The sequence below is a fragment of the Trichomycterus rosablanca genome, chromosome 24 (genome assembly GCF_030014385.1).
Source record: "Trichomycterus rosablanca isolate fTriRos1 chromosome 24, fTriRos1.hap1, whole genome shotgun sequence".
Taxonomy (NCBI): domain Eukaryota; kingdom Metazoa; phylum Chordata; class Actinopteri; order Siluriformes; family Trichomycteridae; genus Trichomycterus; species Trichomycterus rosablanca.
The window spans coordinates 18,914,160-19,053,254 of NC_086011.1; the positions used below are offsets into that span (position 1 = coordinate 18,914,160).

A 139,095-nucleotide genomic window follows, 5' to 3' on the forward strand; every position below is an offset into this window, starting at 1 on the left:
CAGTCTGCGCCCGTTTCTTATCGCATGCTGGTGTTGGGTTCCCATGTGAGATTGAGATTGAGTATTGTAGCAGCCGTCTAACCTTCCCTCCCTCAAACACGACCAACTGAGTTGGTGGCTCAGCTGAGATTCGAACCTGTGGGTTTGAATCCTAAGCAGTGGTGAGCTTATTTGGTAGACTGTTAAGTCTTTTCCAAAGTCAGACACCAATCCTTCTCTTGATCATTAGAATGATCTTTTACAATACTTCAACAGAAAGGTCTTGCTGATCTTTGCACCAGCACTTTCCATACATTACGTCTATTATACAGTATATTATACTCCATGATCATGTATGAACCCTTCAAATAGCTGCATTATTCAGAAATCTTTGAGGGGATTTTCTGCCTACTGGAGACATCAAAACATCGAGGACAGAGTGTTCACTCACATCAGTCCATCGTTTGATGCCTCTGCAGGGGGGAACTCCACAATCGTTAGTGTGTGTGTGTGCTTCCTGTGTCCTCAAAAGGGAGAAAAGACAGTGACCCTTGAAAGGAAAGTTAAATGTACCCGGGAGCGGGCGGAAACCGGCGCACTTCCTTAGTGGTGCAGGAAAAACGCAAGCATGTGCCCTCGTAAGCGAAAGCTTGCACATCTCTGTCACATGAGTTTTCTTTGGCATTAAAAAGCCGATGTTTTCTTTAATCTGCCCGTTATTGCAGGGTGAACAGAACGGGCAGTTGGCTCGGATAGGACGTGCTGACTTGGGGTAAAAATGTGAGCAACAGAGGAAAGGAAATAAGAACGGGCGTTGGTGCGTGTTTACAAGAACTCGGGTTCAGAATGTTAATAAAAAAATGGTCATATGGCTGCCGAACATTAGATGCGTGACGCATTATTGAGAGATTTACATTTTAAAAAGCACGCAGATGTAACGTAAATACTGTATAATAACATAAACAAGTCTTTGATGGTGTACTTTTGATGCCGATTGTTCCTCCATGCCGGAACATCACGCAATGCCAGCGTGTATAACAGGGTGGTCGCCTTCAGCCAAGAGACAAATCGATCTTCGCTTTTATTATTTCCATGTGACACAAAGTTTCTCTCCTATATAGAAAACAGGAGTGTGCTCTAGACCAGGCCTGATACACGGCGGGTCACATACCCACCTCCACCAGCTGCTGGTACAAACACGTGTTTGTCGTTACTCGTAAGAATTTCGTTGTGTAACACGGGCACAAACACACTTTGAAGTCCTTGACGTGAACGTCTAGTGCATCCAGATTTCCTGGCATGTGGGGCTCAGATCCAGAAGATTAAAGTTTCAAGATTTACCCTTGACCTTCAATTGTACAGGGCTCTCGAACACTCCTCTAACTGATCTGTAAACGGATCATCGGTGATTAAAGCCTGATGAATCACGAATCAAACTGAAACCCCCTGAAAATTAATGCATCTTAAGCCTAGAACAACTAGACAGTGACCCCCCGACATCTGTGTGCACTTGTGATGTTGAAATGTTGAACAAGTTGTTCTTTTTTTTTTGAAGAATCAGTTGATTCTTGTGTTTCTAGCACTTTTACACACCACTGAAGTGTCTCTACTATTTAAAACATAAAGCATGGAACGGTTAATATACTGGACTAGTAATCAGATTGCTGGTTTGAGCCCCACCACCGCCAAGCTGCCTCTGTTGGACTCCTGAGCAGGGCCCTTAACCATCAGATGCTTGACTAGTAAGTTATTTAGGATGAAAGTGTCCGCTGAATGCCGTAAATGTAAATGAAGTCTCTCCTCAACCAGGCTTCCTTGTTTCTCTCACATGGAAATAATAGAAAGCCGCTCTGCCCATCTGATTTAATCAAAACTTTGTTTATCTTAAAAAGAATCTTTTTTTATTCATTTTTTTAGTCATTTAGTCTTTTTTTAGTCATTTATGTTAGAAGCAGGGTTGCCCCCAGCGTATTCGGTGCTCTAAGACAAGAAAACCTATATGCAAAATATCAAGAAGATCAAATGTTATGCTCGGTAAAAACCCCTCGCTTTTTCAGACATACTTCAACCAGGTTGTCTGATCATAACAATTTGGCTCTTACCAAAGCCTATCAGGTCTTTATGAACTTGAATGGGAATCACACATGCATTTTATGGCATTTTGTACTGTATTTATGCAGTATTTTATGATGTATATGCTGTACCTTGGAACTTTAGGGAGGAAGAAGGGGCTGTCAGCTAGAGCAACATTAAAGTGTTTACCCCACAATCAATAATAATAATCACCTTATTCTTATCCCTGATGGTTCCACAGCCGTCCATGACCAGAGGTCCACGAGAGCACAGCTTTTAAGTGGGAGGAACGGCATTCCTTCTCCTGCAATTTTTACAAATGTGGGACGTGAACACCCTCCTGCAAGGGTGCCAAAAGGGTTCAAACGCAGATAGTGGCTGGCTTTAATTAAGCACGTGTTATCCCGTCCGCTCGACCTTCTGGATCGTTAGCTGTTGTGTAAACTGGGAGTCTCAGTGGTTAGGATTTGGCAACCACCAAACTAAGAGTGAAAAAATTAGAACTTTGAGAGAGTTTGATGATTCAGGAGTAAGGAGTGATGACCGGGGATTTCAGACATGCTACATTTACCAGGTAATCTGTCACTAGGTCGGATTATCCCAGCACCTAAAATGAGACAGTTGTGTCTTCATGTTTCATTGAGCTTCTAATTAGAAACAGAGATACACAGCATGACCAGCTGGTTTGTACTTCACCCGAGTAAAATGGGCTTCCCCCACTCCCCATCCCCAGGAACAGTAAATAATTGATGCAAATTCGATTTCTATTCTTCTAGCCGGAGGGTTCTGATGAGCCCGGCGTGTGATGAATGGAGTATGAGAGCAGATCTTAGGCCAGATCGACACCTCCTTATGTATTGCTCGGGGGTGTAACATGTACATTCGAGCCATTGTAGCACGCTGTGGGTTTTAGCAGAGCCTGGAAGCGATAAATATGTCAGTGTGCAGAGTTTAAAAGGCTTTGTTCATGAGGAAGGCATCACTCTTGAATGGCTTACCACAAATCTCACAGGAAGTAGCAGAGTAGACTTCCTATTTCCCAGAAGTTTATGCTGCCAACCAGGAATTAGTGCTGAAAGTGCAAAATCAACATTCACAGTGCTGAATTAACATCTCTGAGAACCAGCAAAGGTTTAAATAGTACTCATATAAACAAATCATATAAACAATGGACTCATTTAGTATAATATATAATACTGAAGTTTAAAAGCATGGTAATGGTTTACTTTGTTACTCACTTAACCGTAATGGAAGGACCAGAGCCCAAAATCTCAGTGCCTTCAAAATAGCAGAAAGATTGAACGTCACCACCATGGTGGAGAACCCGAATCTACCAAGACTGGTTTGTTTTCAATAAAATGTGGTATATACAGACACACTGTGAAATGTGTGGCCAATATATGGCCAAAAGTATATGAACACCATGGACATTAATATGGTGTTTGGTTCTCCTTAGCATCTGTGACAGCCTTGACTCTTAGGAATGCTTTCCACAAGGTATTGTATTGTGTGTCAATAGAAATTGGATTTGGATGAGTACCTATTGTTCTGTAGGGTATCGTACAATGGAAAAAGGACAAACGGCTCCAGTTTTGGCCGTGCAGAAAAATGTAAACAAGTCAGCCTGGATTTGTGTGTTTTTATGTGCTGTTTCTGAAGCTTGCCGAACACTTGGTCTGATCGAATTGTTTTATTGTCCTTTATTAGATATCTGCCTTTGTTAGAACAATATTATTAAACAGCCTAACCACCTTTATTCTAAAAAACCTTTAATGAAAACCTAATATGAGGATCAGAACTTGTGCTTCTTTTGTCTAGCATCAGGATCACGGACAATGGGGAATGGAGCATCAGATTACAGGTGGGCTGGTAGAATTTCACCCAAAACTGGGTCTTTTTGGACAAACTATTAAATCAGAGTAACAGCTTTGTACTGCTACGTGGCTGTTGGAGTAACCGTGAGGGGGAAAATGAATTCATGAGATGAAACGCGACCTCTCATTGTGGTGGAGCTTCCGTTCATTCGGTTCGGTCAGTCGAGGGAATCACCCGACTGAACTATCGCAGCATAGAGTAGGGGTGTGGAGGAAATGTAAACAGTACCCTGTCTGGGGGAAAAGAGAAATATAAACAATGCAAATAAATCAATTGTTTATTATAGTTCTATATACAGAATAGATTGATGCGCTCTATGATTGATGTACGTTTTCGTAATAAAAGTGCAGTGGTTTGTTCCATTCACCCCCTGCTTCTGCATAATGGAACAACCCAAGGCCGAACTTATACGATAGTCAATCACGGATCGTCACCACCGCGGGGGAGAAGCAGCAGCCAGAAAGTGCCGAACGAGGAGGATAGTTCAGTTTGAGCCATTAACACAGAAAAAAGCGATGTTAGATGTAATTTATGAATAAAAACTCGATAAACTCGCTGCGGTTAGGTATGGACAGGGTGTGCTGTGTGGTCTGCGAGAGCTCGGAGTGGACGAAACCGGCGAACTGAGCTCAAACACCAGCTAGCTGCGTCTTCCTCAGGTCGGTAGGTTAAAATCTGTCTTTAATTCACATTTAACATGATAAATTGTTCTTTTACAGGGGTTTTTATTGAAGAAATGACAGTTTTGGCCTCTATAGAGGAACCGTTTGGTGTGTGTGGGAGTAACGGTTTTTCGGTTTGACCGTTATTCCGTTTGAAGTTTAAACTTAGCAAACTTGCGCGTGCGAAACTTTAAAAAGCGCGTGCGCACAAAGACTGGCATTATAATGCATTACAGCAGTTCAATCAGTTTCACCAAAGTATTTAACCTGGTCGGAGTCGCGGCGACAGGGCTCCAGTCTATCACGGGGCAACACACACTTGTACATTACCTTCATACACATTCACACACAGGTAGTTTAGTCCAGCCAATCAGTCCAATCCAATCCAACCAACATCTGCATGTTTCTGGGAGGTGGAAAGAAAGCAAGATGCCCAGGATGGAGCCTGAGCAATCATGAAAAGAACGTGCAAAACTCCACACTGCCAGTCAGTTTTCAAAGTGTAAAGGCACCAGTCCTCAGATGTTGGGTTCAGCACCCTGTGTACCAGCTGCTGTGCCAATGTGCCACTCATTACATCAAGGTTCCAGCAATCCTCCCCCGCTGCTGTCCCCAAAGCTTTTTCAGTAATTGATCATTACATAATCTAATAAGGGTGGCTTCCTGAGTGGATCCGCCCTGCTCTCTCTAACCCCAAGGGTCTCAAACGGGAAGGGAGGCTTTGGCGGAGTGGGGCGTCCTTGTGAAATCCTTGTGAAATGTAGAAACCACCTCGACTGGCACATTTCACGTTTTCATTGCCAGCTTTTACCACTAATATCTGGTCAGTCTAGAATTGCCTAACACACTCCTGCCTGGTATCAAACCCAACCCCGATACGGTGGAATATTGTCTAGTGATAGAAATGTGCCTGTTGATATATTGAACTTGTGGTATTGACGTCATGGGTTAAACAAGCTCCTAATTTGGGCATAAATTAATTGTAGTATTTCTCTCCTGCAGCTTCCTAAGCGTAACCACTGTGTGTAACACCTTTTCTTTTTTTTGCAACTTCAATTACTCAAGCTAGCGGAAGTGCAAGAAGTGATTAAGTAAAAATGTATAAATATTGTTCCCCAGAAAAAGGTTGCGATAATCTTACGTGCAGCACAGGATGTTGATCCTGTGTCTTTTTTTTTTTATTGGGACACACCTTGAAAGTTTGTCTGTTTTATGCAGCCGCAGCCGATTCTTCAGTTCGGTCCAAACAATATCAACTGCGAGGATCAAGGTTCAGTGGAGTTTGTGCGTCTTCCACTTTATCTTGGATCAATGCGACATGATCGGTTTAGTCCGTTGATCAGAAACGGGTGTAGGCTGGACCTTCCCCCTTCAATGCCTCTCTGCTTCTACCTCGCCCAGACGGGAGTCGTCTGTGGGCTGGAGGTATGCGAGGCACCTGTTAGGACTTAGCCCTCCGTCTCTGAACCACATTGTTTGAATAGTGCTGTGCTTCCACACAGGTGGGTGTGTCAACCTTTATATGGGAACATTTGCTTCTTTTCTTTACTTTTTATATTGTAAGATTACTTTCCACATGCCGGGTGGTTGTTCCGTTTAGCATATTACGCCAGGTCATGTGCAGTGTGCTTAGAAGTTCATCAGTATAGTGCTTTACACCATCCACCACATAGGTTTTTGACACTTGCAAGCATTGACATGGGAGTAGGTCATAGTTACGAACAGCACAGGTACTCTGACCAGCCCGTAGGCTGCGTAGCTATACATTACAATTATTTAATTAGTTAGTTATTGGTATAAATTAAGAGTATACACCAAATGATGTTGCAGACATTAATGTTGCGTGTATCAGGTAACAATTGATGCACACAACAATTTAATACTCAGTAATTTAATGCTAATATTAAAGACACGCTTAAACTTCAGGGTGCGAGCATGAATTCTTTCATCAGTTATTGCTGAACTATAGACATCCTGTGGCTGGGTTCAGTTATTAGTGTAAAAACCCTCTTATCTTGCTTTATTTCACTGGTTACAAGTGGAAGTGGGTAAAGTTGATGTGAGACAACTTGTGTATAATCTACCTCACCATTATTTACTCGGTACCATGTACTAACCAGCACTTGTCTCTAGTCTCGTCTTCCTTTACTTATTTTAAGCATTCTCGTATTAATGTAATGTTGTGTACCTGCACTGTACTGTACTGTCCTGCATTTTTTGTTCTGTGTTGCACCTTGGACCTGGAGGAACGTTGTTTCGTTTCAATATGTACTTGTATATAGCTGAAATGACAATAAACCTCTCTTGACTCTCTTGACTCTTGAACCACGCTGACACACTTAAACATACGATAAACACTTTCGGCTCACGTTCGGTAAGCATTACAAGTGTAGAAGAGCCGCTTACGGTGCCACACCGCATTGCGCTCACTGTCATGACTATGAGAACATTCTTACGCCAGCGTTGTTGTATAACCAACCACTGCAATTCTTAACTGGCAGCCCACAGGCCAAAATGTCCCCATAAAATCGTACGTTTACAGTCCTGTCGAGCAGTTTCATCTGTCTTTAATTAAACTGAAAAACATTAAGATGTTCTGACTTGTTTTTGGAATTATTCAGGCGGGTAATAAGTGCTGCGTAATGCATGCCGTCGTGGTACAGATGACTGGAAACCCAATCTGTCCCTGGACAAAGTTTAAATTGAAGAGTTCTAAGATAAAATATGTCTGTTTTGACGTATAACAATCTCAAATATGATAAAACTGGCGCTATTTGAGTGTGAAATCATTACATTTCTTTTAAGCCGTCTGTTTATTTTGCATAAAGGTCTGATATTAAAGCCATTCCTCACTCACTCTCACACTATTCGCAGCAAAACCGCTTTGGTGCTGCTGATGCCCCTGTGCCGTTGGGTCCTATGAAGTCGGGCGGCGCCACTTACCTTGCTGCCGCGCCCTGTACGGCACGTTGAGTTGCCCCTTTGTCTCTTTTTACTGCTTGGCAATCTGATTGTACTTTGACCAAGTTTGCCTCAGATTTTTTTTAAATGCCATCAGTGAGAGAAATAGTATCGTAGCGGAGACACAACAGAGAGAAACTGATTATCGCTGTTTTATAAAAACAGATCAGTGCCCCACCGCCTCGGACCCCTGAGCAAGGCTCTTAACCCTCAGTTGCTTGCACTGTATTCAGTCTCATGTGTGAGGTGCTTCTGATAAAAGCGTCTGTTAAACGCTGTAAACGTAAATAAGATTTGTGATTGTGTTTTGCTCTCTGTATTGTTCAGTCCTGCTAAACAGGTGAAGCTGTGTTGTTTCCATGTGTACACACGTCTTATTGGTGTGTGTCGAGTAAATGCGGTGTGTATACTCAGCTGTGGGCTATTTATGTCCCGATATCTGATCTTGCGCCGCTCTCTCTGGGTGTATTTGCAGGGCGTGGTGGTGGCTGTTGGGAAAACGGAAGCCATGTTGCTCTTCGCGTCTCTGCTCTGTCTGTCCTGCACCTTCCTGCACGCGCAGAAGCTACAAAAAACCACGAGATGGCCACTTTACTCCCAGAAGCCTCTCCTGCTGGTCTGGAACGCGCCCACGGAAGCCTGCGAACCGCGCCACAGGGTCAAATTCCAGTTCAACCTCTTTCAGATCGTGGCCTACCCCACCGAGGGCTTCGTCCGTCAAAACCTCACCATCTTCTACAAGGAGCGGCTGGGCCTGTATCCGTATTACGAACACGACGGCACGCCCAAGAACCTCGGCCTCCCGCAGCTGGCGAGCCTCGAACAGCATCTGAGCAAGGTTCCGGAAGGTCTCGCCAAGTACATCAAAGAGCCCACGGCTAAAGGGCTGGCCGTGCTCGACTGGGAGGAATGGAGGCCGACGTGGATCCGCAACTGGCACACCAAGCTCATTTACCGCGACGAATCCAAGAAGCTCACGGCAAATAAAAATCCGGGCTGGACCCCGGAGCAGGTGGCCAGAGTGGCCGAGCAGGAGTTCGAGCTTTCGGCGCGCAGGTTCATGCAGGAGACGCTGCGTCTGGTCAAAAGTCTGCGTCCGAATCAGCTCTGGGGGTTTTACCTCTTCCCCGACTGCTACAACCACGACTACACGAGCACCAGCGGTATAAAGAACTACACGGGCCGCTGCCCGCCCGTAGAGACGACGCGGAACGATCGGCTGGAGTGGCTGTGGACGGAGAGCACCGCCCTCTTTCCCTCCGTGTACCTGAGCCGGGCGCTGAAGGACCAGACCATCGGCCGACAGTTCGTCAGGAACCGCGTCAGAGAAGGCATGAGGCTGGCGTCCACCGGAAACGGCACGGCGCGGCCCGTGTTCGTGTACGCGCGGCCCACTTACGCCAACGAGCTCACGCTGCTAACAGAGGTGAGACGCAAACACTTTTAACTCGATCACATTAAACGATAAAGCATGGACGTTTGTTAGTCAGGGTACTTGGGTGGATTTGGACAGATGACAGGGATGCACCAATCACTAACCCCCACTCCCCTAACCCCCGCGCTACAATTTAGTCGTCAACTTGGAGTCCCAGGGTAGCTTACGAATGAAACACATCTCTTTGACATGGTTAGAAAGTTGTTAGCCTATCACTGCTTTTAAGAGCCAGGTTTGAATCTCAGCAGGTGAGATTGGCTATGTCTAAGAGTAGGGGGATGGACGATGGATAGGCGTCCTGTCTGGGGTGCATAAATGCCTTGTGTGCTTGTTTCTGGGAAAACTGGACCCACTGCTACCCTGACCGAGGTGAAGAGGGGGTAAACTTTGGTGTCGATCCTTGGCGCAGGTTACGGCATGTGTGCAGTTTGACATGTTCTCTTTACATCCATGCGCGTGTCCCTCAGGTACTCGTATGTTCTCCAACCATTGGCTGACTCTGTCTAGGGCAGTTGTAGCCTAGCGGTTAAGGCACTGGACTAGTAATCGAAAGGTTGCTGGTTCAAGCCCCACTTGATTGCCAGGTTCTCACTGTTGGTCCCCTGTTTTCATTTGTTTGGATAATATACTGTCACACTACTGTAATCTGCTTTGGGTGAAAGCGTCGTGTCCTGAACCGAATTCTCTCCCCGTGCCCGACGTTCGTGCCGAGCCGAGGACCGAAGGTTCGAACCCACATCCTCGGGTCACCGGTTCTGTGCTTGGTTCTTCCAGCTGAAGCAGGAGAGCAGACGGCGAGTTCGTTCTCGGTCTGCGGTCCCTATTGTACACGTTTCATAACTCAGGAAACGTCTCTCGTGTCCTCGTGAAGGAAAGAATGCGAGCTCTGCTTTGAACGCCGCACTCAATGGGTCTCCTGCGTGATTCAGACGTCCCGCCGCGGCGCAGTTAATCACTTTCAAAGAAAAATAAACGCTGCGCCTGTCCATCGCATGAAATGGTTCGGGGGAAGGGGGGGGGTCTGGAGAAAAGGAAAATCTCAAACCTTTCTACAGTGTCTCGGAGTGAACCCAGGAGAAGGTTTTGATTTGACCGAATTCGGAACATTTCCAGAGCGTGAAGTTTGTCCTGGCAGAGATGAGACGAGGCTCTGGAGCTGAATTCTAACCTGTCCGACTGTAAACATTTCCCTTCCTTCCTCAGACAAAGGATCGTGTGTTTCTGAGGGAATTTTCATTAGTTCTTCTGTGTGTCTTTTGTGAAGCCCTTTAATGACCTTCAGCGGTTTACTCAGCACTCGCTCTCCGGCTCCCGTTCGGCCCCCGTCTGGATTTTTATGACCTCAGGGAAAGACTCGGAGGTTTCAGCCAGGCCTCGGCTGTTCACCACTGGCCAGAATGGGTGTCTATAATCCCAAAAACGTACATGTACCACCATAAATTCAGAAGGCTGTATCACATGTACCTCCTTTTATGAGAAGGCTGTATCAAAATAAGTCAGGGATGGTTGCTGCGTCAAAACACTCTTATAATTCATCCTGGTCAGGGCTGCAGTGGGTTTGCAGCCACCAGGGAAAACACAGAGCAAATAAAAAAATCCATCTCAGGATCTTGGGGCAGTTTGGAGTAGGCGGTTCACAATCTGTGTTTTGGGAGGTGACATTAAACTCACTCACTCACTTTCTTATCCGCTTATCCAATTAGGGTTGTGTGTGTGTGTGGGGGGGGTGTGCTGGAGCCTATCCCAACTTTTCAATGGGCGCAAGGCACACAGTAACCCTAAGTAATTGTAGGGCACACACACACACACACACACACACACACTCATTCATCTCTAGGGCAATTCAGTGTCTCCAATCAACCCGACTGCATGTTTTTGGACTGTGGGAGGAAACCCACACAGACACGGGGAGAACATGCAAACTCCGCACAGAAAGGACCCGGACCCAGGACCTTCTTGCTGTGAGGCGACAGTGCTACCCAGCGTGCCGCCCTGACATTAAACCACGGTGTCTAAAGTAACCTCGTACAGATATCAAACCCAGGTCATCAGAACCCGCGTTTCTGTGCCTCACCCACTCCGAACATCTTTTTCTTATTGTTAATATTAAAAGTACGTTCTGAGGGACCAGATTACACATTCAGTGAAGATCTACAGGCGGCATTTGGGCAGCGGGCCTATATCACCCACAGGTTCATAACCATGGTCACCTGAGGTGCCAAGGGAGCTTTTTTTTATTGCATTTGAAGTTTCTCTCACACTGAAGAATATCCGCAACGTAAAATGCAGTAATTATGTTATATATATATATTTATTATAAATTTACTTGCATTTTTTAATCTTAGCTTGTGCCGCTGCACTGGTCGCTGCTTCTTCATGTGTCTGTCAGGTCTGTTTGGGTTTTGTTATGGCAAATCATGTCTTTCTACACATTTCTGAAGCCTCGTGTGTGTGAAACCTTTCTGCTACTAATAAAAGGTTAAAAAGTGCTTTTACAGTGTGTAAGATGAATATTAGTGCACTCGGGTGCATGCACTTATGGTTGCTTGGATTTTAAAATGCTTGGACGTATTAGGAAAGTTTTTGCAGACCTGGATTTTTCCGTTCTGTGTGTTTGTTTATGTGTTTGTATTCGGGAGGGTGGAAGGGGGCGTGAGCGAGGCTTAATGAGCCTGTTTAGAGTGAGTGGATGTTTGTATGAAGGATTCGTCTTTACTCAGGTGGTACCGGGTTATCCGTGCACACACACACACACACACACACACACACACACACACGAACTGAGAAAGAGCTTCTTTACAAAAGTGGAGGCCTCCATCTCACACACACACACACACACAGACTGATTAGTGTTGCACTGAATTTAATTGTATGTCAGTATAACAGTAAATCTATCCATCTTGAGGATACAGTCCTTCTGAAACACACACACTCCACTCAGCACTGTGAGCAACTCTCTCTCTCTGTGTGTGTGTGTGTGTGTGTGTGCGCTCCCTCATTCTTTACTGTAGGCTTCATTCTGATTGGAAGTATTCACAACATTTTCCACTGAAAATGGTGTGTGTGTGTGTGTATGGATGCAGTCTGATCTCATTTCTTCTTCTTGTTTTCCCTCACTGTGTCCGTGTGTAGATGGATCTGATCTCGACGATAGGTGAGAGTGTGTCCCTGGGTGCCGCCGGCGTCATCCTGTGGGGCGACGCCACCTACGCCAGCAGTAACGTAAGAATCCGTCATATTTGTGCACCGCTTATATTTGGGGTTCTCTGTTAGTAGTCTGGTTGGGAACGGCTGCAGACTAGCATGTGCCTCCCCTGACGCTTCCGAGACTTGGCTGCTCGGTGGTGGTGGGCTAGCGCGTTAAGATGAACCGCTTGGACCTAACCCTAACTTCTGTGTTCTGTCGTGCAGGCGAGCTGTTCCAGTCTGAGCGAGTACCTCCGCGCCGGCGCCCTCGGCCGCTACCTGCTCAACGTCTCGTCGGCGGCCGAGCGGTGCAGCGCCGGGCTCTGCGGCTGGCACGGACGCTGCCTGCGCAGGAACCCCGACACGGACACGTACCTGCACCTGAGCCCGCGCACGCACACCATCGAGCTGCAGGGGGGTCGCCTAACCGTCCGCGGCAAGTCGGACCAGGAGGAGCTGACGCGGCTGAACCGGGACTTTCAGTGCCAGTGCTACACCGGGTACTCGGGCGAGGGCTGCGTGCAAGGCAGCGCCGCCGCCTCGGTGAACACGTGCTCGCTCGTGCCGCTGGTTTTGATGCTAGTCCTGACGCTAGGTGTTCTGCAGTGAGCGCTATCGAGTACTGGACACGCCTACACTGGAAACAGCGCCGTTTAGACCAGGTTCTGAATGGAGGAAGTGGGGGGGTGCGCATGATTAACCGATAACCGACAGCTGATGTTTAAATTAGCACCCAAGCGCAGCACGCATCTCTCAACAGCAGGTCTGAATCCCCCCAAAACCTGGTCAGATGTTTTACCTGGTGCTCCAGTATGAAGGTCTTGAGTTACTGGATCAATCCAGACTACAGCCAAGTCACTACCGTCCTGTGGGACCCCTGAGCTCCTCAAACGGAGTAAATAATGATCGGATTCTGATCGTTCTGGTTCTGCGTCACTGCCACGTCTCTCTGTTGTCGTCTTGTAATTGTATTTACTGAAGCCTTTTAATGAAAGCTGTGAATCTGGGGTGTGTTTATTATTTTATAGGCGCACCATCAGCGCGTCGGTTATCGGTTAAAACTATTTAATCCCCGATACGAAGGCCTTCCGCTACTTTTCAGGCGAGTCTGTTTCTTTTAAGTGCTGCCCCCTGTCGCACAGGAGGGCGAACTGCAGGAGTTTTACACTGTCTGACGCAGATCTATACCTCTCTTCTACCAACCAGGGCCCAAACCCTTTATTTTGATCTTTAGAACTGGCTCAAGGCTGGCTCCCTACGAATGAGCCATCGTTCATGTAGGCGGTGGCAGAGCTGAGATTCGAACTCACGAGCTCTGGTGTGCTAGAGTGTTTTGTAAGCGTTAGCATCACCAGTAAAGATTCGGTAGATACAGTAAACACGTGCAGTACTTTATACAAAGACTGAACAACCCAAAGCCTCAAACCCGCCGTCCGATCACTGCTGGGTGGTGTCGCACGAGCCTGTCGGGCTCAATTTCATCTGCCAAAGCACCGACGCTTGTGCCTCGATTTCTGCTTCACCCTGTCATGAACGTTCACTCTGTACATCGTGTTTAATAGTGGCTGAATGTTGTTTTTATTTTAGATAATGTTATTGTATTGTGATAATATTGGTGTTTTGTGAGCTGAGCGCTGCGATATTCATGTTTCTGTGCTTGATGAATGATGGTTTTCTTACTGCCCCGATACAAAGATCATGTTTTATAATTAACAAACCAGTTACCGTATTTTCTGGACTGTATGGTGCTGATTACACACCAGCAAAAGACGTTACTGTGATACCTCTCTGCCAGGCTACTCCAGTCATAACAAGACTTGGTGCTGTTATTGTATTTCAAAGCAATACGAACGCCTCCCTTCCAACAACAGATTAAATAATTCCCGTTATGAGCAAGTCTCGACATGAACTGCGGGGCTGGAATTCAATCCAGCGTCGTTCAGAAACCGTTTGTGATCTCATGAGGACCAAACCCTGGATCCTTGACCAGAGAAAACAGGGCAGGAATTCACTGTTCCATTCACTTTTTCCTAGCGAGTGCTGTTCAATCTGAGGAAAGCCAAATCGTGCCTTCAAATAGAGCGAGCGCTGCTGTGTGTTCAGTACGTAGCATGGGGTGGAAATCATGCAGGGTTGTTCCACATTCCAAGAGGCTTTGATGAAGTCAAAATTCTTTTATGTTTTTCTTTTTAATACTAGATTAAACATTAGAAAACAAGCTTTAATCTTCTGTTCCCCACCTAAGCTAAAAGTATTGTGTGGTAAGATTAAACCTATAGGAGTCTGGTCCTACTCCTTATGAGCTTTTTGCTACTCCATTTCGGGTGTTGACATTTTTCTGTTCATCCCCATTGTGTCCAAAATGAGATTTTTTAAAAACTGTTATATCAAAAATCTGGTACTTTATAATATTATGTTGTTTTTTTTACTAGTGGTGCCTGATAAATACCATAAAATCCAAATATTTGGGCTTGACAGTTTGAACAGCTTCAACAGAGGCGCTGAATAATTACAATCAAGCAGCTCGTCGACCTTGGGGTTCAGGGTGGGCCAGCGGGTACAGGAGCCAGGAACAGTAGACGGCCAGCATCACAGTCACTCCTACCTGAAATACGTGGAAAATCCACTTACTGGCATTTAGACAGTAATTAAATGTATGTGGCACCTTCATTGCCTGCTAAACCGCCCTGCTGCCGAGTACTGAATCTGATTCTGTAAAAGTTCACTGCCGATTACTTGCACTCGGTCACATAACGTCTGGAAAATACGGTAAAACTCACCGCAGGCCTGATGTTCAGTTTATACAGTCGTACCAAATCCTGCTTGTTGATTTTCAAGCGAAAGACGTTTTGTTTTGATCATGAGGGTCTTTTTCAACATGAGTGAGCATATGATTATATGTCTGAGAGAATGAAAACTAAAGTGTCTTATTCCTTTTTTACAATAAATATGATACCAGAGCTTTGTGTTAATCTTTTCATTTGATCTGATGCTGCCACGTCATGATTGCATGTCTGGGGAAGGACGGAGGTGCGCTCATCAGTGCGCTCTTAGTGCTGGTCACAAGCCCCAAATATAAAGAAGGTTGCTTCAGGAGGGCATCCTAAAATAAATGATCTGCTGTAGTGACCCCTAAATACGTGAGCTGCTGAAATGAAGGTGTTCTTACTAATGTGCAACCTGTGCTAATAAAATATAAACACATGAATATTATACAGCAGGGGCCTCGCTTTGAAACCCGCTGTTTTAATGCACGTGTAATAACTGGGGGAAATAAAGGAACACAAATATTACAAGAAAAACAATCAGTGTTTACGTGAATAGATGTACCCGTTCATTTTTCCTGATGCCACCTAGAAACACGGGTGCAAGGCGTGAAGGCAACCTGGATTTACACCTTCAACAAGTTTTGAGGAAGTTGGAGGAAACCCATGCATACACAGAACATGTGAAACATAAACAGTAGGACCCACCCAGCATGACCTTCGACTTTTGCCCACATCGGGTTCTTCAGGACTCGGCGTGTTCGCTCTCCCGTCCTGGGAATCCTGACCCTGAATGGACGGTAGTTTCCTCACACGCCGATTTCACTTTTGCTCTGTTTTTCGTTTCCCCACCTCCTTTTTGTTTAGGATCAGTCCCAGATCTTAGCGGGGGGTGGCTGAGCGGTGCCAAAGGCAGCATAACAGCGGGTGGAAGGACAGAGAATCGGTTGTTTTAAAACTCTGACCAGACTCCCGAGTCCTGTCGGCGTTCTCGGTGCAGCTCGGCTCGGTGACCTCCAACTGAGAACGAACCTACTGGTTATTTTCCAGCGTATTACTCCAGGTTTGGGGAATGTGCTTACTCACTGTGCATCGTAGCGTAGAGCGGCGCTGCTTCTACAGAATCTGCTGATGCTTCATTGCGGTTTAAACTGGTGAGCTGAGGAACATCTGGTTAGAATTACCAGTCCAGTATGGTTTACAGGTCATGATGGTTGTGAACAGAAACGATCTAGTCCTACCACTGTAGAATAGTAATTACTTTTATATTTTCTATATATTTATTATATTTCTACCCTTTTTTTGTATTTACTCTGTGCTGGAGCTGCATTTCTCCATCAGGATCAATACAGGAATTTTATCCACCATCGTTCCTGACATGTAAACAAGGAGGTGAACAAAGTGCAAAGTGACCGGTTTTATTTAGCACACACACCTTATTCAATCAGTGCTCATTTTCAAAGCAAATCTTTCTTTCTTGTATAAAATATGTAAAGATCACTCGTATTTATCATATCAACCAGGTTGAAACCAACTGTATGAAATAAATGACTGTTTTAAATATCTAGACCTGCAATTGAACTTTAAGTTAATTAAAAATGGATTATGTACCACCTACAGTTCAGAAACCACAGCAGGACTGTTTTATTAAATATACAACCAGTGCATGTTTCCACTTTAAATGCACACACACACACACACACAGTATTTAAAATATAAATTAAAAATATGTATTTATGAGCGTAACAAAATGTGTTTTAAAGGCAGAGATCACTCAGTGATTCAGATGCTGGACTTTTTTTGCACTAGTTATGACTTTTAGTTCAATTTAATTTTGTATTTGTATGATTTGTGTGGATTCTATTCATTCAAATGATCCTCCAGGCCACCTGAGGAGGACGGAGTTCCTGCTGAGTCTGGTTCCTCTTTAAGGGGTTTTTTCCAGCCACTGTCGCCTTCGGCTGCTCAACAGGAGTTTTTGGTCTGTCGGTCCTGGATTCTGTAAAGTTGCTTTGAGACAATGTTTATTGTAAAAGCGCTATACAAATAAAATTGACTTGGCTTGACTGGACTAGTTATCGAAGGGTTGCTGGTTTAAGCCCGATGGACCCTTGAGCAAAGACTGTGTTCACTCACAATTGTAAATTGATTTGGATTTACCATATAAACGTACATTTAAGCGTTTATAGGATAACGAAGCATCTTCAGCTTCGTTAGATTAGACTCCAGACTCAAACTTGAAGAGAAAATAAGGTGAACATGCAAAATATGTGAAAAGAAATGTATTCACAGGAGGGTGACAAAATAAAGATTTTCATTTACAGCATTTAGCAGAAGCTTTTATCCAAAGTGACTTACACAGTGAGCAGAACACAATGAGCAATTGAGGGTTAAGGGCCTCGCTCAGGGACCCAACAGTGGCAACTTGGTGGTGGCGGGGCTTGAACCGGCAACCTTCTGTTTACTAGTCCAGTACCTTAACCACCGAGCTATCACCGCCCCCATAAAGGAAAACTTATGGGCAAGGTGTTTGGCTGCCACGAACCTCAACTTAGTCACTAGGTTTTATTAATTACAGTTAAAGTTTAGCTAACTAACGACCCCTCTCCCAGCTGAACTGTTGTTTTTACCTCTTTTTTAGGAGCAGATAGAGGGTCCAAGTATTAATTAGGAGGGTCAGACCCCTGAATCCTGCTGTAATCTGAACCATAATAATGATGCTGAAGATGAAGAGCGCTGTCTAACTCATCTCTCCAAATCTGCTGACTCTAGGCCATAGCCATGAGTTCAATCACTTTATACCAATCAAACCCGTTTAGTCTTCCCTTACACCCAGTCATCATTGAAGAGACCAGTCCCATTAAAATAAATTCAGAAATAAACTGGTGCTGTGCGGAACCATTAGAGCTGGAACGTGTTTCCAGTCGGTTGTGTTTTTGTGCGCGGCGTGGTCAAATCTGCGGTTCCGCGGTGCGGTCGGTGCTGTTAACATGTCCGTTACTCTGAATCCCGTCCTCTCGGACTGTGCTCGGTACACGGACGTGATTTATCCCCTGAGCGGCTGTCAGTAGGTGGGTTTGTGTCTGTATGACCTGCAGAGGATTGGGCTTTTTAGCGCATAAGCTAGCTGACCTTAGCATGTTAGCTTCCAGTGCTCCAACCCGCTAGCGTTAAAACATCAACTGCGTCAAAACATCCTACACGTTCATCCTGATCGGGGTCGCGGTGGGTACACTGTGCACGAATAAAGAGGGATTACACCAAGTCTGAACAAGCCACCGGTTTATCACAGAATAACACACACCTTTACAGTGGGAGAACATGCTAAACTGCGTGCAGCACCAAACCCAGTTCTTCAGGACGCTGGAGCTGTGTGTCACCTACACCACCTGATGTGTAGTGAGCCGCCCTGGTGCTGCAGTAAATACAAGCAGAAGTGTAGAAACAAGGGTGGAGGCTTCAGATTCACCTCATTCATTCATTCATTCATTGTCTGTTTTACAAGCGCTTTATCCTGGTCAGGGTCGCAGTGGGTCTGATTCACTAGGTGAAACGTCTTTGCACCCACACAGATACGGGGAGAACATGCAAACTCCACACAGAAAGGACCCGAAGCGTTTCAAATGGGAATCGAACCCAGGAGCTTCTTGCTATGGCGTAACAGTGCTACCCACCGAGCCTAACCGGTGGTTAATATCTGGTTAACTGAAATCTTAACCACAGCTGCTCATGCTGATCGACTAGAGTTCATTATTTTAATAATTCTAATAATTATGATACATTTTTACACTGAAACGTATTTTTTATCCGCAGACTCGCTGTATCAGTGAAGCATGAGTTTCCTGAGGAACCGGGTGGTGGTCCTGGCTCTGGTGCTGCTCTTCACCATCCTGCTGTACCTGCTGCTGCCCTCCTCTATACGACACAGCAACACTGAGCCCTCACTCGCCGTCCAGAGAACCCAGAGACTGGTATCGTCCTCACCGTCGCCCATCAACATCACCGTGCGTACGGGACAGATCCCCAGCGACCCCCCGCTGTTCTTCAGAGAGGCGCTGCCCGTGGATTCGGCCGGCAGACAGGTTTTACCCAGGTCAGGATCCGGACCCTGATCGGGCTACTGAGGAATAATAGAGAGTAGTGAGAGGAGGAAACCGAGAGGACGTTTAAAATAAAGTTGTAAAGAATTAGTGAGAGGTTTTATATATGATAGAAGATAGATAGACAGACAGACAGACAGACAGTTGGATAGACAGACAGACAGATGGATCTACAAATCATCAGCATGTTTTATGAACCAGTAGTATCTGACTGTCGTGTGCTTCCTCTGCCAGGCTGCAGGTGGTGCTGTTGCACGGTCAGGCCTTCAGCTCCAGAACGTGGGAGGAGCTGGGCACGCTCGGTCTGCTCGCCGCTAACCGATACCAGGCCCTGGCGCTGGACCTGCCGGGTAAGAAACGAACTGCGTCTTCAGTTGTGGAAGTTACTTTAGTGAGGAACCGGTGACTCTTCGGTTTGTCTCGTTGTGTTCTATTTCGATCAGATGGTCCGGTAGTAGGTGTAGCAGTGTTGTTGGGATTTTTTTAAACACTTTAGTGTCAGTGCTGGGAGGACAAATTTTTATTTTTATCACAGGTTTCGGTAAGTCTCCAGCCTCGGAGTCGGTGAAGTCGGAACAGAGTCGGGTGGAGCTGCTGAAGCATTTCTTCGATGCCCTGGGCGTCCGAGCGCCGGTGCTCATCTCGCCGTCCATGAGCGGCCACTACGCGCTGCCTTTCCTCCAGAGATACGGCGATCAGCTGCACGGCTTCGTGCCCATCGCACCCGTGGCCACGCGCACCCTCACCATCCAGCAGTACCGTGACATACAGGTGAGATGTAAGCAACGATCGGAGCGGTGAGCTTTATATTTCACTGATGTTATTACAGATAAACAGTGAATAAAGGGCTGCGTGATCAGTGCTGTTGCTTGGTCATGAATTTCCGACAGCTTACGTTTATGGCATACGAGAAATGTAGAGGAAGCAGGTGTTGTGCAGACCCTGGACAAACTGGAAAATGTGTTTTAATGATTTATATCATGAATAAAGAAACGACTGCACATTTAAATTACCACAGAGTCTTAATAAAAATTTGCTTCGGCTGATCATCTTGCTGTTTGGAAGTGCTTTGAGATTCTGGCTGCTCTGTATTAACTCGTGTGTGTGTGTGTGTGTGTGTGTGTGTGTGTGTGTGGTCAGACTCCGACTCTGATCGTGGTTGGAGAGCTAGACACAAACCTCGGCTCTCAGTCCCTGAAGAACCTGCAGCACCTCCCTCATCACTCTGTGGTTAAGCTGCTGGGAGCTCGACATGCCTGCTACATGGACAAGCCACACGAGTTCCACCAGGCCCTGCTGCACTTCCTCAACGCGCTCCACTGATCCACACACACAGTGCAGGAATGTGGGATCGGGTGGTTATTAGGTCAAAACATTTGCCTATTCAGTAAAAAAATAACCTAAGGGTTCAGACTAATGAGTGTTTAAGTGTTTGACATGTTCACCTCATGTCCACGTGTGTGTCTTCAAACAGAAGGTGGATTGGCCCCAAGGTAAATAAACAAATCACTCCTATAGGTGCAAAAGAGCGTGTGAGGCACCTCCAGCAGGGCCCTCAGGCCGGCTCCAGACCCACTGCAACCCTGATTAGGATCGAGCGTTACTGATTAAAAAAAATAATTAAATAATGTATGTACATATATGTCTTATTTTACAGATTTATTTACATACACTGGCTAACCTAACATATCTGGGTTTGCGATCCAACAAGCTCATGGTCAGGTGTTCGCACACTGGTGTGATTCGTCCCTGTCAGGGTCCCAGTGGGCTCAAGGCAGGAATACCCGGATAGCATCGCTGAGATTCGAGCTTGAATCTTGGTGTTGTTGGGCAAATTTAATATAAATATATAAATATTCGAAACGTGGTTGACACTAAGCGGATTAATTTCTACTAATAATACTGTTCTACTAATGATTCTCTACATGTGGAATTAACTGTGTCGGCATGTTTACGTTTATTTCAAGCTGTTGCTGGGTAATAAACATTCTGTATATATAAAATATTTTAAAATCATTGGCATCTATACATACATATTTATGGTATTGACTCCGTGCGCTGTGCAAATCATGATACTACATGTTCCGCAAGCTGCCTTCTCTACCAGAGAGGTCTCCCCAAACCCCAAAATCACCAGAAGTTACATACTGCAGCTTTAAAACTGTACTTAATTCCATAAAATAATGATGAAAGTTTGCAGCCGTGTTCTTTTATATGCACTTTAGTTATAAATATGCAATGCAGCTCAGTCTTGTGTGTTTAATACTGAACTGTTGTTTTGTTTTGCAGATTTGCAGTGTTAGATTGAAATGTGTGTGTGTGTGTGTGTGTGTGTGTGTGTGTAGTACAATTAACTGTTGTTGTTTGTAAATAAAAAAAACAACTCTTAAAGAATGAAATTAAATGCCATTGTCAGAAATGCTGTTTTTATAATAGGTATGTTTACACCCTACACACATGCACACATAAATTCCTTCATTTATTTCCACCGAGTGCTTCATTCTGACCGTGGTCGTAGTGTGTCCGGTGCTTCCCTGAAACACTGAGTGCAAGGTCGTAGGGCAACACGTTCAATGCCCAGAGGTGTGTGATGCCCTGTGATGTATTGGCACCCTGGTCTCCATGTGCCTGTCTGGGTTCCTTCCAGGAACTTTGGAACATGCAGAAGGTGAATTGGCAGTTCTAAACTGTCTCTAGGTAAGAGAGTGAGTACATGGCTGAGCCTGTAATAGTCTGTTGTCCTGTGGACCTTCAGGACTTCCTGCAACCCGACACCAAAAGTATTTAGACGCCCTTTAACTAGTAGATTCAGTTATTTCAACCACGCTTCACTCCTAACAGCTGGGATACAGCCATGAAGTTTCCAAACACTGAAAACTCAAACTGAAGAGTGTTGAACTTCGGCACATTTTGTGCTTTCTACTCGTATTTCAATTTTCCTTTTATTTTTCAATCGAACAAAAACAAGCATGAGTCGTTCTGGCTCAAATGAATCGTCGACTCTATGATGTTCTAAACAAACTGAAGCCCTGTTGCCATCGCGACCTTGATCAGGACGACTCTGTTACTGAAAATACTGTTAAACAAATGCATTAGTGACCGGTTTTTTTTATTTTTAAACATGCCATTTGCAGAGCCAGGTCTTCTCGTTTAACTAAAGGGACTCAAGTTTGCTATGTTGAGGGAATCGACTCTGAACGGTTTCGGTTGATTCCTGCATCCTAATGCGATTAAGAAATGAATCGACTCTGAAGGGTTCAGATTGACTCCCGCGTCCTAATGCTTTTACTATATGAATCGACTCTTTAGAATCGACTCCCAGTGCAATTCATTCAGTGTTATGGCAGAACAGTTCTCGCCTGAAGACGATTGCGAAACCGGAGTGAAGGTAAATGATAAACTCGGCTTTTCTTCACTCACATTACTGGGAGTGCTTTTGTGAGTTCTGCTCCGCATTTTTCTTCAGATTTGAACGTTAAATTTGACAGATTTTTGACAGCTCTGTACATCAGGTAATTCAGCTTTATTGTGCTGTAGCTTTTAGCATGTTAGCCAAATATTTACTAAATCTGACAACGTGGCCAGGCGTAATGTGCCCTGTTTAGTGTATTTATTATATAATATAAATATTATTAAGTAATGAATATGCATTTAGCATCGTCAGACACAGTTCTGTATGTGCTGGATTTGCTGCAAAGCCAAACAGCGTTGAACAGAACGAGCTGGTCTCAGATCAGTTTTTATGTTTTCTCTGATCATAAATGAGCCTCGCATGGACTGTAGAGACTGATCCCAGGTCTGCTGGTTCATTCAGCATCTCTAGGATGTTTAAATATGTGTTTAATTAGTAATTTTGGAGTGTAATTTTATATGTTGTTGTTTCTGTTAGGTTATTTTGCAGCTTCTGCTCTTAGATTTTAATTTGTGACACTAATCTTCATTTCTTCCTCACATAAATGTAGAGATCTGTCACCTTTGGTTGTTTTGGGATCTCAGATGAAGGCTGTTTAGACAAGATCACATTGATTTTTGCATTAAACTATTTGTGACAAAAGGCCAAAGGAAAAGCAGACAGATGACACCACTGTTCTACATCACTACTATGTGCTTTACGTTTAATGTGGCCACTTTTATAACCCCAAAAGAAAGTCATAACAGCATGAACGGTTATTAAAACTTAGTAATTAACCAGCATTTCAGGACCGGAGGTTCCACAATAAAGTGGTGGACGTCCTCACAATAAACTATGGCTTTAAACCAATGACAATACATGCCATTCCTTTTGAAGTGCTCGTAAACCAATGACAGGAGAAATTATTATGGTTATTCCAAGCATCTGGTTTGCTTCCAAAGAAGGACTGTGGACAGGCAGATAAAAAACTGGTCCGTCTGCCTTAAAATCTGACGTATGGACACTTTAAAGTATAAATACGTGTTAATATGACACTCTGAGATGCGTTTCGTGATTTAATAGGACGCTATAACCTTTTTAGTTATCAGTAAACCATCTTTTTTGACATTGATATGCTTAAGCACCAGCCAGTAACAGTCTAGTTAACTAAAACAGTGTTTGTATGAACACATTCTATCTTTTACTTTACATTTTAATAATTGAAATAAATGGAAATAAAAGCACTGCTTGTGTAACGGGGTGTAATTATTAAGCACGGCAGCATGATAAGCTGATAACGCTGCATGGATTCTGTTCACATGTTTACTGTGGATCCGTTCAGGTTCAGAAATCTGGACTGTGGTAAAAGTGCTGATACAGCGGTAACGTTTAATCCCTGTAGTAAGACTGTAAGAGTCAGTGATGGTGGGTTAATGATCTATCAGTTTCCACATCAGGCCGGAGAGACGGTGGCATGCTGCCTGATCAGGATGGACCGAACTCAGGAGGAGGAGGAGGAGGAGGGAACGAAGATCCTTCAGTTTCACTCTTCAGAGAATATCTCCGCCTGAGGACCGTACATCCGGAACCGGATTATGGTACCATGATTATTTATTTATTCACTGTCTGTTTTATCACAGCTTTGTCCTGAGTCTGATTAGTTAAGAAACGCCCCAGACGGGTCACCAGTCCATTACAGGGCAGACACACACACTCACACACACATATGGCAATTTTTAGTAGCTCCAAATGACCCGACTGCACGTTTTTAGACTTGTGGGAGGAAACTGGAGCACCCGGAGGAAACCCTTAAGGATGTAGGGAAAACATGCAAACTCCAGACCCAGACCCTTCTTGCTGATACGAGGGTGTGTGTGATTTTAAGTGTGTGTGTCACATGTCACAAAGAGAACTGAATCTGCAAATCATCACCATTTGAGGTGCAAAAACAAACAGAAAAAACACTGAACATAATCAGAGCTCCATGTGACTCCAGCCCCCCGACTGCAGGGGCCCGAAGTGTTCCCGGAGATCATATATCACAGCGGCGGTGGAAAGAGATCCTGTTAGCGTGTCCGATCGCTGCACCCACACTCCCTCATTTACTTCTACTCTCCCATCCTTGATTTTAGGGCAGTTGTAGCCTAGTGGTTAAGGTACTGGTCCAGCAATCAGAAAGTTGCCGGTTTAAGCCCCACCACTGCCAGGCTGCCACTGTTGGGCCCTTGAGCAAGGCCCTTAACCCTCAATTGCTTAGATTGTATGCTGTCACAGTACTGTAAGTTGCTTTGGATAAAAAGCGTCTGCTAAAATGCCGAAAATGTAAAAATGATTTCTTCAGTTTGTGGTTCCGTGCATCGGCAGATTTGGCTAATTTGAGCCCGGCTGATGCCTCCCTGTGTGTTTACACCCCTACACTAACACTGCTGACGTGACTGGGGTAAATTCAGGCTTCTTCCTCTGGAAGTCACGCAGCCGGTTCGAATCTGAAAGATTTCATTTCCTCTTTCTTTGATCTGTGTTTGAAGAATTCATCAGATGCGGCGCAACAATGCTTTCGCACAATTAATCTGTATTTAGAAAAGCCGCTGCTGCACCCCAATGGCCAACAAGCTACAGGGGATTTGTTTAGAACCCCCACTGGTTGCCATGTGGGTTTAATTCCATTGTAAACAGTGATGGTTTTAACTGTGCTGTGTACGGTGTGTCAGCTGGATAAACTGAGTATGGTTTTGTCAGGTCAGGTCATGTGACTGAAGTGCTCATTGTAATGTGTGTGTGTGTGTGTGCTTACAGATGCTGCCCTTGGCTTCCTTGGCAGGATTTCCAAGGAGCTTGGATTGCCCATGAAGAAAGTAGAGGTACGCCAGCTCGTTAAGAGATTACGAGGGCAGAAAGCTCGTTAGAAGGTCGTTACGAGTTTATTAGGAGTAAAGCCGGAAGCTTATTGGCTGGAAGTCGTCAAGCTGTACGTTTATGTACTGCCACACTGAGCTAGGACGTTGTTCTTGTTGTGCATGAGCTCCCTCCAGTCTTCCCTCATGGCCAGTTGTGCCTGTATGGGCACCCTACCTGGGATTTGACCCCCTCAGGGCTGAGGAAGTAAAGAAAGTGGCGTAACTGAGTAAGAACTTCTTTTTCTGTCCATACTGTTCAGCCCGTTTCTATTTGTTCCTTATTTTTTTTTTTTTAGGTCTGCCCTGGTAGGGTGGTGACCATCATGACCTGGGAGGGCACCAACCCAGCACTGAAGTCCATTCTTCTCAACTCTCACACCGACGTAGTTCCTGTTTACCAGGTACCACAAGCACGTTCAGACTAATGGGTGTAACAACACATGTGTTGGCATGTTATAGAACCTTAAAACAAGGGTGACCCTAGAGCATTCAGACAACTGTTCCCGTCCCTGTGTCGTGCCCTACAGGAACACTGGAAGTACAATGCGTTCTCCGCCGTGAAGGACGCCGACGGGAACATCTACGGCAGAGGAACTCAGGACATGAAATCAGTCACCATACAGTGAGTTCATTCACCACCATTCAGATCCCTCCTGTACTGCAATCTGCCGTGAATTAGACACACACACTGTCCACAGTCGAGCAAGCTTTACATCGTCATGAGATTAGAGCCCACAGTGCCAGAAAGAAGCTCCTCCTTTGTCCTGTCTCTGTGAGCGTCTTTAGAAACAGTGTTCACCACCACCGCAAACTGGATTTCATTTAGGCTCTACACATGCACTGTTTGGTCAAAAGTATGTAGACGCCTGACTGTGGGCTTGTCGGACATGTCATTTCAGAAACGAGAAACCTTGACCATTTAGTCAAAAGAGCTTTTGCAGAAAATAACAAAATGGCCCCCGATGACCTTAATGCACACAGAGTATATGGAAATGGAGATGACCCATATGCCCTACATACTTCCCTACAGCAATGTGCATGCTGGACTGAATGTGGCGTGGGCTTTTACCTGTGCTGAGCGTGTCGTGTCTTTGCTCTCCACAGGTATATCGAAGCTATCCGTCACCTGAAGGCTGCTGGGAAGAGATTTCCTCGTACTATACACCTGACGTTTGTCCCAGGTAATACAAACGCTTTCAAACACCAGCCACGCCCTATTATTAGTCAGCACGTAATTAATGTTACGAATCACAGCAATGAATTCAGTTCCAACTACCTGCAGTCCTACAGTCGCTGTGCTTTACACCATACAGTGGCGTCTAGACCGCCTTGTTTATTTCATTTTATTGATTTACATCCGTTAGCCGTAATTCAGATGGGTGTCCACATACTTTTGGCCATATTAAAACTATAAAACAAATATTTTATTCCAGATGAAGAGGTGGGAGGAAAGAAAGGAATGGAGACTTTCATCAGGCACCCCGAGTTTCAGAACCTCAATGTGGGCTTTGCCCTGGACGAGGGTAAATAAATCAGCGAACTCTGACACCAGACCAGTCCATCACTGGTTAATGCTCACACCTTTGATACTGTGTGTGTGTGTGTGTGTTGCAGGCCTGGCCAACCCTACAGAAGCCTTCACCGTGTTCTACGGAGAACGAAACCCCTGGTGTGAGTGAGTTTGATCTGATCGAGCTGGTTTGACTTGCGCTCTGTTTGCTCATGTGCTTTATTTGGTGTGTGTGTGTGTGTGTGTGTGTGTGTGTGTGTGTGTGTGTGGTGTCCCACAGGGGTCACTGTTCGATGTCCGGGCAGCCCTGGTCACGGCTCCAGGTTTGTGGAGAACACGGCTGCGGAAAAACTGGTCAGTTAGTGTGTCTCTGTCTGTCTGTCTGATGACCCGTCTGCTTGTTCTGTCTGTCTGTCTGTCTGATCCTCTTGTTGTTGGTCCAGCGTGGATCGTGGGAAACACCAGACACAAGACAGGAATACCCTGGACAGGGTCATCGCCACCCTTAGACTGTGTAGACGCTGGGCCTCTGAGAAATCTGGTCTGGTGGGCTGGCGTAACAGGCCTCTGCGCCTCTGGAGCGCCGTCATTTATTTAAAAACATATTATTATTATTATTTCATGTAAAAAATGTATTGATTTAATTCCTCAGTTTTTTTTTTGTTATTGTGTGGAGACTTGACTGACTTTATCAGCAACCTTGTCATGATCAGGGTAGCAAAGCCAGGTTGAATCATCACCCATTTACCCACCCATCTACCCCTCTTCCCCGAAAAAAACCCCTAAAAAACCCTGAAACGTCCTCGTCTCTGTCAGACCACGCTGGTAGTACAACTAAACATGACATGCATGTTAATGTTACTATGTTCTAATCAACCAGGAACATTCATAAATCATATAAACATCATGAATCTTTTCAGATTGGTATTTTATTGGCCGTCTGTGTGGTCGATTGGTCAATTATTATCAGTTGCAGCGTCCGATTCCCTTATTTTGTGTTTATGTGAAGCGCTGTCTGTTCGTATTCCTGTCTCGTCCGTCTGTCTGTCTGTGTGTCTGACCTCCTCTCACACACCCTAGTGCTGCGACTTGATCGTTCTGACTGTTGTGTGTTTCAGCGTCGGGTCATCAACTCCTTCCTGGACTTCAGAGAGAAGGAGAGGCAGCGGTGAGGAGGCGGGCGCGGTCGAGAGCTTTGTTTATTTCGTTCCCGTGCTCCTTGGTCGTCGGCTCTGACGCTTTCTGCTGATTTTCAGACTGAACACGAGCGAGTGCTTCACCCTGGGCGACGTGACCACCGTTAACATGACCATGGTGAACGGAGGCGTGGCCTACAACGTCATACCCGCCGAGATGGACGTCAGCTTCGACATCCGGATTCCGCCCACCCTAAATCTACAGGTGTGTGTGTGTGTGTGTGTGGGGCCTGACAGTGGTGCCAATAAGATTCCAACCCAGGTCTACTGTTTACAGAATTACAGACGGTCTGTTGGAATCTTCTATCCACATTTTGTCTGTGATTTTTACACGACCCTGGCAACACCAGCGATGCATCTTCCTCTCTCTGTGGTTCACAAGATGTAACATAAAGCCTCCACAAGGGGGCGTTCACGTACAAGTTTATTTAATTAATATTATTTTTCTCTGCAATCCATTTTTTTTTGGCTCTTGACCCACATAAGGGGTTTGTTTGGTAACTGTTTGGTAACAAGGAGCTTCAGAGGTGCTTTTCCGCCCCCCTTGGGCATCGGTACCAATCAAAGATCTTTTGTATCGTCTCACTGGCAATAAATTTATCTGATATCTGATCTTGGAGCCTTTATTCACATTTTCAAAAAGGGGCCCCTTTTTCCCCATCCATAATTAGTCATTTCCAGTTCCCCATTGACATAAATACAATGCACCACACGTGCGCAGGGCGAGAAGGGTTGGTCGTACAGGGTCACCATAGTTATAAACAGAAACATAGGAAGTACAATCACAGCCTGACCTGCCCTGTGTGTGTGTGTGTGTGTGTGTGTGTGTGTGTGTGTGTGTGTGTGTGTGTGTGTAGGAGTTTGAGGAGCAGATTAAAGCCTGGTGTAAGGAGGCCGGCGATGACGTCACGTATGATTTCGCACAGGTGAGTGACGCTTGGCTCTGACGTGGAACACCTATATATAAAAACACACACACACATGTTCAGGTCAGTCATCTTGCTTAGTTAGTCAAATGGTTTATTCTTTTTTTTTTTTACACAGAAAGCTATGAACCAGACCACCACATCCACAGAGGACAGCGACCCCTGGTGGAAAGCCTTCAGTTCCACCTGCAAATCCCTGTAAGGACACGAACCCATGTCCACACCCTCTGCACAGTCATTTCTAAGTAAACTTGAGCACTGACGCTGATTATTGGAATCCTGTTCAGCTCATTTCTCAGATTGATGACCCAATGTGATGATTTTTTTATTGATTTATTTGCTTATTTGTGTTTGAATGGTGAATTGCTGCAGGGTTTATTCTAGTAAGCATGCTTAATATCCCAAAATGAACAAGTATTGCAGCATGCAGTTGGTCCATTAGAATCCACAAGAGCTTTAAAAACCCCATTAAAGAGAAATAAATCAGAGAAATCTGTGTTGCCGGGATTAAATATTGATGATGATGAGGGAGGCCGATCCTCTATGATAGAACTGTATACAGAAATCATTCTCCTCGCTGCTGATCGCTGAGCTCCGACTGCTTTTCTGTGTCGTTTAACAGGAACATGACGTTAGTAAAGGAGATTTTTCCTGCAGCCACGGACAGTCGCTTCATCAGAGCGGTGAGTAGCTGATCTTAGGACCTTCCAGTTCCAGATCTGGTCTCCAAATGACAGATTTTTAGTTTTTCAAACCAGTAAGCCCACCACTGCAGAAACTTGGGTCTGAGTTTCGACCCTTTTGATGTATTATGCAGTTAAAATAGAACTAAATGGTATCCCTATATAAACTATAAATCTCTTGTTCGACCCCAAACTCATGTTTCTGCCGGTCGTACTATCTGCTGTATATATTTTTAAAATTAGTATTACAGATAAACTGTAGCAGTTTCTTCATGTCTACTTACTTTTTAACATTGTGTGTGTGTGTGTGTGTGTAGGCGGGTTTGCCTGCGATTGGTTTCTCCCCGATGAACTGCACCCCCATCCTGCTGCACGACCACAACGAGTTCCTGAACGAGCGAGTCTTCCTCAGGGGCGTCCACGTCTACGAAAACCTCCTGCCCTCCCTGGGCAGCGTACCCGCCCTCAGTGTGGACACCTAGGCACACACACGCACACGCACACACACACACACACACACACACACACACACGGAGCTATATGCGGTTGCATTTATTTGGCTATATCTCAGCACTGTGATTGTTTTGGACTTTGTTTTAAAGCTTTTTATCACCAAAGAAGAGGAGCGGCCGGGATGAGACGTCGCCCTCTAGTACCTGATTTTAATAATAATAATAATAATAAAATAATCTCAGGATTAAGCTTTTTAAATCTGAAATCATATTTACGCTGCTCCAGCTTCAGTACTGTATTATTTACTGCGGTGAAGAGTTCAACCGCTGAGTCTTAGTCCAGAGTCTTAATTATGTTTTTAATTCTGAGAAGAATGATGTATTACAACCAGCATGTCTGTCTGATTGTGCTTATCTGTGTTTACAATCAGTTAGCAGTCACAGTCGAGCCGGCGATTAGTACTTGATGTTAGATGATTGATTTATGAATGTATCGTGAAAATAAAACAGTTTTAGCTCTGTACAGGTGCTTACTCCTGCTAAAACATACAGTAGCAGTTAGGGGGCAGATACAGGCCTTTATTGTGGCTTTTCCACTTCAGTATTGGTAACTCCAGAGGAAAAGAGGGAGCGATAAGACGTGTCTGGGGTAATCCTTGAGAAAAGCTGGCTGTAAATCTCACTGGAACCAAGCACAGCTACTTGCGCAGACTTCCGTCTGTTTAACACTCCACAGTCTGTCCCCAACAGCAGCAATGCTTTTAGAAATGGTCTTACCATTTGATTCAGTTCTTTCTCTGGAGTCTTCACTGCATTGCATCCTTTTGTGTGTTTTGGCTAATTAATTTGAGTACAATCTGCAGTGTTGGTCTACCTTTCTACTGATCTACTACACAGTCTGTAACGACACTATCGCTAATAATCCACATCAGGGGCCGGGAGACTTTCTGAGAACTTTGAGCAGTTTGCCCCCGGGGAGCTTCATCTGTTTTATTCTATTTAAGTAGAATAGGGGCTAGCACGTGCTTCCTCTAAGACACATAGGAATTGGGCGTTTTCAATATGCAGCTTGTTTAACACATCACCAAAACATCTTGATTTCTTTTTATAGTCTTATTTAATATGAAATAATGTTAATATCATTACAATTATCAATTGTTTCTACACGAGTAGCAGAAATAATAAAGCTGATCAGACCTGTAGTGGTTTGAAACAAGAAACTGTCACGTCTCTCAGTTTTTTGTCTCGTCTTTTTTGCGTCTCTCTGTGTCAGTTCTTTTGTCTCGTCTTTTTTTGTGTCTCTCTGTGTCAGTTCTTTTGTCTCGTTTTTTTTTGTGTCTGTGTCTCGGTTCTTTTGTCTCGTCTTTTTTTTTGCGTCTCTATGTGTCTCAGTTCTTCTGTCTCGTCTTTTTTTGCGTCTCTTGACTTTTCACTGCTGGAGTTTGGAGTTCGAAGGTCAAACTAATTAATACCTTGTAGAGGAACATCGAAACTCTGAGAGTTCAGGAGGACAGGAGAGAAAATGTGAGATAAGGGGCACAATGACACGATACCAGGTGTTTACACCCAGGCTTTGTTCTCTGCTCATTACTATGATGATGTTGGAAACCTTGGATTCTGGCATTCATGTGGACGTCACTTTGACATGTTCCACCTTCTTGAACCTCCGTTCATGGCAACAGTTTTCCCTAACTTCACACACCCCTGCCACACTGCAAGAATTGTTCAGGATTTGAAAAGAGTTCAAGGTCTCCAAATTCCCCCAATCTCGATCCCATCGAGCATCTCTGGGATGTGCTGGACAAACGAGTCTGATCTACAGAGGTCTCATCTTGCAACTTGGCATGTGGCGGGTGATAAGAGGCAGCCACAGATTGGACACTTGTCCAAAGAGGGATGATCCGGCTCTCCTTTATCGGATTGGAGGTTGTGCAAGCAGCAGCAGATTCACAGTCTGAAAAATTAGAAACAACCAGAAGTTCCTTCTGAGACGGTGCTTGTTCAGTGCTTCTCTTTGGCTTCCTGCAGTTCCTTTGTGAAGTCTACCATTAATAGTGGATGATCTCAGCTGATCACTATCATTACACCCTTACTCGTCAATCAGGTCTGTAACCACAGTCGATTGACTTCATGATGTTAGATGGCGGGATGTGGAGACGATGCTCCATGTGCCAGTGCTCGAGTACAGTCAGGAAGTACAGTACGAGTCTGAGACAAAGCTGACCGGGAGCTGCATCTGGAGTAATTAAAGGGGAAAGGGGTGTGTGTGTGTGTGTGGGTATGTGTGTGTGTGTGTGTGTGTGTGTGTGTGTGTGTGTGTTCGTTCGAGACGGAGGAAGAAAAGTCCTCCTGCGGTGCACAGCACGGCCTGTGTGTTGGTAATTAGGCTTTGCAGTTCAGGCCGTGGCAGCTGGATTACAGGCTGCTGCGCTCTGCATGCGTGTTCCAGACGCCGGTGTCGCATTTAAAAGATCCTCGTTAGACTTAATACAAGAATGTCAAGGTCAAGGAACGTGTAAAAGCACTGGAGGAAGAGGAGACAAAAGAGGTGGCAAAAGGAAAGGAAAACCAACATGAAGTGTTCTAGTATGACGGAGACAGAACTCGTAATATTTTCCTTCTCTAAAGGTATAAGTAGATCGTGGAGACGGAGAGCGTGTGCTTGACTGGCTTGCCTGCAGTCTAGATCCATCTCCTACTAAAAATATATGGCGCATCATGAAGCGGGTTATATAATTTAGTGCATTCAGCAAATTTTTAAGGTTGTCTTGTGCCACCTTAAGGTGTGTGTGTGTGAGTGTGTGCTTACTCCTACAGATGTTGATGCTGAAATCACTTCTCCAGCTGTAATCCACACCACAGGCTTCCAGTAACAGGCTAATAATAAACTTTAATGCACTTTACTCTGAGTACTTCTCAGTCTTTTGCTCTCACACTTCTACATTCTTCACCTGCTATAACCCAACACAGGGCGTGACAACAAATACCAAACAGGCACGTGTAGCCTAGTGGTTAAGGTACTAGACTAGTAATCGAAAGGTTGCTGGATCAAGCCCCACTACTGTCAGGTTGCCACTTGAGCAAGGCCCTTAACCCTCAATTGCTTAGACTGTATACTGTCAAAGTACTGTAAGTCACTTTGGATAAAATTGTCAGCATTTACATACAGAAAATGTAAATGTAAAATAATTACCCTCATTGTTGCAGATTCATTAAATGAAATGGGAAGGTGGGGCTTTCATTGTTTTACCATTGCTTTATCCTGGTCAGGGTCTCGGTGGGTCCTGGAATCTGTCTGGGGTATCTAATGTGAGACCATTAAACCATAAAAAATTTCCATGTGACCCACCGCGACCCCAACCAGGATGGAGCTGTTAGTGGAGATAAATGTGATACTGAGGGCTGTGAGAGGGGTTCTGTGTTTGGTAACGGTTTGGTCAAATAAAATAGGAAGGTGGGGCAATCATGCACACACACACACACACACACACACACACTCATATTACAGTATATGACATATATACATTTCAGACATGGGGAGAACATGCAAACTCCACACAGAAAGGACCCAGCTTCATTTGGGAACCCAGGACATTTCTCACTGTAAGTTGAGCCACCGTGCTTGACCTTGAGGTTTGTTCTGTGACCTGGAATCTGTCTGGGGTATCTAATGCTTTCCATGTGACCCACCGCGACCCCAACCAGGATGGAGCTGTTAGTGGAGACGAATAAATGAATAGATGAATGTGATGCTGAGGGCTGTAAGAGGGGTTCTGTGTTTGGTAAAATAAAATGGGAATGGGGGGGGGCTTTCATACTTTCATAGTTTTACCATTGCTTTATCCTGGTCAGGGTCTCAGTGGGTCGAATTTACTGGGCGGAAGGTTAACAATCCAGGCCAAGTCACCAGTCCATCACAGGGCAAACACACTCACACACTCATATTACAGTATATTACATACATGCATATCACAATTAACCTGACTACACATCTCAGACACGGGGGAGAACATGCAAACTCCACACAGAAACGACCCAGACCGTTCAACTCGGTAATCGAACCCAGGACATTTCTCGCTGTAAGCCGAGCCACCGTGCTTGACCTCGAGGGTTGTTTTGTGACCTGAAATCTGTCTGGGGTATCTAATGCTGTGAGACCACTAAACCATAAAAACTTTCCATGTGACCCACTGTGACCCCAACCAGGATGGAGCTGTTAGTGGAGATAAATGTGATGCTGGGGGCTTGTGAGAGGGGTTCTGTGTTTGGTCAAATAAATTGGGAAGGTGGGGCATTCATGCTGTCATTGTTTTACCAGGATGGAGCTGTTAGTGGAGATGTATGTGATGCTGGGGGCTTGTGGGCGGTTCAGCTCGAGGAGAGCGCGCGCGCGAGCGAGAGAAAAAGCAGGAGCGCGCGAGCGGGCGGCTCCTCTGAGTCCGCAGTCTCCTCGCGCATCATCACCAACCGTCAACCGCCACAAATTTCTCCATTTTGTTCGTGTAATTTTCAGTATTTATCGAATCCTCGTCGCTTCCTGAGGTAAAACCGGGGAGATCTCGCCTCCTGTTCGTGTGGGAATCTATTTCTGCCGGTGTTGGTTGCTGGTTTGACAGTGTTTAATGGAACATGGCGATAGGGACTCGGTCTGTGAGAGGGGTTCTGTGTTTGGTGACCATACTGATCCTCGGTGTACCGTGGAGCGGGGTTCAGAGCCTCACCTTCCCCCAGCATTACACGTAAGTACCGGGGGCGGATGGGGTTTGGGATCGTTCGGCTAACGGAAAATCAATCCGGTTATAGCGGTACTCAGGCGCCTCGGTCTCAGCGCTGAAGTGAATCAATCCCAAACGACTCACTCACTGAACCGACGGTTCCCTATATAGGCTGTACGAGTCGCTGGCTGCGTCCCAAACCGTGTACCGTTGTATTGCTCCGTTTGTCGCATTCCTTCCCATATATCCCTTATTTAATATCTGCCGTGGTGTTAGTGCACTTCTCTTAAGGGTGTACAGAGATTTGGGTTTGACTCGTATCTGACAGCACCGCTGCAGCATTAAATTAATACTTTAAATAGAGACGTATTACGATGAGTCGATTCCAAAGAGTCGATTCTCTCGTTCTCGTGTTCCGTCCATAGAGACTCGAAATTCAAATTCGGATTCAAAGAATCATTCACACATGCTGACATGGATTCGGCTCTCATTTGCACACATATTGTACTTAGTGGGTGCCGCACTGCAACACGTGCTTTGGAGACCTGAGCTCGGTCCGTACCCTTGTTGGGAGATTTGCATGTTCTCCTCGTGTTGGTGTGGGCCTGGTGTGTCTCACCGCACCCTTTTTCCAGAACTAATGAATAACTAAATGAACCTGCTGGACATCTAGAATACTGGATATTAATATGGACCTACTCCAAACACCTTGCATCTATAACAGTCTCCAATCTTCTGTGTCTGTGGAAATTTGTGACCATCATTTGTTCAGGCCCTGATGTAGGTTTGTGGGGTGTTTAATTAGCATTCCAGTTTATTCCAAAACTCATCAGTGGGGGGGTTGAGGTCAGGGCTCTGCAGGCCGCTGAAGTTCCTCCACACCAAATTAGTCAGGCTGAGTATTTAGGACCCTGCATAGTGCACAGGAGTACAGTCCCCAAACTGTTGCTGCAATGTTGGAAGCGTATAATTGATTTTATGCACCTTTTAGCTTTTAACTCAATATTTAGGAGGGTGTCCACATACTTTTGCTTGAAATTTGGGCCTGCGCAAGAACATATGTGTCCTACAGGCCACATAGAATTCTTATTTGATTATTATTTGCCTAATAAAGGTCACTGTGTAATGGCGTGTGGTCACCTACACCTAGGGGCAATTTTGAACAGCCAATCCACCTTTTGCATGATTTTCTGGGCTGGAAGAAACTGAGTGTTTGGAGAGATGCCAGGCAGATCCACACAAAAATCCTCCCAGAGCAAAATGTATACAGAGATCCATTACTGGATTAGTGGATGGGTTCGGTTCACCCTGTCGTTCCTCTCAGTCAGCAGAGCGGCCGGTGGGAGCATTATTCATAAAGGCTTAAACGATTCACGTGAGGGATTTTACTCACGTCGTTGTGCTGAGACTGAGGGGATTTGATACCTTGATGGAGTAATAACTCCCTCGTGTGTTCCAGCATGTTCTCCCGGGGCGGGATTGGTCAGCCCAACACACCAGCATCTGAATGATTGTAGGGTCTGTGTGTGTGTGTGTGTGTGTGTAAAGAGAGGTTGACATTCTATTTGTTGCTGGTTTACCTGGTGTTCTGGGAAAAAGAAGTAGGGCAGCGCATCCCAGAACAGTGACACCGTCCAATCACAGCAAACTTGGCTGCAATGAGGAACCGATCGTCCAATCAGATTGGAGCTTCGGTATATTTGGAGTCAGAGATTGTTGAAGCTTTGTCTCTCTCTCTCTCTCGCTATTAAAGAAATGGAGCAGAAGCACCGTATCACCCCCACATGCACCTCTAGTAAATCTTATAAAGCTTTATTTTACACCAGCGCTCGTCCTGCAGTCTGATACGAAGTGCTAAACCATCGGAGTACAGAGTTATTAACTGGTTTTACTGGATGGTTCTGAGAGGGAGATAATTAGGGTGGATGAACTGGCCTACTTAACGACAATGTCAATCACCAGCACCATCAGATCTCATTAAATAGGACAAAATCACATGACTGAAAAGATTCTATTAATAACCGATATCATTTAATTTCACCAAACTACTTTTAAACACAAAAACTGCTTGAAAGCCGTCGTTATAAAAAAGTTTATGTAGAAAGAAGTGACCCAATTTTAACCATACTGAGAATAAAGTATAATAGAATAAAATATTTCTTAATTTTATTCTACTTTCTTCTTTCGGCTGCTTGCATTTGGCGTCTCCACAGCGGATCGTTCGTCTCCATCACCTGCATGTCCTTCTTGACCGCGTCCATAAACCTTCTTCCCTTCCTCAGCACCCTCTCCCTAAAGAACTCTCATCCCTCTTCTGCACATGCTCAGACCGTCTCAATCTCTCCTCCCTCACTTTGTCTGGAGAACATAAACGTCCTACCTGCTCCGTCTTTCTAGCACACTCCAGCAACCCCCACAACCCCTCGAACTAAGACGTAGCCGATCGACAGCACAGCTGGGGATTTAAACCCTGGATCGCAGCACTGTGTTATTAGACGTGTTTACAGTGATTCAATCGACGAAAGGCCAGTTCGTTACAGAATCAAGAGCATGTAATAAATCACAAGAGATTCGAACACGCATCGGTGAGGTCGCAGTAATAAATAATAGAGGTGCAGTTATGAAGGAACAGTGCTATCAGCGTCTGTTCCAAATATATTATTATTATTAAGCTGTATAAACATGAATGTTTTCTCATGACGGCAGCAGCCCCGGCGGATCCTCCTCACTCCCCACTTCAGTGTAACGGGTCTGTAATGATAATGTCAACAAACTGCAGCCTGACCGCACTGCAAACAGGAGAGCAGTCGGCTGGCTGGCTAGTGTAATTACATAACCCATCAGCACCATCCAATACAGGAACAGAAGCGTGTTTACAGTCCAAACGCCAGGCTGCAGGGCTCAGAGCACAGGCTAACATCTAACCTAACGCTTCTATCATTATTCTTATTCATTCTGTGTGTGTGACGATGTTGGGATGATGCACCTCAAAACGCACATTAAATGAGCTAAAGCATCAAGCTTATTAATTCAGTCTTTAACGATGCTCGAGAGGTCTGAGAGATTTTATTTAGCTTGATGAATCAGTTTCACCCCGCAGGACGTTTCATTCCAACACAACTAACCAACAAAGCGCTGAATTCTCCACCAGCAGCCAAACAAATCGTCTATTTAACGAGCTGACATTAACCGTTATGCTACATCAGATGATAAAGCTGCGTGTATATAAATAGGAAAATGTCCGACAAGAGGTTTTCTGTAGCGTTTATAGCCTTTATTAATAGTTCACTGAAATTCAGTGTCCTCCAGTGAGCTGGTAATTGTTCCAAATTTGGGAACTGTACAGAACAGCCTTGTTCAATCTTTTATGTGCACAGTAGGACTTCAGATCGTATAACTTTAACCCTGATATAACCCCGAATCGGAAAAAGTTGGGACGGTGTGAAAAATGCAAATAAAAAACACACACACAGCATTTCTTCCATTTACTTTGACTCAAGATATTTCATGTTTTGCCTGGTCGACTTCATTCCTGCATTTCAGGCCTGCAACACATTTCAAAAGAAGTTGGGACGGTACAACATTTACCACTTTGTAATGCTGTCGACATCTCTCCAAACACTCTTCTTGTTTTGGATACTAAGCGATGAAGTGTGCAACAGTATGGAGTTGTCGTTGTTTCGTATTCCGTTTCAAAATTCTCCACACGTCAGGACTGCAGGCAGGCCGGTCCAGTAGCCGTACCCTTTTCTTTCACAGCCATGCTTTTGTAATGTAATGTGGTTTTGTTGAAGATTATAGTTGCATCCAGTGGGTCTGGGGTCTAAGTGCAAGGCAGGAACACTTTCTGAAATACACAATGAGATACTTATTCAAAGAGCACCCATAAAAAGCACACACACACACACACACACACACACAAAGACATGAGAACAAGGGGATTTTAACCCTGGCTGTGCGCTACTGTCGGCACTACGATCTGTGCTACTGCGCCGCCTGTTTATTCAGAAATATAAAAAAATGCAATAAATAAACAGACGATAATAAAATTATGATTTTATACTTATTAAACACAGCTTTTACTATCAGGTCCAGTCATGTTTTACGCCCTGTCACTCAGTATTTCATTCTGTCTGCTGAAATGCTGGATCTCGGTTCGATTTGCCTGGTTACTGAGGGTCTGTGAGGGTTTTTTTATAGCTGTGCTCCACTGAATATACTCTGTAGATGAACGTATTGTTCAGCTTGTTTGATAACCCGTCTCTCCTCACGCCGGACCGCAGGAGCCGATTGGTTTATCTGCTGCAGTAGACGAAGCCGAGAGCAGACGGCTGGTTTAATACTGTCGGCTTTATTTTGGGCGTGTAAATGACGATATACGAGCGTAATATAAATGTAAATGCGGCTCCGCGCTCGTCCTGTGTGAGGCGTCGCTTTAGGATTGACACTGACAGTCCTACACTGACTGATGATCCTGATGAAGGTGGCCGCGCCACCACACAGCGGGTGCTGAACGCTTCGTTCTATCTGTCTGTCTGTGAGAGAGGATAACGATCAGTGTCTGCGCGCAATAAATTACACCCTGCCATCTTTCTTCCTTTAGATCTGACTCTAGCCTGTGTTCGTTACGTCCTTCTCCCGTTCTGTCACGTCTAACACTGACAAGGTTCCAACCATTTCCTACTCAAACAAATCATCGGCGTTTTTTTATTTTATTTATGCCACTTTTTTACCCCACCGTAGTTGCATCACATACACTGTATGGACAGACGTGTGTGTTGTAGTTTGCTCCAGGTGGAAGTGTTTCTATTTATCACTGTTTCCGGCTCCTCTGTTGGCAACCTGCTTTCTCTGACACGCTTGGTCTGGTCTGATTTTTCGCTGGTGCAGATGCCTGTGGTGTGGGTCCTCAGGACCCTCGTTCAGGGGGTATTCCTGCCCTCACTGGATACAGCAAAAACCTACCAAAATGTTTGCCTTTTCTATTTATTGCAAACTAAATTTTGTTTAACTGGTGTGTGTGTGTGTGTGTGTGTGTGTGTGCAGGATAATGCACTGGGCTCGGCGAATAGAACAAGAGATTGACAGAGTCCTGCAGCACATCAGTGGAGCGCAGCAGCTTAAAGGGGTGAGTAGATACTGTACATTCAGCTGGATTCCAAAAGTATCCGGACGCTTTTTTGAAACCAGTTTGTGCAGAACGTTCCTGTTTTAATACATTTTATACAAAACTGCACAGTACTAAACCATCAGTTCTGTCAGTCAGTGTTTATATTTATGTTTTAAAGGATTGCTAAAATAAACGAGTCGTATTTCTCAGATCATTTATCGTGGCTAAATAGTGTTAATCTGTAGAATGTTGGAATTTGGCTCTTGAGCTTTTGGGGCCGGTGGGGAGCACCTCAGAAGACAGGTCGTCAAAAATCCTTTTCCTGAACGAGGGATTCAGTTTATTTCTGTGCTAGAAAACGTCGAGTGATGGACGGATTGATTCACGCTTTAATTCCCAATCAGACGGTCTGAGCGAGGATCAGATTCAATCTGCCGATGCGCCTCAGTCCGCCGTGCTCTCTGGGATTGGAGCAGCTCTCGACCACTCTTGTGAAATGAAGGATTGTGAAATGAACCCGGCCTTATTACAGCCGGAATCCTGAACCAGATTGAATCGGCGTGTGGAGCGGACTGGAGAACGAAGGACGTGAAAATGCATAATCAGAGACGAAGGAACTTCAGCGAGTTCTGCAGCTTTATTAACACTGGTCCTGATCTATAGTTTAGTCCTGATCTCGTTGTTTAAGCCTGTGAGGAGGCAGCAGGTGATGGAGGGTGCCAGATGAACTTTTAGGTTTCTCTCAAAGTTTCCTTCTTCAGATCCCTGAACCTCACATGCACAAAGCAGGTTTTGGCTGATTCTTGTAGGTCAGATGGCAAAACAATTCCTAAACATTTTGAATCACATTTTATTTCACTTGATCACATTAATTACATTTATTACATTCATTACATTTATTATATTAATCTACAGTCATTACATTCATCCACATTCACCCACATTAATTACATTAATTACAGTTATCACATTCATTACATTCATCCATATATATCACATTCATTACATTTATTACATTCATTATATTCATTATATTAATCACACTGATTCATTACAGTTATCACATTCATCCACATTCATAACAATTATTACATTATCACATGCATAACATCCACCAGCATTCACTTGTAATCACAGTTCTTTCTCTTATTGTTTTAATTTACAAAATTCTTTCCCCCTTCCAGTTTTTTCCTATATTTAGACGTTGCCAGTTCCCGCCCACTTAGTCTCCTCTGTCAAACAGCAGCTGAGGGGGGGGGGTTCTTCCTGCACCACAGACACCACAAAACATCCTGCATTTGTTCTCTAGATCTAGAGCTATTAATAAAGCGGTTATAAAAGATTAGATTTTATTCCCTTACAGAGTTAATACAGAATTAATACAGAATTATTACAGAATGTACAGACTGTTCTCACATTCACTGTGTGGACAAAAGTATCTGGACGCCCCTTCTAATGACTAACAGGTGTAATAAGACAATTAGGTAAGTCAAGTCAAGTCAAGTCAACTTTATTTATATAGCGCTTTTTACAATAGACATTGTCTCAAAGCAACTTTACAAAATCCAGGACCAACAGATACAAAAACCCCTGTTGAGCAAGCCGAGGGCGACTGTGGCAAGGAAAAACTCCCTGAAAATTACAGGAAGAAACCTTGAGAGGAACCAGACTCAGCAGGTCCTTCTTGGGTGGTCTGGAGGAAACTTTAAATAAATAGGATTTACACAAATCATACAAACACAGAATTAAATGAACTAAAAGTCATAACTGGTAATAAATAAAGAAATAAATAATAATAGAGTTATTATTCGGTCTAGTCTTTAAAAAAAGTCTGTAGTTAGTCTTGTCATTCTTGGTGCAGTTACTCCCGAACCATCACATCCGGCAGGAGCAGCATCGTTGGCACTGCAGTCTCGACTTTAACCCTTAACCTCGGCGAGTAAAGGATAAAGGAAACGATAGGCTTCCAACTGCAGCAACAGTTTAGGGAATGCCCCTTCATGTCCCTGTGCACAAAGCGAGCTCTATAAAGATGCTCCAGTGTTGCCTGTTCAGATTCCTCACCAAAAAAAAAAACCTGAGGAAGTAAAACACCCACCGGCGCTTACCTCAGTCACGCCTGAAATCTCACCACCGAGGTGAAAGCTTCTCATCTCACATCCTGCTTACAGTCTTACTTTCACTCTGGCTCTGCTCAGTCCACTCCTGCTGTAATCCCTAACGAGATTAGATGTCTGGGGAAAGTCTTTCTAAAACCTGATTACCAGGTCTTACAACAGACTGGTGTATCTGTGCATCCCATTTTCTCAGCACCGCCTCACCTCCAGTTCCCCTACAAATCTCCACCATCATCCGAATCATCCCTGCTCCACTATGTTCTCTGTTTTTTTTTTGGTTTTCCCATCTTGGCTCTGTTCTTGAAGGTGAAAATGTTCGAAACGCTGGAGGGTGAGAGCGGTGTGAGATGTGGAGGAGGAAATTTGGAATTAAATCCAGTTTGTAATGAATCACTGGGTTTTTTGCTTTGTTTTGGCTGTGTTTCAGATCTACAGTGAGAAGAGGCGGCAGTACACACTGGTCAGGAACAATCCCAGAGAGATCGTGGAGAAAGTGGCGTCCGACATCGAAAAACTTCTGTCCAAAAAAAAGCAAGCACTGGAAGTGAGTGATGGGATCAATTTTAATGTAGAGTTGCAGCATTTGTGTAAAACGTACGTACAATCAAAGTCTTATATGCTGTATATGATTCCTACAGAGGCTGGCCACTGAGGCAGAGAGAGTTCAGATGGCACATCGATGGCAGGATGGAATCAAGGTCAGACGCTTGACTTGTTTATTCTCTGATACAGCAGACAGTCCTTCTGATTACTGACTTCAGACGGTTCAGACATAGAGGAACTTCTGCCTGTGCTGACCTCAACCCTATTAAACACGTTTGTGATGAATTGGAACTTTGATTGCAAGCCAGGCTTTTTTTTTTGGCTTTTTTTTTTTATTTTTACCCCTTTTTCTCCCCTTTTAGCGCATCCAATTGTTCAATTAGCATCGTGCTTTCTCTCTGTCTATGCCGAACCCTGCCCTGACGGAGGTGATTGAAGCTAACCCGTATCCCCTCCGAAACACGAGCAGCAGCCAGATGCATCTTTGCCACCCACACATCGACGAGTTTGGCGCCACCTAGCGTTGCATGCGGAGAGACACACCCTAAGGGCACCCCCTCCCATCTCTGTGTAAGCGCCTCCAATCAGCCGGCAGAGAACGCGATCGCATTCTGACAGAGAGAGACCCACATCCGGTTCTTTGTCCCACCCCCCACATGAGCGACCGGCCAATCGTTGCTCATATAGCCACTCAGCTTCGAACCGGTAAAGCAAGGCTGGATTCGATACCACGCTTCTCAGAATCCAGCCCTGGTTGCAGCGCGTTTCTTTTTACCGCTGCGCCACCTGAGCGGCTCAGGCCCTTTTTCTTTACAAATTCAACCCAGTTTCTGACCTAACAAGTGCTCATGTATATAAATTGGCACAAATTTCCACAGACACATTGGAAAGACTCCATAATTCCATATTAATGCATATGATTTTTGTATAGGATGTCCAATTAGCCACATACTTTTGGATGTATAGTGTTGGGCCTAAATGTTTTTATTTTATTTTTTTATAATACTTAAATTTTATTGCAAAAAAATCCAATTCAGAGACCAGTGGGCCTGTAGCATGAGGCGGAGTCCTTACATCAGTACGACACATATTTTAACAGCTCCCACTGTCCACTGGTTTTCCTTTAATCTATTATTTACACCAGTATGGGGCCTGATGGATCGCTGTGCACTGGATGGGGGGGGTCTCAAAAGATTTTGGTATGCCAGTAGTGGGTAATACCACTAATCGTTACCATCACATGGCAAAAAAGTGGAGTACTAGCACTTGTTCTCTTCCATTTAAAACACTGTCTCCTCGGCTGGGCGCCATCTAGCGGCATAATTGGCAGTGCCTGCAGCAGATATGTCTCTGCAAGGGCGGGATGACCGGACTATGTGGGTGGGGTCTTCAAACATAAATAAAATAAACAAACATACAAAAAAAAAACTGTCTAGAAGGAGGAAACGTATAACCGGCATGTGTGAATCTCTAACGCTGTGATTTTACAGGAGTGGGAGATCGAGTACTACGACTCCAAAGCCGAGATGGAATATGTGAGTGCATTGCTCATGTTTCTCTCTCAGGGACTGCATGATGCGTTCAGTGTGGGAGAGTGTGTTCATGTGTGTGTGGTGCAGTCGAGTAAAGTGTGTGAAAGTGTAATTGTGAGTGTGCGAGATATAGATAAAAAAAAAAGATGAAAAAAGATCAATTTCTGAGCAAAAAGCTCAGGGAAGCCAGGATGTGTGAATGATACAAGCTGTTCTGCTACCACTCACGTTAATTCAGCATTTATATAGCTTTTTTTAGTCATTTCCAATTCTCAATTGTAAATCCGCCACAGCTTGCACAACCCCCGATATAATCAAGGAGAGCAGAGCCCTGTCTGACCTTCGCTTTTTCAAACTGTGTTTGGGTGGAAGCTTGGCCAGGTCGGCGGCTCGGCTGAGATTGGAACTCGCGAGCTTGAACGATCCACAGTGGTGTGCTAGCGCGTTAGTCTGCTGGACCACACGAGTGCCCATTTACACAGATGTGAGTGTGAAAAGGGTCTAAGTGACATGTGTGTGTGTGTGTGTGTGTGTGTGTGCAGGACGGGGACGAGACGGACGCTCAGACGTCTTTAAAGCTGGACTTTGTGTACGACCCAAACTTCAAAAACAGCGTCAATTACTCTCACACAGCCGTCCAGATCCCTACTGACATCTACAAAGGAGGTACAGTCATCCTCATGTCACTTCCATCGACCCATTGATTGTGGTCAGGGTCACGGTGGGTCCCTGGCAGGGCGCCAATCCATAGCAGGTCTTCAGACACAGCCAAGCATGAGATTCGAACCGGGATCTCAGTGGTGGACGTGTATAATAGACAGCTGTGCCACCCGGGCGCCCGAGTCATGTGATCTGTGGGGTGTATTCATGGGTTGTGTTCCCACCTTGCACCGATGGGTTCTTGGTGACGCCTGACCCACCGCAGTCTCTTCTAGGATGAAAGTATTATACCGATTATATTGATTATACGCTCTCACTGTTGTTCTTTTATCTCCGTGTGTCTCTCTAGCTCCGGTAATATTAAACGAGCTGAACTGGACTCAGGCTCTGGAGCCGGTGTTTATGGTGAACAGTAAGGAGGACCCCTCGCTGCTCTGGCAGGCTTTCGGCAGCGCCACTGGCGTCACCAGGTATTATCCAGGTATGACCTGTGACCTCACAAGTCCTGTGTATTTTTATTTACCAAGGCTTCGTTTGTAAGGATGTGTGTAGTTCCAGTTATAAGTCAAAGTTTCTGTAGCCTAGTGGTTAAGGTACTGGACTAGTAATCAGAAGGTCACTGGTTCAAGCCCCACTACTGCCAGGTTGCTGCTGTTGAGCGAGGCCCTTAACTGCACAGACTGTATACTGTAACAGTACTGTAAGTCGCTTTGGATAAAGGCGTCTGCTAAATGCTGAAAATGTAAATGTTAATGACTGTCACTGGCTGAGCAGGCTAGCACATGCTTCCTTTGACACATGTGAAGCCGCCGGCCACTACCTTACTTCTGACAGAAGAGAGCACGGAAAGCCCTAACATATGGTAACCGGTACCCATGGTCAACTGGTGGTTTGAAATTGCTCTTGTTTTCCGATCTTGCAGCCACACCATGGAAAGCGCCGGATAAGATCGACCTTTACGACGTTCGACGGAGACCCTGGTCAGTCTGTTCACTGAGCTGTATTCGCATGTCGTTAAATAAATGTCGGTGCATGCTGTGGTGCATGTGTTTGTTTGTGTAGGTCTTTTAATTCTGCTTTTCTTTTTCAGGTACATCCAAGGAGCTTCATCTCCTAAAGACATGGTCATCCTGGTGGACGTGTGAGTAACTCTGCTGCCTGGGAGGTGCACGCTTTATCAAAGGCAGTTTAAGAAATGTAGAAATATTTACAGTGTGGTGTTCACATAAAAATCTCTGACGCTTAAACAAAATGCTGTGTTTTTTTTTTATCAGTGGGGTTGACAGTAATCACAGGATTATTAGGTGGTGTGAATGTGATGTTTCTATTAGAAGTGTGTAATGTTACACATGGTTAATAATAATAATATAGAATTTAGAAAATGCATGATTATAAGCTATAAATGTAGTAAATTAGAGATCACCACTGGGCTACAGAACACAGTGGGTCTTACCAGGCTGGTGGTGATGTCCGGTATTAGTAAGTAATAAAATACAGAATGGGTTTGGGTCTGCAGCAGTGGAGAATATCCAACAGGAGAATTGGATATGACTAGATTGTGTAGCTAGACAATCAGACAGTAGATCTTCTGTTGGTTCGCACCAGACGCCACAGCCTTCATGTTCTCAGGTGTCAACGAGTCTTGGCTGCCAACCAATCTGTCTGTGGTTTGTGGTGCATCCCTCCTCTTACCACTGCCGGTTGGTACTCACTACCTGTTTCAAAGTCACTCAGTTCTCTCGCTTCCCCTTTCTCTGTGTTTTCTCCTCCTGTAGGAGCGGCAGTGTGAGCGGTTTGACTCTGAAGCTGATTAAAGCCTCGGTGATGGAGATGTTAGATACGCTGTCCGACGACGACTTCGTTAATGTGGCTCGGGTGAGTGGAGAAACAAACCATCACAGAATTGGTGTTTGTAATACAGACTTTTTCAAGACTTTAGGTACTTATTGTATTTATCTGGGTTAATCATGACTGTAGCCTGTTTCTCTTGATGTTTCTTTCGTACAGCTTTTAATGAAATTTGAAAAGTGAAAGGCAAAAACACGCTTTTGGTAAAAGCAAGAGTAGTGCGGTGGTAGATCTTCAAGGTTCTGAGAAGGTGTGGGAGTACAGTAAGGCTGTAGGTCAAACAAATGGTGGAGAATTTATCTTTGCCCATGATTACGATTTTTTACCTTCTCTCTGTCTCTATTCAGTTTAATGAGAAGGCAGAGGCGGTGGTTCCCTGTTTTAAGCACCTGGTTCAGGCAAATGTAAGAAATAAAAAGATCTTCAAAGAGCATGTGGCACAGATGCAGGCTAAAGGAACCACCGACTATAAATCAGGATTCCACTTCGCCTTCGATCAGCTGCTCAACGTAAGATAAACCATCCATATGTATATGCATATATCCATCCATCCATCCATGCAACCAAATCCCCCACCCGCCCATCCACACACCCACCCATCCGTCCGTCCGTCCGTCCATCCACCCACCCATCCACGCATTTTCTCTCGCTCTCACTCTCTGTCTCTCTCTCTTATCTGTAGAAGACGAATGTACCCCGATCGAACTGTAACAAAATAATCATGCTCTTTACGGATGGGGGCGAGGACCGAGCTCAGGACATCTTTGAGCAGTACAACTGGCCCAACAAGACGGTGAGCGTTAACAGTTTGCACTCCAGAAGCGTTCGGGATGCAGCCAAGTGGTTTAGATTATTGCCAAAATCTGATAATCTGATCTGTAATTCAAATTAGCACTCTGTTCTGAACTGAAAGGTGCAGCGTGTCATTTAGCTGGAGATGTTTTTAATTGGGGGGCGTTTCTGTTCTCTACAGGTGCGAGTGTTTACATTTTCAGTGGGGCAGCACAACTACGATGTCACGCCGCTGCAGTGGATCGCCTGTGCTAACAAAGGTGAGCGGGCGTGTGCGTTTTTGAGGAGCGGATGCATGGTGCACAGGGAGGTTGTGATGGGGATGTGATGGATTGGCATCCTGCCCAGGTGGTGTGTTACAGCCGGACCCAATGCGCCCCTCACCCGGATAAAGCGAATGATGGAAATGATTGGTTGAATATTTTTCATGCCGCTTTTCATTGATCTGGCTGGATAACCTGCTAACTGGTTCACATGGGTTAGATCAAACAGAGGGGTGGGGTTAGTTTTTATGCATCCATCGATCTGGGTTCAAGCCTGGTTGTCGTTTGAGCTCAGCGAGTTTAAATCAATCGTGTTAAAGAAAATAATCTTTCTTCTTCACACCCGTTCTTCCCCTCTTGCAGGTTACTATTTTGAGATCCGTTCCATCTGCGCCATAAGGATTAACACCCAGGTGAGAATCTATCACACACACACACACACACACACACACTGGGTTATTCATGCAGCATGACAAATTGTGTCGTGCTGTTCGTGATGTGTGTGCGCACGTGTGTGTTACAGGAGTATTTGGACGTGCTGGGTCGCCCCATGGTCCTGGCTGGGCGCAGGGCCAAGCAGGTTCAGTGGACCAACGTTTATCAGGACGCCCTGGTGAGAGAGAGTCTGTGATTCATTAGTGTGTGTTGGCTCGTTCCAGGGCTGCGCTCTGCTTTCTCTTCGCCATATGGTCTGCTGGTGTACCACCGTAACGCCACGGTCATTCATTCACCCGGGCGTGACGCTTCGATTCTGTACAGACATTAATAGAGATCTGAGGTATCGGACAGACACACAATTGGCTGTGTGTCTGTAGAGGGGTGGGACGAGGGTCAAAGTGCCTACGCAAGGGGGTGGCTGTATTTTGACTACGCCTGTGGCAGGTGAAAAGAAGCGGTCGGTGGCAGCGAGTGAGTGACATGTTGCCTACAGCCCTCATCTGTCTGAGGTAGCGATGACGCAGTGGGAGCAAGGTTGCGATTAGATTAGACCGAAACAAAGAAAAAAAGGCACTATATAGCCAAAAGTACATGGACACCTCTTCTAACTATCTGTTAGGTGTTTCAGCCACCTCTATTGCAAACACACACACACACAGTCCAGTGGGTGGGGGGGTGTCTAAATTGAAAGATCAGCAGCAGATCCAAATAAATCGATCTCTGTCAGCCCTGAAACGGCTCATTTTGCTCATTCTGCTGGTCCCTAAGCAGCTTTGAAACTTCAGTACCCTCAATCATGAAGTTCTGATTGTGTACTGATGCCTTCATGTGGGTCCTTACAGGGTTTGGGCTTGGTGGTAACGGGGACGATGCCTGTCTTTAATCTCACTATGGATGGAAACTTACAGGTATTAATCTTATCTTCATTCATTTATTCATTGTCACTTACCCTCCATCTCATCTAGAACCCTACCCAGAAACCCTGGGTGTAATGATACTGTTCTTTCTTTCATCCAGCCTGTCACTTACTCACGTCTGGGGGCGATGTTATGTTGTCGTACATCAATCCCTATAAAGACTTTGATCATGTTTCTGGCGCATTGATGCCTTTTTTATTTATTTGTACATGATGTTTTGGTAGAACCAGCTGATCCTGGGAGTGATGGGCGTGGACGTGCACCTAGACGAACTGAAGAGGCTCGTTCCACGCTACAATGTAAGATTTCCTCAAACCTGACTCAGCCGCGGCTTTGCCAGATTAGCCAGAATCGCCGCATCCAGCACAAGGATGCTAGCCAATCGCACAACAGAAGTGGTGATCGTTTTGTTCGAAATATCCCTGGTCCGTCACGTTATCAACGTTCCATATTTGCTAGCATTTGTGAGCTGTGTTCTGATTGGTCAGGTAATAAAAAGGGGCTTCACATCACACGGTCCAAATGATTTAATGTCAGACCGCTGTGCAGCTCTTTTAAATCAGATTCTGTGACAAACCGCCGCTGGTGGACGGAACAACGGAGCCCAGTGTGAACAAACACGTTTTTATTTAGCTGTTTTGTTTTCCTCTCTGTTGCAGCTCGGAGCCAACGGCTACATCTTTGCCATCGACCCAAACGGATATCTGCTCCTACACCCAAACCTGCAGGCCAAGGTGTGCCGAGTCTCCTCGATTGACGTGATGTTATGATCCTGACACTTTTTAGACAATGTGAAGATAAAAAGCTAAATAAGGGCTGCACTCGCCGTTCCTTCAATCCTGTATGATAAAATATACGTGATTACTAGACAGGTTTCCTTCTCTTCATTGTACACGTGTGAAGACAGAGTTGCATGATATCAGTGCAGTGCTGATGATGTTTGCTCAAAGATTTTCTAGATTTTATGCTAAGTACATCGATCCAACAAACCCATTCTTCCTGCATTTAGCTGCCGTGTAGGGATGTCGGGTGCGCACCAAAGATGTCGTAGATCATATACAGTTTGGCCACAAGCTTCTTCCTGGTCGTTCCTACTAGCAGCGACTTGTCATATGCAGACAAGAGACAGAATTTGAGCAACATCAGACTTGAAATCAGGCTTTAATAAATGAAATTAGACTCGTAGACTCATATTAGGCGTCGCTCCGGCTGATCATATGCCTGCATGTTCGATTTGGCACTGAAGCAACCCACCTATTTATCCAGGCTTGGGACTGGCACTCAGGGTGCACTGATGTGTACCCCCACAATGGCTAGATTCTTGTAACATCACACATCTTCTGTACCTGTCAGACAAGTTCCCAGACTGTTCGACTAAATGTACATTCATTTGGCTTTTGGATCTTCTTACGTGCTGCCAGTTTTGGGTTTGATTGGTGTGAGGGGAATTAAAGGTCGGTTAGTGGTAGGTCACGATTGTTGACTTGGATGATGAATCATGTTACACCGATGCATCAATCTTAGTTCATCATCATGTGATTCATATTTTTTGGCTCTTTCGTGAAATGATTCAACTGAAGCAGCTGAAAGAAGAAGATTCATGAAGTGAGACAGAATTCTAGTCAAAATATGTTGTTGTTTTTTTTCAGGTGGTGGATTTACCTGAACCTGTAACTCTGGACTTTTTAGATGCCGAGGTGGAGGACAGCAATAAACACGAGGTACATAAACGGGATTAGTAACAAAACACCTCGAGTTCTCCTGCTATTGCTTTGGTTCTGCCACCGAAAATAAAAAACCTGTTTTCCCTCCGTTTTTCTCTAAGATTCGGCGGCAGATGATAGACGGCCAATCTGGTGACATGACCATTAAGACTTTGGTGAAGTCAATGGATGAGGTAAGTGCTTATGTTAGCGCTGTATGTATACAGAACTTTTAAAAGCATGCTCAGGCTTTAAGGCTGAATTATTATCCCTTCTGTTCAGAGGTATATCGACGAGGCTGTGAGGACGTACACCTGGACCCCCATCAATGACACTGACTACAGGTTAGACCTTTGTTCTCTACCAAACGTCACAAATGGCTGCTCTGGTTAAGTCCCCTGAGATGTGTTGCTGCATTTATTTATTTATTTATCAAGCTTTGTCAGGAAATGTACCCTGATTTATACTGGACGTTAATGTTTGGTCATCCAGAATTAAACTAGCTGTCAGTTAAGATACAGCAGATGCTTCATTGTTACACCACTCAGCAGACTTCAGAAATCCTGGAGCTCTAACGTTTGTTCTGTCTCTGCTGTATGTGACTCGATGGTGCCCCCACAGCCTGGGCCTGGTACTGCCGACATACAGCGAGTACTACATTCAGGCTGATCTCAGTGATGTGATGCTTCAGCTACAGTGTGAGTAATTATGCAGATTTATGCTGGTTTAAAAACAGCAAAACACTAAAATTTTCACACTTAGGAGGGGTGTCCTGAAACTTTTGTCCATATAGTCCATATACTACTTTCTTTGGTGCAATCCAGCATTAACCAGTTATCTTCCTAATTTCCGACCTTCTTGCTCTCTCGGTACAGATCTACAGTCTCTGCTGCCCAACTCGTTTGAGTCTGGTGGCCACGTCTTTCTGGCTCCAAGGTACCATCATTACTGCATTTATCATCACATTGTGTGTGTGTGTGTGTGTGTGGAGATGCAGCGTGCAGTAGTAATGGTGCTGGTGTGTGTTTCCTCCTCAGGGAATATTGTGAGCGGCTTGTCATCGCTGAGAACAACACCCAGTTTCTGGAGAACTTCCTGTCTCTAATGGTGGAGCTCACACCAGAAACAGAGGACTGTACGTACTCACCTGCATCCGTCACATCTTACGTGTCAGACTGAAGTCCTGCATGTTTCATGGTCACATTATTATTATATAGAGGAACATGAATTATGAATCACCAGCAGGTTCCTTAGGAGGCTGTTTGCTGGGAACAGAAGGTTGTTTCTCCTCTTTTGTTCTGCCAATTCTGGTTGATTCCTGTATATGGTGTAGTTATAACTCACATACTGGCTTTTATAAGTCAGTTCACTTAATTTGGAATTGTTTCATCTCGAACAGGTGACCATGGAATGATTCATAATGTCATTCTGGATTCAGGGATTCTCTGGCAGCTGGCAACGAAGGCTTGGAAGAACAAAGACCTGAACACGTGAGAGGATTTAACTAGAATATAACCTGGACCTGGAGAAATCATGTTGGCTGGTGTTGGTTGTTTTTATAGTCTTACACACATAAGTGAAATAAGTTCCATAAACAATGCAGCACGATTATCTTGAATGCTTATAGAGAGAAACACCAGGACAGGATTCTGGCATGTTAGAACCGACTACAAGCTTCTGCTAACATGTTATACTGATTTTCTAAAGCAGTATAGCCCTTGTGAACATCCACACTTTTTAAATCTGTGATCATTGCAGCTCGTAAGCTCTTAATTCAGAGGTGTTGATGATCATATGCATCATGTTTTTTCCTCCTGGGCAGGTACGGCTTCCTGGCATTGTTCGCTTCTACAGATAGCGGTGTCACAAGAGTTTATCCAAACACGTGAGTGTGGAAATGCTAAAAATGTAAATAAAATAGAAGCAAAAAGGTGAATTATTATTTTTTTCAATGCCTCACATGCTCGATTTACACAGAGCTGCTGAATCATGGGATGAAGATTTAGAACCTTTAAATTCAAACTACTACCGGCGCAGTCTGGACAATAAGGGCTACATCTTCAGAACCCCGACTCGCACGTGTGCGTAACCAAAGACCCTCTGATTACTAGTCCTGCACCATAAACGCTGAATGCATGAATGTGTTTGGTTGAAACCGTAGCTGATGCACACGTACAATATGCATTTGACTTACTTTCACACTTCTGACCCAAAGCCATCGACGACCCTTTGATCTCGGAGAACGGGACAGTGGGGATCCTGGTCACAACCGCCGTGGAGATCACGGTCCAAGGCAAAACCCTGAAACCGGCAGGTGTGTATTTTACTGTCTCATCAAAATACTGAATGCAATAAACACCTCACATAGGTCACGCACGCCGATCACTGCTGAGATCTGGGTTCCAATCTCAGATATGCTGTCGGCCGGACGGGCGTGTACACGTACACGATTGGCTTTGTCTGGCTGGGGATTGCTGAAGCTCTGAGAGTGATATTGATGTTGGTATTCCCACCATGCTTTTCTGCTGTGTGTGTTCAGTTGTGGGGGTTAAGCTGGATCTGGAGGCATGGGTGGACAAGTTTAAGATCCTCGCCAGCAACGTGTCTGACACCAGACAGGGCTCTTACAAGGTATGATTGGAAAATATTGTGCAGTGTCAGTGAAGTGTTGGTGCATAAAGGTGAAGCATAATTCTCTGTGTTTGTGTGTGTTGATCAGTGTGGTCCTTCTAGATCCTGTGAAATGGACTGCGAGGCCAACAGTGATGTAAGAAAGTCTGCTTGCGTTGCTTTTTGTGTATTTTCTGCACCTGTGTAGCGGACGCTGGTTTCTAATAAAACGTGCTGATGTTGCAGGATCTGCTGTGCTATCTGATCGATGATGGTGGATCTCTGGTGATGTCTAACCAGCGGGACCACTGGAAAAAGGTACCACACTACACAAAAAGGTTTTGTTTTTTGCTTAAGTGGCGCAGAAATGAATGGAAAATGCTGATGGTTTCCACTGTTTTTGTGCTGCTTGCGCTTTTCACCCAGGTGGGCTTGTTTTTCGGAGATGTGGATCCCTACTTGATGCACGCGCTCTACAACAACTCCATCTATGGCAGGCGGCAGTCCTTCCAGTACCTGTCAACGTGTGAGCCGACAGCCAGCAGTCGTACAGGAGCGGCACCTCGCCGCTTCGTGGTGGTGAGCATTGGATGTACCGCATCTGGGGCGTAAATTAGCAGCTGTGGTGAATTTAGAATTGATTTGTTCTTATTTGACCCTGCTGGGTGGATTTGGACGGTATATTTAAGTAATTATACTTAATTTTAATACAAAAATTTAGAGAAGAAACTGCATCTTGATCCTGTTTTTTGGCAACCCTGATCACAGAGGCATGCACAGGCTTGGAGGACTTATCTCTAATAAATTTATTAAATATATAATTTGTATAGAAGTACAGTCGGCCACTGTGTGGGAAAAACAATTTAATTTGACATTTTTTATTGCTGCCATTTATTTATTTACCTGTTTGATCATGAATTTAAACAGGACTTTGTTTTACTCAGTGATCCTTGCTGATCCATCATGTTAACTGACTGTGAAGCTCATGTTCTGTCTGTATATTTGTTGAAGGGTCTTTCTCTTCAACCCTGTATCCCACTCATTATGTTCCTCTCTTTCTTACTTTAATAGCCCACAATTGCTGACCTGCTCAGTTTGGCCTGGTGGACCTCTGCTGTAGCTTGGTAAGTCACTGAAGAACCACAGTTCAGACATGGATAGGAACTTTTTGCACAGTCCCTGGAGCTTGTAGAGCAGCGGTTCTTTCCATCCTGTTACCTGTTGGTCCATGAACCTTGAGTTACTATTCTGTATGTTAATGCATTAATGTAGTGTTAGGACGGAATGCAGAATCACACCACAGAGCTGATTCTGGACTCAAGTGCTCTGTTGATCACGTACCTCCAACTCTTCACACACTACCACACTGATCAGTTTATTTCGGCACAAACAACTTGCTTGTTCTGGTTTCAGGTCTTTTGTGCAGCAGATCTTCTACGGTCTGGTCTACAGCAGCTGGTTTAACACAGGTAAGTGTGTGGTGCGGTTCAACATGAACATTTCTCATCTACATGTGTATAGTGACCCAACTTTTGTGGTTCATGAAGTCCCATTAAATAAAAAATACAGTACCAGCTGATCATCATGACTTTTTGCTTTGTGTTAGCTATGAAGCTTAGTGGTAAACTTACTAAAGACCACAAAAGAAGATCATCCATGGACGCAGATCTAGGATCTAGAAATGTCACTAAAATGTTCATGCTTGTATCATGCAGCTGGCATGAACAGGACTGTTGTTAAAAGATAAATGAATTACTGTCTGTTATTGATTAACTATTGATTAATTATGAAAAAGTGTGTTCCATGAGCTCCATCTCCAGCCTTTCTGAGATGAGGGAGATAAATTAGTGCCTGTGATTACCCTGCTTGTTTTGTTTTGCAGGTGATTTTGCGTTTGCTGAGGGTTTCGATGCTAAAGGGAGCAGCAGCTGTGTGACCATTAGGAGCCAGTTCTATTTCACCAACACCTCCAACTCATTCAACGTGCTGCAGGACTGTGGAAACTGCTCCAGGTACAGCAGTGCACATGTGTGTGTGTGTATGTCATTCGATGGCAAGACAGTAGGGCATGATTCTGTAACCGCGCTCAGCCGCTGATCTCCACAGCAAGTGGTGGGTAAAGGTTTCCGGAGCAGGACTTGAGCAGCTGTTTTAATTGTCCTCATCGTCCTGGACGTGTCAGACCCTTCTGGTGGTCGTAACTCCTCCAGTTTTATGTTTCTCTGTTTTCTCCGCAGGTTGTTCCACGCTAAAAGGATAGAAAACACAAACCTGTTGTTCGTGGTGTCTGAAACTCTGCCCTGCAACACCTGTGAGATTGAAAAGCTTACTCGAGTCAGAACAGAGTGTATCCTTCCAAACTCACCGCTAACGTTTTGCTACATGTCTAACTGCAAAAACTCAACCCAATCCAATATGACTGATCTATGCTTGCGTATATGGGAACATCATGTTGTTCCTGGTTAATAAAAGTTCCATAATAAAGTTTTTTAGTTTGCATAAGCAGTTGTTTGGTGGTTTTCCTTATGATGGCGTTCAGTTCAGGAGGAGATTCCATGCGAGGTGCTGAGTGCTGCTCGATACAGGAAAGGACCTGAGAAGTGCTTTGACTACAGTGCTGGGGTGATTTACTAGTCCTTCTTTTTTTCTACCTTTTTTTATTCTGTAATCATCAGGTCGCCTCTCTCTCAGTTTAGCCAGCAGTAGTTTATCCATAATGGGGAGCTATTGCTAATTTACATTAATGAAACCATCCTAGTTGATCTAACAGCTATTATTACAGGACTAATGTGGTGATCGGTTGGCACAGGGGTAAAATACGCTAGCCCACTACCCTGAGATCCGGGGTTTGAATCTCAGTGGTGCTACTGGTAGGTTGAGTGTATACACAGATATGATTGCTGTGTCTGGGAGGAGCCCTAAATTCGGGACCAGCCAAAAGAAAAAAAAATGACAGGATTAATGTAATATAACATAAAATAATATAATGTAGATGCATTTGTAAAGTCACTGTGAATTTAAAAACAAGGCAAAAATAGTACTAGTCTTATAAGCTGACTTCCTGTAGCTGCACACATTCAGTTTAAAACACTGATGCTTGCTTACAAAGCCAAAAATGGACCAGCCCCAAGTTACCTCCGAGGTCTAATCAAACCCCGCTCTGTATCATGCAACCTCCGAGCCACTAGTCTCGCCCGACTTGATTTTCCACTCACCTTTGGTTCTAACAGGTCTACTTAAACTAGAGTAAGGTGATGTCTACTATGGAAGCACTTCTGTAAGTCGCTCTGGATAAGAGCGTCTGCTAAATGCCGAAAATGTAAATGTAAAGTCTTCATTTCTGTCTGTTCCTCAGGAGAATACATCAGAATGTGGGCGGGCTCACTCTTTGCACGGTCCAATAGAACTCCTCATCTGGCTTCAGTTAACATTGCTTTACTTTGTCCTACAATCTTAATTCTTCTTAAAACTCCAATGATTCTCTCTGCTCCTTGCTCCTCACCTGCTCCTGCTGTCCCTCCCTCTGCCTGACTCCCTTTCTGAAGTGCTTTCTGATATTCTCAGCAGATCCGGATGGGATGACTGAGATGCTTCATGTGTCTTAGTAATCTGTCGTTGTGCATTTCTGCTCCAGACTCCACTGGCTTTCACAGTTCGGTCAGTTTCAGCCCGCCATCAATGTGACATAAGTGCTCACCCAGACCTGCTTGCCAAATCCATAAAGGTATATACAGCGACACTGGGGTGTTGGATTGAAATGTGTGTTTACAGCAGCGCTGTGATTGTTTGATTTGTATTGCCGACAGCAGCACTTCTCAAGAAAAAGCGCGTCTTGCTTACTAGTTTAGTCCCTTTTGGCATTATTTCCACAACTTTGTGGTTGTGGAGTTTTAAATTTGTTCCATATTTTTCCTGTTATGCACAAGTTCTCCTAGAGGACCTGCCCCTTCACTTTGTTAAAAAACAAAAAAGAGGAAAAATATTTTAATATGCTTTTTCAGAAAAGTAACAGCTTTTTCTAGAATGTTTAACGGTAAAATGTTGCGTGTAATAAAAATAGCTGCCTGCTTTGCTGCCCACCAGTGCCTTGGTGCACTTTCTTCTGTTGGACAGACATGTTATAGGGGTCTTGAGTTTGGTCAGCCCTGTATGAATGTGAAGATAATTGATTATTAATGCTACCAGTTTTTTCTGTAATACTGTTTTACAGCACCGTCTTTGACTTCACTTTAGAACTGAAAAGTCTTGTTATGTACAGATCTAGAGCCAGTGGAATGGCTTTATTTGTTAGATATAAATGCGTACAGTACAGTGAATTATTTTTTTGCACGTCTCAGATTGTTTGGAAGCAGGGGTCAGAGAGCAGGGTGCCCCTGGAGCCGTCTTTGCTCCAGGACTGCACAGATTAAGCATTTTTGAAATACTGTAATGTAGATATGACTTGGTAATTGGATTTGACTAAACTGGGGAGAAAGATAAAAGTGCAAAATAAAAAAATATGTTTGTGAGCACTGAAGGTTATAGTGGGGTGAAGAGATTTATGAAACGTGACTGAGCATAAGGAATGTAGATAAACTAGCCTGGCTAGTTATAACTTTACAGTTATAATCATATTGTACTTTAAAATCCACTAGTAAAGTTAGATGCCTTAACATTGTAATTGGGATTCCCTATTAAGGTAAATGATAAGTGGAGGTTGATGACGGTGCATTACAAACAGTGTTGGAGTTTCAGCTCCATGCTTTTGATCTAGACTGGACCCTTGGGCTTGCTTATGTCTACATTCAACGCCTTTATTGGTTTGTGAGTTTTATAATCATGTACATGTATTTTAGAATCATGCTGATCTGAATGAGCTCACATGGCTTTTATTGTGCATGGTGGGAACGTGGCTGTCATTTAAGGGTCAAACACAAAATGCTTGGGGAGTAATTTCAGAGCCCAGAACTCAGCAGAATCATATCTGAAGCTCCGAAACTGCCCATGACTCTGCAGCCTCTGTCCTAGTACAGGACATGCGATTTTAAAACTTATTTTCAATATCTTGAATTGTTTTTGTTTTAATATCTTTGTTTAGTGCATGGAAATCTTTTTGAGATGTGGCTTTTGGGGTTTTAGTCATGCTTTAGTCAAGTGATATGCGCAATTCAGTTTTTGTTTTTTTTATTCATCACACCAAGTCTTGGATTATGTTAGATGGTTTGTGTGGACTGCTTTTAGAACAGGACTTGTCTGTGTTGAATTGAGTTTTTAATATTTGCAATCATTAAGGTAATAATTAAATAACTGAGGAGTGCAGAGACTGAAAATGTGAGAACAATAGCACGAAATCACTTGATGACTTTTGGTTCTTGACTTGGTTTTAATTTTGCTTGATGTTTATTATAAAAACCTTTTGAATTTTTGCTGTTTATTTGACACGTATGAAGGTATTTATATATTTATTATTACATCTGTTTTAAGAATTGAAATGTATGCCATGATGTGAAAAACAAATGTTTGTCCCCCCCTTTCCTTTTTTCTTTATTTTTCTGCTGCTGTGTGTGAGAGAGGTTTTATTTATTTATATTTCCTCTCTGGTCTTCCGTATTGCTCCATTTTGTACTGATGGCACAAAAATGTCCTGAAGCACTAACTTTTTATCATATTGTGTGATTCACCTTTAAGAAACTGCACAAAATGTTTATAAAGGAATTGGTGATAAAGACATTCATATTTTTCACGTCAAATTTGTGTTTGTGTTTTTTAGACTGGTCACCGTGTGTAAATTAGGCTGGATTGAAAAAAACCCAATAACAACAATACACTGAAGAATTCTGGGTGGAATAAAAAGAGCGGAACTTTATTTTAGTCACAATGAAAAATTTTTATTTTTACATTTCACTTAGTGACTTATTTCACTTCTTCTTCCTTCTTCACTCCTCCTTGCCCTGACAAAAAGCAGAAACAATGAGTTATTACTATTTTCCATGACACTTGCTCAAAATAAGATAAAATCCTTATGTTGTGTTAAAGATGTAAATGTTATTAATATAAATCTGAGGAGTCGCTCTGCACCACCCACCTTTCCGATTTCTCTGCTCTTGGCTCTCAGTTTGTTGACCTGGGATTCGGCAATGTCAGCACGTTCCTGAGCTTCCTCAAGCTCATGCTGCACCTTCCTAAACCTGGACAGGTGAGTGTTGGCCTGCTCCTCCTGTGGAATACAAATGCAATACAACAAATTATTAAGACTTGTATTCTCCTGCTCCCTGATCCAATCTTATTCTTTGTATTTGGGTCCCAGTCAAGAAAATTATTGTGTTAGTGTTGCAGTTGTAATTTTAATATTTTTGAAACAGGTTTTTAGACTTATACATTACAGATGCAACAGTCTTTGGCACTACTAGAATACTAATTAAATGTGTATTGACCTGACACTCCCAAACTGTAATATGAATTGGAACGTGTGCATGACACAACTGGTATTACAGATTGTTGCTTGCAGTAATGTATTTTTACCAGAGAGATTTCTAAAACCTCAAACCCCAAAAGATTCCACACTGTAGCTTTAAGCTAGGTACATTAGTGACCTGTACACTCTAGAGTACATGTGTTTAAGACTTTATGGGTAATTTTTTAAGTAGGTGTATGAGTAAAATTGCCCCAGATTGCACTGAAGCTGACCAAAATTTAATTTGGCATAAAATATGACGAAAATATAGGCCTGGTGCACATGTGGCAACCTTACACAGTAATATAATGGTGCTGCTCTGAACGTGGTGCAATACTTAAATAATATATTTTTCAGGAAATTAAGGGTCTTTATGGTGGTTCATTTTTATTGATTGACTGGGTACAGAGGACAAACACATTGCACGGCAACATGAATTACATTTAGTCATTTAACCCACCGTGAGACCTGATAACCCAGCAATTGAGTGTATACAGTATAATAACGTTCATTTTGATTAGGTTTTGGTGTATTGTGTTTCGGAAAACAATGCATGTTTTTTTCATTCGTTCATTTTAAAGCGTTCAAATTCGGTATCATAGACTTCTGTGGAAGAAACTTCTGGAACTTGGCCGCGCATGCGCCGCTGCACAGTAACTTCTACTCACGCGCATCTGCACTCGAGACAAATTCAAATTTTAACGGTTTCCAAATTCCAACGGTCGTCCAGAGAAGACGCTCAGCCGATATTTTAATAGGTAACGCGTTATCCGAGATAAAAGTGTAATAAACATTTTATAATTTAATCCTAGTGATATTTTTATGTGTGTTTTAATTGTAAAAAACATGTAAAATCACCTGAATATCGAAATTGCTAGTTGGTTAGCACAAACCTTGTCAGACAGCGCCACCAGTCTTTCTGTCAGGTAAGTTTACAGGCTTAGCATAGCAGTGAGGTTAAGTTAAAACGTTCATTTTTTAACCTTTTTTATATTGTAAATACTACAATAACTGAGCTGTTTGTCAGTTTTAATGTAATTTTTAGGTGAAATGTATTTTTATTTTCCTTCTTCTCAACGGTAAATGGCGGGAACGGTCACACTGTTTTATAAATCCGTGTTCCATACAGTTTAACTGTGTCTGATGTAAGTTTAATATTAAAGGGGATCTGACTTTTCACATTTGATTTTTCTTTAAATGCCAGAGCTACAAAATCCTGTTAATCCTGTTAATAAAAATAATAATAGAAATAATAAAAACATTTATGAGGAAAAAACTAGGGTCAGTATAATTGGACCAGTGAAATGACCGTGTTCATATCACACAGATTAAATCAATGCTTAACTGTTCAATATACATGTTTTAATATCAGTTACAACAATTTATGTATTTGTTATCTAGTTATAATTTCATTTTAGTTGAATGAGGCACACATTTTATGTTTTTCTTGCTTGCTTAAGTTAAGTGTAGTATTTCACTTTATGAAATATTGTATGAAACTTTAATAGTGTTAACAGAAATCTGATTAATTTCATCGGCACCCTTTCAGCAGATGTACATGATGTATGTTTAAGCTATTTGTATTTTTCACTGGTCGTATAGATTTCATCTTTACTTTTTATTGTTTGGTTCATGAAAACAAACAGAAAGAGACATGCTTTGCTGTATGTATTAATATTGCTGGTATTTGCCCTGAGTACAAAATATAAAATTCACATATGGTCAACTGTAAAACCTCACATGCCTTTAGCACTGTACATGTAAATGTTTACTTACAGCTTCCTCAGCCTGCCTCTTGTAGGCCTTCACTTTCAGTTGCAGTTTGTCCACCAGATCCTGCAGTCTATTCACGTTCTTCTTGTCCTCTTCAGTCTGCATACACAGGTGAGTTGTTTAAAAGTGTAAACTGTTTAAAAACAAAAACTCCTACAAACCCATTACAGTAGTCATAAAATATATGACAGTATATACCATCTTATATACTCAGCAATATGTTAACAGTGTGCACTACATCACATAAAGGTCACAGTTGCCATTAAGTGTTTAATTAATTTATGAATGAAGAAACTGTAAAAATCGTGACATGCATGCAATATACAGAACTATACCAATATTCAAAATATCAATAAATGCAACTTATAAAAATGTAAGTCATACAACAAAAAATGAATAATATTGTAAATATATTATGCAATATACAAAACTTTGCCAATTTTTGTTAATGTCGCTACATTATCTAAAATACATTATGTGGTTAAAAAGAAATAAACATATAATGTTAAAATGTGACAAAATATGATGGGACCAACATAATTTGTATGTCTGTGAAACATTGATATAAACACGAACGGAATACCTGGTAAGTGAGCTCCTTTACTCTTCTTTCATACTTTCGGACTCCTTTAACAGCTTCGGCACCCCGCTTCTGCTCAGCCTCCACTTCAGCCTCAAGCTCATGGATCTATTGCAGAAAGGATATTATTAGATGTTAGCAATGCAAACAACATGATTGGGCAGCAGCGCTATCAGCTGGCCAAACATTTAAACAGACGTGATTGGCAATGTCTAAAGTGATAGGGGTGCCAAAGCACTGCAATGCATTATCAGGACATTCCTGCCTTGTGCCTAGTACAGTTTTAGCATAAAAAATCGAACATACCCTAGCCTCCAGTTTCTGGAGCTGCTTCTTTCCACCCTTCATGGCGAGGTTCTCAGCCTCATCCAGACGGTGCTGCAGATCTTTCACTGTAACCTCAAGGTTCTTCTTCATCCTCTCCAGGTGAGCACTGGTGTCCTGCTCCTTCTTCAGCTCCTCTGCCATCATGGCAGCCTAGTAATGAAGCAGTGGGTTTAGTTTTTATCTTATTGTAAATTGTACTGGTGTAAAATGACTGGTGTTGAGCACTCACATCTGTAATAGCCTTCTTAGCTTTCTCTTCAGCATTTCTGGCCTCCTGGATTGTATCCTCCACCTCACCCTGTATCTGAACAAGGTCTGCCTCAAGCTTCTTCTTAGTGTTGAGTAGGTTGGTATTCTGTAAAAAAATATGAAACGGAATAAGCACCATAAAGATACTTTATAACACATTGTTATTATACATGTCTAGTTTAAAACTGATTAAACTAACCTGAGAATGGAGCAGTGCCACACGCTCACTGGCATCAACCAGCTCCTGTTCAGCCACTTTGCGGCTTCTCTCAGTCTGTTCCAGTGCAGCTCTCAGCTCCTCAATCTCTGCCAACATCAGGTTGTTCCTGCGCTCCACCATGGCAACCTGTTCTCTCATGTCTTCCTGTCCTCTTAAAGCTTCGTCAAGGTGCAGTTGGGCATCCTAAAATTATTAAAAGAATTATTAGTACTTTCAGTATTTACTTCCTATTATTTAATCACACAAAACACTAACTGATGACATACCTTAAGCTGTCCTTGGACAATTCTGAGCTGTTTCTGGGCCTCAGCCGCCTGGCGGTTGGCATGGCTCAGCTGAATCTCCATCTCATTGAGGTCTCCCTCCATCTTCTTCTTGACCCTGAGAGCATCGTTCCTGCTCCTGATCTCAGAGTCCAGAGTGCTTTGCATTGAGTCGATCACCCTCTGGCTGTTTCTCTTGATCTGCTCGATCTCCTCATCCTTCTCAGCAATTTTCCTGTCGATCTCACTCTTGACCTGGGTGAGCTCAAGCTGGATGCGAATAATCTTGGACTCTTCGTGCTCTAGTGTGCCCTCAGCTTCTTCAAGTGCAGTCTGGATTTCTGATTTCTCAGACTCCACTGTCTTTTTAGCCTTTTCTAGCTCATGAATGGTCTTTCCAGTTTCTCCAAGCTGCTCAGTCAGGTCCGAAATCTCCTCTGTTTAAAACAACATTGTTTTTTAGTATTTAATATTCTTGCATTTAAAGTTTGCATGTATGCTTGTGCATGGAGTACTCACGCTGTAGGTTCTTGTTCTCTCTCTTCAGGGTCTCGAGGTGATCAAGAGCCTCCTCAAATGAGTTCTTCATCTTGAAGAGCTCAGTGCTGAGAGAGCGAGACTCTTTCAAAGCTCCTTCTAATTCGGCCTGGCCTTCCTCATACTTCTGCTTCCATTCAGCCAAGACCTGAAAATTAGTCCATGTTACTTATGTTGTCCATGTTAACTGATGTCTGGTAATCAACTACTTTTCAGCAGTTTTGTCTAGGTTTGTGGTAAAAACGCATGTAACCGTCTGAGTTTCTTCAGCCTTAGTCAGTTGAGGGCATGTTGTGGACCAGCAAGCAAGTTTTTATTACCTTGTCAAAGTTCCTCTGCTTCTTGTCAAGATTGGCAGCCAGTGCGTTGGCTCTCTCCACATCAATCATGAGGTCCTCTACTTCACCATGCAGTCTCTGCTTGGTCTTCTCCAGGGAGGCACACTTGGAGTTCACAGCCTCAATGGTTTCCTCAGCCTCCTGGAGACGCTGAGCAAGCTTTTTCCTGTAGGAACATGCAAAAACAATTTGGGAGAATGTAGAATATGTTTACGCCAAGTTTTGTCTTATTAGATTTTAGATAAACTTACTTGGCTTCCTCGAGTTCCTCAGTACGCTGGATGGCATCAGTTTCGTATTTGGTTCTCCACTGAGCCACCTCACTGTTGGCCTTGGACAGTGATCGCTGCAGCTCAGCCTTGGCCTCCTGCTCCTCCTCAAACTGCTCTCTGAGCAGATCGCAGTCGTGACGGGCTGATTGGACAGCGTGAGCCAGAGCGTTCTTGGCCTAGAACAAAAGTGTTATGTTTTAAAATGTTGTTTAGTTAAGGGCGTATTATAGCAAAATTAGCATATAGTACAAAAGAATTGTGTATACAATCCAATACCTTAACTTCTTCTTCAATCTGTCTCTTGAGCTCCTCAATCTGCTGAGTGTAGGCCTGCTTGCCTCTGGTCAGCTGAGAAACTAAACTCTCTTTCTCCTCTAGTTGGCGTCCAAGTTCACCTTTCAAATTGGGTAATTTAGTGCTCGTTTTATGTAAACAAAAAATTCATGAAGTTTTTTTTTTTTTTTGTCACTCACCAGATTCAGTCGAAAGTCTTGCTTTCTGAGAACACACGTCATTCAGCTGCCGAACGTTTTCTTCATATTTTGATTTAATTTCACTCAGTTGGTCTTCAAGAGTTCTGCAAATTTTTTCTAGATTGCCCTGTTGGAACATTTTAGTTAAAAATACGAACAAACTTATCTGCCCTGTTTTATGGTAAAGGCCACTTTTTTACCTTTGATTTGGCTACAGCCTCCATGTTGCTGGACAGATCATCGATCTCCATTTTGTATTCACTCTTCTCCTTCTCCAGCTTCTGTTTGACACGCTGAAGGTTGTCGATCTGCTCTCCAAGCTCAGCGACGCTGTCGGCCTGCTTCTTGCGGAGGGCGGAGGCTGTGGCTTCATGCTGCAGAGTGGACTCTTCCAGATCACGCCTGAGTTTCTGGAACTCAGCCTCACGCTTCTTGTTCATCTCAATCTGAGCAGAGGTGGCACCACCAGCCTCCTCGAGCCTCTCGCTGATCTCTTCAAGTTCCCTGGAGAGATCAGCTCTCTGCTTCTCCACTTTAGCACGAGCTGCACGCTCAGCCTCAATTTCCTCCTCCAGCTCCTCAATGCGAGCCTAAATGGCAAGGTCATCTTGTGTCAGCTTTGTCTTTAAAACATCTTTTTAAAACGTGACATGATAACTAAACAATCTAAATGATTACCTGAAGTTCCTTGATCTTCTTCTGAAGTTGTGCACTAATAGACTGCTCATCTTCAATTTTGCTTAGGAGTTGGCTCGTTTCAAAGTCCCTCCTGTTATAGAAATTTTTTAAAAATGATCTTGTTTTCAAACAGGCAAATATTAATATAAGTATCTGGGATAGAGACATACTTCTTAATCTTCTCATCAGACTGCTGCTTGTCGTTCTCCAGGTCCATTATGTTCTCCTGGGCCAGTTTCAGGTCACCCTCAAGCTTCCTCTTGGCTCTCTCAAGGTCCATACGGAGCTTCTTCTCTTGTTCCAGAGAGCCCTCAAGCTGTGTTGATGTGATAAACATTGAAGCATTGAAGAATGTTTAAGAGATTTATCTAATAATGAAATCAAACTAATAGACACGATCTTACATCATCAACTTGTTGCTCAAGTTTGGATTTTGCTTTTGTCAGAGTGTTGACTTTGTCTTCCTCTGCCTGGAGATCATCCAGAGTTTGCTGGTGTGCCTCTTGGAGGGCTTTCTTCTCCTTGGTGAGCTTGGCAATACTCTCATCTTGGGAGGCCATCTCCTCAGTCAGGTTCTTGACCTAAAATGCATTTTGTTGTAGTTACAGCGTTTGTAAATGAAAATCTACATTGAGATTGGCACCATTGTTCGGCATGTTGTACCTTGTTCTCAGTGGCATGTTTCTCCTTTTCCACTTTGGCCAAGGTTAGCTCCAAATCATCAATGTCCTTCTTCAGCTCAGAGCACTCGTCCTCCAGTTTCCTCTTCTTGGCAGTCAGCTCAGCATTGATTTCCTCCTCATCCTCCAGCCTCTCGTTGGTCTCTTTGAGTTTGGCTTCAAGCTGGATCTTGCTCTTGATGAGTCCCTCACACCTTTCCTCAGCATCAGAAAGGTTCTCAGTTTCCTGTTGATGTAGAGGACATCGTTAATATTGTTCTACAGTAACCAGTTAAATTTCACAGTTCCCAGTTTAGAACACTTACAGATGCCACGTGCAGTTGCAGGTCATTCTTCTCCTGCAGCAGAGAGACCATCTTCTCCTCAAGCTCCTTCTTCTTGGCCAGTGCCTTTGCCAGATCCTCCTTCATCTTCTCAAAGTTCTCCTTCATGGCGACCATTTCCTTCTCAGTCTCTGCGCTCTTCAGCAGAGGCTTGATCTTGAAGTAGAGCTTCATCCATGGCCAGTGTTTCACATTCATGAATGAGCGGATGTTGTATTGAATAGAGAAGATCGACTCTCTGTTAAAGAGACATAGTGTCAATATTTAAACTTTTAACATGTATAACAATATAAACTTGACAGCACCTATTTATAAGTAATAGAAATGTTTGTACCTTCTTTCCATCATCTTGATGAACTCCTTTCTCATGAGGAATCCACGGCACAAAGCCTGAGTCATGGTCACCAGATTAGCCAGTTTCTCATCACGCATCTCCTCAAGGGTACCCAGCAGACCGGCTTTAAAGAACACCTAGCAATAAAAAACATTTAAAGTAAACATTTAGTGCAGTAGCATTTAGGTTTAAACAAGACATATTATCTCAATGGGCACTTACAGAACTGATGTTCTAGTTTAATGGATATTTTAAAACACTGATGTGTGTTTCACCTTGGTGTGTCCGAACTTGTACTGGGTGTGATCTATATCAATGGAGCCCAGCAGTTTTTCTGAAGCTTTCTTGTTGTCAATAAATTGCCCTTCTGGAATGACACTGGCATTCAGGACCTTGTATCTGAAAATATATAAACCTGAGTTTTTAAAAAGCATTTATATGTTCACGACAATCTAGTTATAGAGGGTAATTAAATAACTGAATCTTCCACAGGTTTCACATAAGAAAATTATCTCAAAGTACCTCTGCTTGAAGTCACCATAGAGGATCCTGCTGGGGAATCCCTTCCTGCAGATTCTGATACCCTCCAGCACACCGTTACACCTCAGCTGGTGGATGACCAGGAAGTTCTCCATCAGACCTAAACAAGCATAGATAAATTATGAAATTGTGATGATGAAAATAAAATTGTTTAAGTTAAATGTGTATTCATCAGTTTTTGTCATACGTATTTCAGGAATAAGATTTTGGATGCAAGTAGATTCTTTTAAATGTTTGGCTCCTTAACTTTGATCATCTTATTACTGAGTATGTGTGTGCAGATGTTTTATTGTATTTTACTCACCTGGAGTCTTGGACTCATTAGGAATCAAGCAGCGCACAAAGTGAGGGTGAGTGCTTTTCAAGTTGGTCATCAGCTTGCCCAGATTTTCCTGTAGAATTTAAGATTCTTTAATTGTTTTTCTTCATGTACTTTATTGTTTATTGTGCACCATATCAATATAAAAAGATTCTGACCCTGAACAGAGCAGAGACGGTCTGGAAGGAACCTCCCTTCTTCTTTCCACCTTTCTTGCCACCACTCTCAGCTGTTTGGTAAATGTGTCAGAATGATACACATGTTTTAAGTATGTTTAAGCTTGGATTTTTAAATACTTTTACTGTTTTAGGTCTTAGTGTGTAGCTTTAATTGCATCAACAGATCAACATTAACCCTACCATCAGCACCGGCATGAGCAGCATACAGCATGGACAGCAGTTTGTTTGCAGACTTTTGGTACAGCTGCACACACGAGTCGTTCAGTGGATCCTTGTTCTTGTCCAACCAGCCAGAAATGTTGTAGTCCACAGTACCGGCGTAGTGCACCAGTGAGAAGTGGGCCTCAGCTTTGCCTTTGGCAGGCTTTGGCTTCTGAAAAGCAGCACTTTTACCAAGATGCTGGTCGTGCAGCTTGTTCTTGAAGGACGTGTCAGTAGCCTTGGGGAACATGCACTCCTCTTCAAGTATGGAGAAGATGCCCATTGGCTGTAGATGATTTTAAACAAGGAGTCAAAGATCAATAAAGAAATCTTAAATAGCTTGAGTAGCGATCGTCCTGAAATCATCATCATCTTACCTTCTCAATAAGCTCAATGCAGGCAGCCAAGTCCATACCGAAGTCGATGAACTCCCACTCGATGCCTTCTTTCTTGTACTCCTCTTGTTCCAGCACAAACATGTGGTGGTTGAAGAACTGCTGCAGTTTCTCATTTGTGAAGTTAATGCAGAGCTGCTCCAAGCTGTTGAACTGTTTCAGCGTACAGATGTTTGCATTAATACACTCAGGATTGATTTGTATTGTAGGTAGAATCTGAGATTGGTGTAAAAACGAAACAAATATTTACATCAAAGATCTCAAACCCAGCGATGTCCAGCACACCAATGAAGAACTGTCTTGGCTGTTTTGTGTCCAACATCTCATTGATACGAACGACCATCCACAAGAACATTTTCTCATAGATGGACTTGCAGAGAGCCATTGTTGCATTGTTCACCTGAAATTTGGTTTATTACAGATTTAGTTTTGTAAAAATTATAATGGTAAATTTATCCTTTTTTGTTTCAATATTGAACCCCTCACCTGAGGTACAGTCTGGCCCTTGGTCACATATTCATTCCCGACCTTCACTCTGGGGTAGCACACAGCTTTCAGCATGTCAGCAGAGTTCAGGCCCAAGAGGTAGGCGATTTTATCGGCCACTAAATTAAAAACAGTGACAATATAAATCATTAATAATACATGCAGGACGTTACATGGATGAACCACATCAATATGAGGTATTTTTAATGTACCCTCATTGCCATCAGGCTCAGCCTGCTCCTCCCTCTGCTTCTGCTTGAACTTCATGTTGCCGTGATGCATCACAGCACCGGTCAGCTTGTAGATGTTTATTTTCTCATCAGCGGTGAAGCCCAGGATGTCAATAGCAGTCTGTGGTGAAGTATTAGAAACAATCAATTAAATTAAAATTGTTCATACTAATTTCATTAAAGTTGAAGTTTAACTTACATCCGTGGCAATAAATTCTTCTACGTCGTTGATGCTCTTGACTGTGACTTCCCCCTGACTGATCATATGGTAGTCAAAGGGGTTTGTGGTGATGAGCAGCGCCTCTGTTTAAATAAAGAAAACCTTTAAATATATAAGAACTTTGGCTACGTTTTTTTTGCAAGAAAGATTTAGATCTCGTACCAAGCAGCTCTGGTTTGTGTCCAGTCATGAGCTGGTAGAAGATGTGGTAGCTCCTCTCAGCAGACAGCTGAAAAGTGACTCTTGACTTTTCCAGCAGATCTTCAGGTTAAAAACCACATTCTATTACATATTTTTCAATTGTTTAATAAAAGCAATAAACTATATAAAAAGTAGAAATTACGTACAAGTTTCAATATCAGCTGAGGCCAGTTTTCCAGTGGATCCAAAGTGAATTCTGATGAATTTACCCTAAATATTGTAAAATATTGTTAGAAAATACATCGGCACGTAACGCCTTCAATAAATGTTGTGAGACTGTACTTACAAAACGGGAGGAGTTGTCATTTCTGACAGTCTTGGCGTTACCATAAGCCTCCAATAGAGGGTTGGCTGCAATAATTTGATCCTCCAGCGACCCCTACAGATAACAGATGACTTACTGAAGCATCTAAGTCTAAATGTTGCATTCTGTGATGCTATTAGTTATTGGCTTACCTGCATTTTGCCAGGAGTCGCCTCTTTCTTCTGACCAGACACTGCGATTGTCGCGAAGTACTGGATGACACGTTTGGTGTTTACAGTCTTTCCAGCACCAGATTCTCCACTGGTGGAACAAGAGCCGATTATGCGTAAGTGCAACAAAACTTACTGTTTAAATAAAAAAATATATTTTAAATAACTTACGTGATCAGGATAGACTGATTCTCACGATCTGGAAAAAAAAAATCATTGTGTTGAGTAACTTCAGATGTTATTTCTTTACTGTTTGTTCGTTTGTAAAAGCTCACTTAATTATCTTTGGTTATTTCTTCCACAGTTTATATGTTGTGTCGTTTTAGTACATCATACCAGTGAGCATGAACTGATAGGCGTTATCAGAGATGGAGAAGATGTGGGGTGGAGCCTCAATCCTCTTTTTGCCTCTGTATCCACTGACAACTTTAGCGTCGTATACTGGGAGCCACTTGTAGGGGTTCACAGTCACGCAGAACAACCCAGAGTAGGTCTGAAAACACATGTTAAAAATACATTAGTGGATACAAATGAGACCAAATCAGGGTTTTAAGAACTGTAATATAACATCGAAATACAGTAATTATCCTTGATTTTGAGCTTAGTGGACATTTTATTTAAAAACCATGTGAATTATAATGAAATTGGCCCGATTTAGACTACATCTACTCTCAGTTTTTGCGTAAGCTCAGGTTTTCCAAAGGATTTTTTGAGTGGATTTTTTTGTAAATTCAGGCACTGATGTTGGGCCAGAAAAGCTGGCTCATGGTCATTGTTCCAATTCATCCCTAAGAGGTTCATTGGGGTTATTATTAGGTTTCTGTTCAGGTCAGTGCAGTTCCTCCAGACCAAACTCTTTAAACCATGTCTTTATAGACTTAGTCAAGCTGGAAAAGGAAATCTTTGTACTTGTATACATGTATATGAATAATTTAGTTTATACACATTGGCAGTTGTTGTGGCTAAACATCTGAAGTCATTCATAAATGGTCCACATACTGTATGTTTGGCTATGTCATGTACTATTTCAACTATTTTATGTAATATATTTAGACACTCACGTAGATCATCCATGCTGCGTAACGCTCTTTGAGGTTATACAGCACAGTAGGTTCGTTGAGGTGGGTCATCATGGCCATGTCCTCAATTTTGTCGTACTTTGGAGGGTTCATGGGAAAGACATCGTCCTCCTTTACTGTCAGAGTCTGTAAATTAGAGGAAGACTTGTGTAAAAAAGTTTTAACTAATTAAATGGTGTGGTGATATGAAAAGTCAAATCACACTTACTTTGTGATCCAGAGTTTCGACAGTGGCTTTGCCACCCTCTTTACTCTTGAGTGTACCCTTGAGGTACATCTCCTTGGGCTCAGTCACGTAGACTGCTGTTTTGGCATCAAAAGCTTTGTTCTGAGCCTCGACCCTCTCCCTTTCCGGTTTCCGGAGGAAGACAGCTGCCGGGCCAAAACACTCCATCTCACCGTCTCCCATGATTGCACTTTGCTGTAAAAACAACAAAAATATTACAGAAAAACTTGTATTGTTATTTATTTGCTTTGCAATTCGTAAAATTTGTAAAATTAAATAATTACCTTTTCTTAATGGACAGAGAGAAGTTAGACGTGTAGCTAGTTGATGCTGAGAACAAAAAAAAATTCAGAATAAAGAATGAAGATTAGAATTATAAAAGCAAAAAAAGTCATAAGTATATGTGTATATATGTTTAAGTATATAGCTCCCTCAGTGGGCATGTATTACTCTACCTTGGCCCGGGCTTCTTCTGTGTGTGAGGAAGGTTCGGTCTGCCTCTTTTATAGGAATGCATCTGTTCATTTGACGAAAGCGGCATTCTCAGTTTGGTCGTGTGCTTCGCCTTTGTGACTTTCACAGCTAAAAATACTTGCCATTAAGAGATTTATTTTTATCAAGGAGGTGAAAGCTTTGTTTATCCTAGAGCGTATCAATTCCTTAGGGTACTTAGACCCAACCTCCTTACTAAGTCCTTTTCCTTAATTGAATAGTTACTTTCTAAAGACTTCTTGGACGTATTCAGGACGCTGTGAGTTCTTAATTATGACTTAAACGGTGTATATCAACACACTCGTCAAAAAAAGTTAACTGAAAAACGCAGTTGTGTTAATGATTTTTATGATATTTTATTCTTGTGTTAATTTAAACAAAGTACATTCGTGGTAAGACTTTTTCAGCTTCTGTTTAATCCAATATGGCTCCTATTTCAGGACTATTCAGATGACGTTGACATTGTTCATATTAGAAGCTTTAATGTTGACAATTTATTTGCAAGTTAGTATTTAAGTTTGATTTACTTCCTAAAAATAGCTTATCTGACTTGCCTAATGTGTTCTGAATAAGAAAGGGTCTCAGCTGTGGAGAAATGGTCAGCTGTTGCTGGCATACAGTTACAGAAGTGTTTTTCTTCAGAAGAGACGTTTCCTGATTGGAATCACGTCTTTTTTGTTTTGTTTTGTTTTTTAGCAAAAATCAGTAAATAACTAAGGTTCTAGGCTTTGCTGGAAGCAGTTGCGTGGGCTCAGAATGTATTGTAGCATTTGAACAACTTTTTGTGTCTCTTAGCATTTGAGTTAAAATGAAACATGATATCGAGCCTTTCATGTCTTGAACTGTAATGTATGAAGTGGGGTGTATCTGGGTAGTTTAAATGATCTAATGTCACAGTCTTGAATCGGTATTTTTTGTTTGGGGGGGGGGGGGGTGGTTCTGGTTGTGATGGTTGTGATGTGGAATATTTTAGAATCTTTTTATTGTAGTTGACCTGAAGTTTTCTTTGCTCTCAAGAAATAATAGCTAGTCAATAAGACAACTGGTGTGTATGTCAGAGGTCTTTCCCAGTGTTTTGGCCTTTTGTGTCAGTTACAGCTGTTTGGCCTGGTCTGTGCACTGGGTTAACAACTGCCATTCCACATGCCATATTTGGTATGAGGGGGTAAAAGTGGTCACTAACTTTCATTTGTTTTCTGCCTTTCACTTAGTGAATAACTGTGGTTTAACAGCCAGTGAATGAATGAATGAACAATCTAACCTGCATTTTACCCTTTTTATAAAACTTTACAGTTACAGTACCTGGAACTAAAAGCCAAGTCTTAAATACAATTATTTTCATTCTTGTTTAGGCTTTGAGTAAAACAAATAAAATTACATCACAGGACAATAAATAATATTTTTTAGTATCAGCCTGTACAATAAAATGTAAGAAGAAAATTGTATAAAGGTTTTAAAAATTGGGTAATATTTTGCCTGCAGGTTTGGAATTTTCATTTTGAACGCACTGTATTACCTTCCATTCAAATCACCGTGGTTTAAAACCTGCATTATGTATAACCTGGCATGACGACGAGGTCTTTGTATTTTTTGTGGGTTGGTTTTGTATGGTTGTGGCAGTAATTCAATCTTTTACAAAGATCAGATTGTATGCATTTGATTCTTATGGACCCGGTGTGCAGAGTGTACCAGACATTTACGACACGTGTTGTTTCACTTGTTGCTTTTGTGTTCATGTCGTTTTTCTTGTGATTAAAAAAGGACAAAGCAGACGGGTTTTAAAAATGGCACAAAATAAACCAACTTATTTTTGAATTACTAACAAGTTATATTGTATATTGTGTATTCCATATATCAAAGCTTTTAATTTTATCAAAGCCAATGTAAGCAAATAGTTTTATAATTTGAATGAGATTTATGTTTATGTTTTAGAATTTGAGTATTATGCTAGTACTGATTAAAAGATTTTAAAAATCCATTATTAGCAGTCTGGATGCGATCAGTACAGTTTTGTGATGTGAATCGTGTTGCACTTAGTCTGTCTTCTAAGAAGTCTTTGCCTAATCCGGCTGTGGGGGAGCGCCCAAATGTCACGGGTATAAAGTTGCAGTACTTAAAGTGGTCCTGCCCCTTAAAAAGAAATAAAAGTATCTGGAATGCCATTCCTGAAATGTATTGTGTAAGTATTCATGACAGTTGTTGCTGGTATAAAGTTTAAAAAATAATAAGCAGTTGAATGTTTCAAAATTATTCTGTATGTTTGTTGTTGTTCTCCTAATGTAGCACATAAAAAAACAACAGGTTTGGGGGACTAAGTGGGTATGATTTTGTAATTTGCATTAGAACTCATAGTTCTGGGTGCTCGGTGGAGCATGAGTAAATCATGCTAGCTCGTGTCTGCTGAGATCCGAGGGCTGCATTGGAAGGCATCCGGTGTGACATAGAAGACAGTTCAACTGTGCTGCCTGGATTCTGTCTTTCCAGCTAGAGTAGAATAAGGAGAAATGGAATAAAAATAAAATCCTTACATTGTATTTGTATTAATTATACTGTAAGTTTTAATTACGTAACAAAATGTCCAATTATTGTAACAGCCACTGAAATGTCAGAATAAGGGAAAGCTGACCATTTAGTAGAAAGGATATCATCTGTCACCTGACTATACTGTATTCCATACAGTCACTCTATGATTTGTCATTGCATTGATACTCCTATTGATTATAATGGTGATAACAGCACATTTATACAGAAACTGATAAATAGTTTTGGCTTTGTAAAGCATTTGACTGAACGACATACTGAAGAATTTATTAAATTTTTTTGTAGGGAGACATTAGAAAAGATGATGTTCCGCTACATACTACATCCTGTCTGTGTTTAATATGTGTCATTATTATTCCCTTTAATAATTTCTAAACAATATGTTTTGAGGGTTTCAGTGTGATTATTCATTTTATATGCACAAGGCAGGAACTCCCTGGACAGGGTGCCAATTCATTGCAGGGCTTCAGCTAAAATCCCCAGAGTCAAGCATCAAATGTAGCTGATCTTTTTAAAGGCTGGCTGTTATGCTATAGATTGAGTTCAGACAGTAAATGCCAGAGGTCTACAGCTGCAAAAGTCTCTCATTAAGTATAAATAGACAGGTCAAATTATTTGGAGGTAATGAACTCAGTAAAAGAATAGTAGTTAACAGTAGTTACTAGTAGTAGTGAACTCAGTGGCTTCACACAATAGAGGAAACGTACAGTGCTGAAGAAGCTAACGTTTTCATAGCAGCATTAGACACAGCTTACTGTTCTTTCTTATGCTATTGATTAACATGGCAAATAATGTTTCAGGGACAAATGTTTTAATTTGTTAATGTACAGCACACAAAGAAATCATTTCCCTTCACTTTATCTACCGGATGTGCTGACACCATGAGGGCAATTTATAGCATTACAATGAACAGCAGTAACTCTGTGATATTTTATTACGCAGCGCGATAAAGCAGCTTGATAAGTTAATTATTTTAGATAAATATAGAATAAAGTTGTCTTTTTATTATTCACAGTTTTTGTCATAAAGGACAGAAGGTCAATCGAAATATTATCCCTATGCACACACATTCACATATTCATGTCTGCGTACACAAGCATGAAGAACTTTTGATGATCATGTTTCTGGGTGACAAGATCATGGACTCTGATGTTTATTTTTTTATCACATTAAATTAAAAGGACTGAATAATTATGCACCACTGATTATACTTTTACTGTTCAAGTACACAGCAATGAAATTTACTTCTCTGCCTTTGAGGCTCTGGGGGCTTTAATTCTTTTGCCTCTGGGGCCCTGTGGGCTTTGTCCCTTTTACCTCTTGTGCTTTCTTGGCTTTCACTCTTTTGCCTTTGGGGCTGTGGGTGCTTAGATTTTTTGCCTCTGTGTAAATATTTGACAACAATCACCCACAAGCATTTATAAATAAGTGTAAATTATGTATTGTTTAATGAAGATCTGGGAATTCAGCAGTATTGAAACCATATTATGATAAGATAATGGACTGTAGTGTTTATTTTTTAATCACCATCAACTAAAAGGACTGGATAGTTTTATTTCAGCCACTAAGTGTATTTTTAGAGAATTAACACTAGAGGGCGTCAGCATCAGTATTTGTGTTTTAGTGATGCACATGTAACGTCTCCAGTGTTTTCTCCCCAAAAGTTTAAAAGTGTGTAACATTTAAATACAAATAAGGTTGTTAGTTGTTAGTATGAGTAATTTTACAGTGGTAAACCCATCACTTTAGTTAGAAATGTATATTAACAAAACGTGAGTATGTTTCTGTAGTAGTACATGAAGCAGTAAAGATAGACTATAAACTTGAACATGGCTTGTTTCGTTTTATTTTTCTACTTTACCACCACTTTATCATGTTCAGGTACACGGTGGGTCTGGCTTTCACAGAATCAGTAAATTTGTTAGATTTAATATAGCATGTAATTTTTGTATGACTGCCTTCTTACTGCAGAACTTTTGAGGATGATTTCCAGTTGTATTAAAACATGTTAGGAATTACTCTCCAAGTATGTTACTTAACATTTTGCAATATACTTGCAAATATATATTAAATTGGTCTTGAGTTAGTTTCATGAGAATAAATAAGAAAAATACTAAAAAAGAACAATTATTTGCAGCCAAATACTAGTTTATTAAGACATTTCACAAGTGATTCATATTATATGACTACTTGCTACACTGTCAGATGTAGATTTTTCTCATTCTGCCTCCTTGCCCTGAAAAAAAATAAAATAGGTTTATTATACTGATATACAGAACAACAACAAAAAATAATTCTCTACCACTAGAACATCTCACATTTATTTTACTTCATAAAATTTCACCTTTCCAACTTCTCTGCTCTTGGCTCTCAGCTTGTTGACTTGCGATTCAGCAATGTCAGCACGTTCCTGAGCTTCCTCCATCTCATGCTGCACCTTCCTGTACCTGGACAGGTGAGTGTTGGCCTGCTCCTCCTGTTACAAAGCACATTCGCAAAGTGTTAAAATACATCTGCTTTGTTTATTGTTCTATTAAATTGTGTTCATGTGGATTCCTGATTTAGTGAAGTTGATAAAAAATTTTTCTTGCTGTTAAGAAGTGACTTACAGCTTCCTCAGCCTGCCTCTTGTAGGCCTTGACTTTGAGCTGCAGTTTGTCCACCAGGTCCTGCAGTCTATTCACGTTCTTCTTGTCCTCCTCAGTCTGAAAAATTAAAGTTATATAATTTAATATTTTTGGGGACATGGGGGTACTTTATTGTTGTCTGCACACTGGTAGATTAATGCTGTACCTGGTAGGTGAGCTCCTTCACTCTCCTCTCGTATTTGCGGACTCCTTTAACAGCATCAGCACCACGTCTCTGCTCAGTTTCAACCTCAGATTCCAGCTCACGGACCTGTCAAAGACGTAGATCTGCTCATACTGGTGACTTAAACACCCTGGTAACCAAAATGATTGGTTTTATTTCAAAACACGTTTTACCCTGGACTCCAGTTTCTGGAGCTGCTTCTTTCCACCCTTCATGGCGAGGTTCTCAGCCTCATCCAGACGGTGCTGCAGATCTTTCACTGTAATTTCAAGGTTTTTCTTCATCCTCTCCAGGTGAGCACTGGTGTCCTGCTCCTTCTTCAGCTCCTCTGCCATCATGGCAGCCTAGTAATGAAGCAGTGGGTTTAGTTTTTATCTTATTGTAAATTGTACTGGTGTAAAATGACTGGTGTTGAGCACTCACATCTGTAATAGCCTTCTTAGCTTTCTCTTCAGCATTTCTGGCCTCCTGGATTATGTCATCTACTTCACCTTGGACCTGCACCAGATCAGCCTCAAGCTTCTTCTTGGTGTTTATCAGGCTGGTGTTCTGTTTACAGTGAGAATAAAAAAGCCTTAAGAGTAAAAGTAGCAACAAGTATCAAAGAAACAGCAAATCAGTTCAAATCATATAAACAAACAGCTACTATATCAAACCTGAGAATGGAGCAGTGCCACACGCTCACTGGCATCAACCAGCTCTTGTTCAGCCACTTTGCGGCCTCTCTCAGTCTGTTCCAGTGCAGCTCTCAGCTCCTCAATCTCTGCCAACATCAGGTTGTTCCTGCGCTCCACCATGGCAACCTGTTCCTTCATGTCTTCCTGTCCTCTTAAAGCTTCATCAAGGTGCAGTTGGGCATCCTGGTGTGAAAGAGCATATTGTGGACAGATGTCTCCAGGAAGCTAATTTGTCCACAAAGACAATAAGTTGAGGTTTACCTTGAGCTGCCCTTGGACGTTCCTGAGCTGCTTCTGGGCCTCAGCAGCCTGGCGGTTGGCATGGCTCAGCTGAATCTCCATCTCATTGAGGTCTCCCTCCATCTTCTTCTTGACCCTGAGAGCATCGTTCCTGCTCCTGATCTCAGAGTCCAGAGTGCTTTGCATTGAGTCGATCACCCTCTGGCTGTTTCTCTTGATCTGCTCGATCTCCTCATCCTTCTCAGCAATTTTCCTGTCGATCTCACTCTTCACCTGGGTGAGCTCAAGCTGAATGCGAACAATCTTGGACTCTTCATGTTCCAGTGTCCCCTTGAGAAACAAAAAAGTGGAATAGTGTTTTACTATGCTGTATGTTTACAGTTATGTTGGATCTACTGAATTATTTATATGTTTTGTACCTCAGCCTCCTCAAGAGCTGTCTGAATTTCTGATTTCTCAGTCTCCACTGTCTTCTTGGCCTTCTCCAGTTCATGTATGGTCTTTCCAGTCTCACCAATCTGTTCAGTCAGGTCAGAGATCTCCTCTGTGGAATTTTGAAAATATTTTTAAATGCATCATTTTAGATGTTTGTGAATGTGCTGAGTCAAAAAGCACACATATTTTAAGTAACTCACGCTGCAGGTTCTTGTTCTCTCTCTTCAGAGTCTCCAGGTGATCAAGAGCCTCTTCATATGAGTTCTTCATCTTGAAGAGCTCAGTGCTGAGAGAGCGAGCCTCCTTCTGAGCTCCCTCCAGTTCAGCCTGGCCTTCCTCATACTTCTGCTTCCATTCTGCCAAGACCTAAAAATCACAACATATAGGATATAAACTCTCATTGTGTTTTTTATAAAGGTAAAATTAAGTTTCAAACAACACATTTTTACTTTGTCAAAGTTCCTCTGCTTCTTGTCAAGATTGGCAGCCAGTGCGTTGGCTCTCTCCACATCAATCATGAGGTCCTCCACCTCACCATGCAGTCTCTGCTTGGTCTTCTCCAGGGAGGCACACTTGGAGTTTACAGCCTCAATGGATTCCTCAGCCTCCTGGAGACGCTGAGCAAGCTTTTTCCTTTTAAGAGATAAATACTGTATGCACACTTTTTTCTAAATGTAAATAAATGTTGGCAAACATAGTTGTATTATTTATGCTGGCTTACTTTGATTCCTCGAGTTCCTCAGTACGCTGGATGGCATCAGTTTCATATTTGGTTCTCCACTGAGCCACCTCACTGTTGGCCTTGGACAGTGATCGCTGCAGCTCAGCCTTGGCCTCCTGCTCCTCCTCAAACTGCTCTCTGAGCAGATCGCAGTCGTGACGGGCTGATTGGACGGCATGAGCCAGAGCGTTCTTGGCCTGGAGGTTAGGTCATCATCATATATTTTATGTTATCTTGCAGGAGTCTTAAAAGTTTTTTTGAAATAATATTAAATAACTTGACTGCATAGCTTTCTTGCTGAATGATACATACTTTCACCTCCTCTTCAATTTGTCTCTTGAGCTCCTCAATCTGCTGAGTGTAGGCCTGCTTGCCTCTGGTCAGTTGAGTAACAAGAGATTCTTTCTCTTCTAGTTGGCGTCCATACTCACCTTTAAATACAAAACAAATACCTTGCTTACCATTCTGGTCCTACCAGCTTTTTTCATATTTTTTACTGTTTTGTTGTTGTAGTCAGTTTTCTTTTTTCTTAATCCTCTATGTACTCACCATTTTCAGTTTGCAGTCGTGCTCTTTGTGCACTTAGGTCATTAAGTTGCCGTGTGCTTTCTTCATTTTTGGTTTTTAGCTCACTTACTTGATCCTCTAGCGTACGGCACAACTTTTCAAGATTCGCCTAAAAAGTAAGTGTGTGAAGTTATTTTTTGTTTATTGTACAGTGTTTTAAATATCAAGTGGTCAGTTTTACTTAGGATTCTTTATAAAACTTGCCTTTGATTTGGCTACAGCCTCCATGTTGCTGGACAGATCATCGATCTCCATTTTGTATTCACTCTTCTCCTTCTCCAGCTTCTGTTTGACACGCTGAAGGTTGTCGATCTGCTCTCCAAGCTCAGCGACGCTGTCGGCCTGCTTCTTGCGCAGGGCGGAGGCTGTGGCTTCATGCTGCAGAGTGGACTCTTCCAGATCACGCCTGAGTTTCTGGAACTCAGCCTCACGCTTCTTGTTCATCTCAATCTGAGCAGAGGTGGCACCACCAGCCTCCTCGAGCCTCTCGCTGATCTCCTCAAGTTCCCTGGAGAGATCAGCTCTCTGCTTCTCCACTTTAGCACGAGCTGCACGCTCAGCCTCGATTTCCTCCTCCAGCTCCTCAATGCGAGCCTAAGATGAGAAAATACTTAGTCTTGTCTGGGTGAAGATTTCTGGCTGAAGATTCTCTGTGAAAATGTTCTGGACGTCATTATTACCTGAAGTTCTTTGATCTTCTTCTGAAGCTGAGCACCCAGTGATTGTTCATCCTCAATCTTGCTTAGAAGTTGGCTAATTTCAAAGTCCTTCCTGTTATGAAAATGAATATGAAGTAAATATTGCAATAAATAACAAGGTTTTTGGATGATTTATTCATTCAGACCAACATACTTCTTAATCTTCTCATCAGACTGCTGCTTATCATTCTCCAGGTCCATTATGGACTCCTGGGACAGTTTCAGGTCACCCTCAAGCTTCCTCTTGGCTCTCTCAAGGTCCATACGGAGCTTCTTCTCTTGTTCCAGAGAGCCCTCAAGCTGTGTTGATGTGATAAACATTGAAGCATTGAAGAATGTTTAAGAGATTTATCTAATAATGAAATCAAACTAATAGACACGATCTTACATCATCAACTTGTTGCTCAAGTTTGGTCTTGGATTTGGTCAGAGTGTTGACTTTGTCTTCCTCTGCCTGGAGATCATCCAGAGTTTGCTGGTGTGCCTCTTGGAGGGCTTTCTTCTCCTTGGTGAGCTTGGCGATGCCCTCATCTAGAGAGGCCATCTCCTCAGTCAGGTTCTTGACCTAAAATGCATTTTGTTGTAGTTACAGCGTCTGTAAATGAAAATCTACATTGAGATTGGCACCATTGTTCGGCATGTTGTACCTTGTTCTCAGTGGCATGTTTCTCCTTTTCCACTTTGGCCAAGGTTAGCTCCAAATCATCAATGTCCTTCTTCAGCTCAGAGCACTCGTCCTCCAGTTTCCTCTTCTTGGCAGTCAGCTCAGCATTGATTTCCTCCTCATCCTCCAGCCTCTCGCTGGTCTCTTTCAGTTTGGCTTCAAACTGGATCTTGCTCTTGATGAGTCCCTCACACCTTTCCTCAGCATCAGAAAGGTTCTCAGTTTCCTGTTGATGTAGAGGACATCGTTAATATTGTTCTACAGTAACCAGTTAAATTTCACAGTTCCCAGTTTAGAACACTTACAGATGCCACTTGCAGTTGCAGGTCATTCTTCTCCTGCAGCAGAGAGACCATCTTCTCCTCAAGCTCCTTCTTCTTGGCCAGTGCCTTTGCCAGATCCTCCTTCATCTTCTCAAAGTTCTCCTTCATGGCGACCATTTCCTTCTCAGTCTCTGCGCTCTTCAGCAGAGGCTTGATCTTGAAGTAGAGCTTCATCCATGGCCAGTGTTTCACATTCATGAATGAGCGGATGTTGTATTGAATAGAGAAGACCGACTCTCTGTGAAAGGATGAAACGTGTTAATGTTTTGTACCCCAAAGTATTAAAAACTAATTGTTTAATCAGTGTACCTTCTCTCCATCATCTTGACAAACTCCCTTCTCATGAGGAATCCACGGCACAAAGCCTGAGTCATGGTCACCAGAGCTGCCAGTTTCTCATCTCGCATCTCCTCAAGGGTACCCAGCAGACCAGCTTTGAAGAACACCTACCAAGTAACAAGAGTGCACAAAACATGTAGTAGTGCGCAATAAACTGGTTTCTAAAACTCCAAATGAACATTTTAAAATCCATTATTGTTTTATTGTGGCATTATTATTTACTTTAGTGTGTCCAAACTTGTACTGGGTGTGGTCGACATCAATGGAGCCCAAGAGTTTCTCTGAAGCTTTCTTGTTGTCGATGAACTGTCCCTCTGGGATGACACTGGCATTCAGGACCTTGTATCTGTTTCAAAACTAGAACCTCAGTGATTGTGACAATTAATATTCAATCACTTAAAAATAACGTTAGTGCTCAGAAAATGACCTCTGCTTGAAGTCACCATAGAGGATCCTGCTGGGGAATCCCTTTCTGCAGATCCTGATACCCTCCAGCACACCGTTACACCTCAGCTGGTGGATGACCAGGAAGTTCTCCATCAGTCCTACAGCAGTAACAGAGTGTCAGGGTTATCATGATCACTATTAAACATTGTACAGGATTTAATGATCAATGTGAAAGGCATTAAAATGTATTACATTGAAAATAAAACCTACCTGGAGTCTTGGACTCATTGGGAATCAAGCAGCGCACAAAGTGAGGGTGAGTGCTCCTCAAGTTGGTCATCAGCTTGCCCAAATTCTCCTGTATAGTTCAGACATGGATCCTTTAAAGTAACTGCATAATGTAAAAGCTTTACTGTTTTCAAAATTCAAAGAAACCAAACACTTACTCTAAAGAGAGCGGACACAGTCTGGAAGGAACCACCCTTCTTCTTGCCTCCCTTCTTTCCACCACCGGCGTCAGCTGTTTAGTGAAAGTATTTATTAAGTATTTATATTCACTATTTGACTGTAGAGTTCAGTTCATAACCAAATATTTCATGCTTGTTGTCAATGAAATCAACGACCCGCTCCAGTCTTACCATCAGCACCGGCATGAGCAGCGTACAGCAAAGACATCAGTTTGTTTGCAGACTTTTGGTACAGCTGCACACACGAGTCGTTCAGTGGATCCTTGTTCTTGTCCAACCAGCCAGAAATGTTGTAGTCCACAGTACCGGCGTAGTGCACCAGTGAGAAGTGGGCCTCAGCTTTGCCTTTGGCAGGCTTTGGCTTCTGAAAAGCAGCACTTTTACCAAGATGCTGGTCGTGCAGCTTGTTCTTGAAGGACGTGTCAGTAGCCTTGGGGAACATGCACTCCTCTTCAAGGATTGAGAAGATGCCCATTGGCTGTAGATGATTTTAAACAAGGGGTCAAAGATCAATAAAGAAATCTTAAATAGCTTCAGTAGCGATCGTCCTGAAAGCACTGCAGTGATCATCTTACCTTCTCAATAAGCTCAATGCAGGCAGCCAAGTCCATACCGAAGTCGATGAACTCCCACTCGATGCCTTCTTTCTTGTACTCCTCTTGTTCCAGCACAAACATGTGGTGGTTGAAGAACTGCTGCAGTTTCTCATTTGTGAAGTTAATGCAGAGCTGCTCCAAGCTGTTGAACTGTTTCAGCGTACAGATGTTTGCATTAATACACTCAGGATTGATTTGTATTGTAGGTAGAATCTGAGATTGGTGTAAAAACGAAACAAATATTTACATCAAAGATCTCAAACCCAGCGATGTCCAGCACACCAATGAAGAACTGTCTTGGCTGTTTTGTGTCCAACATCTCATTGATACGAACGACCATCCACAAGAACATTTTCTCATAGATGGACTTGCAGAGAGCCATTGTTGCATTGTTCACCTGAAATTTGGTTTATTACAGATTTAGTTTTGTAAAAATTATAATGGTAAATTTATCCTTTTTTGTTTCAATATTGAACCCTTCACCTGAGGTACAGTCTGGCCCTTGGTCACATATTCATTCCCGACCTTCACTCTGGGGTAGCACAAAGCTTTCAGCATGTCAGCAGAGTTCAGGCCCAAGAGGTAGGCGATTTTATCGGCCACTAAATTAAAAACAGTGACAATATAAATCATTAATAATACATGCAGGACGTTACATGGACAAAACACATCAATATGAGGTATTTTTAATGTACCCTCATTGCCATCAGGCTCAGCCTGCTCCTCCCTCTGCTTCTGCTTGAACTTCATGTTGCCGTGATGCATCACAGCACCGGTCAGCTTGTAGATGTTTATTTTCTCATCAGCGGTGAAGCCCAGGATGTCAATAGCGGTCTTTGTGGGATAATAAATAATACGATTAAAGTCAAGACATTTTAAAAACAATTATAGACGTTAATTAAAAGTCTTCCTACATCTGTGGCTATGAACTCCTCCACATCATCAATGCTCTTGACTGTGATTTCACCCTGGCTGATCATGTGATAGTCGTAGGGGTTGGTGGTGATGAGCAGCGCCTCTGTGTGAAGAGTAAAACATCCAACTTTTAGATATTTCTACTACAGCTAATGAACAACAACACAAATTCTAACACGTGACCTCGTACCAAGCAGCTCTGGTTTGTGTCCAGTCATGAGCTGGTAGAAGATGTGGTAGCTCCTCTCAGCAGACAGCTGGAAAGTGACTCTTGACTTTTCCAGCAGATCTGTTAATGCAACCTGTTAGTTTAGCAGTTCAATTCATTTTAGAACGAAACTTTTTTTAAAGTGGGGTAAAGGGTCTTACAAGTTTCAATGTCAGCAGATGACAGCTTTCCTGTAGTACCGAAGTGGATTCTTATGAATTTACCCTAAAATAAAATGAAAGAACACATTGGTATTTTAAATGTGATAGATTTTTTAACAGTCTATCAAAGCACATTTTTATATGAACTTTTCATGATACTCACAAAACGGGAGGAGTTGTCATTCCTGACAGTCTTGGCATTACCATAAGCCTCCAGCAGGGGGTTGGCTGCAATAATTTGATCTTCCAGCGACCCCTACAGACAGTGGGGATATTCAGCAAAACACTTTCAGCATTGGTTAAGTGTATATACTTTAAAAAGCTTTACTTACCTTTATTTTGCCAGCAGAAGCCTCTGCCTTTTTCTGTCCAGACACTGCGATTGTCGCAAAGTACTGGATGACACGTTTGGTGTTCACAGTCTTTCCTGCACCGGATTCTCCACTGGGGGTCAACAGACAGAGCAGAAGTGAGAGATACAGCCGCTCAGGTGGCGCAGCGGTAAAGTACGCCAGCGCACCAGAGTTGGGTTTCTAGATACATCGTATGGAAACTCAGCTCTGCCTTTCCGACTGGGTTGGGTGGCAGTATGAACAACGTTTGGCTGTTCAGGGTTAGGGGTAGAGTCGGAGCATAGGTCCTCATAACTGGTACGACTGCGGCCCCTGCTGGTTGACTGACGGCGCCTGCACAGGGCTTAGAAATAACATTTAGGGGGGTGTGACCCTCCTTGCGCAGTGTCTCTCGGTGTATGAACTCGGCTCGTGCAGGTGAAAAATGCAGGCTGTACTGATTTCGTGCCGGACGGAACGCAAGTCAGTTGAGTGGCGTTCTCAGTCGGCGGCAAAAGGGTCGAATCAGTATAGAGGACACAATCAGGGTAATTGGACACGACTAGAATAGGGATAAAAAAAATTGGGGGGAAAAAGTGGGGAAAAATAGATAATAAAAAAAAAAAGAAGTGAGAGATACAAAAAACTAGATGAATATTTATACATTAATATCTATGAGTGAGAAATCAATGCACACAAAAACATACACCAGTTGTGCATTTATTTTTAGACTTACGTGATCAGGATAGATTGGTTCTCCCTGTCTGCAAAAAAAAAAAAGTAAACCATTGTTTTAATGCGATGTATCTTAATTTATACAAACCACTCTGTAAATGTGAACTACTAGTGTACAAGATGTGACAGTATAAGAAACTGTACCAGTGAGCATGAACTGATAGGCGTTATCAGAGATGGAGAAGATGTGGGGTGGAGCCTCAATCCTCTTTTTGCCTCTGTATCCACTGACAACTTTAGCGTCGTATACTGGGAGCCACTTGTAGGGGTTCACAGTGACGCAGAACAACCCAGAGTAGGTCTGAAGATGTTCAAGTAAAATGGTCATAAGTTAATGTAGGTATACTTCCCACTATTGTTACTCATGAATAAGCTATTTTTTAACTTACGTAGATCATCCATGCTGCGTAACGCTCTTTGAGGTTATACAGCACAGTAGGTTCGTTGAGGTGGGTCATCATGGCCATGTCCTCAATCTTGTCATACTTTGGAGGGTTCATGGGGAAGATTTCAGTATCCTTAACTGTTATAGTCTGGTGGAGAAAAATGTTCATGTTAAATGAAATGCACAATAAAACCTACATCAGGAACTACTGCAGTTTGTAAATGCTGCACTTCTGTTTGGAAAGAAAACCCAGTTCACTTACTTTATTACATAAAGTTTTAACAGTGGCTTTTCCACCCTCTTTACTCTCGAGAACTCCTTTAAGGTACATCTCACTGGCCTCAGATACAAAGTATGCCGTTTTGGCATCAAAAGGTTTGTTTTGAGCCTCAATCCTCTCTTTTTCTGGCTTGCGCAGAAAGACGGCCGCCGGGCCAAAACACTCCATTTCACCATCTCCCATGGTGGCTATTTACCTTAGGTAAAGTATAATACACAAAAATTACACAAATAAACATTAACAAAGAATTGATAAAGTCCAAAATATATTTACTGTTAGACATTGTCATTAATGATAAACTTAGTGGCACTTGGGTGGCGCAGCGGTCTCTAAAGCCAGCTTACCACCACTGAGATTCAGGTTCGAATCTCAGTAGTGTTGTCGTCTGGCCTGCCATCTGCACAGACATGATTCTGAGGGTAGGGAGTGGCTGAAACCCTGCAATGTTTTGGTATTCTATCCAGGGTATTTCTGCTTTGCCCCCATTGTTTCCAGTGTCAGTGATAGCTCAGTGGATAAGGTACTGGACTAGTAATTAAGAGGTTGCCGGTTCAAGCCCCATCACTGCCAAGTTGCCACTGTTGGGCCCCTGAGCAAGGCCCTTAACCCTCAATTGCTCAAAATTGTGTTCAGTCATAACTGTAAGTCGCTTTGGATAAAAGTAAAAATAAAATTGGATAAAAATGTAAATGTTTCCCTGTGAAACTGAACCTGAGCCGCAACTGTGACCATGGTAAAACAGTTCTAGTTGTACTTCTAGTTTTACTGATTTCTGATTGGTCTTTATTGAAACTTAAAATGAGTTTACCTTTGTCCCTGCACAAAAGAAAACGTGTCTGATGTTGTCTCTGCTGGAGCTGCTGAAAGAGGAAACATGCAAATTTTAACAAAAGCATTGTTATAAAATTGATTTAATCCTTCTTTCATGTGTACATCTATTGGCACTGACCTTTCCTGGCTGGCTGCTGAAGCTTAGAGGAGTTTGATTTGGCTGCTTATATAGGTGGATAAATGTTCAGTCAGCAAGTGGATCTTCTTTATTTGGGCATGCATCAAGCTGTAGTAGGTGTGAATTTTTACCCACATGATGTCCCTGCTCATGTCTGTGACCTTGACCTTGGGTTATTCTTTCTGTTTTTATAGATTATCTTGAATTAGGTTACTTTTACATTGACCTTCAAATTAGCTGTTGTAATTTATTACAGGACAAAGATGAACGCATTAACAGGTATAATAAATGCATTTATTATTATTAAAGAGTGATTCAAGACATCACTTACATTTGTAAGTATATTTAAGGATCACTTTTATGGCCAAGCCTTGTTATGTGGTCTTGGGTATCAGTTACTGGAGTGCAGACATTGTTCAGGACTTATGTAGGGAGCGGAGCGTTCATTTTAATGCCCCTTGGCATTAAAATAAAGCTGGAAGTGGCTGTGGAGAAGCTCTCAGATGTCACTGACATACTGTTCCAAAGTGCTTGAGAGTTTTTCTCATGACAAAAAAGGAGAAGTGGGCACAACAGTTGTCCAACTTGTGATAAATATATTTATACACCGAGAGTCTAAGAAATGCCATACTAAAGACTTCAAATGGTAAAATTTCATGCACCCATTTTGTGTTTGAGTACAATTTAGGTTAAACATGTTTAAAAAACGTACCAGAGTGTAAAGGTTAATATTTCTACTCTATACTGTTTCTTTTTTTAATTGATTATACTATGGGAAGAACACTTGTGCTACTATTTATATAACCATACATGTTACAGAGAGAAAAAAAAACATTTATTGGGATGTGAGAGCTGCTTGAGACAACCCTTCTTTTAGACAACCTTGACCTTTTGCTGAGTGAGCATGTGGGTCCTCACCCCCCAACAAGATATATGAATAATGTTTTAGCTGAAATATTATTAAAGCCACCCCACAGATCTATCTAGGATACCTCGATAGTCTTCTCATGTAGACCACAAGTGTACGTTTCTGACCCAGTGTTACTGAGACTTCAATTCTTGCAGATGAATTGTAATTAGGATTTAATACAAGAATAGCTTCTTATTGTTTAGACTAGAATGCTCTAGCTGCCTTTTATTAAAGGACTTAGGGGATCATTTGCCTTGGTAAAATGATACTCTGGTCTTACATAATAATCATCTGTGTGTTAATCTGTGTCTTCTTTTAAAATGTTAACACCGGTTTAAGTGCAGATTTGGCTACTTTCGTGGATGTGTGTATTTATAGTATATTCTTTCGGCCCAGTGGTGCAGTGGGTAGCACTGTTACCTCGTAACTTAAAGGGCCTGGGTTCGATTCTACGGCCAAGCAGCCAGAGGTCCTTTTGTATGGACTTTTACATTTGCCTTATTCAGCTACTTCCTTATGGAGTTATGCATGAAAATTTAAGAAGAAATTCATATTTTAGGAGTTTGCATGTTCATTCTGTGTCTGCGTTGTTCCAAAGACATTCAGTTAGACCAATTGGAGCTACTAGAAAGTGTGTGTGTCAGAATGTGTGTCTGCCCACTTTTTAATGGACTGACGACATATCCAGAGTGTTTCCTGCTGTTCGCCCAATGAATATAACCCATCGCAAAACCAGTATAAAGCAGTGATAAAACAGTCAATAAATAAATGTACTTTTTTAAAACTTTGTTTTAAGTGTTTATCTGCATTTGTTGGGAAAAAATTTCTGACTAGTATTTCAATGATAAAAACTGTAAACAAATACATTTTTGCTGAACTTTTATTGGATTGATTTTGCATGGACACATTTACAAGAAATACATATTATATGATCACTTGATGTCCAGTTTTACATTTACTTTATTGTCCAGTTTGGTCGTTGGCTCACTCTGCTACATCCTTCCCCTAAAAACAGACGTGTACATGATTAGTATATTTATAATATATATAGTATATATATATAGGTCTATTAGAGCTCCTCAACTAAAATTATTTTCTGAGTGAACAGACTTTACCTTTCCAACTTCTCTGCTCTTGGCTCTCAGCTTGTTAACCTGGGATTCAGCAATGTCAGCACGTTCCTGAGCTTCCTCCATCTCATGCTGCACCTTCCTGTACCTGGACAGGTGAGTGTTGGCCTGCTCCTCCTGTGGAAAGGACAAAATATGATTCAAGTGATTATTACATTTCACACAGTGAATGTACAGCATGGACTATCGAAAAGAAAACTTACAGCTTCTTCAGCCTGCCTCTTGTAGGCCTTGACTTTCAGCTGCAGTTTGTCCACCAGGTCCTGCAGTCTATTCATGTTCTTCTTGTCCTCCTCAGTCTAAGTAAATGTGACTTGATTTAGATTTTAAACTCTAGATTGTACAGTCAGTGTATATGATTATTTTGTATTTCCTAACCTGGTAGGTGAGCTCCTTCACTCTCCTCTCGTATTTGCGGACTCCTTTAACAGCATCAGCACCACGTCTCTGCTCAGTTTCAACCTCAGATTCCAGCTCACGGACCTGTCAAAGACGTAGATCTGCTCATACTGGTGACTTAAACACCCTGGTAACCAAAATGATCGGTTTTATTTCAAAACACATTTTACCCTGGACTCCAGTTTCTGGAGCTGCTTCTTTCCACCCTTCATGGCGAGGTTCTCAGCCTCATCCAGACGGTGCTGCAGATCTTTCACTGTAATTTCAAGGTTTTTCTTCATCCTCTCCAGATGAGCACTGGTGTCCTGCTCCTTCTTCAGCTCCTCTGCCATCATGGCAGCCTAGTAGATAAACTATGTCATTTTTTTTGTTTCATTTACATATTGACAGTATATACTTGAGCCTGAATTCAAACACTCACATCTGTAATAGCCTTTTTAGCCTTTTCTTCAGCATTTCTTGCCTCTTGAATAGTATCATCCACCTCACCTTGGATTTGAACCAGGTCAGCCTCAAGCTTCTTCTTAGTGTTGATTAGACTGGTATTCTGTTGGAAAAAAAAAAGAAAATTAGGTTGATTTACAAATTAAAGTCAAGGATAAGTGTGTTGTAAATAACGGCAAACCTGAGAATGGAGCAGTGCCACACGCTCACTGGCATCAACCAGCTCCTGTTCAGCCACTTTGCGGCCTCTCTCAGTCTGTTCCAGTGCAGCTCTCAGCTCCTCAATCTCTGCCAACATCAGGTTGTTCCTGCGCTCCACCATGGCAACCTGTTCCTTCATGTCTTCCTGTCCTCTTACAGCTTCATCAAGGTGCAGTTGGGCATCCTGGTGTAAAAGTAATTACTGTAACTACACATTCTAAAGTAAACCACTTTACAATTGTAAAGTTCATAAAATAAAACCTTGAGCTGTCCTTGGACGTTCCTGAGCTGCTTCTGGGCCTCAGCAGCCTGGCGGTTGGCATGGCTCAGCTGAATCTCCATCTCATTGAGGTCTCCCTCCATCTTCTTCTTGACCCTGAGAGCATCGTTCCTGCTCCTGATCTCAGAGTCCAGAGTGCTTTGCATGGACTCGATCACCCTCTGGCTGTTTCTCTTGATCTGCTCGATCTCCTCGTCCTTCTCAGCAATTTTCCTGTCGATCTCACTCTTCACCTGGGTGAGCTCAAGCAGGATGCGAACAATCTTGGACTCTTCATGTTCCAGTGTGCCCTGAAGAATTGCACTTTCAATTAACCAGTGTAGTTCAGACCCAGTTGTACCTTATTTCTGCTAAATAAAAGATTGAATACGTACCTCAGCCTCCTCAAGAGCTGTCTGGATTTCTGATTTCTCAGTCTCCACTGTCTTCTTGGCCTTCTCCAGCTCATGAATGGTTTTTCCAGTTTCCCCAAGCTGTTCAGTCAGGTCAGAGATCTCCTCTGTGGAGATGAAAGAAATGGAATTAAAAGTGCTTTCACTTCTCCAGTATAATACTGAAAGAACTTTTAAGTTGCAGCAACTCACGCTGCAGGTTCTTGTTCTCTCTCTTCAGAGTCTCCAGATGATCAAGAGCCTCCTCATATGAGTTCTTCATCTTGAAGAGCTCAGTGCTGAGAGAGCGAGCCTCCTTCTGAGCTCCCTCCAGTTCAGCCTGGCCTTCCTCATACTTCTGCTTCCATTCTGCCAAGACCTGAAATTGTGGAGAACATTTAAAGGCTTTGTGAAAAACAAAACTTGATTTTCGATACTTGAAACTTTTAAAAGGAAATAATGCCTTACTTTGTCAAAGTTCCTCTGTTTCTTGTCGAGATTGGCAGCCAGTGCGTTGGCTCTCTCCACATCAATCATGAGGTCCTCCACCTCACCATGCAGTCTTTGCTTGGTTTTTTCCAGGGAGGCACACTTGGAGTTCACAGCTTCAATGGTTTCCTCAGCCTCCTGGAGACGCTGAGCAAGCTTTTTTCTGTGGAATAAGGAGTGAAAATGTACACATCGTTTACATTTTGTTTTCTTTGAACTTCTAGTTATGTTTACATTATTTGCTTTCTTATTACTTGGCTTCTTCAAGTTCCTCAGTACGCTGGATGGCATCAGTTTCATATTTGGTTCTCCACTGAGCCACCTCACTGTTGGCCTTGGACATTGATCGCTGCAGCTCAGCCTTGGCCTCCTGCTCCTCCTCAAACTGCTCTCTGAGCAGATCGCAGTCGTGACGGGCTGATTGGACGGCATGAGCCAGAGCGTTCTTGGCCTGGAGGTTAGGTCATCATCATATATTTTATGTTATCTTGCAGGAGTCTTAAAAGTTTTTTTGAAATAATATTAAATAACTTGACTGCATAGCTTTCTTGCTGAATGATACATACTTTCACCTCCTCTTCAATTTGTCTCTTGAGCTCCTCAATCTGCTGAGTGTAGGCCTGCTTGCCTCTGGTCAGTTGAGTAACAAGAGATTCTTTCTCTTCTAGTTGGCGTCCATACTCACCTTTAAATACAAAACAAATACCTTGCTTACCATTCTGGTCCTACCAGCTTTTTTCATATTTTTTACTGTTTTGTTGTTGTAGTCAGTTTTCTTTTTTCTTAATCCTCTATGTACTCACCATTTTCAGTTTGCAGTCGTGCTCTTTGTGCACTTAGGTCATTAAGTTGCCGTGTGCTTTCTTCATTTTTGGTTTTTAGCTCACTTACTTGATCCTCTAGCGTACGGCACAACTTTTCAAGATTCGCCTAAAAAGTAAGTGTGTGAAGTTATTTTTTGTTTATTGTACAGTGTTTTAAATATCAAGTGGTCAGTTTTACTTAGGATTCTTTATAAAACTTGCCTTTGATTTGGCTACAGCCTCCATGTTGCTGGACAGATCATCGATCTCCATTTTGTATTCACTCTTCTCCTTCTCCAGCTTCTGTTTGACACGCTGAAGGTTGTCGATCTGCTCTCCAAGCTCAGCGACGCTGTCGGCCTGCTTCTTGCGGAGGGCGGCGGCTGTGGCTTCATGCTGCAGAGTGGACTCTTCCAGATCACGCCTGAGTTTCTGGAACTCAGCCTCACGCTTCTTGTTCATCTCAATCTGAGCAGAGGTGGCACCACCAGCCTCCTCGAGCCTCTCGCTGATCTCCTCAAGTTCCCTGGAGAGATCAGCTCTCTGCTTCTCCACTTTAGCACGAGCTGCACGCTCAGCCTCGATTTCCTCCTCCAGCTCCTCAATGCGAGCCTAAGATGAGAAAATACTTAGTCTTGTCTGGGTGAAGATTTCTGGCTGAAGATTCTCTGTGAAAATGTTCTGGACGTCATTATTACCTGAAGTTCTTTGATCTTCTTCTGAAGCTGAGCACCCAGTGATTGTTCATCCTCAATCTTGCTTAGAAGTTGGCTAATTTCAAAGTCCTTCCTGTTATGAAAATAAATATGTAGTAAATATTGCAATAAATAACAAGGTTTTTGGAGGATTTATTCATTCAGACCAACATACTTCTTAATCTTCTCATCAGACTGCTGCTTTTCATTCTCCAGGTCCATTATGGACTCCTGGGACAGTTTCAGGTCACCCTCAAGCTTCCTCTTGGCTCTCTCAAGGTCCATACGGAGCTTCTTCTCTTGTTCCAGAGAGCCCTCAAGCTGTGTTGATGTGATAAACATTGAAGCATTGAAGAATGTTTAAGAGATTTATCTAATAATTAAATCAAACTAATAGACACGATCTTACATCATCAACTTGTTGCTCAAGTTTGGATTTTGCTTTTGTCAGAGTGTTGACTTTGTCTTCCTCTGCTTGGAGATCATCCAGAGTTTGTTGGTGTGCCTCTTGGAGGGCTTTCTTCTCCTTGGTGAGCTTGGCGATGCCCTCATCTAGAGAGGCCATCTCCTCAGTCAGGTTCTTGACCTAAAATGCATTTTGTTGTAGTTACAGCGTTTGTAAATGAAAATCTACATTGAGATTGGCACCATTGTTCGGCATGTTGTACCTTGTTCTCAGTGGCATGTTTCTCCTTTTCCACTTTGGCCAAGGTTAGCTCCAAATCATCAATGTCCTTCTTCAGCTCAGAGCACTCGTCCTCCAGTTTCCTCTTCTTGGCAGTCAGCTCAGCATTGATTTCCTCCTCATCCTCCAGCCTCTCGTTGGTCTCTTTGAGTTTGGCTTCAAACTGGATCTTGCTCTTGATGAGTCCCTCACACCTTTCCTCAGCATCAGAAAGGTTCTCAGTTTCCTGTTGATGTAAAGGACATCATTAATATTGTTCTACAGTAACCAGTTAAATTTCACAGTTCCCAGTTTAGAACACTTACAGATGCCACTTGCAGTTGCAGGTCATTCTTCTCCTGCAGCAGAGAGACCATCTTCTCCTCAAGCTCCTTCTTCTTGGCCAGTGCCTTTGCCAGATCCTCCTTCATCTTCTCAAAGTTCTCCTTCATGGCGGCCATTTCCTTCTCAGTCTCTGCGCTCTTCAGCAGAGGCTTGATCTTGAAGTAGAGCTTCATCCATGGCCAGTGTTTCACATTCATGAATGAGCGGATGTTGTATTGAATAGAGAAGACCGACTCTCTGTGAAAGGATGAAACGTGTTAATGTTTTGTACCCCAAAGTATTAAAAACTAATTGTTTAATCAGTGTACCTTCTCTCCATCATCTTGACAAACTCCCTTCTCATGAGGAATCCACGGCACAAAGCCTGAGTCATGGTCACCAGAGCTGCCAGTTTCTCATCTCGCATCTCCTCAAGGGTACCCAGCAGACCAGCTTTGAAGAACACCTACCAAGTAACAAGAGTGCACAAAACATGTAGTAGTGCGCAATAAACTGGTTTCTAAAACTCCAAATGAACATTTTAAAATCCATTATTGTTTTATTGTGGCATTATTATTTACTTTAGTGTGTCCAAACTTGTACTGGGTGTGGTCGACATCAATGGAGCCCAAGAGTTTCTCTGAAGCTTTCTTGTTGTCGATGAACTGTCCCTCTGGGATGACACTGGCATTCAGGACCTTGTATCTGTTTCAAAACTAGAACCTCAGTGATTGTGACAATTAATATTCAATCACTTAAAAATAGTTAGTTAGTTAGTGCTCAGAAAATGACCTCTGCTTGAAGTCACCATAGAGGATCCTGCTGGGGAATCCCTTCCTGCAGATCCTGATACCCTCCAGCACACCGTTACACCTCAGCTGGTGGATGACCAGGAAGTTCTCCATCAGTCCTACAGCAGTAACAGAGTGTCAGGGTTATCATGATCACTATTAAACATTGTACAGGATTTAATGATCAATGTGAAAGGCATTAAAATGTATTACATTGAAAATAAAACCTACCTGGAGTCTTGGACTCATTGGGAATCAAGCAGCGCACAAAGTGAGGGTGAGTGCTCCTCAAGTTGGTCATCAGCTTGCCCAGATTTTCCTGTAGAATTTAAGATTTTTTAATTGTTTTTCTTCACATACCTTATTTTTTATTGTTCACCATATCAATATAAAATGATTCTGACCCTGAACAGAGCAGAGACGGTCTGGAAGGAACCTCCCTTCTTCTTGCCTTTCTTTCCACCACCTGCATCAGCTGTATGAAGGAGGATTTACAATCAATTAATAATAAATTTTTTGTAATTCCTGTTTTACTAGTTATTAATGGTTAATCTTACCATCAGCAGCAGAATGACCAACATACAGCAAAGACAGCAGTTTGTTTGCAGACTTTTGGTACAGCTGCACACACGAGTCGTTCAGTGGATCCTTGTTCTTGTCCAACCAGCCAGAAATGTTGTAGTCCACAGTACCGGCGTAGTGCACCAGTGAGAAGTGGGCCTCAGCTTTGCCTTTGACAGGCTTTGGCTTCTGGAAGACGGCAGTTTTTCCAAGATGCTGGTCGTGCAGCTTGTTCTTGAAGGACGTGTCAGTAGCCTTGGGGAACATGCACTCCTCTTCAAGGATTGAGAAGATGCCCATTGGCTGTAGATGATTTTAAACAAGGAGTGAAAGATCAATAAAGAAATCTTAAATAGCTTGAGTAGCGATCGTCCTGAAATCATCATCATCTTACCTTCTCAATAAGCTCAATGCAGGCAGCCAAGTCCATACCGAAGTCGATGAACTCCCACTCGATGCCTTCTTTCTTGTACTCCTCTTGTTCCAGCACAAACATGTGGTGGTTGAAGAACTGCTGCAGTTTCTCATTTGTGAAGTTAATGCAGAGCTGCTCCAAGCTGTTGAACTGTTTCAGCGTACAGATGTTTGCATTAATACACTCAGGATTGATTTGTATTGTAGGTAGAATCTGAGATTGGTGTAAAAACGAAACAAATATTTACATCAAAGATCTCAAACCCAGCGATGTCCAGCACACCAATGAAGAACTGTCTTGGCTGTTTTGTGTCCAACATCTCATTGATACGAACGACCATCCACAAGAACATTTTCTCATAGATGGACTTGCAGAGAGCCATTGTTGCATTGTTCACCTGAAATTTGGTTTATTACAGATTTAGTTTTGTAAAAATTGTAATGGTAAATTTATCCTTTTTTGTTTCAATATTGAACCCTTCACCTGAGGTACAGTCTGGCCCTTGGTCACATATTCATTCCCGACCTTCACTCTGGGGTAGCACACAGCTTTCAGCATGTCAGCAGAGTTCAGGCCCAAGAGGTAGGCGATTTTATCGGCCACTAAATTAAAAACAGTGACAATATAAATCATTAATAATACATGCAGGACGTTACATGGATGAACCACATCAATATGAGGTATTTTTAATGTACCCTCAGTGCCATCAGGCTCAGCCTGCTCCTCCCTCTGCTTCTGCTTGAACTTCATGTTGCCGTGATGCATCACAGCACCGGTCAGCTTGTAGATGTTTATTTTCTCATCAGCGGTGAAGCCCAGGATTTCAATAGCGGTCTGTGGTGAAGTATTAGAAACAATCAATTAAATTAAAATTGTTCATACTAATTTCATTAAAGTTGAAGTTTTACTTACATCCGTGGCAATAAATTCTTCCACGTCATCGATGCTCTTGACTGTGACTTCCCCCTGACTGATCATATGGTAGTCAAAGGGGTTTGTGGTGATGAGCAGCGCCTCTGTTTAAATAAAGAAAACCTTTAAATATATAAGTAATATATTTAGGTTTATGTTTCTGCTAGAAAGATTTAGGATTTCTTACCAAGCAGCTCTGGTTTGTGTCCAGTCATGAGCTGGTAGAAGATGTGGTAGCTCCTCTCAGCAGAGAGCTGGAAAGTGACTCTTGACTTTTCCAGCAGATCTGGTAATACATTAGCATTTTTTTAAATGATTAAATTTCCAGTTAATAGATTTGCAAAAGCTGTGTAAGGTGACGGGAACTTACATGTTTCAATATCAGCCGAGGCCAGCTTGCCAGTTTGCCCAAAATGAATTCTGATGAATTTACCCTAAAAATGTAAAAGTTCAAATTTATACACTTAGTTGTGTTTGAGATTCTAGTTTATACAAACTATAAAGTCGAATTTTCTCACAAAACGGGAGGAGTTGTCATTTCTCACAGTCTTGGCATTGCCATAAGCTTCAAGAAGGGGGTTTGCAGCAATAATTTGGTCTTCCAGAGACCCCTATGAAACACAGATATTTTTGATAGTCATCTGAACACTGATAATATGTAAACAATGCAAACATGTTCGTACCTGCATTTTGCCAGCAGTAGGCTCTGCCTTCTTCTGTCCAGTCACTGCAATTGTTGCAAAGTACTGGATGACACGTTTGGTGTTCACAGTCTTTCCTGCTCCAGATTCTCCACTGAGGGTGAAAGAATATTACACTGAACACACATGTATTCATCTAGGAATTTACATACATCATCACATCTTAATCCTGGTATTTACTCCAATAGTTGCTTTAATGCTTTGCACACATTTTGATGTTTCTGATCTCAGCATTGGTGGGCCAGCATATTAGACTTCTGCACCAGCCGAGCAACCTCAGAGTCAGAGAGGTTTTATTGTCATTTCAGCTACATACAAGTACATATTGAAACGAAACAGCGTTCCTCTAGGATCACAGTGTAACACGGTACAAAAAGTGCAAGACAAAACAGTGTAAATACAAAACAGTGTAAGTACAACAATAAATACAAAAAATCCTATAATAAATAACTACAAAAGATATTCCTAATTATCCCTAATCTAAACAAGTAATTAGAAGACAGGACTAAAGACAAGTGTTAGTACATGATGGTGAATAGATGGTACAATGGTTCATGAGGTAGTGACATGTTGTACATTAGCAGCGTAAAATTGGCAATGGAGATAAGGTGCCTAAAAAGTAAATAAGGTGCAAAAATACAACAAGACTTTTAAATAAAAACAGGTAAAAACAGTCTAACAGTCAATACAGTTCAGCAGAAAATTTCCGGAGGAAATTGTTACAGTACTGAGTTGAGGAGTCTGATTGCTTGTGGGATAAAACTGTTACACAGTCTGGTTGTGTTAGTCCGGATGCTGCGGTATCGTCTCCCAGACGGGAGCAGAGTAAAAAGTCCATGTGATGGATGGGTTGGATCGTCCACAATGCTGAGAGCTTTGTGGATGCAGCGGGTGTTAAAAATGTCCGTGAGAGATGGAAGAGCGACCCCGATGATCTTTTCAGCTGTCCTCACTACTCGCTGGAGAGTCCTGCGGTCCGACGCAGTACAATTTCCGAACCAGACAGTGATGCAGCCGCTCAGGATGCTCTCGATTGTTCCTCTGTAGAACATGGTGAGAATGGGGGGTGGCAGATGAGCTTTCCTCAGTCTTCTCAAAAAGTAGAGACACTGCTGGGCTTTCTTGGTGATGGAACTGGTGTTGAGGGTCCAGGTGAGATTCTCTTCCAGATGAACACAGAGAAATTTGGTGCTCTTGACGATCTCAACAGATGAGCCGTCGATGTGCAGTGGGGAGTGGTCCCTTAGTGTCTTTCTAAAGTCAATGACCATCTCTTTGGTTTTATCCACATTCAGAGACAGGTTGTTGACTTGGCACCAGGCACCAGTCCGTTAGATGTTGTATCTCCTCTCTGTACGCTGACTCATCGTTGTTGCTGATGAGTCCCACCACAGTTGTGTCGTCTGCAAACTTAACGATGGAATTCGAGCTGTGCATTGCTGTACAGTCGTGCGTAAGCAGAGTAAACAGCAGTGGACTGAGCACACAGCCTTGGGGAGCGCCGGTGCTCAGTGTGGTGGTGCTGGAGGTGTTCTTACCGATCCGGACGGACTGAGGTCTCTCAGTCAAGAAATCCAGGATCCAGTTGCAGAGAGAGGTGTTCAGGCCCAGCGTGCTCAGCTTTCCAATTAGATGCTGAGGAATGATGGTGTTGAATGCTGAGCTAAAGTCTATGAACAGCATCCTGACGTAGGTGTTCTTTCTGTCCAGGTGTGTAGAAGCCAGGTGAAGTGTAGTGGATATGGCGTCGTCCGTTGAGCGGTTAGGACGGTACGCAAACTGCAGTGGGTCCATGGTGGGAGGCAGTAGGGTCTTAATATGGGGTATGGTCTTAATATGGTCTTAAGTAGGGTCTTAAAATAGGGTCTTAAAACCTGAAGCAACAATTCTGTTACTAAATAAACTACATAAAAATGCACTTACGTAATCAGGATGGACTGGTTTTCACGATCTGAGGAAATAATAAAATAAAGATTAGTTACGCAAGATATTAATCAATACAAACTGGCAATAGTTTTAAACATAAGGGATTTTATTTATTAAATTGTTTGAACTATTTTCATACCAGTGAGCATGAACTGATAGGCGTTATCAGAGATGGAGAAGATGTGGGGTGGAGCCTCAATCCTCTTTTTGCCTCTGTATCCAGTGACAACTTTAGCGTCGTATACTGGGAGCCACTTGTAGGGGTTCACAGTCACGCAGAACAACCCAGAGTAGGTCTGAAGGATGAAAATAAATATGCCTCATGAGAGTTTCCAGTTTAACTTAAATCGAATCATTGAGTAAATGATTGTTGAACTTACGTAGATCATCCATGCTGCGTAACGCTCTTTGAGGTTATACAACACGGCAGGTTCATTGAGGTGGGTCATCATGGCCATGTCCTCAATCTTGTCGTACTTTGGAGGGTTCATGGGGAAGACTTCGTCCTCCTTGACTGTCAGAGTCTGTAAAATCAGGGATTTGTTTACTGCTTAGCAGCATTGTTGGCTTGTTAGGATCATTTGAATTGTGAGACATTTCAGTCAGACATTAACATCTGTACAAATCTGTAAAGCTATTTCACAAGCATTATCGAAATGTTAAGAACTTTGAATGTTCTTTTGACCTACTTTGTTATCCAGAGTTTCGACAGTGGCTTTGCCACCCTCTTTACTCTTGAGTGTACCCTTGAGGTACATCTCCTTGGGCTCAGTCACGTAGACTGCTGTTTTGGCATCAAAAGGTTTGTTCTGAGCTTCAATCCTTTCCTTTTCTGGCTTGCGGAGGAATATGGCCGCGGGGCCGAAACACTCCATTTCTCCATCCCCCATGGTGCCGAGTTACTGTGGATTAACAAATATTTGTAATTTCCACAGTGTATTTCAACAAGTACTTCATGTAGCTCACAGCATATACCATAGATCTAAGAGTTTGTCTTTTATTAAACTATTTAGTTTACCTGTGTTTACCTGTGTCTATAGTTAACTGTGTTTTACTTCCTCTTTTTTTCTAGCAAACATCGTTTTTAAAAGGATTTTCTCACACAAAGCCATATTGAGTTAGCACTATACCTTCTTTGATTCCAGGTGATGGAAATTGCAGGCTGGAACAACTGATGAACACTGAAACTGAAATAATGCGAATAATTGTACAATCAGTTTGCTGAAAATGTGTACAATATCTTTTAGTTGGCAAAGGAAATGATACACTACTTCCTCACCTATGCAGGGGTCCGTTTGTGGAGCCACTGTGGCACCTCTTTTATATCGTTTACAGATTACTCAACATTACGAATTAGCTAGATTTGGTCATGGGTTTTTCATGATGTGCTCAATTTCTTCCCTAAGTAGCAACTTGCTCATAAGGAAACCATTCTAATAGAGATGGCAATCTCATGTATCATGTCCTTATTTTATTGCCTAATCCATTTTTAATGATTCGTTAGTTCGAATGCATTCAAGCCAACGAATTGACGAATTTGATTCGACAGACAATCTGAGGAATCGGGCTCTAAAAAGCATGCAGGTGGGAGGAGAATGATGGATTGTGTAATCTTATACCGTTGTGGTAGAGACGTGATTTGTTTTGTGTTTGGTATTATTTCCAGTGACTATGCTTGCCAGTTTTTAAAGGTCTTATGGTCACAAGGAGGTGATTTATTCACTTGGTTTGGCACAAAAGACAAACCCAGCTCAGTTTTCCTGATGTTATATACACTGTTTTTGCATTCTGTTGCAGGCTCACTATAAGCATCTTATTACATAGGAAAATAAATGTCCATATTTCTTACAACATAATATAATGATTCTGATAATAAACTACACTTTATTTCAAAAATCTTCTTGTTATTCATGTAAATTGCCAACCTGCAGTTGCATATGAATATTTTCAATATGGAAAGCCAAAATTGTGCCACTGTATTTATCACTTGATTTTTCCAACTTTTTTTGTTTGAATTATCGATGATGTATTTAAATTACAAATTTTATTACGAATAAATAACAAACCCAACTAGTTCTTTTTTTGGCAGATGCTGACTTTGCAGCACTAGTGTCGAGGGCTGTTGGAAGCAATAACTTGGATTCATAAAAAATCCTTATCATATTGTTTTCATTAGGACTGAAAGCAAATATAGAAACTAGCTCAGCCCTGCTCTCATGGGTTCAGAATTTTAATCTATTAAAAAGTACTCATAGCTCTTAGAAGAGTTTTACCACTCGCTGGAAAGGCACACAGGCGCAGCATCTCTGAAATGGCTCAGTTTATTTCAGTGCTGCTTAAAAGCGTTTGGGTTTGGTTTTCTTTAAAATCTGTGCATTTAATGTTAGCTTAAAGGTTTAATGGAATTTCTTTCAATGACTAAAAGAGAGTAGAGAAAGGCTGGGTACGTGAAGTCACACATTGTGTTATGTTTCCCCACATAACCTACTAACCATAACGTAGAGACGTGTGTGATATTTTTAATACTGAAGGTCAGAGGAACACTTTGCTGTACTCTGGAAGTTCTAACATCCATCTGATGGAAGTTTAAAGTGTTTGTGTATTAAACCAAGCTAACAAGTTTCTTCAGATTCTAAAGCGTTAAACGTAGGTTAACCCTAAATCTTAGTTCTGCGTAGTGAAACATATTTTTGTGTAAGTAATGTTCTTGCCACATTCATAGCTTCATTTGACAACATTGTAGGGTTGGTAACGGCAACGTGCAGCACTGCACGCATTAATAAAGCCTTCAGTGTTTCAAGGGCACGGTCATGATGAACTGTATTGCGTGTTTTCACATACAGCCGGAGAACACACACAACTTTGATTTTGTTGTGGTGTGTAAAATGTTATAGTGAATATAAAATCATTGATACAGGTATAGATAATTTAATAAATATTTCCAGTGTTCACCATATCAAGAAGGTCATTCAGTAATAACACTAAAAATAGGTTTAAGATGCTCTTTTGGCGAGCTCTTGCCCTCTGGCAGCCTTGGCACTTCTGTGTATTCCCAGTGTCTGCCCTTAAACGCTGAAACATGATGCCTCACATAGCTACAGATGTCTGTCATAAATGCCTTCCATAGTCTTCACTGACAAAAGTCATCTTATATGTGTGTCTGTGAACAACTGCAGTAGGCTGCTTGAAGACTAAGAAGGGTATACACGTCTTAATGCTTTACTGTTTTACTGCTTTATCATTTATATCATGGATGAGTTTCTCCCGCTTGTTCTGCACTGATTGTTTTTATGTTTTTTTTTTAATTTAGCAGCTGTTGAAGTAGAAGATTCTTTTTGGCATCAAACGTAAGTATTGCATTTACGAGTGACACAGCAAACATTTTCTTATTCCAGTAAAAGAAGACTAAACAAGAATCTGTAGACATGTAATTTAAGTATACAAATCTGCTAAAATGCTGTTAGAACAAAGATATACTGTAGGTAAAAGTGTGTGTTGTTTTTAAATAAACTGTGCATGTTAGTTTTGAACTTAAGTGCTAGAGGTCATGAAGGTCTTTAACCATCTTTTGAAGATGGTAAGAGACTCAGTTTGTTTCACCACTGGGGTGCTAGTACAGAAAATAGCCCTGATGTCCATCCTTAAGTTCTGAGTGAAAGCAGGAGTTCACCTGCCTGAGGTGGAATACGATACAATGCTATAGTGCACTAAGGATGAATGCTCTACAGTGTGAGTTTATTGCATCTTTTGTTTATTAGTGTTGTTTGCTTTTAATTTTTACCATCAGGTTATGATGTGAAAAACACAGAAATGGCAGTAAAAGTAAAAACTGGCAGTAATTACAATAACACCTACACTGTATGGTAAAACATATCCAGACACCTTTACAACAAGCTTGTTGGATACCTCATTCAAAAACCAGTGGCATTAATATAGTTTACAAAAAATATATTTTCTCCACACCATACCTCCTGTGCACAGGGGAACAGTTATTCTGGAGGAAAGGGAAATAATAACAAACTGTTACACTACTGATTATATTTTATACATCTGATAGGAATGTGTGTGTTTGAAATATCTGCACCAATGGTGTACAATCATGGCTGGATTACTGACCGGGCAAGTGGGGCCAGCCCAGGGGCCCTCGAGGTTAGGGGGCCCTAGCCATGCTATTGGGGCCCCTAGAGCTCTACAGAAGTCGGTCACCATAGGTCCCTGATCTGCTAGGGACCTACAAATTGCCAGGTAAGCTGGTCCACCAAGGGGAGGGGGGCGTGGGGATGGACGCAGAGAGGAAGTGCCTTTCAATACATTGGAGACTGGGGCAACTCAAGATTTTGAACGCTTTCACATGGTGTCGTGACTGAACAAAGGTTGAGAAACACTGGTTTAATGTATTAACTTATTTATGTTTTTGGAGGGGGGCCCTGGGCAACTCTTTGCCCAGGGGCCCAGACTATCCTTAATCCGTCCTTGTGTACAATGTAAATCTTTTCACTGATAAACTACTTATAAGTTTCAAAAACAACAAAAAAACTCATATGAGTTGTACCATTTATTTAGTCTTGTAATCGTAGTTGTGCCCTCTCAGCTGGTGAATGTATAGTGAAGGACAAAGTCATAAAGTTTAAAGATTTGTAAGCAACACCTATAAAGAGGCTGCTGGGTTCTAACATTACTCTCTTCTTGCATGTGTTAATGCAGCCATTGCACCCAGGCAGCTGTCAAACTATTACAATTACAATAATGTCTGGAAAAAAAAGCCGTTAAATGAGCTACTTTAGCCTTATAAATAATCTCATCAATTACACAGCTAAGCGCTCTGTAGTGTATAAAGACCCGAGCCCTTCTTGCTGTGAGGCAACAGCGCCACCTACTGCACCATCATTCCACCATCCCTTAAAGGTTACATGATAAAATATCACTGGTGCCAACTGTGTGTGATGGAATCCATTAGGTACATTGCAAACAAGTCTGATAACCACACCCTTCTATTCCTCAGCCACAAATACAGAGCGATTTCAGTCATTTTCTTCCAACTGCTTGTACCTTGTTCTGTTTTTAATGTTTATTTCTGTTGTTTTAGTATCATTCTTTTAATTTTCTTGATCATTATATTGTTTAAAACGGACATCTGCTGAGAACACCATGATCAAAACAGTGTAAACAGAGAGTCAAACTAGTAGAGAGGAGTATAGGGTGGTGGAAGAAGACATGACAAAAATACAAGAAACAGGGACTTAGATCTTAAATACAGTTTTATTGAACTGCATGTACATAGACGTTCAACAAGAAATGCATATTATATGATTGCTCGTTGGTGTCCAGTGTTGTTGGCCTTCATCTTTTATTCAGCCACATCTTTGCCCTAAAATAGACACAGACTTGATCAGTTCAGTCATTACAGGGTCTTTCTTTTACATTTCTACTGTTACACGATGTTGTTTCTGTACCTAATGCTTTAAGATTGCAAAATACCTCATTCATCAAAAGGTCTCATTCATCCTGAGCATTGAATACTAGAACTTTCTGTCATTTCATTTCCATATTAAAAACATGTCTTCAGTAAATATCACGTACCTTTCCAACTTCTCTGCTCTTGGCTCTCAGCTTGTTGACCTGGGATTCGGCAATGTCAGCACGTTCCTGAGCTTCCTCCATCTCGTGCTGCACCTTCCTGTACCTGGACAGGTGAGTGTTGGCCTGCTCCTCCTGTGATTGTGGTAGACACAATCAGGTTACAACACTGAGACAAATTTCTAATGCATGTGAATGTTCAAAGCGAATAAAGGTGATAAACATGATTAATGTAACAACTACGAGCCTCAATGCAAACCATGACACCTGAGCATTCATTGACTGTTTGAGCAGTTCTGTTATTACAGTTATGTGTATGACACTGTCCAAAATAAACAAAGTTAATATAATAGTAACTTACAGCTTCCTCAGCCTGCCTCTTGTAGGCCTTCACTTTCAGCTGCAGTTTGTCCACCAGGTCCTGCAGTCTCATAACGTTCTTCTTGTCCTCTTCAGTCTAAAGAAATTACATTTGATTAAATGATTTGAATTCATTTACATTTTTGGCATTTAGTGGAGGCTTTTATTCAAAGCGACTTACAGTACCTTGACAGTATACTGTCTAAGCAATTGAGGGTTAAGGGCCTTGCTCAAGGGCCCAACAGTGGCAACCTGTCTTGAACCAGCGACCCTTTTATTTCTAGTCCAGTACCTTAACCACTAAGCTACAACTGCCCTTCTGTCAGACATGTTTTGTTTGAAACAAAGTCTACATATTTTTTAGTTTATGCTGTACCTGGTAGGTGAGCTCCTTCACTCTCCTCTCGTATTTGCGGACTCCTTTAACAGCATCAGCACCACGTCTCTGCTCAGTTTCAACCTCAGATTCCAGCTCACGGACCTGTCAAAGACGTAGATCTGCTCATACTGGTGACTTAAACACCCTGGTAACCAAAATGATCGGTTTTATTTCAAAACACGTTTTACCCTGGACTCCAGTTTCTGGAGCTGCTTCTTTCCACCCTTCATGGCGAGGTTCTCAGCCTCATCCAGACGGTGCTGCAGATCTTTCACTGTAATTTCAAGGTTTTTCTTCATCCTCTCCAGATGAGCACTGGTGTCCTGCTCCTTCTTCAGCTCCTCTGCCATCATGGCAGCCTAGTAATGAAGCAGTGGGTTTAGTTTTTATCTTATTGTAAATTGTACTGGTGTAAAATGACTGGTGTTGAGCACTCACATCTGTAATAGCCTTCTTAGCTTTCTCTTCAGCATTTCTGGCCTCCTGGATTATGTCATCTACTTCACCTTGGACCTGCACCAGATCAGCCTCAAGCTTCTTCTTGGTGTTTATCAGGCTGGTGTTCTGTTTACAGTGAGAATAAAAAAGCCTTAAGAGTAAAAGTAGCAACAAGTATCAAAGAAACAGCAAATCAGTTCAAATCATATAAACAAACAGCTACTATATCAAACCTGAGAATGGAGCAGTGCCACACGCTCACTGGCATCAACCAGCTCTTGTTCAGCCACTTTGCGGCCTCTCTCAGTCTGTTCCAGTGCAGCTCTCAGCTCCTCAATCTCTGCCAACATCAGGTTGTTCCTGCGCTCCACCATGGCAACCTGTTCCTTCATGTCTTCCTGTCCTCTTACAGCTTCATCAAGGTGCAGTTGGGCATCCTGGTGTGAAAGAGCATATTGTGGACAGATGTCTCCAGGAAGTTAATTTGTCCACAAAGACAATAAGTTGAGGTTTACCTTGAGCTGCCCTTGGACGTTCCTGAGCTGCTTCTGGGCCTCAGCCGCCTGGCGGTTGGCATGGCTCAGCTGAATCTCCATCTCATTGAGGTCTCCCTCCATCTTCTTCTTGACCCTGAGAGCATCGTTCCTGCTCCTGACCTCAGAGTCCAGAGTGCTTTGCATGGACTCGATCACCCTCTGGCTGTTTCTCTTGATCTGCTCGATCTCCTCGTCCTTCTCAGCAATTTTTCTGTCGATCTCACTCTTCACCTGGGTGAGCTCAAGCTGGACACGGATAATCTTGGACTCTTCGTGCTCAAGTGTGCCCTGAAGAATTGCATTTTCAGTTAACCAGTGTAGTTCAGACCCAGTTGTACCTTATTTCTGCTAAATAAAGGATTGAATACGTACCTCAGCCTCCTCAAGAGCTGTCTGGATTTCTGATTTCTCAGTGTCCACTGTCTTCTTGGCCTTCTCCAGTTCATGTATGGTTTTTCCAGTCTCACCAATCTGTTCAGTCAGGTCAGAGATCTCCTCTGCAGAAATAATAAATGACCTTTATTATTAGTAGCTCTTGATGTTTATTTCACTTCTACACGTCTGTTTGTTTCTGTGTAACTCACGCTGCAGGTTCTTGTTCTCTCTCTTCAGAGTCTCCAGATGATCAAGAGCCTCCTCATATGAGTTCTTCATCTTGAAGAGCTCAGTGCTGAGAGAGCGAGCCTCCTTCTGAGCTCCCTCCAGTTCAGCCTGGCCTTCCTCATACTTCTGCTTCCATTCTGCCAGGACCTGAAAATCAGAAATGATGATGTGAATTTTATGCTTGTACCATATTTAAGATAATAAACCTTGTGTTGTTACGGATGTTTACCTTGTCAAAGTTCCTCTGTTTCTTGTCAAGATTGGCAGCCAGTGCGTTGGCTCTCTCCACATCAATCATGAGGTCCTCTACTTCACCATGCAGCCTCTGCTTGGTCTTCTCCAGGGAGGCACACTTGGAGTTCACAGCCTCAATGGATTCCTCAGCCTCCTGGAGACGCTGAGCAAGCTTTTTCCTTTCAAGAAATAAGTCAGAAATGAGTTGCAGAGTTTGTACAGGAAGTTTGTTCCTTTGTGGAGCTGCAGATGGATCTGTGATTGAGTTGTAAAAGTACATACTTTGATTCCTCGAGTTCCTCAGTACGCTGGATGGCATCAGTTTCATATTTGGTTCTCCACTGAGCCACCTCACTGTTGGCCTTGGACAGTGATCGCTGCAGCTCAGCCTTGGCCTCCTGCTCCTCCTCAAACTGCTCTCTGAGCAGATCGCAGTCGTGACGGGCTGATTGGACGGCATGAGCCAGAGCGTTCTTGGCCTATGAAATGATCAATCACATCTGTAAAAACTGTACCCATTACCGGGTTTGATTGTTATTTTATTGATTATTTCGGATGTTTTACTTTGACTTCCTCCTCAATGTGTCTTTTAAGCTCCTCGATCTGCTGTGTATAAGCTTGTTTGCCCCTGGTCAACTGAGAAACAAGTGCTTCTTTCTCTTCCAGCTGACGGCTTAATTCACCTGAAAAATAGTTGGATAAATTATGTTATGTTAACATGTAAGTCAAGAAGTCGCAGTTTTTACTACAGTGCATTATGGCTCCATTATGACTCTTATTTACCGTTCTCAGTCTGAAAACGTGCTTTCTGTGTGCTAATGTCGTTCAGTTGTCGAATATATTCATCATTCTTAGCTTTAAACTCACTCAGCTGGTCCTCTAGGGTGCGGCACATTTTTTCTAGGTTAGTCTGGAAAGTAAACAAAAATTGTTTGTTGGTTTTATCTTCACCTACATTCACATTTTCCTTCTGATGTTTGTAAATACTGTTTAGATTTGAAATGAATGAAAGATTTGTCAGAAACCTTTGATTTGGCTACAGCCTCCATGTTGCTGGACAGATCATCGATCTCCATTTTGTATTCACTCTTCTCCTTCTCCAGCTTCTGTTTGACACGCTGAAGGTTGTCGATCTGCTCTCCAAGCTCAGCGACGCTGTCGGCCTGCTTCTTGCGCAGGGCGGAGGCTGTGGCTTCATGCTGCAGAGTGGACTCTTCCAGATCACGCCTGAGTTTCTGGAACTCAGCCTCACGCTTCTTGTTCATCTCAATCTGAGCAGAGGTGGCACCACCAGCCTCCTCGAGCCTCTCGCTGATCTCCTCAAGTTCCCTGGAGAGATCAGCTCTCTGCTTCTCCACTTTAGCACGAGCTGCACGCTCAGCCTCGATTTCCTCCTCCAGCTCCTCAATGCGAGCCTAAGATGAGAAAATACTTAGTCTTGTCTGGGTGAAGATTTCTGGCTGAAGATTCTCTGTGAAAATGTTCTGGACGTCATTATTACCTGAAGTTCTTTGATCTTCTTCTGAAGCTGAGCACCCAGTGACTGTTCATCCTCAATCTTGCTTAGAAGTTGGCTAATTTCAAAGTCCTTCCTGTTATGAAAATAAATATGAAGTAAATATTGCAATGAATAACAAGGTTTTTGGATGATTTATTCATTCAGACCAACATACTTCTTAATCTTCTCATCAGACTGCTGCTTATCATTCTCCAGGTCCATTATGGACTCCTGGGCCAGTTTCAGGTCACCCTCAAGCTTCCTCTTGGCTCTCTCAAGGTCCATACGGAGCTTCTTCTCTTGTTCCAGAGAGCCCTCAAGCTGTGTTGATGTGATAAACATTGAAGCATTGAAGAATGTTGGTGTATAAGAGATTTATCTAATAATGAAATCAAACTAATAGACACGATCTTACATCATCAACTTGTTGCTCAAGTTTGGTCTTGGATTTGGTCAGAGTGTTGACTTTGTCTTCCTCTGCCTGGAGATCATCCAGAGTTTGCTGGTGTGCCTCTTGGAGGGCTTTCTTCTCCTTGGTGAGCTTGGCGATGCCCTCATCTAGAGAGGCCATCTCCTCAGTCAGGTTCTTGACCTAAAATGCATTTTGTTGTAGTTACAGCATCTGTAAATGAAAATCTACATTGAGATTGGCACCATTGTTCGGCATGTTGTACCTTGTTCTCAGTGGCATGTTTCTCCTTTTCCACTTTGGCCAAGGTTAGCTCCAAATCATCAATGTCCTTCTTCAGCTCAGAGCACTCGTCCTCCAGTTTCCTCTTCTTGGCAGTCAGCTCAGCATTGATTTCCTCCTCATCCTCCAGCCTCTCGTTGGTCTCTTTGAGTTTGGCTTCAAACTGGATCTTGCTCTTGATGAGTCCCTCACACCTTTCCTCAGCATCAGAAAGGTTCTCAGTTTCCTGTTGATGTAGAGGACATCATTAATATTGTTCTACAGTAACCAGTTAAATTTCACAGTTCCCAGTTTAGAACACTTACAGATGCCACTTGCAGTTGCAGGTCGTTCTTCTCCTGCAGCAGAGAGACCATCTTCTCCTCAAGCTCCTTCTTCTTGGCCAGTGCCTTTGCCAGATCCTCCTTCATCTTCTCAAAGTTCTCCTTCATGGCGACCATTTCCTTCTCAGTCTCTGCGCTCTTCAGCAGAGGCTTGATCTTGAAGTAGAGCTTCATCCATGGCCAGTGTTTCACATTCATGAATGAGCGGACGTTGTATTGAATAGAGTAGATCGACTCTCTAGAATGTAAAATATACCGATTAAATAAGCACCAACAGCTTTCCTCCAAGTCCTTGTTCATAAGTAATTAGGTGTACCTCCTCTCCATCATCTTGACAAACTCCCTTCTCATGAGGTAGCCACGACACAAAGCCTGAGTCATGGTCACCAGATTAGACAGTTTCTCATCTCGCAACTCCTCAAGGGTACCCAGCAGACCGGCTTTGAAGAACACCTACCATGATAACGTTAGAAGATATACATTTATGTAATTATAATATTATTATGAGGAAGGTAGGAGAGAAATATTTGGTTGAAGTTTAAGGTGACTATATATTTTTGCTGGTCCGCCAAACATCCCCCATCATGACACCATATTTAAAGACAAATCATGTCATAGTTGCTGCAATGTCAAACTTTATTTACCTTAGTGTGTCCAAACTTGTACTGGGTGTGGTCGACATCAATGGAGCCCAAGAGTTTCTCTGAAGCTTTCTTGTTGTCGATGAACTGTCCCTCTGGGATGACACTGGCATTCAGGACCTTGTATCTGTTTCAAAACTAGAACCTTAGTGATTGTGACAATTAATATTCAATCACTTAAAAATAACGTCAGTGCTCAGAAAATGACCTCTGCTTGAAGTCACCATAGAGGATCCTGCTGGGGAATCCCTTCCTGCAGATCCTGATACCCTCCAGCACACCGTTACATCTCAGCTGGTGGATGACCAGGAAGTTCTCCATCAGTCCTACAGCAGTAACAGAGTGTCAGGGTTATCATGATCACTATTAAACATTGTACAGGATTTAATGATCAATGTGAAAGGCATTAAAATGTATTACATTGAAAATAAAACCTACCTGGAGTCTTGGACTCATTAGGAATCAAGCAGCGCACAAAGTGAGGGTGAGTGCTTTTCAAGTTGGTCATCAGCTTGCCCAGATTTTCCTGTAGAATTTAAGATTCTTTAATTGTTTTTCTTCATGTTCTTTATTGTTTATTGTGCACCATATCAATATAAAAAGATTCTGACCCTGAACAGAGCAGAGACGGTCTGGAAGGAACCTCCCTTCTTCTTTCCACCTTTCTTTCCACCTGTATCAGCTGTATGAAGGAGGATTTACAATCAGTTAATAAAATTTTTAATAAACAACAACCTCATCATACATGTCACAGTAAAATTACGTGTTTACTTTAAAGTCACATTTTGAATCTCTTTATTCAGAAATTCAACCTGTTTTACTAGTTCTTAATGATTATTCTTACCATCAGCACCGGCATGAGCAGCGTACAGCATACACAGCAGTTTGTTTGCAGACTTCTGGTACAGCTGCACACACGAGTCGTTCAGTGGATCCTTGTTCTTGTCCAGCCAGCCAGAAATGTTGTAGTCCACAGTACCGGCGTAGTGCACCAGTGAGAAGTGGGCCTCAGCTTTGCCTTTGGCAGGCTTTGGCTTCTGGAAGGCATTATTTTTACCAAGATGCTGGTCGTGCAGCTTGTTCTTGAAGGACGTGTCAGTAGCCTTGGGGAACATGCACTCCTCTTCAAGGATGGAGAAGATGCCCATTGGCTGTAGATGATTTTAAACAAGGAGTGAAAGATCAATAAAGAAATCTTAAATAGCTTGAGTAGCGATCGTCCTGAAAGCACTGCAGTGATCATCTTACCTTCTCAATAAGCTCAATGCAGGCAGCCAAGTCCATACCGAAGTCGATGAACTCCCACTCGATGCCTTCTTTCTTGTACTCCTCTTGTTCCAGCACAAACATGTGGTGGTTGAAGAACTGCTGCAGTTTCTCATTTGTGAAGTTAATGCAGAGCTGCTCCAAGCTGTTGAACTGTTTCAGCGTACAGATGTTTGCATTAATACACTCAGGATTGATTTGTATTGTAGGTAGAATCTGAGATTGGTGTAAAAACGAAACAAATATTTACATCAAAGATCTCAAACCCAGCGATGTCCAGCACACCAATGAAGAACTGTCTTGGCTGTTTTGTGTCCAACATCTCATTGATACGAACGACCATCCACAAGAACATTTTCTCATAGATGGACTTGCAGAGAGCCATTGTTGCATTGTTCACCTGAAATTTGGTTTATTACAGATTTAGTTTTGTAAAAATTATAATGGTAAATTTATCCTTTTTTGTTTCAATATTGAACCCTTCACCTGAGGTACAGTCTGGCCCTTGGTCACATATTCATTCCCGACCTTCACTCTGGGGTAGCACACAGCTTTCAGCATGTCAGCAGAGTTCAGGCCCAAGAGGTAGGCGATTTTATCGGCCACTAAATTAAAAACAGTGACAATATAAATCATTAATAATACATGCAGGACGTTACATGGATGAACCACATCAATATGAGGTATTTTTAATGTACCCTCATTGCCATCAGGCTCAGCCTGCTCCTCCCTCTGCTTCTGCTTGAACTTCATGTTGCCGTGATGCATCACAGCACCGGTCAGCTTGTAGATGTTTATTTTCTCATCAGCGGTGAAGCCCAGGATGTCAATAGCGGTCTTTGTGGGATAATAAATAATAAGATCAAAGTCAAGACATTTAAAAAACAATTATAGACGTTTATTAAAAGTCTTCCTACATCTGTGGCTATGAACTCCTCCACATCATCAATGCTCTTGACTGTGATTTCACCCTGGCTGATCATGTGATAGTCGTAGGGGTTGGTGGTGATGAGCAGCGCCTCTGTGTGAAGAGTAAAACATCCAACTTTTAGATATTTCTACTACAGCTAATGAACAACAACACAAATGCTAACACGTGACCTCGTACCAAGCAGCTCTGGTTTGTGTCCAGTCATGAGCTGGTAGAAGATGTGGTAGCTCCTCTCAGCAGACAGCTGGAAAGTGACTCTTGACTTTTCCAGCAGATCTGTTAATGCAACCTGTTAGTTTAGCAGTTCAATTCATTTTAGAACGAAACTTTTTTTAAAGTGGGGTAAAGGGTCTTACAAGTTTCAATGTCAGCAGATGACAGCTTTCCTGTAGTACCGAAGTGGATTCTTATGAATTTACCCTAAAATAAAATGAAAGAACACATTGGTATTTTAAATGTGATAGATTTTTTAACAGTCTATCAAAGCACATTTTTATATGAACTTTTCATGATACTCACAAAACGGGAGGAGTTGTCATTCCTGACAGTCTTGGCATTACCATAAGCCTCCAGCAGGGGGTTGGCTGCAATAATTTGATCTTCCAGCGACCCCTACAGACAGTGGGGATATTCAGCAAAACACTTTCAGCATTGGTTAAGTGTATATACTTTAAAAAGCTTTACTTACCTGTATTTTGCCAGCAGAAGCCTCTGCTTTCTTCTGTCCAACCACTGCGATTGTCGCAAAGTACTGGATGACACGTTTGGTGTTCACAGTCTTTCCTGCACCGGATTCTCCACTGGGGGTCAAAAATTCATTACAACTCCTGCACTTCAATACAAAATTCAAAAATTTATAAAAAAAGTTTTCAAAATCTGCAAATTTTGACCAAACTTACGTGATCAGGACGGACTGGTTTTCACGATCTAAATGGATATTAGGAATAGGTAAACAATGTATTATACAGATGTTTAATGTATGAGAAGATTATGTGCACTTTGTAGAAGTTTGACTTGCCAACAGTTAATTGTTTAAAAATATATATTAAATTGGTTCAATATTTTCATACCAGTTTGCATGAACTGATAGGCGTTATCAGAGATGGAGAAGATGTGGGGTGGAGCCTCAATCCTTTTTTTGCCTCTGTATCCACTGACAACTTTAGCGTCGTATACTGGGAGCCACTTGTAGGGGTTCACAGTGGCGCAGAACAACCCAGAGTAGGTCTGAAGATAATATTATCACACAGTTATTATAGATAAAGTATCACTTACAAACTGCCTAATTCAGTCATTGCTTTGGTTGAACTTACGTAGATCATCCATGCTGCGTAACGCTCTTTGAGGTTAAACAGCACAGCAGGTTCATTGAGGTGGGTCATCATGGCCATGTCTTCAATCTTGTCATACTTTGGAGGGTTCATGGGGAAGACTTCGTCCTCCTTGACTGTGACCACCTGTGACATAACAGTAACTTGTTTTTACTGTATTCACAGCCAAACATTTAGATAAAAGCATCATTGACCGGCTGTGTGTTGGAATGTATAAAGTCATTTATCTTTTTACCTGTTTGCTTTCCAGAAGTTCCACAGTGGCTTTGCCACCCTCTTTACTCTTGAGTGTACCCTTGAGGTACATCTCCTTGGGCTCACAAACAAAGACTGCTGTTTTGGCATCAAAAGGTTTGTTCTGAGCCTCGATCCTCTCCCTTTCTGGCTTGCGGAGGAATACGGCCGCGGGGCCGAAACACTCCATCTCACCATCTCCCATGGTGGCGGTTTACTGTGGAATAAAATCACATGCACATGTGATCTTATTTTCAATAACTTTTTTTTCTTCTACAATAACATTAAATAAAACATTAAATTAAAGGATGAAGATGATGTTCATGTTGCATCTGTAAGGTCTTACTTTGGTTGTCTGTTAATACAGAAATTAGAGGCAGAACACAACTGGCACCTTTCTGGATACTGAAAAAGAAGATAATCAGTTACAAAATCGTCTGGAATATTATTTAGTTATAAAAACATTAATCAGCAAATTTAAGGAAATTCTTTTTTAATCATTTTAAATTGATAGATTCTTTCACCAGACACTTTTTGATCCTCACCTTTGCAGAGTGCTTGAGCTGGCAACCTCAGTCTTTGTGAGAGTGTCTTATATAGTCTCATTAGTGTTAACTCAGCAGACCCGTTAAACTCTTTGGTCATGGATACTTGGTTGATGCCACTTGATTTCTTCCCTAAGTGGACATGGAAGTGTGAGCCCGTTTCGTGTCATATTATTAAATGTAGCAGCTGACTTAGTGCAATGTTTCAATTCTTTTGTGTTGTTAAACAGTTTGGGAGCTTTACAGCTGTTTACTTACATTTACATTATCTGCATTTAGCAGCTGCTTCTTTTATCCAAAGCGACTTACAGTACTGGGACAATATACAGTCTGAGCAACTGAGGGTAAAGGGCCTTGCTCAAGGTCCTCAGCAACCTGGCAGTGGTGGGGCTTGAACCAGTGACCTTCTGATTACTAGTCCAGTACCTTAACCGCTAGGCTACAGCTGTTTACTTGACAAAAGGTGACACTCAGAATATTTTTTAAATTTTAATTAGATTTGAATTAAATCACTATAAAATACTATTTTGGTTCTCGAATCATGTGATGTTTTTCGGTATATTTGTGGCTGTTTGATCATTTAAATGATAAACGAGAAGTTGGACTGTGTAGTGCTGGTTGTATTTCAGTGGACTCTATTTTTAATTTAGCTCTTGGATTCTTGGATTGGGGCAGTTTGTGCCCTCATGATTTTGGCATTAAATTCGCCTGGATCAGGTTTGCTTGGGTGTTTAGTTGCACAGATGTTATGATTTTTATCATAACCTTATACTCTAAGGGAAGATATTGCATATCATAAAATGCATTCTCTAATATTTGAAATCTAATCTACCTCTGGCAGACGGTTACCTAGCGGTACAAGTTTAAAGGTTGTTGGCTACAAGAAATGACATTAATAAAATGAGATTCTGAAACTCTATCTTCCCGGACTCTTATAAGGAATTATTGTAAATATAGAAACCACATCAGTCCATGATCTCAGTCTGAGAATTTTATTTTCCCTGTGAAGGCGGTATAAAAATGTTTAGCCAGACTCCCTAAGACTCTTCTGAGATGCTTGAATAGGAGAGTCTCCTGGAGTAAGTGTCTCTTAATTTAATATCTGTGTGTGCACATTGCTGGTCTGCATCACTTGGTATGTAGTGTCTTAATCTAAATCTTAGTTAGATCTGATTAATGAGATAAAAAATTTGGTGAAATGGAGCTGTATAGTCAGGTGTTGTGTAATTTGTGCTCAGACTGTACCAGCTTCACAGCTTATTAACCTAAACATGGTTGTCATGGTTGCAGTTCTGTGGAGCAGGTTTCTCTCAAACGATGCAGGTAGATGTTTAAGTAATCATCATCGAGCATCGTCTTCTCTCAACAGGTCTTTGCTCTCGTCATGCTGTGTCAGCGCGCTCGCATGATTTGGTGACCAGACGCCTAGCTGCATCCAGGACAGGTGAGTGCCTGGATCACTCACACATACTGCAAAAAAACATGAACATGATGAACATGTAGACAGTGAAGGTTTTGACTGGGTACTGAACAGTGTGATACCCTCAGCACCTGTGACTGCCGCGGACCAGATTTAAACACGATCACACACCCAACACTTCTCTGATTCTTCATGAAATACTTACTTGTGTTAAGTAAAAATCAGTGAAACGGCCTGACATTAAAAAACAACAGAACCTGGAATCTGTGGGTGTCACGGTTTCCTTGTTGAGATATTTATAATAAATAGGCAGATGAGTGACTGATACTCAGCAAGTGATTTTCTCCTTTAAGCTTGTAACGTCTACATTTCTGTCCCAGTGTGGATGTGTCCCATGTTTCTGCTCCTCAGTGTGCTTAGTTTGAACATTCACTATTATTACACAGTTGAACTTAATGAGGTTATTAAAATGGACCTTTTAAGCAGTTATGCCATTGCCTTTGAATTGTTATAACATCGGATCTACAGAGAAATCCTAGCGTCTCACTTGTGCTTTGAAATAAAACGCCATCAATTCTGTTTGTATGCCGTGGTGAGCTGCACTGCTGCAAAATGTTCCAGTTGTTTGGGGCTGCAGTACCTGATTCCATCTCGTTTCCTTGTTGTCAGTAGGAAACAGTAGTAGAACAAATCCAGAGGCCTTTTGTTCAAGTACGTCGTACATTTATATATTTATATTGAACTACAAAGCAATTTAAGGCTCAACTTCACATTTAGACTTTCCACAGCATCTTCCCAATTTCATTTACCCTGGACATTCAAAACACAGGTATTCATGTAATGTGTAATGAATTTTATTTACTCCTGTTAATGTGTCTTCATGTTTGCAGGAATAGAACATTTTGTTGACATAAAATAAAAGAATAGAGGAACGAATGCGCTACCTTTACCCTGTAATACCTGTGTAAAATAATTGCAAGCCTGTTTAAATATTTCTGTAATGCTCATGTAGTTTTTACATTGTTTTTCTTTTCTTCTAAACATGTTTGAATCTGTAGCCAGAGATCTATTTAAGTGTCACTACTACCCTAAAATGCTAGATCAAAAGCCAAAAATATTTGATGCTGTAGACGTGATTTTGACTCATGTGGTTCACATCAACAAAAGAGCCCCAGCACGCCAGCATCACACCTTTAATGTTTCAGTGAAAAACGGAAACTCTGTAAAGATTAAGAGCAGTTGTGTTCAAAGGAGCTCCAGTTGCTCTACACAGAGCCCTGGTCCCAACCCAACCCAACACTTTAGGGATGAGTTAAACTTGGATTGTGAGCCGAACCTTCTCTTCCATCATCAGAACAGAACAGGCACAGATTTTTACAGGAACACTTGAAAGTCTTGTAGGATTCCTAGAAGAGTGCATGATATTAAAGCTACCAAGGAAAGACGGAACAATTCAGTATAAATGTGCGTGGTTTTGTAACGGGACATCAGACAAGCTCATACTCGGGTGTCCCAACACTTTTGTTCATTTAGTGTATTTTTTGGTGGTCTGGAGAGGCTGTGATGTCTGTTTTCTTTAAAAAATTCATCTTGTTTTATCACTCTAGTTTTAACCAGGGGATTACATTTTAATATGGCAGAAATAGAGGATCAGATGTGTTACAAATGTCAAACTCCAAACATTACCTCCAGAATAAAAATAGTACGCTGCTGGCAGATCCTCCGACAAAAATGGTTTTGGTGTTTTGTAAATGAAATGTGAAACGCTGTGTCATGAACTTTTTGCTCTTACGGATCAAATACAAAAATAGAAGCTAGAACATCTTGACTGTCCTGTTTCTCGTTTCTTCTTGGAGTCGAAAAGATCTTTTATTTTGGTCACTTCTGAGAGCGATACCTACAAACTTTAAAACTGTCCTTTTCTGTCGACCTGACAAACACATTTGTTCACTTTCACTAGTCGTTTTATACTGGTAAGTGTCTTGGTGGGTCTGACAGCATTGAGAATCACAGGGTAAAACCCAGCAATCACCTGGGATAGAGCACAAATCCATCAGACCAACACAGACCAACACACACACATCCACACACATCGTGTATACCTGATGCTGTTAAGAGAACAAAATCCACCTACTGCATATTTTTGGTTTGTAAAAGCAAACAGTAACCAAAGGAAAATCAAGGCCAAGTCAAACTCCACACAGCGTCCAGATACAAGTTCCTTTTTAATGAGTGTAATTCTTAAACAAAACTTTGTCTATATTTAAACATGCTGATAGTCGCATGAAATCTGCCGTTAAAAACCTTCCAACCTTTCCAGTGTTTGCTGTAAACCAGTCGAACAATTTGAATAGCTCAACACCAAACAGCTAATAAAACAAGTGCTTTCTCCAAACTCAACACAAAAAGACATTTTAATGACCACAGCAGTCTCAGAATTACTAAGCCCTTTTCATGACAAGCATCTGTAGCTCGTAGTAGAGCAACATTTTGCTGTTATGAACCAGCCACCAGATTCTGTCAGGATCCTGGGGAATCTTAGCCACACCACGGACCAGAATCCCAAAACGTTTTGGAGCGACTTTTCCTGTGCTTTTAAATCTCTAGAGGTGTATGTCTTAAAGTTCAAGGATGAGACCTTCAGCGTTCAGTATGCACCCAGTTCCTGCTGCCACTAAATCTTGCTGCAGGTCTTCTGCAGCCACTCAGAAAAGCTGCCTCCTCAGGAAGCTGGTGGCAGCCAGTGATATTAAAAAAAATTTTAACTATTAGTCATGACAATTCTTTTTACTCAGCTTGGATCTATTGTGAGTCTGACCACAGCCGGCTTGTTTTGTTCTTAGCTTTGTAAATGTAAGTTTTGTATTGCAGAAAGAAAAGAATACGTTAGAATCTGTTCCATTCAACAAAGAAATGAATAAACAGCCGGGTAAACATGAGTTTCATTTGATTGAATTTTATTGAACATAAAGGACAAACAGTTAATGCATATTATATGATTAATTGTTGTCCCATGTAGTCTTCACCCCTTATTCAGCGACCTCCTTACCCTACAAATGTTAATAAACATTATTAATTACTGATTTCTTACACATTATTATAGTAATCTGTGTTATAGTGGTTTCCATAAAAAAGCCAAATGATAATATTCTACAACCACAAAAAAAATTGTAAAATGTAAAATATACCTTTCCAACTTCTCTGCTCTTGGCTCTCAGCTTGTTGACCTGGGATTCAGCAATGTCAGCACGTTCCTGAGCTTCCTCCATCTCATGCTGCACCTTCCTGTACCTGGACAGGTGAGTGTTGGCCTGCTCCTCCTGTGAGAAGAACAAGCATCACAAAATACAGCGTTTAGCACAAAATCCAAATGTCTACAATTATAGTGCACTGTGTGAAGTATTCTGTAGGTTGTATTATGGCAAACGTACAGCTTCCTCAGCCTGCCTCTTGTAGGCCTTGACTTTCAGCTGCAGTTTGTCCACCAGGTCCTGCAGTCTATTCACGTTCTTCTTGTCCTCGTCAGTCTGAAAAATTAAAGTTATATAATTTAATATTTTTGGGGACATGGGGGTACTTTATTGTTGTCTGCATACTGGTAGATTAATGCTGTACCTGGTAGGTGAGCTCCTTCACTCTCCTCTCGTATTTGCGGACTCCTTTAACAGCATCAGCACCACGTCTCTGCTCAGTTTCAACCTCAGATTCCAGCTCACGGACCTGTCAAAGACGTAGATCTGCTCATACTGGTGACTTAAACACCCTGGTAACCAAAATGATCGGTTTTATTTCAAAACACGTTTTACCCTGGACTCCAGTTTCTGGAGCTGCTTCTTTCCACCCTTCATGGCGAGGTTCTCAGCCTCATCCAGACGGTGCTGCAGATCTTTCACTGTAATTTCAAGGTTTTTCTTCATCCTCTCCAGATGAGCACTGGTGTCCTGCTCCTTCTTCAGCTCCTCTGCCATCATGGCAGCCTAGTAATGAAGCAGTGGGTTTAGTTTTTATCTTATTGTAAATTGTACTGGTGTAAAATGACTGGTGTTGAGCACTCACATCTGTAATAGCCTTCTTAGCTTTCTCTTCAGCATTTCTGGCCTCCTGGATTATGTCATCTACTTCACCTTGGACCTGCACCAGATCAGCCTCAAGCTTCTTCTTGGTGTTTATCAGGCTGGTGTTCTGTTTACAGTGAGAATAAAAAAGCCTTAAGAGTAAAAGTAGCAACAAGTATCAAAGAAACAGCAAATCAGTTCAAATCATATAAACAAACAGCTACTATATCAAACCTGAGAATGGAGCAGTGCCACACGCTCACTGGCATCAACCAGCTCCTGTTCAGCCACTTTGCGGCCTCTCTCAGTCTGTTCCAGTGCAGCTCTCAGCTCCTCAATCTCTGCCAACATCAGGTTGTTCCTGCGCTCCACCATGGCAACCTGTTCCTTCATGTCTTCCTGTCCTCTTACAGCTTCATCAAGGTGCAGTTGGGCATCCTGGTGTGAAAGAGCATATTGTGGACAGATGTCTCCAGGAAGTTAATTTGTCCACAAAGACAATAAGTTGAGGTTTACCTTGAGCTGCCCTTGGACGTTCCTGAGCTGCTTCTGGGCCTCAGCCGCCTGGCGGTTGGCATGGCTCAGCTGAATCTCCATCTCATTGAGGTCTCCCTCCATCTTCTTCTTGACCCTGAGAGCATCGTTCCTGCTCCTGACCTCAGAGTCCAGAGTGCTTTGCATGGACTCGATCACCCTCTGGCTGTTTCTCTTGATCTGCTCGATCTCCTCGTCCTTCTCAGCAATTTTTCTGTCGATCTCACTCTTCACCTGGGTGAGCTCAAGCTGGACACGGATAATCTTGGACTCTTCGTGCTCAAGTGTGCCCTGAAGAATTGCATTTTCAGTTAACCAGTGTAGTTCAGACCCAGTTGTACCTTATTTCTGCTAAATAAAGGATTGAATACGTACCTCAGCCTCCTCAAGAGCTGTCTGGATTTCTGATTTCTCAGTGTCCACTGTCTTCTTGGCCTTCTCCAGTTCATGTATGGTTTTTCCAGTCTCACCAATCTGTTCAGTCAGGTCAGAGATCTCCTCTGCAGAAATAATAAATGACCTTTATTATTAGTAGCTCTTGATGTTTATTTCACTTCTACACGTCTGTTTGTTTCTGTGTAACTCACGCTGCAGGTTCTTGTTCTCTCTCTTCAGAGTCTCCAGATGATCAAGAGCCTCCTCATATGAGTTCTTCATCTTGAAGAGCTCAGTGCTGAGAGAGCGAGCCTCCTTCTGAGCTCCCTCCAGTTCAGCCTGGCCTTCCTCATACTTCTGCTTCCATTCTGCCAGGACCTGAAAATCAGAAATGATGATGTGAATTTTATGCTTGTACCATATTTAAGATAATAAACCTTGTGTTGTTACGGATGTTTACCTTGTCAAAGTTCCTCTGTTTCTTGTCAAGATTGGCAGCCAGTGCGTTGGCTCTCTCCACATCAATCATGAGGTCCTCCACCTCACCCTGCAGTCTCTGCTTGGTCTTCTCCAGGGAGGCACACTTGGAGTTCACAGCCTCAATGGATTCCTCAGCCTCCTGGAGACGCTGAGCAAGCTTTTTCCTTTCAAGAAATAAGTCAGAAATGAGTTGCAGAGTTTGTACAGGAAGTTTGTTCCTTTGTGGAGCTGCAGATGGATCTGTGATTGAGTTGTAAAAGTACATACTTTGATTCCTCGAGTTCCTCAGTACGCTGGATGGCATCAGTTTCATATTTGGTTCTCCACTGAGCCACCTCACTGTTGGCCTTGGACAGTGATCGCTGCAGCTCAGCCTTGGCCTCCTGCTCCTCCTCAAACTGCTCTCTGAGCAGATCGCAGTCGTGACGGGCTGATTGGACGGCATGAGCCAGAGCGTTCTTGGCCTAAAAACCATGATTATAATTTTTAGGAGGTTCAGTTCTGTGAGCTACAAACTGTAACTTGATGTACTGTATTATGTACCTTGACTTCCTCTTCAACTAGTCTCTTGAGCTCTTCAGTCTGCTGAGTGTAAGCTTGTTTTCCTCTTGTGAGCTGAGAAACGAGGGCATCCTTCTCCTCCAGCTGACGTCCCAGCTCACCTGATAAATAATCATGGCATAAGTTTCTGTTTCATGTGGACATTTTATAACCTTACCTCAGAGTACTTACCGTTTTCAGTCTGAAGTCTTGCTTTTTGTGTGTTGATGTCATTCAGTTGGCGTACATTCTCATCATTCTTGGCTTTGAGCTCACTCAGTTGGTCCTCAAGTGTGCGGCACATCTTCTCCAGGTTGGCCTAAGACAGTACAGAAAGATTGTTTGGATTAGTAATTGTGACGCATTATTCAGTAACAACACAATGAAGTTCACTGTAACACCTTTGATTTGGCTACAGCCTCCATGTTGCTGGACAGATCATCGATCTCCATTTTGTATTCACTCTTCTCCTTCTCCAGCTTCTGTTTGACACGCTGAAGGTTGTCGATCTGCTCTCCAAGCTCAGCGACGCTGTCGGCCTGCTTCTTGCGGAGGGCGGAGGCTGTGGCTTCATGCTGCAGAGTGGACTCTTCCAGATCACGCCTGAGTTTCTGGAACTCAGCCTCACGCTTCTTGTTCATCTCAATCTGAGCAGAGGTGGCACCACCAGCCTCCTCGAGCCTCTCGCTGATCTCCTCAAGTTCCCTGGAGAGATCAGCTCTCTGCTTCTCCACTTTAGCACGAGCTGCACGCTCAGCCTCGATTTCCTCCTCCAGCTCCTCAATGCGAGCCTAAGATGAGAAAATACTTAGTCTTGTCTGGATGAAGATTTCTGGCTGAAGATTCTCTGTGAAAATGTTCTGGACGTCATTATTACCTGAAGTTCTTTGATCTTCTTCTGAAGTTGAGCACCCAGTGATTGTTCATCCTCAATCTTGCTCAGAAGTTGGCTAATTTCAAAGTCCTTCCTGTTATGAAAATGAATATGAAGTAAATATTGCAATAAATAACAAGGTTTTTGGAGGATTTATTCATTCAGACCAACATACTTCTTAATCTTCTCATCAGACTGCTGCTTTTCATTCTCCAGGTCCATTATGGACTCCTGGGCCAGTTTCAGGTCACCCTCAAGCTTCCTCTTGGCTCTCTCAAGGTCCATACGGAGCTTCTTCTCTTGTTCCAGAGAGCCCTCAAGCTGTGTTGATGTGATAAACATTGAAGCATTGAAGAATGTTGTTGCATAAGAGATTTATCTAATAATAAAATCAAACTAATAGACACGATCTTACATCATCAACTTGTTGCTCAAGTTTGGTCTTGGATTTGGTCAGAGTGTTGACTTTGTCTTCCTCTGCCTGGAGATCATCCAGAGTTTGCTGGTGTGCCTCTTGGAGGGCTTTCTTCTCCTTGGTGAGCTTGGCGATGCCCTCATCTAGAGAGGCCATCTCCTCAGTCAGGTTCTTGACCTAAAATGCATTTTGTTGTAGTTACAGCGTTTGTAAATGAAAATCTACATTGAGATTGGCACCATTGTTCGGCATGTTGTACCTTGTTCTCAGTGGCATGTTTCTCCTTTTCCACTTTGGCCAAGGTTAGCTCCAAATCATCAATGTCCTTCTTCAGCTCAGAGCACTCGTCCTCCAGTTTCCTCTTCTTGGCAGTCAGCTCAGCATTGATTTCCTCCTCATCCTCCAGCCTCTCGTTGGTCTCTTTGAGTTTGGCTTCAAACTGGATCTTGCTCTTGATGAGTCCCTCACACCTTTCCTCAGCATCAGAAAGGTTCTCAGTTTCCTGTTGATGTAGAGGACATCATTAATATTGTTCTACAGTAACCAGTTAAATTTCACAGTTCCCAGTTTAGAACACTTACAGATGCCACTTGCAGTTGCAGGTCGTTCTTCTCCTGCAGCAGAGAGACCATCTTCTCCTCAAGCTCCTTCTTCTTGGCCAGTGCCTTTGCCAGATCCTCCTTCATCTTCTCAAAGTTCTCCTTCATGGCGACCATTTCCTTCTCAGTCTCTGCGCTCTTCAGCAGAGGCTTGATCTTGAAGTAGAGCTTCATCCATGGCCAGTGTTTCACATTCATGAATGAGCGGACGTTGTATTGAATAGAGTAGATCGACTCTCTAGAATGTAAAATATACCGATTAAATAAGCACCAACAGCTTTCCTCCAAGTCCTTGTTCATAAGTAATTAGGTGTACCTCCTCTCCATCATCTTGACAAACTCCCTTCTCATGAGGTAGCCACGACACAAAGCCTGAGTCATGGTCACCAGATTAGACAGTTTCTCATCTCGCAACTCCTCAAGGGTACCCAGCAGACCGGCTTTGAAGAACACCTACCATGATAACGTTAGAAGATATACATTTATGTAATTATAATATTATTATGAGGAAGGTAGGAGAGAAATATTTGGTTGAAGTTTAAGGTGACTATATATTTTTGCTGGTCCGCCAAACATCCCCCATCATGACACCATATTTAAAGACAAATCATGTCATAGTTGCTGCAATGTCAAACTTTATTTACCTTAGTGTGTCCAAACTTGTACTGGGTGTGGTCGACATCAATGGAGCCCAAGAGTTTCTCTGAAGCTTTCTTGTTGTCGATGAACTGTCCCTCTGGGATGACACTGGCATTCAGGACCTTGTATCTGTTTCAAAACTAGAACCTTAGTGATTGTGACAATTAATATTCAATCACTTAAAAATAGTTAGTTAGTTAGTGCTCAGAAAATGACCTCTGCTTGAAGTCACCATAGAGGATCCTGCTGGGGAATCCCTTCCTGCAGATCCTGATACCCTCCAGCACACCGTTACACCTCAGCTGGTGGATGACCAGGAAGTTCTCCATCAGTCCTACAGCAGTAACAGAGTGTCAGGGTTATCATGATCACTATTAAACATTGTACAGGATTTAATGATCAATGTGAAAGGCATTAAAATGTATTACATTGAAAATAAAACCTACCTGGAGTCTTGGACTCATTAGGAATCAAGCAGCGCACAAAGTGAGGGTGAGTGCTTTTCAAGTTGGTCATCAGCTTGCCCAAATTCTCCTGTATAGTTCAGACATGGATCCTTTAAAGTAACTGCATAATGTAAAAGCTTTACTGTTTTCAAAATTCAAAGAAACCAAACACTTACTCTAAAGAGAGCGGACACAGTCTGGAAGGAACCACCCTTCTTCTTGCCTCCCTTCTTTCCACCACCGGCGTCAGCTGTTTAGTGAAAGTATTTATTAAGTATTTATATTCACTATTTGACTGTAGAGTTCAGTTCATAACCAAATATTTCCTGATTTTTTATGTACATTCTAATTCATGCTTGTTGTCAATGAAATCAACGACCCGCTCCAGTCTTACCATCAGCACCGGCATGAGCAGCGTACAGCATGGACAGCAGTTTGTTTGCAGACTTCTGGTACAGCTGCACACACGAGTCGTTCAGTGGATCCTTGTTCTTGTCCAACCAGCCAGAAATGTTGTAGTCCACAGTACCGGCGTAGTGCACCAGTGAGAAGTGGGCCTCAGCTTTGCCTTTGGCAGGCTTTGGCTTCTGGAAGGCAATATTTTTACCAAGATGCTGGTCGTGCAGCTTGTTCTTGAAGGACGTGTCAGTAGCCTTGGGGAACATGCACTCCTCTTCAAGGATGGAGAAGATGCCCATTGGCTGTAGATGATTTTAAACAAGGAGTGAAAGATCAATAAAGAAATCTTAAATAGCTTGAGTAGCGATCGTCCTGAAATCATCATCATCTTACCTTCTCAATAAGCTCAATGCAGGCAGCCAAGTCCATACCGAAGTCGATGAACTCCCACTCGATGCCTTCTTTCTTGTACTCCTCTTGTTCCAGCACAAACATGTGGTGGTTGAAGAACTGCTGCAGTTTCTCATTTGTGAAGTTAATGCAGAGCTGCTCCAAGCTGTTGAACTGTTTCAGCGTACAGATGTTTGCATTAATACACTCAGGATTGATTTGTATTGTAGGTAGAATCTGAGATTGGTGTAAAAACGAAACAAATATTTACATCAAAGATCTCAAACCCAGCGATGTCCAGCACACCAATGAAGAACTGTCTTGGCTGTTTTGTGTCCAACATCTCATTGATACGAATGACCATCCACAAGAACATTTTCTCATAGATGGACTTGCAGAGAGCCATTGTTGCATTGTTCACCTGAAATTTGGTTTATTACAGATTTAGTTTTGTAAAAATTATAATGGTAAATTTATCCTTTTTTGTTTCAATATTGAACCCTTCACCTGAGGTACAGTCTGGCCCTTGGTCACATATTCATTCCCGACCTTCACTCTGGGGTAGCACACAGCTTTCAGCATGTCAGCAGAGTTCAGGCCCAAGAGGTAGGCGATTTTATCGGCCACTAAATTAAAAACAGTGACAATATAAATCATTAATAATACATGCAGGACGTTACATGGATGAACCACATCAATATGAGGTATTTTTAATGTACCCTCAGTGCCATCAGGCTCAGCCTGCTCCTCCCTCTGCTTCTGCTTGAACTTCATGTTGCCGTGATGCATCACAGCACCGGTCAGCTTGTAGATGTTTATTTTCTCATCAGCGGTGAAGCCCAGGATGTCAATAGCGGTCTGTGTGGGATAATAAATAATAAGATCAAAGTCAAGACATTTAAAAAACAATTATAGACGTTTATTAAAAGTCTTCCTACATCTGTGGCTATGAACTCCTCCACATCATCAATGCTCTTGACTGTGATTTCACCCTGGCTGATCATGTGATAGTCGTAAGGGTTGGTGGTGATGAGCAGCGCCTCTGTGTGAAGAGTAAAACATCCAACTTTTAGATATTTCTACTACAGCTAATGAACAACAACACAAATGCTAACACGTGACCTCGTACCAAGCAGCTCTGGTTTGTGTCCAGTCATGAGCTGGTAGAAGATGTGGTAGCTCCTCTCTGCAGACAGCTGGAAAGTGACTCTTGACTTTTCCAGCAGATCTGTTAATGCAACCTGTTAGTTTAGCAGTTCAATTAATTTTAGAACGAAACTTTTTTTAAAGTGGGGTAAAGGGTCTTACAAGTTTCAATGTCAGCAGATGACAGCTTTCCTGTAGTACCGAAGTGGATTCTTATGAATTTACCCTAAAATAAAATGAAAGAACACATTGGTATTTTAAATGTGATAGATTTTTTAACAGTCTATCAAAGCACATTTTTATATGAACTTTTCATGATACTCACAAAACGGGAGGAGTTGTCATTCCTGACAGTCTTTGCATTACCATAAGCCTCCAGCAGGGGGTTGGCTGCAATAATTTGATCTTCCAGCGACCCCTACAGACAGTGGGGATATTCAGCAAAACACTTTCAGCATTGGTTAAGTGTATATACTTTAAAAAGCTTTACTTACCTGTATTTTGCCAGCAGAAGCCTCTGCTTTCTTCTGTCCAACCACTGCGATTGTCGCAAAGTACTGGATGACACGTTTGGTGTTCACAGTCTTTCCTGCACCGGATTCTCCACTGGGGGTCAAAAATTCATTACAACTCCTGCACTTCAATACAAAATTCAAAAATTTATAAAAAAAGTTTTCAAAATCTGCAAATTTTGACCAAACTTACGTGATCAGGACGGACTGGTTTTCACGATCTAAATGGATATTAGGAATAGGTAAACAATGTATTATACAGATGTTTAATGTATGAGAAGATTATGTGCACTTTGTAGAAGTTTGACTTGCCAACAGTTAATTGTTTAAAAATATATATTAAATTGGTTCAATATTTTCATACCAGTTTGCATGAACTGATAGGCGTTATCAGAGATGGAGAAGATGTGGGGTGGAGCCTCAATCCTTTTTTTGCCTCTGTATCCACTGACAACTTTAGCGTCGTATACTGGGAGCCACTTGTAGGGGTTCACAGTGGCGCAGAACAACCCAGAGTAGGTCTGAAGATAATATTATCACACAGTTATTATAGATAAAGTATCACTTACAAACTGCCTAATTCAGTCATTGCTTTGGTTGAACTTACGTAGATCATCCATGCTGCGTAACGCTCTTTGAGGTTAAACAGCACAGCAGGTTCATTGAGGTGGGTCATCATGGCCATGTCTTCAATCTTGTCATACTTTGGAGGGTTCATGGGGAAGACTTCGTCCTCCTTGACTGTGACCACCTGTGACATAACAGTAACTTGTTTTTACTGTATTCACAGCCAAACATTTAGATAAAAGCATCATTGACCGGCTGTGTGTTGGAATGTATAAAGTCATTTATCTTTTTACCTGTTTGCTTTCCAGAAGTTCCACAGTGGCTTTGCCACCCTCTTTACTCTTGAGTGTACCCTTGAGGTACATCTCCTTGGGCTCACAAACAAAGACTGCTGTTTTGGCATCAAAAGGTTTGTTCTGAGCCTCGATCCTCTCCTTTTCTGGCTTGCGGAGGAATACGGCCGCGGGGCCGAAACACTCCATCTCACCATCTCCCATGGTGGCGGTTTACTGTGGAATAAAATCACATGTGAGAAGGTCATTAGTTTCAGGCTGGATGATGTTCTGTGATTTTTTAATAGGTTTTGTTAAAGCATAAAATGTGTTTCTTTTTTACTACGTAGATAAACAATTGTTTCACATCAGATTAATCTGTCAACTTTTTTGCTTGTTTTATGTTTTACGTACACAATAATTTAATCATCAATTGTAAATAACTGCTCCATCCTGGTCAGGGTTGCTGTGTATACAGAAGCACTTGGAACTAACAAGCACACAGTGGAAAAATATCCTGTCATTTTGTGCAACCAAATGTTTTTTCTGCATGTTTTCTGGTGATATGAGTAAACAAAGGAAAGCCACTCAGACCCATGAAGAACATGATAAACCTCACAAGCAGTGACTTGTCATGAAGTCATGAATCCTAACCTGAATACTCAATTGCTGTGTGCCACCCAAACTACCTTATAATAAGCATATTTGTATTCATAACCCTACCTCGGTGCTGCCCAAAGGAGAAAATGGTAAACTGGTCGGCAGGTTGTGGACACTGGAAGAAAGAGTAAGGATGAAAAGATGAAATGCAATATTTCACAAGTTTTACATGACACAAATACGGCATAATCATTTCTAAACACACGACTTATTTCAATGCAAGCTGAACTCAACACTGTCACTTCTTTACCTTGGCAGGGTGCTTGAGGTTCTGTGAGTCCTTGGGGGAGCCGGTTATATAGTAGCGTTACCGTTCACTCAGCAGAAACTTCCTGCCAAATATGGCTGTGTAGTAATGTAATGTGATGTAGTTCTGCTTTAGGAAGCACAACTGATGATATCACTTCTGGGTTACAGTGTTATTGTTAATGCTGGTGTTTATCAACAGGATTATTTTAATACATACACAGACATATATAAAGATATACATATTATATTCTATAATCTTATGGTGTAATAACTTTAACATTTTGATCTAAAACCTTTACTTCAACAAAATGTATTTTTAATATTAGAAGTCTAGTTTTAATTTATGTAATGAATTGATTTTTCCTGTTAACATTTTATCAGCGGTTTATAAATGTATACAGTTCATAATAATAATAATAATGACATTTTTTATATTATTATAATTACTATCATTATATCTGTAAAGTAAAATGCTTTTCATTAATTGCTTATGAGGCACATGTTTCTTTTATGGGTCTTGGCAGTAAAGAGAAACTAAAATTGGATGTGGAGAAGAACATCATGGCTGCTGGTATTCTATTTCAGGACAACTGCCAGCAAACATACACGTGTAAGTCATCATTCCACATCGGCAGAATCCTTCAGTAAGACTTCAGCGTGTGTTTTACATTTTTTATAACATTAAGCCTCTCTAAAATTACAAAGCATATACATTCATTAAATGTTCAGCAGATCTGGACCTAATCATCGTACCTAAATATATAAAGCAGACTGGTGCTTATTAAAACTGGTGCTTTTAAACCTTTATTCAAATCTAGACACATATTTCATTAAGAACTTAAAAACTGAACTTTATTGGCATGATGGCAGATCTGAAGTTCTAGTAATTGCTTTTAAACGCTGCCTCATTGATGTGTTTATTGATGTAAAAACGGAAATCTTCTCACTGGCAGCCATGTATCAAATAAAATAATAATGTTTTAGATTTAAATTATAAATCCAAAAGATGTTCTCTAGGTTCTCTAGGTTTTCTTGGTAATTAGACATAAAGTTATTAATAAATGTCTTGGGCACTCGAGTAGTGCAGCGATCTAATGTGCTACCATACCACTGCAGAGTGCTGGAACTCGAGAGTTAGAACTTCACTGTCTTTTTTTTATATTACATAAACATGTAAAACTTTAGATTCTCTGTTAATTACCACAGTAAAGCTTCTTCCTGCAGGATCATTTTAGGTTCTGTCTTGTGTGTTGGGTGATATTGGCGGGTGGAATGTAGTGATTGTTCCACCACAGATGATGTGAAATTAAGGAGCATAATAATATTATAATATTAATATTAATATATAAATCCATACAGCAATGTATGACGTAGGGCAGTGGTAGCCTAGCAGTTAAGGTACATGACCGGTGATTGCTGGTTCAAGCCTCTCTGCTTGAAAATTGTATGTTAATTAGATCTCAAATCGAGTATAGTGGCTATACGTTCCCACCTCTTTGATTTCTTCTGAGACTGCAGCATTTGACGTCTTCCCAAGGCTTAAATCCCTCCCATAGTTCCTCAGTTTTAGAAAATAATTGATTTCAACACGTATCAGAGTACACGATTGGCAATCTTTGAGCTAGTATGGATGCCAGTACGAAATCCAGCAATAACAATGGCGTCTGAGAATGCTAAAGGCAAACCAAAGATTTACATTTCTAAGAGCTAGATCAGACCACAAACTGCCCCAGTTTTCACTGTAGTTTTGGAAATTGTTGCACCTTGTGTTACTTTGGCCTGGATTCAATTATGCAGATTCTTTATTTCCTTTTACATCCACTTTTTCTGTTCCAACAAGGTCTATAAACATATGGTTTGATGGGTTTGGTGTGGGCTGCACAGATCTATCATCTAATTTTTTTGGGACGCCATTGTGATTACATGGAACATCAGTTTTTGGTCTGGAATGGGCTGGTCAACAATCCAATGGTCAGGCGTCCACATACTTTGTTTTGTTTGGTGCAGCTAGGGTTTTCTTGATGATGTCAATACCTATATTACTTTTATTGGGGGGGGGGGGGAGCTTTTCTATTACAGTTATGACATGTCAGGATCCTGATTTTTCTTCACAAGTATCTAAGTGATCAGTAGTCCTTACAACTACTGGCCTATCTAAATCTGAATTAATACCTTCTGCTTATTCTTGGGTATTTTGTACTGACATGTACAGGGGTTGGACAAAATAACTGAAACACCTGGTTTTAGACCACAATAATTTATTAGTATGGTGTAGGGCCTCCTTTTGCGGCCAATACAGCATCAATTCGTCTTGGAAATGACATATACAAGTCCTGCACAGTGGTCAGAGGGATTTTAAGCCATTCTTCTTGCAGGATAGTGGCCAGGTCACTACGTGATGCTGGTGGAGGAAAACGTTTCCTGACTCGCTTCTCCAAAACACCCCAAAGTGGCTCAATAATATTTAGATCTGGTGACTGTGCAGGCCATGGGAGATGTTCAACTTCACTTTCATGTTCATCAAACCAATCTTTCACCAGTCTTGCTGTGTGTATTGGTGCATTGTCATCCTGATACACGGCACCGCCATTGGATGCACGCGGTCCTCCAGAATGGTTCGGTAGTCCTTGGCAGTGACGCGCCCATCTAGCACAAGTATTGGGCCAAGGGAATGCCATGATATGGCAGCCCAAACCATCACTGATCCACCCCCATGCTTCACTCTGGGCATGCAACAGTCTGGGTGGTACGCTTCTTTGGGGGCTTCTCCACACCGTAACTCTCCCGGATGTGGGGAAAACAGTAAAGGTGGACTCATCAGAGAACAATACATGTTTCACATTGTCCACAGCCCAAGATTTGCGCTCCTTGCACCATTGAAACCGACGTTTGGCATCGGCACGAGTGACCAAAGGTTTGGCTATAGCAGCCCGGCCGTGTATATCGACCCTGGACAGTTCTGGTGGAAACAGGAGAGTTGAGGTGCACATTTAATTCTGCCGTGATTTGGGCAGCCGTGGTTTTATGTTTTTTTGATACAATCCGGGTTAGCACCCGAACATCCCTTTCAGACAGCTTCCTCTTGCGTCCACAGTTAATCCTGTTGGATGTGGTTTGTCCTTCTTGGTGGTATGCTGACATTACCCTGGATACCGTGGCTCTTGATACATCACAAAGACTTGCTGTCTTGGTCACAGATGCGCCAGCAAGACGTGCACCAACAATTTGTCCTCTTTTGAACTCTGGTATGTCACCCATAATGTTGTGTGCATTGCAATATTTTGAGCAAAACTGTGGTCTTACCCTGCTAATTGAACCTTCACACTCTGCTCTTACTGGTGCAATGTGCAATTAATGAAGATTGGCCACCAGACTGGTCCAATTTAGCCATGAAACCTCCCACACTAAAATGACAGGTGTTTCAGTTATTTTGTCCAACCCCTGTACGTGGTGTCATTCTTTAATTGCGTACAAATAAAACGGCTTTCTGCTGCATTTTTCTTTTATGTAGGCGACACAAAAACCTGAAGCCAGTGTTAGAATTCAGGACTTTATTGAAAATATAATCTAAAGACAAAACAAGTTTGTGAGATTGTATGCTTGCTTGTTGGTGTCTGGTCTTCATCTCAAGATCTCAAGATAAGACCATCACCTTCAATAATAACATAAAATAGCATTTTAAATAGCATTTTAATTGACTGTTACAAGGTGTGAATATTGTAAAATCCTCTTGACTGAAAAGAAATTTAAAACAATATATATGATCATATTTATTGGCTTGATGAGAGGATTTTAAACGGTAATCACATCACATGATTTACTGTCATTTCAATTCAATATGTTTTCCAGTCGGGAATAAATGCAATTAAATAAAAACTTTAGCATTAAATCTAATTAACTGCTTGCATTTTGAGCAGTCAAACATAGAGTCAAACTAATCCTGCTGGCAATTCAGCAATGCCTAACTTGGCAATGGAGGAGCTGTTAAATGCCGCTGGTATTCAGTTGCAAGGCATCTGCCAAGCAGCCGGTTTTATTAATAAGCTGTATGTCAGTCAGATAGACATTTAAAGTTCAGGCAGTGATTATTAATATTATTTCTCTTTTAATTTATATCACCTGGTGTCGTTAATCCTAAATTACAAAGTAAGTCTATAATGTCGGAGCTTTTATTTCCATATTCTTCATGCAGACAGACAAGTTTCCTGATGTCAGTAATGTTGATGATCTTGTATTGGAATCTAGTGTGTTTATAAAGGCATTAAATTTTTAACCATAAAACCTGTGTGTAGAATCCAGTTTAATTTTATCGTCACATGGACGTTTTACACTTCGCTGTAGTACAGTATGTAAAGCACCACTGAACGTGTTCCAGTAGTTACCGGATGGTGTTTGTTAGACTTTTCTTGTATATTTTAGACGGTTTCCTCGGTTCTCCTCCGGCTCTAGTTAGACACGTCTAGTGGAGAGATTGGGTTCACATGCTGTGCTGGAATACATGCTTGGATTAGTCCTGGAGGAGCCCTCGGATGCCTCTGGTATAGTGTTGCAAGGCACTCGCAAGTCAAGCATTTTTATTAATAAACCGTATCAAAGGCGACATCTTTCAAGTCCTTGTAGTGTGGGGTGTTAGTGACAGGTGGAGGCTGAAATACAGGGGGTAAATGTAATACAGGGGGTAAATGTAATACAGGGGGTAAATGTAATACAGGGGGTTAATGTAATACAGGGGGTAAATGTAATACAGGGGGTAAATGTAATACAGGGGGTTAATGTAATACAGGGGGTAAATGTAATACAGGGGGTAAATGTAATACAGGGGGTAAATGTAATACAGGGGGTTAAGTTGCTGTTTTGTTGATAAACGTTTTAATTTGCACTCACGGCTATTCATCTTTCCTTCTTTCCACACTGCAGGCAACAGAGATTATTTTAAGTACCGAAATCTTAGCTATAATGGTAATAATGATTTTTCTTAAAGAGTAAAGATTGAATTTATTCCCATGATCCACTTTGCTCTTTAGTTCATTTACTCAGCTCAGATCTCAGCGGTGATGGTTTATTTTCAGACAAGCTGGAACTACACCACATTCCAGAGGTTTCATTATCAGTTGCTGTTTGATTTGATCTACAAACAGGTTTAAGTTGTAATAAGATGAAGCTACTATTTGTTTTTAATAAACTCCTGCAGCCACACCGGTCCTGTACAGACGAGTTTAATCTGCTGTTAGAAATAAAGACAATAAGCTGGTCGATGTTTTAAAGTTTATTCATACAAATTTACAACAGTACAAAGTAACTTGTTTCAAAATAGGAATATTTACAATTTCCACACAATAGAAAACACAAAAGCACAAGGACATTTATAATAAAAGTGTCAAATCTGGGTTTCATTTTATCATTCTCTGTTCTGACATCAGACTGATTTTACTGCAAACGTCTATCCATGGAAATAAACACGGTGTAAAAAAAAATACATTTACCTTAGGAAGGGCATTCGGGGTTTAAAAAAACTAAAATCCAAAAATCAGCTATTAAGATAAGCAATCAGCTGTGGCGATACTTAACAGGAGCAGCCAAAGGAATTAATCATTCAGCTTCTCAGAATGATATAAAGAACAATATGGCTTTGCATATGCTGCTACATGTACAACAAACCGTAATATCACCATTTAAATACTGATTAAAAACAGTAAAGGAATAAACTTCATAACTACAGTGTTTCTGGCATGCCTCATCAATCTTTCAACACAGACATGAGATCGACATGCAACACAGTTAAAAAGACGACTGTTCACGACATGACTGGAAGCTCTTTAATACGTTAATATAGCAACCAAGAGGGTTGAGCAGGAAAGTATTTCCTTCAGGTACAAGATACAATCAAACAGGGTCATGGAGGGTCCAGTTTCCCTGGAATTACAGGGCACAGTGCAGTAACACAACCAGGACAGGACACCAATCAATCACAGGGCCTCAACCATCCTCCCCTTCTCAGACACAGCCAATCATGTCTGTATGTGGACGGCCAACCCTAACCCTAAACCTGGATCCCAGTGGTTGTGGACAAGCATGATTTACTTGCCGCGCCACCCGAGTGGATTTTGTTTTTGTTCATAGAAAATCTAAGCCAGGAGTAACAAACAGACAGTGGGTTTCAACAAACGTGTAGGAGCTTTTACATATTTACACTCTATATGCTTCCACTAGGTGAAATTATTCATAAACATGGCATAAACTTTCACTGCTATGCAGATGACACACAGCTGTATATATCAGCCAAACCAAATGATACTGACACAATCAGTAAGATAGAAGATTAAAGTGTAAACGACATAAAAAACTGGATGTCGTGTAATTTTCTTTTACTTAATTCAGATAAAACTGAGGTTTTACTTGTTGGCTCTAAAGCTGCAAGAGACAAGTTGTCTAACCTGGTGCTAAACTTAAACACGTTCTCTGTTACTCCCAGCCCAGATGTAAAAAACTTAGGTGTCACAATAGATTCAGATCTTTCCTTTGATACACACATTAATAATATTACTAGAGTTGCTTTCTATCATTTGCGTAACATTTCTAAAATAAGAAATATACTATCTGTTAATGACGCCGAAAAACTGATCCATGCGTTTATAACTTCTGGGTTAGATGATTGTAATGCTCTTCTAACTGGATGCTCTGGTAGATCCATAAACAAACTCCAGTTAGTTCAAAATGCAGCAGCTCGAGTGCTAACTAGAACTAAAAAATTTGACCATATTACTCCTGTTCTATCATCTCTACACTGGCTGCCAGTTAAATTCCGCATTGATTACAAAATACTTTTACTAACTTATAAAGCGCTACATGGTCTGGCTCCACAGTATCTGAGTGAACTTATTAATCACTACAGCCCAGCGCGTCCACTTCGTTCACAAGATGCAGGGTTACTTATAGTTCGTAGAATTAAAAAGATCACGGCTGGTGGAAGAGCGTTTTCTTACAAAGCTCCACAACTCTGGAATAATCTTCCTGCCTCTGTTCGGGATTCGGACACAGTCTTAATGTTTAAGTCTAGACTGAAAACATATTTATTTTCTCAGGCTTTTGATTAATATAGACAAAGGCGCAGAGCTTGGGGGTTCTTGGTCATAGAAACTTGTGGTGATCAGGGATGTTGGGTTGCTGTCGTTCTGCCTCTCTTGTCCGATCACTCAGGTTTGATGACGGTGGGGAGATGGGCGCTGATGTCCTGTGAAAGCCTTCATGACCTTGTTACCTGCTCGCTCTCCCTTTTAGTTCTGCTGTAATAATTAGGGCTGCCGGAGTCTAAAACTCTCTGTAAAACTGTTTGTCAACTAGCATTGTACATTATTAACTACATTCTCTGTTGTTTTACTCCGAGGGCGTTCTGATGGAAACCTGTTTACCCGCCGAGGTTAAGGATTAAAGTCGAGACTGCCGGGACAACGATGCTGCTCCTGTCAGATGTGACGGGTCTGGAGTAATTGCAACGACAAGAAATCACTACAGACTTTATTGAAGACTAGAGCGGATAACAACTCTATTATTATTTAATTGTTTATTTATCTATTTATTACCAGTTATGACTTTTAGATAATTTAATTCTGTGTTTGTATGATTTGTGTAAATCGTGTATTTATTTAAAGTATCCTCCAGGCCACCCAAGAAGGACCTGCTGAGTCTGGTTCCTCTCAAGGTTTCTTCCTGTAATTTTCAGGGAGTTTTTCCTTGCCACAGTCGCCCTCGGCTTGCTCAACAGGGGTTTTTGTATCTGTTGGTCCTGGATTTTGTAAAGCTGCTTTGAGACAATGTATATTGTAAAAAGTGCTATATAAATAAAGTTGACTTGACTTGACTTGACATAAGCACACACATCAGTGTTCTGTTCAAATTCACTACATTTCAGCACTGGTTAAATTCATGGGTTATATTAAAGGATTATTTATGGGTTGAATTGAAATCTGGGTGGTTAGAATCAGACAGCAAGCCTGAAATACGGTGGTCATGAACTAAAGAAAAAAATCTTCAAGATTCTTCAGCTTTCAGACCCTTTTAGACACAGCCAATCGTATCTGTGTAGGCCAACTGGTCGACAACACAGCTGAGATTTGAACTTGCGAGACCTTGTCTTTTTTATATTAAAATTGCTAAGTGTGACTGTGTTTCTTTTGCTAACCAATGATGTAAATAATGTAAATGAAGGCGACCTAAATGTTCAACATTACCAAGAATACTTATAAATATGGAAGAGTAAATGAGCATGTATATTTAATCATGCATACAGTAAACACAAATCACATTTTAATAATTAAAAAATATGCATATAAAAGCATTTATGAATTCTCTTACCTTTATTTTTTATTTTCCTCCTAAATGGCTAGTCTGTATTTTTATTCTGCACTTCTTGTATCTTGCAGCAGGTGGCACTGTCTGATCGCTTTTCTCTCTCTTTGGCAGGAATTGGAACGTCTTCAGAGTCTCTGTGGCCAGCAGACTCATGTCAGGCAGGTATGTAGTTGTGTATTTGTGTATATACAGTGATAAAGACACCTGAAACGTTACATTATGCTGTACGTGTGTAAAATGTGGCCCCAAGTGTCGCGCTGTAAGTTTTTTTATTGTGCAGTTGTTTATGTGAACACGTTACATGGTCCCGTCCCAAAATTCATCCAGTTCCTTCTCAGCGGGATCAGCAGGATCAGCTTTCGGGAGACATGGCAGTGAGGAGCTGCTCGAGTTTGTAAGCGAGTCTCTGTTTCTGCGCATGCTCGTCCCGTCTCAGAGCCTGCGCTACCTGCACACAGCCACAAGAGGGCAGGAGAGGACAAACAAATCATAAACATCAGTAATGCTTAGAGCTGTTCAGGGCGTTCAGTACATGCTTTATACAGACAGATCAGGGTCGCTGAGGGTCCGGGTAGACCCCCCCCCCCCCCCCCCCCCCCAGGGACCATTTAGAATTGCACACAGTAACACAGAGAACATACCAAATTCTTCACAGACAGAATTTAGAGATAGGGTTCAAAGTGTCTGTGATCCGTAATTATCGGAATTTAAAGTTGATTTGTTCAGCTCAATAATTATTTATTGCTAACAGGTAAATCAATTGTATAAAGGACCTGCAGCACGAGTTTAGGGAAGGCCCTTTCCTGTTCCAGCACGACTATTAGGACATAAAGAAAAGCTCATTTTAAAGAAACTCCAGTGTCCTGCACAGAGCCCTGACCTCAGCCCCACCCAACAGCTCTGGGATGAACCGGAACATTAATTGAGCCTTTCTTGATCAACAAATATAGCACTCTTGATTAAATGGGGCACAAATTCCCATGAAATTTTTGCTATTACCCTATTTCTTTTAGTTTTTCATGCTCTTAATAATTCTTTTTATAAAGTAGTGTACATTCTAAATTGTAGTGTATATTTTACTATATTTTCTTTTAATTTTTCACGTTCTTAACTTTTTATCTCTCTTGTTTGAATTTCATGTTCTTAGTTGTAACTAAATGTTTGCAAGAAGTCTTTCTGAGATTCTAGATCTCAGGAATGTTTTAATGCTTTTAATTAATTTTTTTTTTCCTTATGTAAAGCACTTTGAATTGCCACTGTGTATGAAAGGTGCTATACA

General features: G+C 42.2%; 9 protein-coding genes, 2 long non-coding RNA genes and 1 pseudogene across 26 annotated transcripts in view; 6 read left to right on the top strand and 6 right to left on the bottom strand.

The window, feature by feature from the left end:
* Positions 1-4,379: 4,379 nt before the first annotated feature.
* hyal2b (hyaluronidase 2b) lies at positions 4,380-15,131 on the top strand. 2 transcript variants are annotated; one of them, XM_062986803.1, is made up of 4 exons: positions 4,380-4,590; positions 8,026-8,976; positions 12,118-12,207; positions 12,397-15,131. In XM_062986803.1, exons 2-4 carry the CDS (start codon positions 8,059-8,061, stop codon positions 12,778-12,780), a joined length of 1,392 nt encoding a protein of 463 aa, XP_062842873.1. In that variant the 5' UTR covers positions 4,380-4,590; positions 8,026-8,058; the 3' UTR covers positions 12,781-15,131. The 2 variants fall into 2 exon arrangements, with proteins under 2 accessions (XP_062842873.1, XP_062842874.1); XM_062986804.1 differs by having other exon boundaries at positions 4,380-4,586.
* A 909-nt stretch (positions 15,132-16,040) lies between these two features.
* abhd14a (abhydrolase domain containing 14A) lies at positions 16,041-21,455 on the top strand. Of its 3 annotated transcripts, XM_062986810.1 has the most exons (6): positions 17,893-18,007; positions 18,750-19,029; positions 19,271-19,386; positions 19,572-19,807; positions 20,177-20,402; positions 21,326-21,455. In XM_062986810.1, exons 2-5 carry the CDS (start codon positions 18,770-18,772, stop codon positions 20,357-20,359), a joined length of 795 nt encoding a protein of 264 aa, XP_062842880.1. In that variant the 5' UTR covers positions 17,893-18,007; positions 18,750-18,769; the 3' UTR covers positions 20,360-20,402; positions 21,326-21,455. The 3 variants fall into 3 exon arrangements, with proteins under 3 accessions (XP_062842879.1, XP_062842880.1, XP_062842878.1); XM_062986809.1 differs by lacking the exon at positions 17,893-18,007 and adding an exon at positions 16,041-16,090 and having other exon boundaries at positions 20,177-21,455; XM_062986808.1 differs by having other exon boundaries at positions 20,177-21,455.
* A 925-nt stretch (positions 21,456-22,380) lies between these two features.
* LOC134301785 (aminoacylase-1-like) lies at positions 22,381-30,614 on the top strand. Of its 6 annotated transcripts, none has more exons than XM_062986665.1 (15): positions 22,381-22,424; positions 23,873-24,025; positions 25,224-25,288; positions 25,621-25,725; positions 25,852-25,946; positions 26,429-26,505; positions 26,758-26,847; positions 26,939-26,995; positions 27,115-27,188; positions 27,953-28,002; positions 28,091-28,235; positions 28,888-28,956; positions 29,075-29,154; positions 29,579-29,639; positions 29,957-30,614. In XM_062986665.1, the coding sequence occupies exons 2-15, from the start codon at positions 23,902-23,904 to the stop codon at positions 30,119-30,121; spliced, it is 1,257 nt and encodes a 418-aa protein (XP_062842735.1). In that variant the 5' UTR covers positions 22,381-22,424; positions 23,873-23,901; the 3' UTR covers positions 30,122-30,614. The 6 variants fall into 6 exon arrangements, with proteins under 6 accessions (XP_062842735.1, XP_062842737.1, XP_062842732.1 ...); XM_062986667.1 differs by having other exon boundaries at positions 22,390-22,424; positions 23,885-24,025; XM_062986662.1 differs by lacking the exon at positions 22,381-22,424 and adding an exon at positions 22,458-22,548.
* A 3,937-nt stretch (positions 30,615-34,551) lies between these two features.
* LOC134301877 (voltage-dependent calcium channel subunit alpha-2/delta-2-like) lies at positions 34,552-59,184 on the top strand. Of its 7 annotated transcripts, none has more exons than XM_062986791.1 (39): positions 34,552-34,830; positions 39,853-39,934; positions 42,461-42,577; positions 42,672-42,731; positions 44,067-44,111; positions 44,651-44,774; positions 45,118-45,249; positions 45,691-45,748; positions 45,859-45,909; positions 46,544-46,643; positions 46,964-47,125; positions 47,299-47,409; positions 47,590-47,668; positions 48,035-48,084; positions 48,195-48,284; positions 48,952-49,017; positions 49,251-49,325; positions 49,686-49,760; positions 50,676-50,747; positions 50,852-50,923; positions 51,012-51,073; positions 51,351-51,427; positions 51,605-51,665; positions 51,767-51,864; positions 52,129-52,219; positions 52,552-52,614; positions 52,707-52,810; positions 52,945-53,043; positions 53,269-53,360; positions 53,449-53,496; positions 53,586-53,657; positions 53,766-53,918; positions 54,411-54,463; positions 54,753-54,808; positions 55,222-55,351; positions 55,577-55,686; positions 55,879-55,961; positions 56,974-57,063; positions 59,089-59,184. In XM_062986791.1, the coding sequence occupies exons 1-39, from the start codon at positions 34,721-34,723 to the stop codon at positions 59,104-59,106; spliced, it is 3,291 nt and encodes a 1,096-aa protein (XP_062842861.1). In that variant the 5' UTR covers positions 34,552-34,720; the 3' UTR covers positions 59,107-59,184. The 7 variants fall into 7 exon arrangements, with proteins under 7 accessions (XP_062842861.1, XP_062842864.1, XP_062842867.1 ...); XM_062986794.1 differs by lacking the exon at positions 59,089-59,184 and adding an exon at positions 56,695-56,762 and having other exon boundaries at positions 56,907-57,061; XM_062986797.1 differs by lacking the exon at positions 56,974-57,063.
* Positions 59,154-71,552, bottom strand: LOC134301893 (myosin heavy chain, fast skeletal muscle-like; annotated as a pseudogene).
* LOC134301894 (uncharacterized) lies at positions 60,542-67,520 on the top strand. Its single transcript, XR_010007487.1, has 3 exons — positions 60,542-60,698; positions 61,551-61,656; positions 67,312-67,520. It is a non-coding gene; the product is annotated as an uncharacterized LOC134301894 (long non-coding RNA).
* A 4,977-nt stretch (positions 71,553-76,529) lies between the features above and the next one.
* Positions 76,530-86,539, bottom strand: LOC134301871 (myosin heavy chain, fast skeletal muscle-like). 2 transcript variants are annotated; one of them, XM_062986783.1, is made up of 39 exons: positions 86,326-86,539; positions 86,068-86,211; positions 85,823-85,979; positions 85,680-85,707; positions 84,944-85,055; positions 84,775-84,867; positions 84,612-84,675; positions 84,433-84,531; positions 84,242-84,345; positions 84,023-84,161; positions 83,811-83,929; positions 83,575-83,724; positions 83,307-83,477; positions 82,903-83,209; positions 82,711-82,784; positions 82,535-82,622; positions 82,305-82,422; positions 82,100-82,223; positions 81,848-81,984; positions 81,521-81,776; positions 81,199-81,441; positions 80,940-81,116; positions 80,706-80,851; positions 80,534-80,624; positions 80,058-80,447; positions 79,836-79,962; positions 79,599-79,717; positions 79,287-79,483; positions 79,015-79,198; positions 78,766-78,931; positions 78,550-78,674; positions 78,152-78,460; positions 77,870-78,073; positions 77,637-77,762; positions 77,387-77,557; positions 77,196-77,300; positions 77,012-77,107; positions 76,747-76,878; positions 76,530-76,638 (listed from the first exon to the last, which is right to left on the bottom strand). In XM_062986783.1, the coding sequence occupies exons 1-39, from the start codon at positions 86,524-86,526 to the stop codon at positions 76,621-76,623; spliced, it is 5,811 nt and encodes a 1,936-aa protein (XP_062842853.1). In that variant the 5' UTR covers positions 86,527-86,539; the 3' UTR covers positions 76,530-76,620. The 2 variants fall into 2 exon arrangements, with proteins under 2 accessions (XP_062842853.1, XP_062842852.1); XM_062986782.1 differs by lacking the exon at positions 76,530-76,638 and having other exon boundaries at positions 76,723-76,878.
* A 2,527-nt stretch (positions 86,540-89,066) lies between these two features.
* LOC134301873 (myosin heavy chain, fast skeletal muscle) lies at positions 89,067-100,210 on the bottom strand. Its single transcript, XM_062986785.1, has 39 exons — positions 99,998-100,210; positions 99,689-99,832; positions 99,448-99,604; positions 99,306-99,333; positions 97,365-97,476; positions 97,200-97,292; positions 97,052-97,115; positions 96,869-96,967; positions 96,682-96,785; positions 96,465-96,603; positions 96,253-96,371; positions 96,017-96,166; positions 95,749-95,919; positions 95,351-95,657; positions 95,198-95,268; positions 95,025-95,112; positions 94,795-94,912; positions 94,584-94,707; positions 94,332-94,468; positions 94,005-94,260; positions 93,683-93,925; positions 93,424-93,600; positions 93,190-93,335; positions 93,018-93,108; positions 92,542-92,931; positions 92,320-92,446; positions 92,083-92,201; positions 91,771-91,967; positions 91,496-91,679; positions 91,241-91,406; positions 91,031-91,155; positions 90,638-90,946; positions 90,357-90,560; positions 90,153-90,278; positions 89,902-90,072; positions 89,711-89,815; positions 89,536-89,631; positions 89,318-89,449; positions 89,067-89,207 (listed from the first exon to the last, which is right to left on the bottom strand). The coding sequence occupies exons 1-39, from the start codon at positions 100,196-100,198 to the stop codon at positions 89,187-89,189; spliced, it is 5,811 nt and encodes a 1,936-aa protein (XP_062842855.1). The 5' UTR covers positions 100,199-100,210; the 3' UTR covers positions 89,067-89,186.
* Positions 100,211-104,548: 4,338 nt separating this feature from the next.
* On the bottom strand, positions 104,549-114,755 carry LOC134301872 (myosin heavy chain, fast skeletal muscle-like). The gene is made up of 40 exons (XM_062986784.1): positions 114,697-114,755; positions 114,352-114,567; positions 114,099-114,242; positions 113,856-114,012; positions 113,685-113,712; positions 113,474-113,585; positions 113,305-113,397; positions 113,142-113,205; positions 112,963-113,061; positions 112,772-112,875; positions 112,553-112,691; positions 112,341-112,459; positions 112,105-112,254; positions 111,837-112,007; positions 111,433-111,739; positions 111,200-111,270; positions 111,027-111,114; positions 110,797-110,914; positions 110,592-110,715; positions 110,264-110,400; positions 109,930-110,185; positions 109,608-109,850; positions 109,349-109,525; positions 109,109-109,254; positions 108,937-109,027; positions 108,461-108,850; positions 108,219-108,345; positions 108,000-108,118; positions 107,718-107,914; positions 107,431-107,614; positions 107,183-107,348; positions 106,971-107,095; positions 106,578-106,886; positions 106,296-106,499; positions 106,063-106,188; positions 105,813-105,983; positions 105,622-105,726; positions 105,247-105,342; positions 104,889-105,020; positions 104,549-104,676 (listed from the first exon to the last, which is right to left on the bottom strand). The coding sequence occupies exons 2-40, from the start codon at positions 114,553-114,555 to the stop codon at positions 104,656-104,658; spliced, it is 5,814 nt and encodes a 1,937-aa protein (XP_062842854.1). The 5' UTR covers positions 114,556-114,567; positions 114,697-114,755; the 3' UTR covers positions 104,549-104,655.
* A 1,141-nt stretch (positions 114,756-115,896) lies between these two features.
* LOC134301897 (uncharacterized) lies at positions 115,897-134,001 on the top strand. Its single transcript, XR_010007490.1, has 4 exons — positions 115,897-115,974; positions 116,265-116,339; positions 129,992-130,077; positions 133,887-134,001. It is a non-coding gene; the product is annotated as an uncharacterized LOC134301897 (long non-coding RNA).
* LOC134301898 (myosin heavy chain, fast skeletal muscle-like) lies at positions 119,256-128,795 on the bottom strand. The gene is made up of 39 exons (XM_062986820.1): positions 128,580-128,795; positions 128,327-128,470; positions 128,084-128,240; positions 127,913-127,940; positions 127,702-127,813; positions 127,533-127,625; positions 127,370-127,433; positions 127,191-127,289; positions 127,000-127,103; positions 126,781-126,919; positions 126,569-126,687; positions 126,333-126,482; positions 126,065-126,235; positions 125,667-125,973; positions 125,449-125,522; positions 125,273-125,360; positions 125,043-125,160; positions 124,832-124,955; positions 124,504-124,640; positions 124,170-124,425; positions 123,848-124,090; positions 123,589-123,765; positions 123,349-123,494; positions 123,177-123,267; positions 122,701-123,090; positions 122,492-122,618; positions 122,303-122,421; positions 122,027-122,223; positions 121,740-121,923; positions 121,492-121,657; positions 121,280-121,404; positions 120,887-121,195; positions 120,605-120,808; positions 120,372-120,497; positions 120,122-120,292; positions 119,931-120,035; positions 119,747-119,842; positions 119,504-119,635; positions 119,256-119,365 (listed from the first exon to the last, which is right to left on the bottom strand). Exons 1-39 carry the CDS (start codon positions 128,781-128,783, stop codon positions 119,345-119,347), a joined length of 5,817 nt encoding a protein of 1,938 aa, XP_062842890.1. The 5' UTR covers positions 128,784-128,795; the 3' UTR covers positions 119,256-119,344.
* Positions 134,002-137,723: 3,722 nt separating the features above from the next.
* Positions 137,724-139,095, bottom strand: part of LOC134301447 (plexin-A2-like) — a 17,598-nt gene continuing 16,226 nt past the window's right edge. The window contains exon 31 of the mRNA XM_062986132.1: positions 137,724-138,264. Within this exon, the coding sequence (XP_062842202.1) occupies positions 138,169-138,264 (96 nt within the window). The 3' untranslated portion in view covers positions 137,724-138,168. The remainder of the gene's footprint in view (positions 138,265-139,095) is intronic.

Coding starts and splice junctions, on each gene's coding strand:
- hyal2b (XM_062986803.1), top strand. CDS start 8,059: ATGTTGCTCTTCGCGTCTCTGCTCTGTCTGTCCTGCACCTTCCTGCAC. Junction 8,977..12,117: donor AGCTCACGCTGCTAACAGAG/GTGAGACGCAAA, acceptor GTCCGTGTGTAG/ATGGATCTGATCTCGACGAT. Junction 12,208..12,396: donor CCACCTACGCCAGCAGTAAC/GTAAGAATCCGT, acceptor TCTGTCGTGCAG/GCGAGCTGTTCCAGTCTGAG.
- abhd14a (XM_062986809.1), top strand. CDS start 18,770: ATGAGTTTCCTGAGGAACCGGGTGGTGGTCCTGGCTCTGGTGCTGCTC. Junction 19,030..19,270: donor GGCAGACAGGTTTTACCCAG/GTCAGGATCCGG, acceptor TTCCTCTGCCAG/GCTGCAGGTGGTGCTGTTGC. Junction 19,387..19,571: donor CCTGGCGCTGGACCTGCCGG/GTAAGAAACGAA, acceptor TTTTTATCACAG/GTTTCGGTAAGTCTCCAGCC.
- LOC134301785 (XM_062986665.1), top strand. CDS start 23,902: ATGCTGCCTGATCAGGATGGACCGAACTCAGGAGGAGGAGGAGGAGGA. Junction 28,003..28,090: donor AGAGAGAAGGAGAGGCAGCG/GTGAGGAGGCGG, acceptor GCTGATTTTCAG/ACTGAACACGAGCGAGTGCT. Junction 29,155..29,578: donor AGTTCCACCTGCAAATCCCT/GTAAGGACACGA, acceptor GTCGTTTAACAG/GAACATGACGTTAGTAAAGG.
- LOC134301877 (XM_062986791.1), top strand. CDS start 34,721: ATGGCGATAGGGACTCGGTCTGTGAGAGGGGTTCTGTGTTTGGTGACC. Junction 49,018..49,250: donor CTATGGATGGAAACTTACAG/GTATTAATCTTA, acceptor ATGTTTTGGTAG/AACCAGCTGATCCTGGGAGT. Junction 53,658..53,765: donor AGCGGGACCACTGGAAAAAG/GTACCACACTAC, acceptor CTTTTCACCCAG/GTGGGCTTGTTTTTCGGAGA.
- LOC134301871 (XM_062986782.1), bottom strand. CDS start 86,526: ATGGGAGATGGTGAAATGGAGTGTTTTGGCCCGGCGGCCGTCTTTCTG. Junction 82,623..82,710: donor CTGTGTCCGCTCTCTTTAGA/GTAAGTGTTTGG, acceptor TGAACTATACAG/GAGAATTTGGGCAAGCTGAT. Junction 77,108..77,195: donor TGAAGGAGCTCACCTACCAG/GTACAGCATTAA, acceptor TTAATTTTTCAG/ACTGAGGAGGACAAGAAGAA.
- LOC134301873 (XM_062986785.1), bottom strand. CDS start 100,198: ATGGGGGATGGAGAAATGGAGTGTTTCGGCCCCGCGGCCATATTCCTC. Junction 95,113..95,197: donor CCGTCTCTGCTCTGTTCAGG/GTCAGAATCATT, acceptor TAAATTCTACAG/GAAAATCTGGGCAAGCTGAT. Junction 91,156..91,240: donor AGAGAACAAGAACCTGCAGC/GTGAGTTGCTGC, acceptor TCATCTCCACAG/AGGAGATCTCTGACCTGACT.
- LOC134301872 (XM_062986784.1), bottom strand. CDS start 114,555: ATGGGAGATGGTGAGATGGAGTGTTTCGGCCCCGCGGCCGTATTCCTC. Junction 113,062..113,141: donor ATCTGCTGACATTGAAACTT/GTAAGACCCTTT, acceptor TTGCATTAACAG/ATCTGCTGGAAAAGTCAAGA. Junction 111,115..111,199: donor CCGTCTCTGCTCTGTTCAGG/GTCAGAATCTTT, acceptor TAAATTCTACAG/GAAAATCTGGGCAAGCTGAT.
- LOC134301898 (XM_062986820.1), bottom strand. CDS start 128,783: ATGGGAGATGGTGAGATGGAGTGTTTCGGCCCCGCGGCCGTATTCCTC. Junction 122,422..122,491: donor AAGACTTCAGACTGAAAACG/GTAAGTACTCTG, acceptor ATTATTTATCAG/GTGAGCTGGGACGTCAGCTG. Junction 120,036..120,121: donor TCCAGAAACTGGAGTCCAGG/GTAAAACGTGTT, acceptor CGTCTTTGACAG/GTCCGTGAGCTGGAATCTGA.